Consider the following 110,449-nt stretch of genomic DNA (forward strand, 5'->3'; position numbering starts at 1 on the left):
AATGATGCATTTACTGGTCTCTCTATAACCCCTTACCGCCAGCTCCCCAGAACTCCAATGCAGGGTAGAGACTGAACTGTGCCGTATTTATTTCAGTAGTCCCAGAACCTAGCAGTGCCCAGCAAGGCATGAGTATATAAGGAAGACTGGCTGCCTTCTACTCTGCAGCTGTTTGTAGGAATTTGATCTCCACAGGATACAGGTGGCCAGAGCTTTAATGAAGAAAAGGTAATACCTGGCCGGGCGCGGTGGCTCATGCCTGTAATCCCAACACTTTGAGAGGTCGAGGCAGGCAGATCAACATGAGGCCAGGAGTTTGAGACCAGTCTGGCTAACATGGTAAAACCCCAACTCTACTAAAAATACAAAAAATTAATTGGGTGTGGTGGTGCATGCCTATAATCCCAGCTACTAGGGAGGCTGAGGCATGAGAATTGCTTGAGCCTGGGGGGCAGAGGTTACAGTGAGCCGAGATTGCGCCACTGCACCCCAGCCTGAGTGAAAGAGCAAGACTGTCTCAAAAAAAAAAAAAAAAAAAGGGAAAAAAGAAGGAGATACCATTTGTGGCTTAGCACACTGGGCAGGTATTTCTTTTAATGATGATTAGCTACTGTTAGCAAGGATTCTCAAAGTTCAGGTAAGAATAAAAATTTAAGTCTTTCAGAAGTAAGTACAACAAAATATATCAAACATATGCATATCATTTGACCCAGAATTCCATTTGTAGGAAGTGAAATTGACAATGGGCACAAAGATTTAAATATAATACTGTTTTTCACAGCAGCGTTAATATGCTGGAAAAGAAAAAAAACTAGAAACCTAAAATATCCAGAATAGGCACTGGCCAAAGTTAATCATGGTATAACATATAATAAAACTCAAGCAGCTATTAAAAATGAACACTTTGTGAAAAGCAGAAAAAAATGATATAAAACAACTGTGGTCAGTTTTTTAGTATACATCTGTATGTGTATGTGGGTTCATTTCTGACATGGCCTAACGCAATAAACTTATGTATGTACATACATTCATACACAAACAGATACCCAGCATAATGAAAGGTTGGAAAATGCTTATACTAAAATGAAAATAGGGTTATAAATAATTTAATTTTTGGTTTCTCTGTAGTTTCTGATTTTTCTCCAGTGAACAAGCATCATTTTTTTAATAATAAGGGGGAGAGGGAGGTAATAAAGGTTATATTATTCAAGAGAAGAGGAAGAAGAAAAGAAAGGGGGCTGCTAAGTCCCTAAGGCCATCAAGCAAGGAGACTATAGGAAGCTTACCTGACAAAGCATCTGAATCTTAATAACAGAAGGACCTATGGAGTTTTACAGAAGGTTAAGTCAGTTGGTTATATGTGCCTTAGTGTCAAGTCCTGAAATCAATATGTACTTGAGGTCAATGTCAGTGAATGGAAATTATTTGGAGAGGAGGGAGGTAGGGGGAAGAGGTGATATCTGTCAATATTATGGGTCAGACTATTCACATAACCCTTCTTCCCTTTGCTGCCCCACCCCACCCCACCACTAGGCCTCCATTCTTACTACAGGGACTTGGAGAATACGAAAGACTTCCCTTCTTCATGGAGAATAGAAGGGTATCTGTGGAAGTAGCACAAGAAGAATATCTATGCCATCCACCCGCCCTTCTATCTGGATCTACATCACCAGCCTTGTCCTAACTAAAGGACAGATTAATTCTTTCCAAGTGCTTAGAAATTTGCACTTAGATTTCATCAAGAACTTTCCACTGATTGATTTACAAATTAAATCTTTAACACAAAGAATATCTGTTCTCATTAGAATAAATATAAAATAGTTGTGTGGAGAATGATTTTGTTCAGACCAAAAAAAAAAAAAATAAAAGACCACTAAAACCATAATAAATGAAAGCTGAAGATAAAAAAAATGGAGATACCAAGAGTACACTGAGTTTTCATGAACTTCAGCTATGATGTCGAAAAGGGTTCAGGTAATGGAAAATATTTATTGTTATCATGTTTGTTTTAAGATAAGAAGAGACATTTGCATTTCCTGTCTTATGGGGAACATTATTAAGAGGAAACTAATTGAACAAAGAAGAGAGGACATAAAGGAAATCACTGGTATTGAATGGGATAAAGAGCATTTTTACTTCTGAGGTTGAAGAAAAGTAGATGAGGAGGATCCATAATATTTTTAGTTTTGAGGATGGAATGCGGTGGGACATTTTAACTGATTGTCTATGAAATTAGAGGCAAGATCAAGTGCTAGGGAAAGAGGGGTACAAGGGTCAGACAGTGGTTTTAGAAGTATCACATGGTTTTGGGAAAAACGCAGCAAATAATGTCTTCTTGGGAAATAATGTGTTGTCCCAGGTGGTGTTCTCTGGGAAGCAGAGACCGAAAGAGAGTAGAGAGTACAAAAGTTCATCAGGGAGTAACACCTATGAAAGAGGAATCATGTCTTATGAGGGGCTCAGCGTTCATTTCTGTTGTTGACTGGTCAGAGCTTCAGAGGCAGCAGATGAGGCTTGGTAGAAACTCAAATAAAGCCTAAAAATAGCCTCCATCCCTGCTAACGTGGCCACTTCATGCATGTGCCCATCATGTTAGCCCTGGGGTGGCCACTGATGAAAGTTGGCTAATATGAAATGGCCAAGCCGTTTTGTCTACTTAGTTGTTTAGTGGCTCATCCATGGTGGATTCCATGTTTGGGGCATGTTAGCATATGACAGAAAGATCCTTAAATTTTGTGCCTACTCCCGTATGTCTAACTATATGTCTCTCTCCCAGATCTTGTCACTAATCTTCACATCTTCTTTCCTTCCATCTCTGACCAGCTCCTCATTGCCCATGAGTCCTTGTACAGCATAACCTCCTTCCATACAAACTGGATAGCCTAATAAACCACTCAAAACTCTGTCCACTAGGAATATTTTCCTTCACCACTGTCTTTCAAGTCCATCCTGAGTGGAGCAGTAATTCAGCCGCTATCCACATCCAGCTTACACCCATATAAGGCCACCTGTTTATAAAGCAAGCCCAGGCTTTCTCCTTTACCTTCAGCTGGTCATGTAAGACCGCCCATGTATAAAGTGGGGGAGGGGTGATGATGCCAATATGTTGAACAGCATAGGGGGATGGGTTAACCAACCATTCAACCTGCTTTTATCTTCTGTCCTGTTCATGTCTAGTCCCCAGTTTCCTATTTTAAATTTTTTTTTTTCTTTTTTTATTTTTTATTATACTTTAAGTTCTAGGGTACATGTGCATAACGTTTATATCATGTATAACTCCCCAATGCAATCCCTCCCTCCTCCCCCCTCCCCATGATAGGCCCCAGTGTGTGATGTTCCCCTTCCCGAGTCCAAGTGATCTCATTGTTCAGTTCCCACCTATGAGTGAGAACATGCGGTGTTTGGTTTTCTCTTCTTGTGATAGTTTGCTAAGAATGATGGTTTCCAGCTGCATCCATGTCCCTACAAAGGACGCAAACTCATCCTTTTTGATGGCTGCATAGTATTCCATGGTGTATATGTGCCACATTTTCTTAATCCAGTCTGTCACAGATGGACATTTGGGTTGATTCCAAGTCTTTGCTATTGTGAATAGTGCCGCAATAAACATACGTGTGCATGTGTCTTTGTAGTAGAGTAATTTATAATCCTTTGGGTATATACCCAGTAGTGGGATGGCTGGGTCATATGGTACATCTAGTTCTAGATCCTTGAGGAATCGCCATACTGTTTTCCATAATGGTTGAACTAGTTTACAATCCCACCAACAGTGTAAAAGTGTTCCTATTTCTCCACATCCTCTCCAACATCTATTGTTTCCTGACTTCTTAATGATTGCCATTCTAACTGGTGTGAGATGGTATCTCATTGTGGTTTTGATTTGCATTTCTCTGATGGCGAGTGATGACGAGCATTTTTTCATGTGTCTGTTGGCTGTATGGATGTCTTCTTTTGAGAAATGTCTGTTCATATCCTTTGCCCACTTTTTGATGGGGTTGTTTGTTTTTTTCTTGTATATTTGTTTGAGTTCTTTGTAGATTCTGGATATTAGCCCTTTGTCAGATGAGTAGGTTGCAAAAATTTTCTCCCATTCTGTAGGTTGCCTGTTCACTCTGATGGTAGTTTCTTTTGCTGTGCAAAAGCTCTTTAGTTTAATGAGATCCCATTTGTCAATTTTGGCTTTTGCTGCCGTTGCTTTTGGTGTTTTAGACATGAAGTCCTTGCCCATGCCTATGTCCTGAATGGTACTACCTAGATTTTCTTCTAGGGTTTTTATGGTATTAGGTCTAACATTTAAGTCTCTAATCCATCTTGAATTAATTTTCGTATAAGGGGTAAGGAAAGGATCCAGTTTCAGCTTTCTACTTGTGGCTAGCCAATTTTCCCAGCACCATTTATTAAATAGGGAATCCTTTCCCCATTTCTTGTTTTTGTCAGGTTTGTCAAAGATCAGATGGCTGTAGATGTGTGGTATTATTTCTGAGGACTCTGTTCTGTTCCACTGGTCTATTCTCTGTTGTGGTACCAGTACCATGCTGTTTTGGTTACTGTAGCCTTGTAGTATAGTTTGAAGTCAGGTAGCGTGACGCCTCCAGCTTTGTCCTTTTGACCTAGGATTGTCTTGGCAATGCGGGCTCTTTTTTGGTTCCATATGAACTTTAAAGCAGTTTTTTCCAATTCTGTGAAGAAAGTCATTGGTAGCTTGATGGGGATGGCATTGAATCTATAAATAACCTTGGGCAGTATGGCCATTTTCACGATATTGATTCTTCCTATCCATGAGCATGGTATGTTCTTCCATTTGTTTGTGTCCTCTTTGATTTCACTGAGCAGTGGTTTGTAGTTCTCCTTGAAGAGGTCCTTTACATCCCTTGTAAGCTGGATTCCTAGGTATTTTATTCTCTTTGAAGCAATTGTGAATGGAAGTTCATTCCTGACTTGGCTCTCTGCTTGTCTGTTACTGGTGTATAAGAATGCTTGTGATTTTTGCACATTAATTTTGTATCCTGAGACTTTGCTGAAGTTGCTTATCAGCTTAAGGAGATTTTGGGCTGAGACCATGGGGTTTTCTAAATATACAATCATGTCATCTGCAAACAGGGACAATTTGACTTCTTCTTTTCCTAACTGGATACCCTTGATTTCTTTCTCTTGCCTGATTGCCCTAGCCAGAACTTCCAACACTATGTTGAATAGGAGTGGTGAGAGAGGGCATCCCTGTCTTGTGCCAGTTTTCAAAGGGAATTTTTCCAGTTTTTGCCCATTCAGTATGATATTAGCTGTGGGTTTGTCGTAAATAGCTCTTATTATTTTGAGGTACGTTCCATCAATACCGAATTTATTGAGCGTTTTTAGCATAAAGGGCTGTTGAATTTTGTCAAAAGCCTTTTCTGCATCTATTGAGATAATCATGTGGTTCTTGTCTTTGGTTCTGTTTATATGCTGGATTACGTTTATTGATTTGCGAATGTTGAACCAGCCTTGCATCCCAGGGATGAAGCCCACTTGATCATGGTGGATAAGCTTTTTGATGTGCTGCTGAATCCGGTTTGCCAGTATTTTATTGAGAATTTTTGCATCGATGTTCATCAGGGATATTGGTCTAAAATTCTCTTTTTTTGTTGTGTCTCTGCCAGGCTTTGGTATCAGGATGATGTTGGCCTCATAAAATGAGTTAGGGAGGATTCCCTCTTTTTCTATTGATTGGAATAGTTTCAGAAGGAATGGTACCAGCTCCTCCTTGTACCTCTGGTAGAATTCAGCTGTGAATCCATCTGGTCCTGGACTTTTTTTCGTGGGTAGGCTATTAATTGTTGCCTCAATTTCAGAGCCTGTTATTGGTCTATTCAGGGATTCAACTTCTTCCTGGTTCAGTCTTGGGAGAGTGTAAGTGTCCAGGAAATTATCCATTTCTTCTAGATTTTCTAGTCGATTTGCGTAGAGGCATTATAGTATTCTCTGATGGTGTTTGTATTTCTGTGGGGTCGGTGGTGATATCCCCTTTATCATTTTTTATTGCGTCTATTTGATTCCTCTCTCTTTTCTTCTTTATTAGTCTTGCTAGCGGTCTGTCAATTTTGTTGATCTTTTCAAAAAACCAACTCCTGGATTCATTGATTTTTTGGAGGGTTTTTTGTGACTCTATCTCCTTCAGTTCTGCTCTGATCTTAGTTATTTCTTGCCTTCTGCTAGCTTTTGAATGTGTTTGCTCTTGCCTCTCTAGTTCTTTTAATTGTGATGTTAAAGTGTCAATTTTAGATCTTTCCTGCTTTCTCTTGTGGGCATTTAGTGCTATAAATTTCCCTCTACACACTGCTTTAAATGTGTCCCAGAGATTCTGGTATGTTGTATCTTTGTTCTCATTGGTTTCAAAGAACATCTTTATTTCTGCTTTCATTTCGTTATGTACCCAGTAGTCATTCAGGAGCAGGTTATTCAGTTTCCATGTAGTTGAGCGGTTTTGATTGAGTTTCTTAGTCCTGAGTTCTAGTTTGATTGCACTGTGGTCTGAGAGACAGTTTGTTATAATTTCTGTTCTTGTACATTTGCTGAGGAGTGCTTTACTTCCAATTATGTGGTCAATTTTGGAATAAGTGCGATGTGGTGCTGAGAAGAATGTATATTCTGTTGATTTGGGGTGGAGAGTTCTATAGATGTCTATTAGGTCCGCTTGGTGCAGAGATGAGTTCAATTCCTGGATATCCTTGTTAACTTTCTGTCTCGTTGATCTGTCTAATGTTGACAGTGGAGTGTTGAAATCTCCCATTATTATTGTATGGGAGTCTAAGTCTCTTTGTAGGTCTCTAAGGACTTGCTTTATGAATCTGGGTGCTCCTGTATTGGGTGCATATATATTTAGGAGAGTTAGCTCTTCCTGTTGAATTGATCCCTTTACCATTATGTAATGGCCTTCTTTGTCTCTTTTGATCTTTGATGGTTTAAAGTCTGTTTTATCAGAGACTAGGATTGCAACCCCTGCTTTTTTTTGTTCTCCATTTGCTTGGTAGATCTTTCTCCATCCCTTTATTTTGAGCCTATGTATGTCTCTGCATGTGAGATGGGTCTCCTGAATACAGCAGACTGATGGGTCTTGACTCTTTATCCAGTTTGCCAGTCTGTGTCTTTTAATTGGAGCATTTAGTCCATTGACATTTAAGGTTAATATTGTTATGTGTGAACTTGATCCTGTCATTATGATATTAACTGGTTATTTTGCTCATTAGTTGATGCAGTTTCTTCCTAGCCTCGATGGTCTTTACATTTTGGCATGTTTTTGCAATGGCTGGTACCGGTTGTTCCTTTCCATGTTTAGGGCTTCCTTCAGGGTCTCTTGTAAGGCAGGCCTGGTGGTGACAAAATCTCTAAGCATTTGCTTATCTGTAAAGGATTTTATTTCTCCTTCACTGATGAAACTTAGTTTGGCTGGATATGAAATTCTGGGTTGAAAATTCTTTTCTTTAAGAACGTTGAATATTGGCCCCCACTCTCTTCTGGCTTGTAGAGTTTCTGCCGAGAGGTCTGCTGTTAGTCTGATGGGCTTCCCTTTGTGGGTAACCCGACCTTTCTCTCTGGCTGCCCTTAAGATTTTTTCCTTCATTTCAACTTTGGTGAATCTGGCAATTATGTGTCTTGGAGTTGCTCTTCTGGAGGAGTATCTTTGTGGCGTTCTCTGTATTTCCTGAATTTGAATGTTGGCCTGCCCTACTAGGTTGGGGAAGTTCTCCTGGATGATATCCTGAAGAGTGTTTTCCAACTTGGTTCCATTTTCCCCCTCACTTTCAGGCACCCCAATCAGACGTAGATTTGGTCTTTTTACATAATCCCATACTTCTTGCAGGCTTTGTTCATTTCTTTTTCTTCTTTTTTCTTTTGGTTTCTCTTCTCGCTTCATTTCATTCATTTGATCCTCAATCGCTGATACTCTTTCTTCCAGTTGATCGAGTCGGTTACTGAAGCTTGTGCATTTGTCACGTATTTCTCGTGTCATGGTTTTCATCTCTGTCATTTCGTTTATGATCTTCTCTGCATTAATTAGTCTAGCTGTCAATTCTTCCACTTTTTTTTCAAGATTTTTAGTTTCTTTGCGCTGGGTACGTAATTCCTCCTTTAGCTCTGAGAAGTTTGATGGACTGAAGCCTTCTTCTCTCATCTCGTCAAAGTCATTCTCTGACCAGCTTTGATCCGTTGCTGGCGATGGGCTGCGCTCCTTTGCAGGGGGAGATGCGCTCTTATTTTTTGAATTTCCAGCTTTTCTGCCCTGCTTTTTCCCCATCTTTGTGGTTTTATCTGTCTCTGGTCTTTGATGATGGTGACGTACTGATGGGGTTTTGGTATAGGTGTCCTTCCTGTTTGATAGTTTTCCGTCTGACAGTCAGAAGGACTGTCTGTTGGTCTGTTGGAGATTGCTTGAGGTCCACTCCAGACCCTGTTTGCCTGGGTATCAGCAGCAGAGGTTGCCAAGATAGAATATTGCTGAGCAGCGAGTGTACCTGTCTGATTCTTCCTTTGGAAGTTTCCTCTCAGGGATGACTCCACCCTGTGAGGTGTGGGGTGTCAGACTGCCCCTAGTGGGGGATGTCTCCCAGCTAGGCTACTCAGGGGTCAGGGACCCACCTGAGCAGGCAGTCTGTCCGTTCTCGGATCTCAACCTCCGCGTTGGGAGATCCACGGCTCTCCCCAAAGCTGTCAGACAGAGTCGTTCGCCTCTGCACCGTCCCCGCTGCTTTCCCTATTGGACCTCAGCTGTGGGCTGTCCCCAGAGGTGGAGTCTACAGAGACAGGCAGGTTTCCTTGAGCTGCTGTGAGCTCCACCCAGTTCGAGCTTCCCAGCGGCTTTGTTTACCTACTTAAGCCTCAGCAATGGAGGGCGCCCCTCCCCCAGCCTCGCTGCTGCCTTGCGGATAGATCGCCGCAGACGGCTGTGTTAGCAGTGAGGGAGGCTCCGTGGGCGTGGGACCCTCCCGGCCAGGTGTGGGATATATTCTCCTGGTGTGCCTGTTTCCTTAAAGCGCAGTATTGGGGTGGGAGTTACGCGATTTTCCAGGTGTTATGTGTCTCAGTTCCCCTGGCTAGGAAAACGGATTTCCTTCCCCCTTGCGCTTCCAGGTGAGGCGATGCCTCGCCCTGCTTCAGCTCACGCTGGTCAGGCTGCAGCAGCTGACCAGCACCGATTGTCCGGCACTCCCTAGAGAGATGACCCCAGTACCTCAGTTGAAAATGCAGAAATCACCGGTCTTCTGTGTTACTCGCGCTGGGAGTTGGAGACTGGAGCTGTTCCTATTCGGCCATCTTGCTCCGCCCCCTCCTATTTTAAATTTAAAATGAATTGCCACTGGGCCTGTCTGAGTTTTTAATCTAGTAGGACCAACAGAATCCAGATCATGATGACCAGTTTAAGATGCATAATAATTGGGGGTCCCATAATCAAGTGCTCCATCTCTTGATTATTTGGGGTCTAGTAGCACACCAACAGCTATTTTTCAGAAGGCAATTAATTCTATGCTGCAGATGGCAAGACTACTCCAAAACCTAAGGGGCCTGATTTGACATTTCTCCACCGGGAGAAATTCCATATTACATCTTTTTCCACCATTGACATCTCTAACATCATAGGGTCTACCAAACATATAGTTCAAGTGGCCAGGCTACTTTCACCATAGGCTTGACTTGTTGAAAAGGTCTTATCAGCTCCAAGTCCAACTCAAATCTGACATCTTCCATATCACCAACAACATGGGGTGAAACAGTATTCCTAGGTGTAGAATATGTTGTCTCTGCAATTCAAAGAGATCTCCTAGGTACTATGATTTCTTCTTTGTAGGCAAAGACGCACAATAAAACATTTGTCTTTTACTTTGGAGGGGATGTCCCAGCGTGATGTTTACCACTGAACCCCTAATTGTGTTAAGTCGTAGGTCCCTAAATTTTCTTAAGGATGATCACATATGTGTTTTGCCAAGGCCTCTAGCATGTTAGCTACCTCTTGTTCATCCTGCCTGATCAGCAGGATGTCACTGATGTAATGGATTGGTATGATGATTTCCGGGGTATCCAGATGGTCTAGATCTATTTGGACTATATTATGGCACATCATGATGATGCTAACAAAGCCTTGGCATATGGTTGACTCCCCATGCAGTTTAGTGGGTCAAAAGGGAGAAATGAGAACCGGAACTCACAAGGGTCTTGGTCTAGTCTTGGAGCACACCACCTGGATGGCAGCCTCAATCTCAGCTGGTCACAGTACCAAAAAGAGACTTTTAAAATTACCAAGATGGTACACCAAAGCATGGGGACCATGGCAGGGGGCTCTATTTGCTCACATCTAATGATGGTAATAGTCTCCATAATTCTTAACTGGTCAAGCTCCCTAGGCTGTTACTTCAAGCTTCTTGATTGTGTTGATAATCATGACCCCTCATTTCTGGCAGTTAAGCACAACCATCTGGCCTCTACGCTTCAGAGCACTATTATTTCCAGTACCACCAATGAGAAAAGTTCTGTGATAGCCTCTCCTATCTACAGAACTGGCTTACAGAGAACTGTCACTGAACCTCTTGACTGGTGGCTCTTTCATCAGCTTATTCCTGACGGCCTTGGTGAAACGATGTGTCCTCTTTGCCTCCCTATAAAACATAACCTTCTGATGTGTCTTCTGGCTTATATATACAATATTATATGTCCAGTCTGTCCACTGTTCTCAACCCTTTACAGTAATATATTTTTCTAATGTATGTCATGGCAATTCAGGCATTTCAGCCTCATTCATGTGGGCCATCATTTTTCGCCCTGGTAGCAAGTTTGCATCACCCCCCGGAGCCCTTACTAGAATGTTAAATTGCATATCCTAAGAGAGTACCATCAAGTCAATACATTCATTGTAAGTTACCAAAGAGACTAGCTCTGTTATTTAGTTTTCAATTGTTTGCTAACTGACCTCAGCTTTTCTTTATCTATCTACAGGTTATCAATGCAATTTATAACAACAATTCAATTCAATTATCTTTATATTTATCATTCCCCTTATTCATTTAAAATTCCTGAATAATCACGCTACACCAATGGATTTCAATCCACTAGCACACCATCCTAGTTCATCATTAGTGAAAGTAGGTCACGTGTTGCTTAACCATGAGGATATGTACTAAGAAATGCGTTGTTAGGCAATCTCATCATTGTGTGCACATCATGAAGTGTAACTACAGAAACCTAAATGATACAGCCTACTAAACACCTAGGCTATGTGGTACAGCCTATTGCTCCTAGATTACAAACATGTACAGCATGTTACTATACTGAATACTGTACACAATTGGAACACAGTGGTATCTGTGTATATAAATATATCTAAACATTAAAAACCTACAGTAAAAACATGGTACAAAAGATACAAAGTAATACACCTGTATAAGCTACTTTCCATGAATGGAGTTTTCAGGACTGGAAATCAAGTTCTGGGTGTCAGTGAATGACTGGTGAGTGAATAAGAAGGCCTACGACATTACTGTATACTGCTGTAGACTTTATAAACACTGAAGGCTTAGGCTACACTAAATGTATTTCAAAATATTTTTCTTTATTCAATAATAAATTAACTTTAACCTAGTGTAACTTTTTTACTGAATAAACTTTTTAATTTTTTTACTTTTTGACTCTTTTATAATAATACTTAAAACACAATCATACTGCGCAACTGTACACAAATATTTTTTCTTTATATCCTTATTCTATATGCTTTTTTCTATTTAAAAAATTTTTTAAAAACTTTTTTGTTAAAAAATAAAACACAAACACACACATTAGCCTATGCCTATACAGGGTCAAGATTATCCAGACTAAGCCATAAGAATTTTTCAGCTCCCTTATCATTTTACGGGACCCCCATGATATACGTTGTCCATCATTAACCAAAACATTGTTATGTGGTACATTTCTTATGAAATAATGATAACAGATATATTTAGTAACATTATACAATGATAATAAAAAATTATATCCCAGTAAAATCATAACTTATGTCCATTAGGAGATATATGATGAGGACATACATTATTGTTTGTGGTGTCAAAAAGTTACAGGCAACCTGAGTGTCCATCACCGGGAGAAAGGATAGGTGAAATGTTTTCGATGCACACTAAATGGTTGTGCAGCTAACAGAAACAATACCTTAGAAATACATATTCACAGAGCTACAAAAATCAATCTTGAAAATACAGTGCTTGGTGAAAAAAGTGAGAATAAGAATGCAGTGACTACATTAATGTTATGTGAATTTAAATGGCCATAAAACTATACACATATTGTGAAACTACATTCAAATTTAAAAATATATGCAATAAAATGGCTGCTTATTAGGAGCAGTGGAATAAGAGTGGAAGGCATGGGTAAAAGGGAAATGAATTAATAAATCAGAGCGCAAACTGACTAGAAGTGCTTTGCAAGGACAAACAATGCTAACATGGCTTTAACAGAAGAGTATGATTAACTCAGCTCTCTATTCCTGAAGTCAACTGCTCTTAAAGGTGCAGTCTACAATGGAGACTTTGGAATTGGGGAGCATCAGCTAGCAAAGTTGTCATGGGGCAGGGCCAACCCCAGGGGCAGGATATATCCAAGTCTAAGAATTGGCTGGATATTGGTGAAAGATGGTGGTAGCCAGTAGTTAAAGAGGCTGGCAGGAGGACCTGAGATGACATGCCAGCATCTAGCCTAGATAATAATAGGCCAAAAGGGGGATATCTGGACAGAAATGAATGCGGTCCAAAGTCTGGAGGTTTTACGAGGTAAAAGAAAAGGTGAAGTGAAGGGGAAAAAAATGAAAAAAGCTGGAGGAATAGAAAAGCATAGCCAAAGATTGATACTAGTTTTTACATTTCAGTGGTGATGCATTTTTCAGGTCAGGAGTTAGGCACAGATTATGACTATCCACATGGGAAGTTGATATAAAATGGAAATGAATAATACTAAAATTTGAAGATGCCCAGGCGCTTTCAGCCTGAGTTGGTGGAAGGGTCATTCTCAAGTAAGCTGCCTGTGGTGATAGCAGCAGTGGGAGACTGGGACTCAGAGATACTAAAGCTCTTCATGAGGAAGAAAGAGCGACCAGAATAGGAAATGACCAATAGGAAAGATAAGTCGGGTGTGACATAGGCATGTCTCATGAACTTTGCATAGTGCAAGTGTTTGTTGGCAAGAGATAGCAGTGGGAAGCTAAGAAAATATCCACGAGTCTCTGAGCCCTCCCTGTGGAATAACCATTCTTTATTCCCTTACTTTCTTAATAAACTTGCTTTCACTTTATGGACTCACCTCAAATTCCTTCTTGCATGAAGTCCAAGAACCCTCTCTTGGGCTCTGGATTGGGACCCCTTCTGGTAACATTTTGGTTACCATATCTCAGCATTTTACAAATAGAAAAGACTCTAGAGGTAATCGTATTTAATCTGATCATTCTATAAATGAGAATATGAAGCCCAGAAAACCCATGGTCATTAATGGGACTTCTTGCCACCTGAACAGGGCCTTTCTACTATATAACACTTTACCTCTACTTTCTGTCTCCAGTGAGATACTTAGGGTTGACAAGGATAAACAAGAGAAAAATGAAAAACTCGATTCAACCTTTACAAAGACTCGTGAAACTAGCAACCCCCCTCTCATTCTTCGTTTGTATTGCAAAGGTAAATGAGCTGATATTGTCAATACAATTACCAGGTAATTTAAGACAAAGAATTCTTCTCCTCTAGCCAAGTAAGGAAATTCACTGGCAAATGTGGTCAAATGGTTACATTTTATTTCTAGTTAATGAATTTTCTGTTTTAGAATATTTCAAAGCTGTAACTCAGAAATATTTTTTAGCAAGATTGCTTTAGGTTCTTGTTAGGGATGTCACCAAGACAGACTTTTACAAGGCACCTACACAGCCTTCTGTTTCCATGTGGAAAAGAAAAAAGAAAACCTGCAAGAAGCACAATAACATTTTAAATTCTTTCCAAGTGTTACAAAACTAGAAAAAAAAGAGAACGGTTTTAGTTCGCTTCTTGAAATGTGGTGAGAAGATTAAAACGGCAATCCCTATCAACTAATTACTAAATATATATTTTTATAAGAGTCTAAATAATTTTTCAACTAGTAAGATTCATAATATAGTTGAGAAAACCAGCTAGAGAAATTGCAGTAGAAACCAGAATGTTTGATTCATGATGTGTGTTGAATTAAAATAATACAGTAAAAATACCTGATATGTCAAAGAAGAGATTTAGGCTGATTCTTCTTTTGTGATAATCTCATTGAGAGAAGGGGTCAGAGGAGATAAAGCAATGCAACTGCCAAATCTTAATGATAGCCATTTTTAAAAATAAAGTTTTGGTATCAAAAGTCAGTAATGCTTGGCTTGGGTTTTATTGACTTTTATGCAATAGTCTGAGAAAAACAATTATAGGTTTTGACTGAAACTCATCTAGAGAGATAAAATCGTTTAATGCTTGTTTCAATGTTATGGACACACATTTGTAAGACCATACACTGGTGGGACTTTAAAAGCTGCAGGGATGCTAGATTCTAAGAAGACTGAATTCTAGTCGCCTATAGGAAATCAATGGCAGTTTACAAAGCATTTAAATACTTCCCTCAATTCAGGCTCAACTAAATAAATTAAAACCAAACCATACAGAAATATGTGGTTAAAAAAATGAATTCACAACTTCCAAAGTAATGAAGTACAAGTTCTTCAATGCAGCAGATTTGAGAGCATCGTATCAACTCAGAAAAAAAAATTATTCTGGACAATTATTTCCAGAGTTTTTAATCTCTTTCCAAAATCAAATCCTGTATTTGTGTCTCTGTGGAATGTGTTCCTAGAGCACTGCACTGAGACAGGAGATGGAGGCAAAAAAGACAGCTGACCAAGCAGAAAGATGGCTCTCCGAAAGTCTTACCTCCAAAGCAGTTTTTAAAAGTTTTAACAGAGTAGGAGTTAACCTGGTCAAGAGGATTAGAAGAAAAGTATGAACAACAACAAAAAAATGAATTTAATATATATCATTGTGGAGGTAAGAACCAAACAAGGATAGGGACACTGTTTGACTATATGGAAATGTAATATGTTCTAACATGCAAAGAATGTTAACTAAATAAAATGGGAGAAAAAAGAGAGAGAGAGAAGCAGAGTAACATCACCAACTGTTCAATAAATAAGATGGAGTCAGAGGATAGAATTTAAAACTGACAGGCAAGACAGGAAAACCTAAATAAGAGAAAAAGCCCCTACAAAAATTATATAAAGAAAATCACTAGAACAAAAATACAAACCTTCCTGAATACAGATAGCAAAATAACAAAAAAGACAAACTAGATACAGAAAAAATAACAAATATTAACAATACATAGTAATTTTAACACAGACTAATATGGCCAGAGTTGAGTCCAAACATATCGGTCATACAGAAAATATGAATGGGTACATTAACATGATAAGATTTTCAAATTGACTCATAGGGTAAAATCCAATTATACGTTGTACATAAGAGACATATCTAAACCAGTAACTCAAAAAAGTTAAAGGGATGAACAAACATAAACCAGGCAATTAGAAATAAGAAAAGAGGGATATGATCCTAATGTTAAAGTAGAATTCAGACCAAAAAGTATTAAAGGGGATGAAGAGTGAAACCTTACAATGGTAAAAGCCACAATTTACAATGAACATCTAACAATATATATATTTATGCACCGAATAACACAGCAACAACCTATATGAAGCAGAAACTACAAGAGATACAAGGTGAAATGGACAGAATCACATAACGATCAGGAACTTCAACATATCAAACTTTAACATATCGTAGGGACAAAAAAATGAGAATGACATTTCCCAGATTTCATAAAAGACATAAATTTATAGATTCAAGTGGTTCAAAACCCAAGCAAGATAATAAATACAAAGTAAATTGCACCAAAGCATACCATAATCAAATTACTGAAAACCAAATGAAAAAAGAAAATCTTGAAAGTAGTCACTAAAAAATAACACACTATATACAAAGTGACATTCATTTGAATGATCAACTGCTCATCAGAAACAGTGGGGGTCAGAATAGTGTTTTTAGAAAATACAAGAATTGAGGAATAAAAGAGATTTATGTGTGCAATTTGCTCTCAAATAATTCACCAAAAGAAATATAGATGTAGAGAGAAAATGATAAAACAGAGCAAATATTTATTGGAGGGCATGGGAAAAAATAGGAGTTCACTAAATGATTCTTGTGACGTTTCTGTATGTTTGAAATGAGTTCAAAATAAAACGTTACAAACACAGATGAAAAAGTATAGAGGCATGTGTGTGTATAGTAGTCTACATATATTTATTTTCTAAAATGTCCACTGATGGAATGTAGAAGTAGCAAGAACTCAGGCTGGGCATGGTGGCTCACGCCTGCAATCCCAGCACTTTGGGAGGCTGAGGCGGGTGGATCACCAAGTCAAGAGATAGAGACCAGCCTGGTCAACAGGGTGAAACCCCATCTCTAATAAAATTACAAAAATTAGCTGGGTGTAGTGGCGTGCGCCTGTACTCGCAGCTACTCAGGAGGTTGAAGCAGGAGAATCGCTTGAACCCGGGAGGCAGAGCATGCAGTGAGCTGAGATCGCACCATTGCACTCCAGCCTGGGCGACAGAGCGAGATTCCATCTCAAAAAAAAAAAAAAAGAAGTAGCAAGAACTCAGTAGTAATAAGCATCTGGCACCTGGTCTTGATTTCTAAATACCATTCTCTAATAAATAGAAAAAAAAAAAAGAAAGAAGAACTCCTTGAAGAAATAGTTGAATTGAGGGTTGAGGCAGGGAAGGCACAAGATGAGCCTGAAACACCTCATGTTGTTAGAAAAAGAACTGCTCAAAAAATTACGTAGCTTTACACTGCAAATGCTAGAGGTTAAGAAATAACAATAAATACATACAAATAATTATTGTAGCTGAAGTGGCTACATTGTCTGGGGTAAATACCTGGGGTGTGTCGTCTCCTGCCATAAAAATTTAGGACCCAGACACACACAGGGAGTTTAGGAGCAGAGGTTTAAGAAAGGCGAAAAGAAAGAGAAAGGAAAACAGCTTTCTGTCTAGTGAGAGAGAAGGGACTTTGGAGAGGAAAAGGCCATTCAGTCACCTATGTCCGGATTTTATAGACTGGCTTGAGGAGGCAGTGTCTGATTTACGTAGGGCTCACAGATTGGGCTCACAGATTGGTTCCATCATATTGCCCGGGAATGCTGGATGCCCCACCCTCATCTTATTATGCAAATGAACTTTCCCCTTGGCCAGCACCATCTTATCTGCTCCTTACTGTACATGTGGCTGGCAGAGAAGGGAAGACCAGCTGCCATTCTGAACATGATTGGCACAACTGCTGGCATCTATGTCTGCAGCTCAATTTTACAGGCTGCTCTTTGTTAGAAGGGAAAATGATTTGGGGCTGCTTTCCTTTTCTTTTCCTTTTTTTTTTTTTTTGAGACAGAGTCTTGCTCCGTTGCCCAGGCTGGAGAGCAGTGGCCCGATCTCAGCTCACTGCAACTTCCGCCTCTGGGATTCAAGCAATTCTCCCGCCTCAGCCTCCCGAGTAGCTGGAACTATAGACACACACTGCCACGCCTGGCTAATTTTTTTGTATTTTAGTAGACACAGGGTTTCACCGTGTTGCCCAGGCTGGTCTCAAACTCCTGAGCTCAGGCAATCCGCCCGCCTTGGCCTCCCAAAGTATTAGGATTACAGGTGTGAGGCACCAAGTTAAAAAGAAAACCTTACTGAGGACTTCAGTACCCTCAATATCTGCATCAGTAATTTCTTAATTCCTGTATCGCAGGCATGTTGAAAGGATACAGAAGCCAAGCTGAAAAAGTTCCCAATTGCCAAAATGAAAAACTTGAGCAACGAAATTATATTTTGGTCAACAACTTGGCCAAAAAAGTTATTGTAGTGGATTATAGGCCAGTGAATTAAGTATCTGAATCCTTACTGATATAGTTAAATAAATAAGTGTAAAAAAGGTATCCCTCCTTATTTCAGCAAAATTCCAATTTTCAAATGTAGAAGAGGGAAATGGAAAAATCAGTGTTAGACAAACACAGCAATTGTTGCAAACAAAACCCACCAATGGATGCTAAAATTAATGGCAAAAGATTTGCATAGTTTCAAAGTATCCCTCCCCCACCCCCACACAGGATATTAATTAAAAGAGGAAAACGGGGGGGGGGGGGAAGGAGGGATGGAAGAGAGGGAGAATTGGGAGGAATCCAGCAGATACCACTTTAATCAAATGATCAAAGTTTACAAAAACTAGTAATTTGTATACTAACATCTTATACACTCTCATGATACATTCTAAACAAGCACATCAATTCTGTGGAATTCTTAAAAACACACACAAACATAATCATAGTGGGTAAAGAGAGAAACAAATATGAATGAGAGAGGCAAGGAAAAAATTCTAGTTAGAAGCTGGAGGTATAACTTGGCCTTTTGGCTAAGATCAAGTGTAGAAATTTGAGGTAACAGTATGAACTCACAATCTCTAAAAAAGAGATTTATATATAAATGTGTGTGTGTGTGCTTTCTTGCTCTGCCAGTCCAAAGAACCTAGGATGGATCAGTGATATCTCAGGAGTCAATAAGCACACCAAGTTCTCAGATCTTAGTTTCTAAACACCATTCCTCCTAAATGGAACCTCTAGGTTCTTTGGATAAATGGCTGATTCCAGGGCTGAGGCACAAAGGGTAAAAGATGAGTCTAGAATGTCTTCTTTTGCCAGAAAGTAAGTGCTCAAAATATGTTGGGAGCATAGCAAAAGGAACCAAATTTAAGGGGCTCCCTCAAGACCAATCTCAATTTTAACAATGACATGAATAAATACAGTATTAATAGCAGATTATAATCCACTGAATAAAACAGAAATCTATGAGTCTATACTTAAAATACAAATAGATGATAGATGATTGATAGGTAGGTAGGTAGGTAGGTAGGTGCAAATAAGAGGACAATTCCTTTCAGTAAAATGCTGAGAAAAGGAGAACATAGCAATATTTTTAAAACACCATTTTACAATCATCATAATAAAGACTGGATTGGGTGAGAATTATCAAGTATTGCTAAATCAGGGAAGGAAAAAGGGGATGTTTGTAGGGGAGCAAAATACTCAATCTAAAGCACTTTCCCACAGATTGCCTATTTGTTGCAAGGGGGAAATATACAGTGAAGACACAGAACACTTTAACCAGGTGATCAAAATTAATAAGTGATGTATCCTTGTTAAGGTATCACATGTGAGATGAGAAACCTGTTGATGTTATCCCCAGTTGGGGATACATAACTGCAAGCTAATCATCAGAAATTCTCAAACCCAAACTGGAAAAGATTCTACAAAAAACCCCACACATGAACACAAATTAATGACTATTTTTGTTCATGGACAACTGACCTTCATGGCAAATAAACATCATCTGAAGGCAGAGATCATCTATCACACTATCTGATAATTTTAAGAGTTTGTTGTTTAAATGGATAATCCCTGCCTACACCATAAGATGCTACGTCTCAGTGTCTTTATTCCTCTATGTTTCCTAACTCTGGTTCCAAAGAATAGTGAAGACACAAAGCATAATAGCTAGAAGAATAATGGATTTTTAAACTAGGTAAACAGAATGTTTATAAGTTATGTAATATTCCATAGTCTCATCTCAACCAAATTTTTCCAAAAGTAAACATTTTTTCAAAACTTTTTTGTAGGGAGACCCCTTGAAACAACTGCTATGAAATAAAAGAAGAAATGCTCCTGATTATCGTAAATACAAAATTGCATGCAGGATTGTGTTAAGACAATGCCAGGTTGGACTGCCAGAATGAGCCAACAGCACGTGATGTGCTTCCCCCTGCAGAGAGCCTGTGAACGGACGTACAGTCACAGAGGTTTCACATCACCAAGATTCCTATCCCAGAAAAGCAGATGTTCATAGCTCTGGGAATGGAATGCGACCCTAGTGGAGAGCCTACAAAAGGATGCATGAGGGGCGCCTGTCCATATGGATAAGATGGGGCTATAAACGCCCCCATCTTGCCATGGCTCTTACAGGCCTCTTTAGGGTTAAGGCATACTCCCTTCTGAGAATTTCTGGTCTAACCCGTTGTCTAGCTTCACGTCCTGTTTCTATGGATTGTTTGTAACCAGTTTTTGCTGCAACTGTTACTGCTGATTAATATCTTGCTAATCGTAGCTTATGGAAAGACCGTGTTTCTGTTTTAAGGCTCTGTTAGAAATTACTGATGCACACACTATATTATAAATTCTTATCTCTGTATACTGTACTTCTGCATACAGATATTATGTTAAAGAATTACTTCATCCCCATGTGACCATCTCACCTAATAATCAAATGACCCTAAATCCCTCACTAACCTACCCCTGCTCTCGCTAAACTTAATAATAAATGCTGGTATATCCAGTGCATTGTCAGCACCATGCGACCAGAAGGTGGTGACCTCCTGGACACAGCTTTCACTATGTTGTGTGGGTCTATTATTTCTACACCTGCTGATCTGCCTGGGAGCAAAGAAAGAGCCCTGTTGCATTGTGGGCTGCTGGCCAGATTCCACAATACTTTTTAATGTATATAAAACTAAAAACAAAACAAAACAAAAAACCTAGAATTTAGAATTAGAATTTAAAGAATCACTCCACACATACACTTATATACTAACTTTGGAAAGTCTTGTTTGCAGATATTCACAAGGAAAACCTCAAAAATAAGCTGAAGTAACAAAATTTATGAATACACTGTAGTTAGAACTCAACTTTATTGTTACAACCAATTTTTATTTACAGAATATAAATCTCTTCAAAAAGATACATTCCTTCATTTAATCAATGGTAAAAAGCCTTATTAACAGAAATAAAGCCTAAACATCACTTATATTTGAACTGAAAGACAAACAGCTTCATTAAAAGTTTATGAACACATAGTGAAAATGTATTTTTACTTAACCAGTTACATGAATGAGGCTGTTTTTAATTTTCTTCACTGCCAACCTCATTTTACCCACAGAACGAATTTTACTTAAATTAACAGTAGTAAAAATGTAAAACTTAAATTTTAAACATGAAAATATGAAACAAAACCACAGGAAGTATCTTCATTACCAAACAGATTAACAAATTCTTACACACTCAGATATTTTCTGAGGCATATCAAAACACCTACATCAAAAGTTGCATTCATTTAAGAGGTATCAATACATTTTCAGTGCTGAGACTATTTGTAGCACTTACATTATATACAAAGCAGCATTATACTACTATGCTTCACATTTGATAAACACGAATTTAAGCTTTATGCCACAATTTCCCAATTCAACATACAGCTAACGCAATGACAGTTACTCAATTTCATTCTTTTTCTTCTGAAACTGAATAAGGAAATTATCATTTAAGCACATGGAAAAATGGCCATGTCTTTTTCCTTTTAGTAACAGTATATTTTAAAACTCAAATACTTCATATCGTGGAGATCTGACCTAGCTGTACAAAGGCTCCTAAATACAGTACAGTCAAAAAGTTTCCTCTTTGCAGACTCAATTTATAGTCAATTTAGTACAGATAAATACCGGAAACTACTTCAGATTATTGGACAGTAAGAATTTCAGTGTGTCACCACCTGTAATTAAGTAGCAGCACACCACAACCACAGCAAGTAAACACTAATCTTCTCCACTGCCTTTTTGGGGTCTTTTCCAGTCCCCAGTGGTTTCTTATCTCCAAAGGTTCCTTTATTATGAGTTTTGAAATTTAACTAATTCATCACCTACAATTCTGTCGGCCAGTTTTTTTCTTACCATTCACTAATTAGTTTCAAATACCATATGTAATGTTTTCAAATTTTTATAAACACAGGTGTTGTACTAAAATGATTAATGGCATTTGAAATACCACAAATTGGTAAGATGTGAACCAAAACAATAGGATTAAGAGTATTTTAGAAAGAAATTTTTTGATAACTAGAAAAGCTATAGGATTCACAATGAATACAGATACAATATTTTTAACCCTGCCCTTTTATTACATCAGTAGTTTAGTAAGTGCATAAAGTATAGAAGAGAAAGAAAATTTCAGGAGAGAAACCTACAAAAAACTTGAAGTTTGATGCGTCAAACACAGAAGAGTTTACACTTCTCATAAGCACTATCATAATTTTTTCCTATCCAAATAATTCAGGTCTTCATTCCATTTCAAATTGTAATCCAGAAATGAAGATTTTCAGTGTAAAAAACTGTTCAGAAAAATCTAATTCATTATGTAATACATCTTATTAATTTCAGTCTTCAAGTATTCAAGTAATGCATACCCAAGTATTTTCTGTTACAGCAACACATTTACAGACTAAGCCTCAAACATGGGGAAAAATTCATTTAAAATAATTGATACACTTTTCTGTCCAACGACATCAAACCCAAGACATGACACTGGAATCACACAAGTGGTATATAAAAGTTAAAAATTTTAAAATAAGGTGGTTCAATATAACAATGTCTTCTTTTCAAAACAAACTGATAACAGGTTATCTTAATACGTAACTAAATTCCCAGTAAAAGGACATACTGGAATCTAATGGACTAAAGAAAAAGCAGAGCAAATCAATTTTGAAAAATGAAGCTGCTTTACCACATACTTAAAATTTTTTTCCTCTGTGCATAATAATTACTAGCATTTGTTATCTGCATAAAGCAGCACAAGTTGCTGTCAACAAGTTTCCTAGCATAAAGCATCGTAACTTTGTCTATCAACTGAATGACTGATTGATTAAAAGCTTAAGTCTGTATCACTTTGGAATGTTTATTAAAAGCAATTTAAAGCAGAAAATCGAAATGACAGTATTTTCACTTATATTATGAAGACAGGAATTCGTAAAATGGTACAGAAGGCTTCTGTGTAATGTAAAAAAGAAATAACTATATAATTTTAAAAGTGGAGGGTTCTAACTTTTAATTGAGAGTGTTTGGGGGAAACTTTTTTCTTTAAATCTGGAAGCTGTAGTAACATATATTTATGAAGTTAAATATTTTTAGTTCAGCAAAAATGGAAACAGTTGTCATTACAAGATTACTTATGTCTTTTCTGTCTTTTATGATCCTATCAGGATCAACTTTAAATTTAAAGAAGTCATTTGAGATATGCTTAAGTCAAAGTAAAGACTTATTATGTGGCCGGGTGCGGTGGCTCAAGCCTGTAATCCCAGCACTTTGGGAGGCCGAGACCGGCGGATCACGAGGTCAGGAGATCGAGACCATCCTGACTAACACGGTGAAACCCCGTCTCAACGAAAAAAATACAAAAAACTAGCCGGGCGAGGTGGCGGGCGCCTATAGTCCCAGCTACTCGGGAGGCTGAGGCAGGAGAATGGCGTGAACGCGGGAGGCAGAGCTTGCAGTGAGCGGAGATCCGGCCACTACACTCCAGCCTGGGCGACAGAGCGAGACTCTGTCTCCAAAAAAAAAAAAAAAAAAAAAAAAGACTTATTATGTGTCTTTTTTCTGTATATATATGGAACTTAGATTCACATTGGGATATATAAAATTTCAAGGTTTTTTTGTAGAAAAAAATTAACCCTAAAAATAGGAAATTATTAAATTACATTTTTAATTTCCTTTAGCTTGGAATCATGAGTCAAAGAATGGAGCTCTATTCATATAACAGTGTACAAATTCACTGCTTCCAGGAATCTAACCTCACAAAACCTAACGGCTAACTAAAAAATAAAGAAAAGTCTTATTAAGCACTGAGAGGCTAAATAAATAAGTACTGACATTAACCAAAGCCGACAAACCCTATTTCCAGTTCCTGTGATCTCACTGTGCAGCCACAACTGTTGGCTATTTTTAGTCTAAAACCAACAAGCTGAATGATTTCCTTACAGAAAAATTTCTACAAAAGGGAAGAGAATGCAAAACAATACACAATGCAAGATACAATTCACACTAATTTACAAATTTTTATTTACATTATTTTATATACATTCCAGGCAGACCTACTTGATGAGTTTTGTGCTCATATTGATCTCAGATGATCATGTGTACTGTATGATTTACTACCACATCTCTTTTGATTTCCAGAATATGGTGGTAGCATGGGGTTAGGAGGAAAAAAAAAAATCACTGGTCAGGTGAGATCATACAAGTATGAAGGGGAAAAAATGAAAAAAATTGCGGAATTTTGCTTGTTAAAGCATCCAGGCCACTATGGTCTATTGACTAACATTGAATATACATGAATGCCACTTCTTACAGCCATTTTCATATTTACAAAATGAGCTTACTACTAGTTGAGTTATTAGGTAAGGCATTCAAGTTCCTTAGCTTAACATAAAAAGGCAACAGACATCTCAGCACACCACAGGACAAATTCTAGAGGGATGATTTTAGAGCACTTTGAGATTTACCCTTCTTTAGAATCCCTTAAGTGGTTGATATAAAAGGGAAGCAATTCTGAACCCTATTACTAGCCTGCACCACGATCCCAAAAACCTATACAGGAAGTAGGAGCATCACAACACCCAAAATCTAGCCAGAGTAGGGAAAATAGATTAAGTATCTTATTTTGTTCCCAAGATCCACTGCATATTCCCAGAGCTAAAGTGAGAGCCTTTATTCCTGGTTACATTCACTTCCCTATGAATCTCTCCAAAAAACTTACAATAGTGTGACAGCTAGTAGCTACGCACAGTCTATCAGCAATGGCTCAGTGAATCTCTATTCAAAATAGTTTGAAGTAAGAATATGGAGTAAGGTAGAAAAATTATCTTCTCTCCTCCTACAGTTCTACAAGATATATACTGTTGCACTTTAGAAGGCAGAAAGAAAAACAAAAAATTCAAGGGTATTACACATTCTTTATCTGTTTTATGAAAATGTTCCAACCACAGACAAAAATTCCACCAAAAACAATTTTTCAAGTTCACACTAACATTATAAAAAGCTACTAGTTGTTTAATTGGTTCCATTCACTTAATCAAGTAGGCAAAGTTCTATTGATCTTACAGTAATATGGTTTATAAAAACAAAAGTGAACATTTATAACATTGGGGAGGTAGAAACCAAATCTGGTCTAACACTGTTATAGATACAAACATGTTTTAAGATTCTATTTATGTAACTAGAATTTACCATTTAAAATGGCCTGTGTTTCTACTTACTTTATTAGCTTTAAAAGTCTTGAGATAATCCAAGTATTTTAAAGCATTTGTCTGAGAATATTAAGTCATTTGGAATACATCAGACTCCTCAGAAGATTTCTCAGAGGATAAATTAGTAGTTGCATATTTTGAATATGCAGATCCAGTAAGCCAACTTTGTACATGGGCACTTATGTGACCGAAGTGCAAAGCTTGTCAGACTAATTTTCTAAGTAAAGTTAACCATGACTGCCCAACTACAACAGCAGACTCCAAAACCTGAAGCCTATTTATCTATCTGAAAGATCTAACTTCTTTCCATACAATAATTACCTCCTCTTACCACCAAACTAAATTAAAAATACAGTTAAACAAAAACAAGAGAAATAAACAAAAGCCCTCCTGCCATGACTATTTCTGCTTAATTCACATTTTGTCATCTGTCAGATTTTAAGTGTATAAGATCAATGCCCTAAGTGTTCCTTATTTAATTATATAACTGCCTCAACATATAACGCTGAACTTACATGTATCAAGTAATCATTTGCTATCATTCTAAAAACATAGAACCAAACTAAAACATGAAACTAAAATGTAAGGAATGAAACATGAAACTAAAACATGAAATTGAAATGCAAGGAATGACTCTGGATAGGTAAAAAATAATTAACCTAAACAATATTTTCTTATTTCCACATATGATAAACTTTGTATATTTGTTTTAAAAATTAGCAATACTACTGACTAATAATCAAAAACATAAAGCATCCCTAAAAGTAAAAGAAAATTTTTGGTTAGAAAGAATTTGATACTGTAAAATTTTCAAAACTGAAAATAGTAACTTGATCATATTTAGCATTTGAAAACATTATTTAATACAGATTTTGGTAACATTAACTCATACTTATTCCAAGATTATACGGTAAATATTTATATTTATACTGCCAGACTACATAGAGAAATGGGGATTTAATTCTAAGTTATATTACCCCAAAAAGAAATACTTTCTAATATTGAATTCAACAAGATGTACCACCAACAGAGACAGTGAATGTATTTCACCTTCCTAAACAGATATTTTTATATGAAAATCCTAAACTATCTACATCAGTCAATGACTGGCATTTCAAGAGTAAATGATTCATTTTACTTACAATGCATCAAGATAAAAAGGTTACATTGAACAACTAGAATGTTTACTGAAATTAATATTAAAGTAAAACTGAAAACAATTTATCTGGGACATTTTCATTGCTTACACTCAACAAACATGAAACAGAGAAAAACAGTCACAGAATCCTGTTAAGTTTATAATAAATAATTCACATACAACATAGGTTAAATTATCAAAGAAATGCTTAAACTGACATCTTTATACCTTTTGCAGATTTAACACATTTCTAATCCACCACAGACTGAGAGCAGTAGGTATATTTCTTGACATCATTCAGTCTATTTAAAAAATAGATTGATTGTTTAGAGGCATAATTTATAAAGCAAGATAACCAAATTAAATAACAGAATTTTAACTAATATTGGCTTTTTGGGATTTCTTAAGAAAAGATTCACAAGCATTGCTCAGCTACTGGAGAATAATTAAATCTCTTCTTTACTCAGGCACTTTTAATGCAGTAACCTCAGGCTTCATTTTAAAGTACTGGTTAAAACGAACAATTGCATACCTAGTGAGAAAAGAGAACAACAAAAAAATTAGTCAAAGCTGAAAAACTTGGTCCTTCCCTTATTTCCACTCAGTCCTCTAAGCTGGTTTTTTTAAAGTTTAAGATTTTCAAAGGACATACTTTTAGTTTACTGCACCACCTACTGGACACTCTTCTAATCCTGTGAGCACTTAACAGCTTATAGCAGTTTCTTCACAGACCAATTACTAAATGTATGCAACTTTTATAATTGATTGCAAATAACTACAATATTCTTTGTGAATTCTAAATGTTAATCCAAACAAAAGCAGAGAACAATGTAAACCATATAATAAAATTTAACTCACCCAAGGAAATCAAACTCAATAGTGGAGTATTTGGCTTGAATCAAAGCCCACAATCCCCAAAAGAAATGAGAAGCCTTAAAAGAAGGAAAGAAAAATCAAGAATTATGATAATGAATTTCTCCGTAAAACACATATGAATTGCTAATTCTATCCTCTAAATCAACTCCATGCACCATACTTTCTTGCTGTTCTTTTTATATAGTGTCTAAAACCTAGATCATATTGAAGTCTACACCTGCTAGATGGCTACAGATCACTTTCGTCAACACCAAAGGAGGATATGGTAAATTATAATCACTTGAAAAATAGAGGCCAGTTCCTGTGACCTGCTTTTTTATAAAGCAAAGTTTACTATTAGCACTGATACACGTTAGTGTTTTTAATGGTTATAATTGTTAACAGGCTTACACATTGTATCAAAAGCCTTTGTTTCTTGATATAAAAATATAAACACAAAAGAAAACCCAAATCTCACAAGCAATAAATATATTTAAATGTAAAAAATGTTCTAGGGGTGAAAAACATCTGAAAATTATCTTATTGGCTTAATTCTGCATAACAGACTACAGCATAAAGTAACACAACTTATGTCAGGAAAAATATGGGCTTTGGACTTACAGGGAAATTTAGTATGTAATTAGTAACTGTAAGATAATTATGTGTGCTTTACAATCTATTTTCAGTTGAACATGGAAATATTTTAAAATTTGAACAAGATTTCACTTCCCAAGAAATACTATATTCTAACTAGAAATATTCTAAGTAGAAAAAGTATTAAAGACAAGGTTTTTGTTTCAGCTAAATTCATTATAGCAACAGTAACAAAGGGGCTCTAACAAAAAAGTACTCAACAGCCATGACCTTGATATTTTTAAATACCAAGGTCAAGCAGCACAGTATACCAAAAAGAATTCTTAATTTGAATTACAAGATGTAGAGGTTCCAGTCCAGGCTCTGAGTACCTCTGCAACCTTTAATAAGTCACAAACTTTAGTGTCAGATCTATCATTTACGAGATGGGAATATTAGCCATTCTGTATTCTACACAAGATTGTTTTAAAGACTCAAGGAAATAATATATGTAAAAACACATTTTCAACCTCAAGATCTTTATTTAAAAAGCACACTGCACTTTGGTTTTGGCTTCCCCAAAAAATATCACTAACTATTCAGCTCTTCAGGAGGCTGGTAATCACTAGAGCCCAGGAGTTCAAGGCTGCAGTGAGGAGCACGCCACTGCACTCCAGCCTGGGCAACAGAGTGAGACCCTGTCTCTTAAAAAAAAAAAAAAGAGCAAGAATATAATTTCTTATCTGATACAGGGATAGAAAAGAATAAACAATGTAGCAAAGACTAAACAAGTAAAGTCACTTGCACATGAAGCATAATAGTTTAAAAAAAAAAAAAAGCTGGGCTCTGGTGTGTGGCTTTAAGCAGCAAACATGGTGGTGCCTTTATTTCCTCATGTGTAAAATGTAGGTCATAATAGTGCCTATACCTGGCATATAACAAATATTCAATAGGATGCTAGCTATTCTTACTATATGAAACCAGAATGATTAAAAATGATAAAGATTTTCAAAAATGGTCTTCTATCTAGAAAAGTATATCGGGTATTGAGAAATGAAGTTACGAAATTAGAGGACTTTCTTCTTTTCAAAGTCTACATGAGAGGTTCTTAAAGTGGTCGATGAACCCATGGGAGGTTTCAGAGGCCCAAAATTACTTTCATAATTACACTGATATGTTACCTGCCTTTTTGACTGTGTTAACATTTGCACCCATGGTTCAAAAGCAGTGGAGGGTGAAGCTATTGTTGCCTTAAGTCAAGGCAGTCGTAGCAAATCACACTAGTATAACAGTTTTATTCTTCACCATCACACAATAACAGTAAAAAGCCACTAAAGAATGTCCTTTGTGAAATCATTAAAACTATTAATTTTATTAAATCTCTATCCTGAAATACATGTTCTAGTATTTTGTGGGAGGAAATAGGCAGTACATATAAAGCATGTCTACTGCATATCCAAAGTACAATGGTTGTCTCAGGAAAAACACTTAGGTAACTGACTTTTGAGTTGAATTTGTACATTTTTAATGCAACACCATTTTTACTTGAAAAAAAATGACTAATATACAAACTAGAGTTATCAAACTAGAGTTATCAGACTTGGGTATTTGGCAGACATTTTCCCAACTATAAAAAAGATAACTTGTCATTTCAGTGAAAATAACTGACAGTATTTGTTGCCAATGATAAAACTCAAGTTTTCACCCTAAAATTAGAACATGAGAAAAGTTGTATGTGATTCTGTGAGCTTAACAGCTTCTCAATATAGTACTGTAAGTTTTTCTGATGACACTGGTGGTGATATCAACACATGTGATCTTTAGCTATCTTATAATAAGATGTGTCAACATTTGGAGGATCTATACAACTCAATGAATCAATTATTTTCCAAATAACTAATAAGCTAAAATTACCAAATCACATACAGGTAAAAGAATCATTCAATCTGCAAGATAAACCAGTACATCTTAATGTAATAGAGTAAAAAGTTAATTGATATGTTCAGATTATTCACAGCAACTAACCTTTAAGAAACTATCTCTTGTTGAGTTTTGGTCTAGTATCAAAAAAGAATATCCACAATTATCTGAAAAGGCAAAATACTCCTCTTTTCCAGCATGTATGTGTGAAACTTTTTCTCATATACTTGAAATGAAACAATCTATCACAAAAGATGTAATGCAGAAGCAGATATGTGAATCCCACTGTATTCTATTAAACCATACATTAAAGAAATTTGCAGAAGGGTAAAATAATGCCATTCTTCTCACTAAATTGTTTTTTGTTTTGAAAAACAGTTATACTATTTATGGTATTTACGTTAATGTAATGAGTTTATTTTAAATATATATATATATACACACACACTTAAATGTTTGAATTTTGACTTCTAATATGGTAAATACTGCTAATTAATTCACAAAGACAAAAGCTTGTAGAGGTCTTCAAAAAAATTTTAAGTGTGTAGAGGTCCTAAGACTGAAAACTTTGAGAACCACTAGTCTAAATCATCTTGCATATTTTACGTTGATATAAAATCACCTATAGATGGTATCCTAATCTCTTCTTTCTACTAAATTTATTCTGTAGTGGAAAAGACTGAGAAATTAAGAATCATTCTGCATTTTAAAAACATACCAACTTAGCTCTTCTCACCATTGTCAAGCAGAGATGGTAACTATATTTCTCAATTAGTTTTTATTCATATACTTAAATTAAATGATTCTACACTAGAGAAGCATTATCCATAAAACCTCACTGAAATCTCATTTGTGTAGGCAACCATTTTTATAGGGGGAAAAGTGATAAATTAATATATAACAGTGGATTCTAAATGGATGAGCAGCAAAGGCAGAAAACAGCCCATTCGTCATTTGCATCCCCCCAAAATATAAGTACACCCAAAAAAATAATAAATTCTGTAACTATACTATTTCTTTTACATTTGGAGGTTATGGATATGTAAGTCTCTCTGTTAAAAGGTATTTTAATTTCTAGACTACTCACCCCTGTTGCAAAGAAATATTCAAAGCTTTATATGGTAAATAAATAACTAAAATAAATCCCAAGTGTGCATATAATGGGGAGAAAAAAAAAAAAAAAGAAAAACTCCTCAAAGTCATTATGTATACTCTGTTGGGTTTTATAATGCATATACCTACTTTTGTTTGCCACCATCTCAACATTAAACAATCAATGACAAGTGAAGTCTTATAATCTTTAGAAGTCTGTATCATGGCCTGAGCACTAAACATTTACTAACCATTTGTAATATTTCAAAACACGTATACCCTGATCTTATTATTCAGACCTGCTTTTCTTTTTATCAAGGCAGCTTCATAAACTATCTGAGGAGGAAACAGCACTTAAGACACATCCATAAGGAATAAGACAAATCTGTAAAGGGATGCAAGGAAAAGGGCATTCCAGGTAGAAGGAATAAGCTTCTAAGTGCACAGACATGAAACATCATGGAGTATGCCGGCACAAAATGACTCTGCTAGGGCTGAAGTAGGAGGTGTGAAGTAGTGGGAAATAAGAGTTTGCAGATGCTGTCATCTGGATTTCATTCTGTAGGTCACAGGGAGCCATAAAATAGAAAAGTGATACAATCTAATTGACAAATTAAATTCTAATTACTAGAAAATCACTTTCTTAATAAATAGGATAAATTAAAGACAGGAAAAACAACAACAACAAAAAACTGAAGGCAAAGAGACCAGCAAAGGTTAATGTTAGTAAGAGATTAAGTTCTCAATCAAAAGTCAAAAATAAAGGGAGAAGGGGATGAAATCAAGAACATTTTAGGAACCAAGAACAGAACCTGGAAGGGGAAGACCCAAATCAGAACACTAGGGAATACTACTAACACGTAAGAGGGCTGGGAGAAGAGGAGGAAACAGGAGCCAGATTAAGAGATTGAGCAAGACAGTACAAAAAGAGAATTTGTCACACGGCTTTAAAATGATGTATTCCCCCTCCCTGCAAGAATATGGCCGTATTCCCCCTCCCTGCAAGAATATGGCCAGGTGAGGTGGCTCACACCTGTAATCCCAACACTCAGGAAGGCCAAGGTGGGTGGATCATCTGAGGTCAGGAGTTCAAGACCAGCCTGGTTGACATGGTGAAACTCCGTCTCTACCAAAAACACAAAAATTAGCCGGGTGTGCCGGCAAATGCCTATAATCCCCCCTACTGAGGCCAGGGAACTGCTTAAACCCAGGAGGCAGAGGTTGCAGTGAGCCCAGATTGCGCCACTGCACTCGAGGTTGGGCGAGAGACTCCATACCAGAGGGGGAAAAAAAAAAAAACCCCAAATATGAGAACTATCAGATCCTGTATGTAAGAAAATGCAACTATTCCCACTCCCTAGGAAAATGCGAAGTCTTATCAGGCCCTATGATGGTTAATATTAGGTGTCAACTTGATTGTATTGAGGGATGCCTAGGTGGCTGGTAAAGTACTGTTTCTGGGTGTGTCTGTGAGGGTGTTGCCAGAGGAGACTGACATTTGAGTCTGTGGACTGGGAGAGGAAGACCCACCCTCAATGTGGGCTGGCATCATCCAATCGGCTGCCAGCCTGGCAAAAACAAAGCAGCAGAAGAAAGTCAGATAACTTTGCTTGCTGGGTTTTCTGGCTTCCTTCTTTTACCCCATGTTGGATGCTTCCTCCTGCTCCTCCTGCCCTTGGACATCAGAATCCAAGTTTTTCGGCATTTGGACAACTTGGACTTAGGCCAGTGGTTTGCCAGGGGGCTCTTGGGCCTTTGGCCACAGACTGAAGGCAGCACGGTCAGTTTTTCTGGTTTTGAGGCTTTCAAACTTGTACTGAGCCACTACTGGCTTCTTTCTTCGTCAGCATGCAGACAGCCTATTGTGAGACTTCACCTTGTGATCATGTGAGCCAATTTTCCCTAATAAACTTCCTTTCACATATACATATATCCTATTAGTTCTGTCCCTCTGGAGAACGCTAATACAAATTCCATATGTGAGTGCTTGGGGTGAATTCCTTCTCCTCTTTGGAATGTCACATTACATTTTCTCAGACCCCATGTGAGTAACTGACCTCAACTAGTGGACTTCAAAATGCATATAAACATAACAATTTGACAATCTGAACACTTAGTCTGTGACAGGCTGCACTCTGTCAGCTACTTCTCCAAAAGCAGAGTTCGGGCCTCTATAGGCCTTGGAGCTCTGAAGTCTCATCATGACAACACTAACACTACCTTCGTGCGTCCAGGAACTTCAGGTGTCTTCATGGATCTCTCCTATGTTGGTCAAGCCCAAGAAACTAATCGTAAAAAGGTATAGCTCAATCCTCTCCTGCTTTCATCCTAATTGGACTAGACTTTTAATAATTTGGAACTCACTCGTTATATAGTTAATGTACCTCATCTATTGAGTATATTCCCTGTGAGATTTGTTCAGGTTGTTCTTCCTCTCTTTAAGCATTGTGAACCTAAGGGGAAAAAATTATCTTTGTATGGCAATAAAGTGTGTAATTCATGAAAGCAGACTTTGATAATTTCCTTATTTTCACCATACATAAAACTATTACAAAGTCAACGAGAGAACATTTTTTAAATCAATGGTAAATACTGCCAAATGTTACTGACAGGTCAAGGAAAATAAGGACTGAAAAATGTACATTGGACTTAGCGATTATGTCATGACTGGTAAGCCTTACCTGATCTTCTTTTTATAGCAGCAAGAGAAAAGGCAGATTGCAGTGTCTGAGAAATGCATGAAGGACAAGGGAGTAAGATTGAGGGTTTCCTTTTATTTCACACTGCAATCACAATTATTGATTCCTTTAAATGCTTGAGATGTGACAGGCACATACGTAATAGACAGTGGGAGGAAATTAAGAGTTGGTAAGAGAGGAAGGTAAACGGCTAGCTAAAAAGAAGCTACAGAAAGTCTTGAAAAAGCAAAGAAGATATGTCAAAAGAAGGTAGCAACAGAGGCTCTGATACAAGAAAGTTGTGACATCCCAGAAGGGCAGGAAAATCACACAACAGACGATCAGCAGAATTCTGATAAAATAAGAACAGGAATCGAAACAAAAACTGTCTTGATAAATAAAGGGCTTTTCAAAATCTCCTTAAGCTGAGAAGCAGCTTCAGCAAAGTCTCAGGAGAAAAAAAATCAATTTACAAAAATCACAAGCATTCCTATACACCAATAATAGACAAACAGAGAGCCAAATCCTAAGTGAACTCCCATTCACAATGGCTGCAAAGAGAATTAAATACCCAGGAATACAACATACAAGGGATGTGAAGGACCTCTTCAAGGAGAACTACAAATCACTGCTCAAGGAAATAAAAGAGGACACAAACAAATGGAAAACCATTCCATGCTCATGGATAGGAAGAATCAATATTGTGAAAATGGCAATATTGCCCAAAGTAATTTATAGATTCAATGCTATCTCCATCAAACTTCCATTGCCTTTCTTCACAGAATTAGAGAAAACTACTTTAAATTTCATATGAAGTCAAAAAAGACCCTGAATAGCCAAGACAATCCTAAGCAAAAAGAACAAAGCCGGAGGCATCATGCTACCTGACTTCAAACTATACCACAAGGCTACAGTAACCAAAACAGCATGGTACTGCTACCACAACAGATAAACAGATCGATGGAATGGAACAGAACCGAGGCCTCAGAAATAACACCACACATCTACAACCATCTTTGACAAACCTGAGAAAAACAAGCAATGGGGGAAAAATTCCCTATTTAATAAATGGTGTTGGGAAAACTGGCTAGCCTTATGCAGAAAACTGAAACTGGACCCCTTCCTTACACCTTATACAAAAATTAACTCAAGACGGATTAAAGACTTAAATGTAAGACCTAAAACCATAAAAACTCTAGAAGAAAACCTAGACAATACCATTCAGGACATAGGCATGGGTAAAGATTTCATGACGACAAACACCAAAAGCAATGGCAACAAAAGCCAAAATAGACAAATGGGATCTAATTAAACTAAAGAGCTTCTGCACAGCAAAAGAAACTATCATCAGAGTGAATAGGCAACCTACAGAACAGGAGAAAATTTTTTGCAATCTATCCATCTGACAAAGGGCTAATATCCAGAATTTACGAAAAAAACAACCAAATTTACAAGCAAAAAAACAAACAACCCCATTAAAAAGTGGGCAAAGCATATGAACAGACACTTCTCAAAAGAAGATATTTATGCAGTCAACAAACATGAAAAAAAAGCTCATCATCACTAGTCATTAGAGAAATGCAAATCAAAACCACAATGAGACAGATATCATCTCACCCCAGTTAGAATGGTAATCATTAAAAAGTCAGGAAACAACAGACGCTGGAGAGGATGTGGAGAAAAAGAAATGCTTTTACACTATTGGTGGGAGTGTAAATTAGTTCAACCATTGTGGAACACAGTGTGGCGATTCTTCAAGGATCCAGAACCAGAAATACCAATTGACCTAGCAATCCCATTACTGAGTATATACCCAAAGGATTATAAATCATACTACTATAAAGACATATGCACACATATGTTTACTGAGGCACTATTCACAATAGCAAAGACTTGGAACCAACCCAAATGCCCATCAATGATAGACTGGATAAAGAAAATGTGGCACACATATACCATGGAATACTATGCAGCCATCAAAAAGGATGAGTTCATGTCCTTTGCAGGGACATGGATGAAGCTGGAAATCATCATTCTCAGCAAACTAACACAGGAACAGAAAACCAAATACCACATGTTCTCACTCATAAGTGGGAGTTGAATAATGAGAACACATGGACACAGGGAGGGGAACAACACACACCGGAGCCTGCTGGGGGAGAGGAATAGCATTAGGAGAAATACCTAATGTAGATGACGAGTTGATGGGTGCAGTAAACCACCATGGCACATGTACACCTATGTAACAAACCTGCACATTCTGCACATGTACCCCAGAACTTGAAGTATAATAAAAAAAATTGAAAAAAAAAATGAAATAAATAAATAAAGGGCCTTTAATGTTTCTTAATGAGGAAGAACTGGGAATTGGTATCAGAATCTCAGAGTATAATACTTACTAGATGCTCTTATGGAAAAACTAAGTATATGCAAATTCAAAGGATATGTTCAATTATTCAGAAATGTTTGATACTGAAGTTTTGTCTCTATCAATTGTCCTTTATCTTTTTTCAATCAGACCTTCTACTGAATGCATGACATTTATTAATATATCTGTTGTACATTTCATGAAGATATTCTTTTCATTTTAAATCAGAGTAAGTTTCCTTCTAATTCCAATTTACTAATAATTTTACACCAAAATGGGTGTTATGGCTGGGCATAGGGCTTATGCTTATAGTCCCAATACTTTGGGAGTCTGAGGCTGGAGGACTGCTTGAGGCCAGGAGTTCAAGACCAGCCTAAGCAACAGAGCAACACCTTCTCTCTCCAAAAAGTTTAAAAAATCAGCCAGGCATGGTGGCGTGCACCTATAGTCCCAGCTACTTGGAAGGCTGAGTTGGGAGGACCCCTTGAGCTCAGGAGTTTGAGGCTGCAGTGAGCTATGACCATACCACTGCATTCCAGCCTGGGTGACAAACACCTTGTATCCAATAAAAAATAGGCCTGGCATGGTGGCTCATGCCTGTAATCCCAGCACTTTGGGAGGCTGAGCTGGGGAAAATCACTTAGGCCCAGGAGTTCAAGACCAGCCTGCACAATATAGAGAGATCTCATTTCCACAAAAAAACTAAAAAATTAGCCAGGTATGGTGGCGCTTGCTACTCAGAAGCCTCAAGTGGGAGGATTGCTTAAGCCTGGGAGGTTGAGGCTGCAATGACCTGTGATCACATCACTATACTCCAGGCCTGGATGACAGAGCAAAGACTGTCTCAAAACAAAAATAAAAGTAAGTAAATATTAAAAGAAAATCAATTTTAAAAGAAATGACTGTCAAATTTTACCAGTAAAAGAGTTATTCTGTACATCTTATTTGGCCTTCTAAATTATAAGCATTTTGAAAGAATGCATTTTTTAAAATTCTTCCAATCCACCTTACCTAGAATAAGAATAAGTACTTAGTATCTGATTAATGAATCAGAAGTACAGGTATTTTTCAATGCCATGTACAGATACAGTCACAGTATCCCCCCAAAATGTTAAATGTCATCAAAAGTTTGCAAGGAAATCCAAATCAGCTTTCTAACAGCAAACAGTGGGACTGATGACTAAGAATTGATGAGCTATGTGTACTTTACATGGAAATTAATTCAATGAATAAATGGAATATTGTTTATTCTGAAGCTCATTAAGTAACCTAAAGAGAAAGAAAGGCCTACATTCTCTAAGATCATGCTTAAATACAATAAATAGAAACAGCAGACATCCTAGGACCAGCTGTAGAGCATGTCATTAATGGACCCAGTAGCTGTACCGAAAATAGATATAAGAACAGCAGGTAAAGGAACATTTCAGGACCACTCTCTTACTTGGGATGTATTCTGAGTAACTCTGGTCATATGGTACTTTTAAGACTATAAAAATGGTATACTTGTATACCACTAGGGTCTATCTGTACAGACAACATAAATATTTCCCGTGTCAACTGTACAAAATTATATTAAAACTGAAAAGCAGCAGCTAAAATAGCTTTGGCTTATTATTCCATTTAATTATCTAACACCTTAGTTGAAAGATCATTCTAATGTATATTGTTCTCAAAAGATAATTTAATGAGCTAATTTTTAAAATATAAATGCATGTAAAGAGAAGTAGGTCTTAATAATAAAGCTTTAAGACACCAATAAAGCTGGAAATAACTGCTTATCAAATGAAGGTCAAGAAGATAAAACACTGGATAAGTCATAAAAAACATAATCCTATTGGTTCTTCCAACCTACTTTTATCACATAAGATCTAACTATAAAATGTGTTGTGGAAAAGCTCCTTTCCTGTAAAATCTGACTTTGATGTAAAGAAAGGAATAGACTAAGAAATTGTTTTGTGCATCAATCTTAACCCTAATAAGAATCTACTCATTAAACAAATAATTACTGAGTACCTACCATATGGCCAGGCATTGCTCTAGGGGATAGGGATATAGTAGTAAATGAAACAAAATTGTCTTAAAAGCAATGCAATGGGGTAATGCCTACTGTAAATGGTCATGTATTTTCACTATTTTGAACAAAAATTCACAAAACTTAAAATAGGAAATTGTCTAAGATGACAAAAATGTAGAGGCATTCTAAATTACAGTAAGAACCGTTCATTAATTCTGTACATTTGAACTTACCAATGCAAACTGATTGACTTGAATGAAGAGTATTTCTACCTCCTTTTCAGTAACTTCAGTCCCGAAGCCCTTAAATTCTTTGTAGGCTTCAAGGTAAGCACGCAGCCACTGGCTCTGGAGTTCTCTATCTGGATACAGACTATAGTCTACATCACTTACACCTTTAGAAGAAAAAAAAAATACACTGAAAAATTTTAAAACATAAACTCTTCTGCATACCTTAACAATCCCTAAAACCACCATTTTTTCATAAAAAAATGAAAAGTTCCATTTTGGCTAGAATGGTACACGTTAAGTAAATAGCATTTATTAAAATAATAAACCAATCATTCTGTATTTCAGCTTAAACGCTAAGGCACATTACTGTTGATCACCAAATCAATTCTCATAGCTTCAATTTTTCCTCAAAGTATGTAGCTAGAACCAGCTGCATCACAAACCCAAAAAATGCATTTTAGGAAGCAACCCAGGAAATTCTTAAGCATGCTGACATTTGGAGAACCACCTCAAAGTGTGGCTATAAAACTTTTTAAAACATGACTCATGGTAAGAATACTTTTTTTTTTTTTCTGGAGACGGAATCTTGTTCTGTCGCCCAGGCTGGAGTGCAGTGGCGTGATTTCAGTTCACTGCAACCAAGAATACATTTTTTTTTTAGACTTTATACATATAACCAGTTGATACTAAATTTCACACAACAGTATTTACCCCAACAACATTTTCCAACTCTGATATTGTGTTTCTCTTTTCCATTCCTTGCTTTGAAAAAAAAAAAAAAGTCATTACCCCAAAAATTTACTTTCATGATCTGTAGTTTGGAAAATACTAACCTAGAAGACAAAGTTCATACTATTTTCCTTAGCATCCAAGGTTCTTTATAAGTTGGTCTAAATCTACCTCACTGGTACCATAACTTTCTAGGCTCCTTCATGAATTTTATATCCTATAAAAGTAGTTTTCTCCCCTTTCCTTCTCTTTCGTTTGCACATCCAAATTCTACCTAACTCACAAGGTTTAGCTCACTTTTTTTGCTCATGAAATCATTAGAAGATCACTGGAGTTTTCTATTTCATATCCATGGCAATGACTGTCTATATTAGTAATATGGTAAGATTTCATTATCTGTACAGCTAGTTCCCTTTCCATAGATGAGATACATAAAAATATGTACAGCTTATATGTATATGATAAGCTTGGTAGTCCAAAACAACTGGAAACGTCAAATTAAAATTTTTTCCCAGAGTATTTCCCAGTCTGGTAATCTGAAATATATAAAAATACATAAATACATAAACTTACACAAATATAAATTCAACAATAAAAAATTCCTACTAGGTATAAACCATTCAGGGGTATGTTCTACTCTTTAGCTTTTAGCGCATTTCATATTTCTAAATAAAGAGTGATAAAATGGATTTTAAATTATTTCCACTTACATTTAAAAAACTAGTAATTTTAAGTAATTATAGATTAATGGGGTAAAAATGACCAACTTTTCAATATTCATAGCCAAAGACAAAAAAAGGTTATTGAGTTTTTTAGTGAACCAACATTCCAAAAGCCTCAGTTTACACTGGAAACAGCAAAGGCTTTTTAGATGCTTAAAAATTAGCTTCAAATCTTAGTTCTCTGTATTTTACTGTGACGTTGGTGAGTTTCTTTTTGATATGTAAACTGGGAATATTACCTTGTAGGGCTGTTGTGGAGAAAAAAATGAGGTAAGATTTATGAAGCACCTTATACTATATCTGGTCTCAACAGAAGCCACAATCATTATCTTTCTCCTATTACTTTCTGATGGCAATTAAGGAAGAAATTTTGGTCATTTCTGCTTTCCTCCAGTGATAAACAAAAGCAAAGAAAAACGGTCAACAACACTTGGGAAAATGTTGCTCACGCTCCCAGTTTATTTGCTTTAAAAAAAGAATAAAATATTCTGCAAATACCACTTCAAAGCTAAATAAGTTACTCCATCAGTCATACCTGCAAATTCATTGAAATGATTTCCAATGTCATATGCCAGGTAGTTGTATCCAGAATATTCATAATCAATGAACTGTACATCACCTATGTGAGACACAAAAACAAAGACATTAAGAAATCACAAATAAGATCAGAAAATCCCTATGCTATTTGTAATTAAATAGCTTCCAATATTTTGTCTCATTGTACGTGCTTGATTACATGCACTTCTGAGACAATACAGGGTAAGGCTGTGAATTTTATGGCAATGAGCTTTACAAAATTCAAACTATTTCTCTTGGTCAACAGCTTCTTTGTAAACACTAATGTCCACTTTTTTAAAGAAAAATGAAAAGACAGTCATTCTCCAAGTTTAAACAAAAGCAAAATACATCTTTCGCCACATGGGGGCACCAGTTACTTAAAAATTCAAGTTTAATTAGAAACAAAAGTTTTATCTTTGAAAATTGCTAATAATCTGTGTAATTTTAACAAAAACTTTATCTATGATACTCCAAGAGTAAACTGACAAGCTTATCTACATATGGAAATAAAATATAAACTTTTCAAACCTGAATTCTGTAAATCTTGCAATAATGCTATAATACTTGCTGAGCAAATTAAGTAAGATCACTAACAAGAAGTTAGCTGCTATCATATGCTTACATTTTCCTGTAATACTACCTAAGGTTTCCATATCTGAGCAGCATTAAGGTGGTGGTTTTATCTTATAAAAAAGCAAAAGTATGGTTTCTGTTAACGTTTATAAATGTGAGAAATTTTTACATAAGCTAAATAGATGCCTATTCTAAATTACTGCTACATATATAGGCATGTCATTATAGCTCTCCAAAGACAATCTAGTTCTTTCATACTACTACTCAGGAACTTTTAACTTTTGAGTAATATTATAAAGGATTTGCCTTAACAAAGATATAGGTCCTATATTCAAAAGAAAAAGCAAAAGAGACAGAGAGAAGCCTTAAAAAAAAAAAAAATCAATGTGGGTCACTGTCTTCACCAGGGATCACAAACTCAAAGGCTTACAGGGGTGTGGAGTTAAAATGGATATATGAACAGAGATGGCTGTAAGAATATAGAAAATGTTTAACACCTGCATAGTTACACTGTCTTTTAATCATCAGGCTTACGTAGGAGAACAAATTCCTGGTCTTTACACATTGTTATTTATTTCCCAAATAAAAACAGCTTTTGAATTATAGTATCTTGATATACATTTGTAAGTTTAATTTTGGAAAGTATTTGATCATATTCAAACACAAAGAAAAACAATTATATGACAAAAAATGTCATGGCAAATTGTGTTTTACATAAAAGCAAATATTTTTAATATAATTGTATTTAATATATAATTCTAAACTTGTACAAATAAGTCACATCTAGAATAAAATAAGTGAGAATAATCAAAGTTATAACCCAGTTATAAAAATGTAATGTGTATTATAATAATAAATATAAGATTTAAAAATATTGGTGACAATAAATCACGGCAATTCAACTATCTCAAGTATTGTATATTTTTTTCTTTTTGTTTTTTGTAGAGACGGGGGTCTTGCTATGTTGCCCAGGCTGGTATTGAACTCCTGGCCTGAAGTGATCCTTCTGTCTGTATACCTGAATTCACAGAACATTACTCCACAAGTCTTAGAGTTAACCAAATCACTTTACTAAATTGCAGACTGGGAAGTAGAAACATGTTTTAAAGTTTCTTTTCTAGGAATCATTGGGAGTAGGAGAGTGAAGACAACCATCATGATAAAATACTCACAGGCATGAAAATAAAATGAAATAAAACCATGAAGAAATCTCATTTTCAAAAATAATGACCAGGGAAATTACAAATGTCATATGAAAAGGAGATACTAAGTAGTAAACTGTGATCCAAATTAAAATATGCCTACAGAGAAAAAATATATATGTAAATAATGCATGCGGGGAAGGATGACTGGAAATAAACCAAAATGTTTAAACTATTAACAGGTGATAGACAAGTGACTTTTTTTCTTTTATTTTTGTTATTTTAAAATTTATGTACAATAAGTAATAGAAATAAATTAGAGGAAAAATGTTATTTTAGAAGAGAAAAAGATGAATTCCCTATACAAAACTATCAGTAAAAAGACTAAAACCAATGATTTCAGAGACATCTATCCACCAGACTTCAGAAACTCAGGATACAAGATTTACTAAGTTGTACAACTGAGCTAACCTAACAGTTTTAATATGTAATTTTTAAAATCTGTAGCTGTTGATAGCTTTAGCTCTCTAAAAACAAATTCTTGTAGAGCTCATATTAACTGTTACATGCCAATAAAAATACACAGCCCAGTCCTGAAGCTTACTTTTGCCACATAAACATAAGCTTCAATTTCAATTTTCAAAATTATATTTAGAATTTGGCAAATACAGTTAAAATGGCAGGTAAAACATGCCTGCTTGTAGAGTAAATACAATTTAATTAAAGCATAGCACATTTTAACAAAAGTTAAAATCTGTTTCACTATGAAAATTTTAGCAATGACGTTTTGTAGTAACATTAATTAATTAAAACTAGCCTTTATTTTTAAATGCTATGTTGAGTTTACAAATAATGAAATTTAAAAAATAAGAAAATGAAGCTAACAAGATACAGATGAGGCTGTTACCAGGCTCCGTGCATGTGAACAAGTGATGCGATAAACCTCCAGTCAGTGCGTTTAAGAAGCACGGGGTGCGCCGCCACATGGCAGCAACAATGGCATACCTAATCTGTAGCAGATGAAGAAAATTTGGCAAACTCACATTGTACAAGACACAAAGCTTAAAAGGAAAAAAATTTAAAAAAAAAATCTGCATTAGCTATTCTTTTTCAAACTATTGCAAACAAAGTGGAACTCAACCTTAAATTTAATCTTCTGCAACAAAGTAAAATTTAAAAAGCCAACTTCCCATAGTTAGGGTGCCAGAAAAATCAAATTACTGGAAAATGCTTTCCTAACAACAGAAAATACACTTTTTCCTTCTATAAAGTTAACTTTTGATTTCTAAAATTTCCCTTTATTTAAATGAATATCCACATCAGCAATAAAAATTAACTAGCTCATATAGCATGATCATCTTGTCAGTTCTTTAAGACATGAATTTTTAATTGGGGTTTCAAGGATGAAAAGACAATTAGAATATTCCCTAAAATTTTATGTGTATGTGCACTTTCTTGGGAAGAGATTCTCAATTTTTCAGATTCTCAAGGGACTCTTGACCTTTAAAAAGTAAAGAACTACTACTTTAAGACCTAAGAGTGTTATTTTAGTTATCTTTATGTAATTATAATGACGACAAGCACGTAATGGGTAAAGTATATAATTAATGATAAAACTACAATTTGAATTTTCCAAACCTACATTTTTGTCTTTTATTACTTTATTTCTTGCATATCTTTATCAGGGTAATCAAATCCCCACACTACTGGTTAAACTGTTCAAATCTTAGTAAAAGACTGAAAACAGTCTACCAATTTTTAAGGTACTTTAAAACCAAAAAATAATAATGTATTACCTAAAGCTGTCTAATTATCACATGACATGTTTGTCTGAATTCATTTTGTTGTTAGGAGAAAGGAATAAAAATGAAAAGCAAAACAGTCAATATGAGAACCTGAAAAATCTTTCCAACTCACCCTACTTGCTCTGCAATGTTAGGCAGGTTCAAAGAGAACAATACGAAAAGCAACTATAATCCTACTGTTAGCAAAATGTTTTCTGTCTTATACAGAAAAAGGGAGTATTCTAGTCTGAAACACTTTCCCTTCAATCCTCATGCTGGTGTCCTGTAGTACTCTGTACCCCTTCACCAGGGCACTCATCATTCTAAATGTAGGTATCTGTTCAGTGACTGGACTCCTCCACTACATGACACACAGCCTCCTGGAGGGGCAGCAGGGTCCCTTTCCTCTTTCATCATGCAATCCACAGAGCAATCCCTAGGACACAGGAAATATTTAAATGCTAGTGGAAAAAATGGAAGTTTTGCAGAAAATGCTGACACACAATAACACACTTGCTGGGGGAGGGGGAAAGACAAAAAAGCATGGAAAACTAAAGAAAAAAGTGTGGTGTTTCTGACATTTTTATTCAAGTACAAGACTGAACACAGTGGGCCAGAATGCGTGAATGAAAAAACAAACAAACAAACTAGTACCTATATTAGGTCCCTCTTTCTTAATAGCTGCAGGTTTTTACAGTTCATTTAAGGTTTTTATTATGTGACTTACATTTTATTTTCTGCTAACTAGTGGATGAGAATACAAATTAAAGCAGAGTTAAAGATTAAACTACATTTAGAAACACCACCCTAGGAAACACAGTTTACCAAACACAAAAATCAATTTGTATTTATTTAAATTTTTTAAAAGTATCAATGCAAAAACTCTTCTCAGTCATTGAAATATGAATAACATGACAACTACAAAGCTTTCTCAGGAGTAATAATACAGTGGATAAGATTTAGAGCCAAACAAGTGACTATGGGGACTCACCCATTTTCTATTTATATTGTGTAGAACTCTTAAAAAACAAAACAAAACAAAACCTGATTTACTCTTTAATTCCCAGAAAAAGCTTTCTTTTTCTTCTACTCATTTGTATTTCCTTAAACAGCTGTAAATCAGCTTCTTGTATTTTGCTGACAGAGAAAATAAACAGTGACTGCCATTACTGACATTTAAAGTTACATATTAGGTATTTACATGAGCTTTTAGGAAGAAATGGGAGAGAGGAGGAGAAATGAAAGTCACCAAAAGTCATGAGACCAATAAACATTCTGAGAGAGCATCAAGACATGAGATAGAAATCTCAACAGCTTTAGTAATTTCTTGATGTCAGTAGTTAAATGATTAGTTGAAATTAAAATATTAGATTTAAAGTTAGTCATAGGCAATATTACAATTTGTTCTGCTTAATACAAAGTCTATTAAATTAATGATTGATTTAAAAGATGACTGATAATTCCTATAGTTTTGGAGCAAGAACCGCTGCTTTTGGTTTCCTTATTATATATCAAATTCTACCATCATTATCATTAAGTATTCTTTTCTTACCTTTTTAGGATGTCATTTCACTGAAGGCAAGGAATGGGCCGCTGCTTACCAATCACCTAATTCCTGGCACTAACTTTTCAAAAATCTTGACAGCTACCATCAACTTCAGAAAGGAAGCTCACTCTTCTCCCATGTCCTGAGTCCTGTCAACTGACATGGTGAGAGCAGGTAGAGGCAAAATTTCTTCCTGTGATGCCTATCAGTTCCAATAACATTCGCATGTAAAAATGCCTACAAACTGCAGGGTGCTCATAGCATGTGTGCCTTGTGTATAAATATGACCCATATATACATATACACACATTTGTAATTCTAAATTAATATCTCAAGTTATAGTTAAGATAGAAACTGAAAGTTGCACTTAAAGACAAACTGAATTGTCATGTCATATCTATCTGTTAATTAAGTCCCATAACTACTACTAGTAGTTATAAGACTTAACTACCTACCATCTAGCCTATAGTAACCATTTTTCAATTTTTCAGAATCAGATACACTTTGTAAAACAAACGCTATAAACATAATACACGGTTGGCGAACCATGTACCTTCAGCCCAAATCCAATCCACCACCTATCTTTGGAAAAAGTTTTATTGGAAAACAGCTACACTCATTTAAGTATGTATTGTCTATCGCTGTGTTCATGCCTCAACACACAGCTGAAAAGTTGCAATGGAGACTATCCGGCCCACAACGCCTAAAAGTTGTACTACACAGCTCCTTACAGAAAATGTTTGCTAACCCCTGTGTTAGTATAATAGCTACAACTAAGAGCTGCTAAGTCCTTGGTCCAGTGCTATATATTTTATATGCATAATCTAAAATCTTGTTAGCATCCATCTGAAGTAGATACTGTCTCTAAGTTACAAATAAAGCAAACTAAAGTTCTAGACTATCAATAGCACAAAAACTGCCTCAGAATCTGTTAAACACAAAATTTCTAAGTCTATCTATAAAAATTATTGTTTAATTGGTCATGGGTGGGGCCCAGAAATCCAAACTTTTTCCCAAGTACCATAAGTGATTCTGATGTAAATTGTCAAGAACAGTCTGTGTTTACATAAAGACATAAAGAGATAAAATGATATGTCTAATACTATTTATTTCTGTAAGTAACTGGGTAGGGATCTAAACTCAAATGTGCTTAGTTCCAAAATCTATACTCTTTCTGACTTCTCTTGGTAGTAACCAAGCTTTGTATCTGCTTTTAAGAGTCAGAGATTATCTAGTACAAAATCTAAGTTACTATGGTTTAAACATACATGCAGAGACATCAAGATAATCTAGTATAAATTTAAGAAGTTTGCCTAAAATTTGTACTTCTGAGAAATTAAGGGTCTGAAACATACTGCAGACAAAGACTGAGCTTGATTTCAAGGCCAGTTCCTTGGCTTTCATCTTATTATGTTTTATCTATTGGTATTTCAAAGTTGGATACACAATAATGAAACCCGGAGCTCAAGTCATATGAATGACTTAAGAAGTAATAACAAATCAAACACGTTTGTGAGTATGCAGCTTAATCATTTATTTTATATGGAAATTATCTTAATCTCAAAAGACTCAACATGGCATTTATATGCTATAATAAGACAACTAGTTTAAGAAGATAAATAACTGCAGTCTGTATCTCTAGCTTTAATTAACCTTTTCAAAATTGCTGCCATAAGTGTTAATGCTATGCTACAATCTCAAATATATACAATTTCTTCCTGTGATGCCTATCAGTTCCAACAACATTCGCATGTAAAAATGCCTACAACCTGCAGGGTGCTCATAGTATGTGTGCCTTGTGTATAAATATGTCATGTATACATATACTCATATACATACACATCATAATTCTAAATTAATCTAAATTAATCTCTCAAGTTATAGAGATTAATATAAATTAACCTCAAAATTAATCTCAAGTTATAGTTAAGATAGAAACTAAAAGTTGCACTTTTAGTGAACTGAATCGTCATATCTATCTGTTAATTAAGTCCCATATTTACCAGTTATATGCTTGCATTTAATATGCAAACATATCTACTACTTATACTACATGCATATTACATTATTTGCATATTAAATGCAAACATATAACTAGTTTGCATATTAAATTTACTCAATATTGACTATTTTTGCCTATTAAATTTATTAAATAATATAATTCATACCTTTTAAGTATAAGGCATGGTATCTTCTACTTATAGTAAACACTCAAATATGTCATATAGTTAAATTACCTCAAAACCATCAGTTCCTAATTTGAAATGTAACACTAAAGACTAGGCTAAGTAAGCGTCTTGTCATACTCCAGCTTTAGATTTTTATTTGAACATTCTAACCATATTTCTTAATGCTTATGTTTCAACTAATCACATAGAAATTACTTTTTTAAACAGATACCATGGGATCAAAACTAGACTTCCTAGTGAACATTATAAAACCACTGGTAAGGAGAGAGAAAAAAAAAAACAGAACATTTCTGTAACTAAGACACATACATAACCACAAAGACTAAGAAAAAACAAATGATACAAAAGAGACTTCAATAAAAAAGGCAAATTCTAAAAAATGTATCAAAACAGTTCATCTGTACAGCTGTAAAAATTTTCTGTGAAAGGAAAATTAGACACAAAAGTATGATTCAAGTAACTTGGCACAAAAACAAATGACAACCTTGCATTCTTAAGGCCAAACTGAATAAAGATTTTATCTGAAAACATGGGAACTTTTCACATAACTGACAAATAGTTTAGAGATAAGTGACCATTTAAATAAAAAAGTGAAAATGTATTTTTTAATACCCAAGACAAAGTAATCTGATTTTTTTGGTCCCTTATTTTTTGGTTTTATATAAACAAGTTTGTTCTGTGAAATGAATATGCAAAAGAAACTTATAAAAATAAAAATATGAAAGTTTAAAATTATATTCTAAAGAAAATAACAGATTCTCTTTGATCAACTTGCAGTTAAAAATAAAGCTGAGTGTCCACTTCAAATGTAAGATGAAGTCCCTCACTTGAAATTCCATTATATAAAATGTTTTATTAGGTCCTGCACTGAATTTACAAGCTCATACACTGCTTTAATGCATAACTAATGCTCTAGTCTCACAAATGGCATTGAGATTTGGTTACCAGTATATAATGTAGTACATATAAACTATGATAATTATATATAATAGACAAAAAGACATTGAAGGACACTGTCAAGTACTTAATACTTTAGGGTACGCTCGAAATTTTAAAAATGATTCCACACGAGCATTTCAAGATGATTCAAAACAAAAATGTTAGTTCAGTATGTTTTTGAAAAAATTAGATCTCTAATCGACATTGAAATATCAAACATAAAAAATTCTCGAACATATTTTCGGCAATATGTGCGTAAGCCTACCACTCGACAGTGTACCTTTTGTTTTCTTAAAGTGAAAGTCAGCTACATCTATCAACCTTTGTATTTGAATAGTCCCGCCTTACACTCTAAGAAGGGTCATAAACAGTAATTTAATATAATTAGACCATGCTAATGTGAATTCTTAGGCTTTAGTATATTTACAACAGCACAATTTTGATTCAAAATCGGCTCTTCCAACTGTAATAACTATCTTCAAAAACTGGTTTTCAGGCCAGGCACAGTAGCTCACGCCAGTAATCCCAGCACTTTTGGAGGCCAAGGCAGGAGGATCACTTGAGGCCACAAATTCAAAACCAGCCTGGGCAACATAGCAAGATTCCATCTCTACAAAAAAAAAATTTTGAAATTAGTCAGACATGGTAGCATGCACCTGTAGTCTCAGCTACTCAGGGGGGTGGGGCAAGAGGACTGCTTGAGCCCAGGAGTTGAAGGCTGCAGTGAGCCATGATTACACCATTGCATTCCAGGCCTGGGTAACACAGTGAGATCCCATCACTTAAAAAAAAAAAACAAACAGAGAAGGCCGGGCACGGTAGCTCATGCCTGTAATCCTAGCACTTTGGGAGGCCGAGGTGGGTGGATCACCTGAGGTCAGAAGTTCAAGACCAGCCTAGCCAACATGGGGAAACTCTCTCTTCTTAAAAAAAAAAGAAAAAAAGAAGATACAAAAATTAGCCGAGCGTGGTGATGTGCACCTGTAGTCCCAACTACTCAGGAGGCTGAGGCAGGAGAATCACTTGAACTTGGGAGGCGGAAGTTGCAGTGAGTCAAGATTATGCCATTGCACTCCAGCCTGGGTGACAAGAGCGAAATCCCGTCTCAAAAAAGAAAAAAAAAAAAAAAAAAAAAAGAGTTTCCTATAAAATGAAAACACGGTTTCAAAAACATTTTTTTGTTAGTAAGAATCCTTCAACCAAAATTTCATTTTTAAATTTCAATTTAGCGTTGAAGGGCATCTATCATTTAGCAACCAAACCTCAAACCACTTTAGCCAGTAATATAATACAACCGAGTGGTTCTTAAATATGAAAACAGAAATTGAATACAGTGTACAAATATGAACACAAAAACATTTCACCAAAAAGTATCAGGCTACCTCAAAAAATGTTGAAATTATTTACCAAGATTTCTTGATTACTTTAGTAGACATAAATTTGAGAAACTACAAATAATATCTCCTTCATCTGGAGCTCTCTCTTTAGCATCAAAATAACTACCAAATCAACATAATAAATAGATAATGAGAAACCTGGAGACACATTTGTTTTCAATATTGTTGTCCTTCCCAACACTGTGAGAAAATTTTTCTATTTATAAAGCAGTTCAATGTCACTTTGTTGATTTTCCACATCCCCCATTATAAGCAGGTACATGTTCAACTCATGAACAACCAAATAAGTTTTGCAATTAAATTTATAAACAAATTCATTTCATCATTTTATACTTAAAAATCCCACAGAAATCACAATCTGTTTCTAACCAATTCTAAAAAACATATTTTATACAAATATTAAAAGAATATATATCCTAAATTATCAGTTACCGTAACTTGATAACCTAAAAGAAAATCTTTCAAGGTTTCATGCATGATCTTACTCCTTGCATTTGAATTTATTTTATTGATATAGAGATGAAATGACCATAAGAACATAAAATAAATCAATTTTACTTACTGCTAAGGTCAAATACCTACCTTGTTTCTCATTGTAGATTATATTCTTACACAATAGGTCATTATGGCAAAGCACAACAGGTGAGCCCAGGTTGGAAAGAATCTCCTTCATCCAAGTCATCTCTTCCTGAAGAATCTGAGAGCTTGGGATATCACTTAGGAACCTTTTAGTTTTAAAAGAAGAGTTATATCTTGTGTGACTTTTTTTCAAGTTTGATTATGTCAAAAGTTAGAATAAAGAAAACCTATATAGTAAGTTTAGACATGAATAAAAGAAACTGAGCAGCAATTAAAATGTAGGACAAAAGTTAAAAAAAAATCACTAAAAACTTGTGTTTCTAAGTGATATATATAGGTAATAACTAACAATTACTAACTACTATTCTAAATAATTTACATTTATGTCAGTTTTATAGATGACAAAACAAAGACACAAAGCATTTAATAAACAGAAGTTTAAGAATGTTATTTAAAGTTACAAAGACTATTTTAAAAATTAAAAATACGTATTTCAAGGTTGAAAGGGTAAATGCAATATAAATCTAAATTCTCAGAAAAGTCAAAAGATTACTGTCTATAAAAGTTGATAAAAAATAAAGTTATCCTTATATAATCCAGTTATGTTAAACACAGAACTATTATAGAAATCGCCACAGAGTAGTGAGACTGTGAAGGGCGGGAGGCAGCATGGTGAGCTGGACTAGAAATCGTGGCTTTTTGTCCTGTCCTCATCTATACTGATTATTATCTATACTTGCATTAATTTGATTAAAAAATCAAAGGAAACAAAATTGGCTGCTACCACTCATTCCTCAATAGCACCAATCAGGCTTACAAAACAGCTATACTCCTTCCCTCCTTCCCTTAATACTTGATGACGTCTTGATTTTTTCTCCAAAGTCTCTCGAATTACTCCTTGCTTCTCCATTAACAGTACAAATACAGATTCTTTTTACATTTTAATTTGCCTGTTCAGGTGGTTTCTACCTATATTTTCACCACCACTGTATTCTTCTCTACATACAACTTCCACAAGTAGTCCTCATAGGCGCTTTTCAAAATGGTATGACTGGTCAAAAATGCGGTGCTTTTTTTAAATTTTTTTTTTTAAAGGTAGTGTTGAATGAAAATTGTGGGATTCAAAGGATTATAAAACTTATAATCACGAACAAACAAAATGGAATAAAAGAAATACAAAATGCATTTAATATTTTAATTGTGTTTTATGTTCTAGCTGTATTATTTTCTACTGGGGTAAGGGTTTTCTTCCTATTATTTACTATAGTACACCTCCAGCTTTTCCAAAGAATCATTAACCTTAAGGATTTAAAATAAACCTTGGAGAGCCTAGGAAAGAAATACAACTCAAATAACCTTCTTTGAATAACAATAGTAATTTTTAAAACAGTAGCTACCTCAACACTTACGTGATGACCAGGCACTGTTATAAAGACCTTTACATATACTATCTCGATCTTCACAAAACCTCTCTATGGTTAATACACTACTACTGTAATTTCCATTTTATAGATAAGAAAACAGTTAGGTAAGTTCCCTAGTTGAGTGAGTTACACAACAGAAATGTTAACCAGTAGGGCTGAGATTTAATGTTTGGCTCCAGGCTCTTGTGCTCTTATTCTACATAATACTAGACTTGCCTCTAAATTCTGCAGTATCTTAAAAAGTCAAGAAAAATCTTGCTTCACCATTACCACCTACCTTTTTATTTTTAAATGGTGTTCCCCTACTTCCACCTCTGCCCCTTGCTGTTGTAGGGCATATTTTTTGGAAGGGGACACTGAGGGGGATAGAGAGGCAGTTTTTTCTGTAGTGCCATCTGACAGCCAAAGAATCAATGCTTATTTTACTTCAATGCAAAGAAAGAAAACCATATTTTATACAATGAAACTTTACAATTACCTTTGAAACCCTATCATAGAGCAAAGCAACATAAAACAATTTCAAATGTAAAAATAATTTTACCTTTTATTAATGTCTTCATCTGCAAATCCTGTGGGAATGAGAGAGAAATACTTTCCCATCTTTAGCCAAAGATTAGATTTGGGGATCCAGCCATTGTGTGCATGGATAGCATGGATTTTAGCAAGCTGACGAGCTATTAGCCTGTTTAAAACAAAACCGCATAAAAAGAAAAACTTAAGTATCAAAAAGGTCAAGTCTACTGACAAAGATTCTTGATGAAACTTTAGTCAGTCTCCTGAATCTTCTTGTAGACCTACCTGTGCTCCCTGTTGTAAAAACCAGTTTTAGCAAGAATCCTACTAAGTCCCTTTAGCGAGAGTATCCCCACCCTTGATATATGATCAGGTTCCTTATCCTTCACCATTCCCCAAATTAATTACTCTGGCCATCTTCAGCAAGAACCATTAGGTTGTTTTACCCAGAAACTCCTTACTCTGATGTTACTCTTAATCTTCCATCCACCAACCCCTACCCTGCTCCTTGGATATACATTCCCACTTGCCCATGCTGCATTTGGAGTTGGGCCCAGTTTCTCTTCTTCAATTCCAAAATCCCACTGCTGTGGGTCCCTATACCAGTATCTCAATGATTCTGAAGAAAGTCGGCCTTATCATGCTTTAGCAAGTATCACTGAATAATTTTTTCTTTAACAGTTACGGTGCTGTGATTCAGAATCAGATTCATCACTGGACCCAGGACCCTATGTTTGCACATTTGAATTCACTTCTGACTGACTGATGGGGATCCATTGGTGAGTCAGATTCCTGAACCACTGAATATCCACTGAAGTTGGCAAGATCTTTGATGCTTAAGATTTTGAGTGTACTCTCTGAAACTAGATTAGAGTCCCAGGCTTCCTTTGAAAGGTACCTCCTAGGCTGGAGGTCCTTCTTTCTGTCTCTGAGGCCCCTCTGTTCTCTCCATTGGATCCTGCTTCTCCCATGTGAACTTCTCTGTCCCCTGAAATCCCTCTTTTCGAACCTCGGCTCTACCAGCTCTGTCTACCTAGTTCTTGTTAGCATGATTTTCCTAAGGAACTTCAAAACAAAGTAATTACACAGAAACTAACAAAATTCTGATTTAACTGGCCTGGTGTGCAGCCAGGACACTGAGATATTTAAAACCTTCCCGAGTGATTTTAATATGCAAAAACATTTGAAAACTACTTAAGGCCCACAGAGCACCTAGCACTATATCAAGCCTTAAATAACACATTTATTATCTATATTATTGTGAATATTCTTGTTTTTGTTTCATTCCTAGTAACTAAAGAGTCCTGATTTTCCTTTGGAGAAACTTCTGTCCCTCTTACTTTTAGTTCATGTCATTACTACAGAACTGATTTCAATCCTAACTGCATCCCATGTGCATCACTCACTTCAACAGTGAGTGAACATATGACCCTGACTTGCTCAGAGCATTCTATCATTCAGGCTGGTTCAGCATATATTACCCAAGCTAAGCCAGAAACTTGATCTCACTTTTGTTGAAGCTATTAGAAAATTAGGAAAATTCTCCCCCTGGGGTGGTTAAACCGGTCAGAGAAACCAACTGATATTATTATGGAGAGTCCTAAGGAAAGTTTGTGAGAAAAAAAAAAGGTAAAAGAATAAACAGAGTAAAGTGATATTCCTAATGACATTGTTACAGTCCCTGGATTTACCCCATGTTTGAACTCAGTATTCGCAATTACAAGTACCAATAAATTCCTTCTCCTTTATGTCACTGTAAATTGTCAAATTATCATCCTCAATCAACAGTATTAGTCTCATCTTTAATCTAATACATTATTAAAATACTAAAATCCATAACCTTTTTATATATGTGTACTTTGGTTCATACCTCTCAAACAAATGAGTAAATAAACATTTACTTTTATAAACTAAGTCATTTTGAATGATCCTCCCTAAGACCATATACTCATGTCCACAAGAATACAGAAAACAAATTATTTTTATGTCAGTCGCATACATACACAGAAAGCTAAGCCCAAATGAACTGTGGTACTTAAGCACCAGGCAACTTGATGAAAAGGCCAGGTGGTTATAAAATCAAAACAAAGGAAAGTGCAAATGCATGCATGTACACGCACGCACACACAGACACACACACACTTTAAGCCAGTTAAAACTGGTTTTAAAACTTCAGAGAAGAGGGGGAAACAAAAAGCTTGAAGAAAGATACAATCTGTGTTACATGAAACACAAGGGGTGATCTATGTCAACAGAATATTATGTCTTAGAAATATTTACTAAACAAATGAAACAGATGATTTAGGAGGGGGTCACACGTATTTTTAAAATAAATGAATAATAATATCATTTCTAACAGTTTTATTCCAGGGTTTATATGAGACCCTGATTTGGAGTCTCTTACAAAACGTAATTTTCCTTTTTGCAAAGGGGACACACGTGCTGGAACTGACAGAACTCCATGACTTCCTCGTCTGCTCCATGCTGGATTCAGAGCAGGTGTGAAGAGAGGCAAATGTCTGGGAGAGCAGAAGGCCCATGTCACTGGAGGGCTCAGCACCGTAGTTCTGCTTTCAGTGAATAAGCAAAACTCAGGGAAGTAGTCATCCAAGTGCTGCAGTTATTTGGAAATGTTTTCCAAACAGTCCCTTTAGAACTAAGCCATTTCTGCTTTTCTGATCTGAAACGATCAGTGTAAGCTTACTGAGATCAGGAGACAAGGAGGCCCTATACATCACACGGACAAAGTCAGACAACTATAATACTTCTGCTGCCTCAAGTTGTTTTTTAAATAAAGTATTGTGAAGTTCATGAGAATCATGCTGCAATATGGTCATTCCAGAGCAAATATATATTTCAAGATGAATCTAAAGCAGTTTTTAAATTACTTGAATTTTCTGTGTATTAAAAAAATGTAATGTTAGAAGTTGTCCAGTTACTCCGCTGATAGTAACTGAAATGTCAGGTGGATTAAAATCTATTTTGGATTTTTAATAATCTCTTGTACTAACAATTGTAACAAAAATGTTTTCTTATACAAAAACCAAATGAGCATCCACTTAAAATACTGCCTGTTCTTTGATAATAAAGCCACATCATCTTCTTCTCTCACTCCAGAATTCAAGCCAGTATCTACAGGTCTCAAAATTACTGGTCTTTTTTATCTTTTATATAACACAATTAACATGTAAAGTGTCTTAGTCCTTTCAGGCTGCTTTAACAAAAATGCCATAAACAAGGTAGCTTATAAATGACATAAGTTTCTTTCTCACAGTTCTGTTCCTCACAGATGGCACGTTCTTGCTGCGTTTTCGCATGGTAGAAGGGGCAAGCAAATTTCTTTGGGCCTCTTTTATAAGGGCGTTAATGCCATTCATGAGAGCTCCACCCCCATGACTAATACTGCCAAAGGGACACACCTCTTAATACTATTTCTTTGGAATCAGGTCTGAACAAAAGGTTTTTGAGGGGACACAAATATTCAGATCATAGCAGAAAGGAAGGCAGTTGATTTACAATACAAATCTTCTCATGGAAATAAGTACACTTCGATTGTAACCGTGACAGCCATCTATATACACTTAAAAACCAGGCTTTCTGAGGAGATTTTAAAAATTAACTATGGCCTAATCACAAGTTCCATACTCATCTAAATTTTTTAATAAATAAGGACTGAACAAAGCATGAAAATTTTAAAGAATGATTTTAAGAAAATTAACAGTTTTTACTAAAAATCGAATTCAACAAAGTTGCAGAACAGAAAATCAACACACAAAAATCAGTTGCACTTCTACACTAACAATGAACAATCCAGAAAAGAAATTAAGAAAACAATTCCATTTACGATAGCATCAAAAAGAAATAAACACTCAGGAATAACCGTAATTGAGGAGGTGAAAGACTTGTAAATTGAAAAAAATTAAATACACAAATAAACAGAACGACACCCCATGTTAATGGATTGGAAAACAATATTGTTAATATTTCAATACCACCAAAAGTGATCCACAGATTCAGCGCAATCTCCATCAAAATCCCAAAGGCAATTTTTGCAGAAAAAGAAAAATCTATCCTAAAATTCATGGACTCTCAAGGGACCTGACAGTCCATGACACTGAAAAAGAAGAGTAAAGTTGGAAGTCTTACACTTCCTGACTTCAACTTATTACACAAAGCTACTGTAATCAAAACAGTGTGATGCTGTCACAAAGAAAAACATATAGATAAATGGAATAGAGCAGAGAACCCAGAAACAAATCCACAATTATACAGTCAAACAGTATTCAACAAGGGTGCCAAGAACCTTAAATGAGGAAAGGACAACAATGGGAAGAGAAGAACAATGAGGAAAGGACAACAAATCGTACTGGGAAAACTAGACATCCACATCCAAAAGAATGAAGCTGGACCCTTTCCTTATACCATACACCATATACAAAAACTAACTCAAGATGGACCAAAGATCTAAACATAAGAACTAAAACTATTAAAATGCTCATGAGAAAACAGGGGGAAAGCTTCATGACACTGGATATTTGGCAATGATTTCTTGGCTATGACACCAAAAGCACAGGCAACAAAAGTAAAAATAAATTCTACCACATCAAAATTAAAAACTATGCATCAAAGGACACAATCAACAGACTGAAAAAGCAACCTGCAGAATAAGATAAAATATTTGGAAATCATGTATTTAACAAGGAGTTAACATTCAGAACATATAACAAACTCCCACAACTCAACAACAAAAAATAACAAATAACCCCATGAAAAAATAGGTAAAGGACCTGAATAGGTGTCTCTCCAGAAAAAGTAAACAAATGGTCAATAAGCGTATGTTCAACATTACTACTCATTAGGCAAATGCAAATCAAAAGCACAATATGATACCACCTCATATCCACTAGAATGGCTGCTATAAAAAATAAAATAACTGTTGGTAAGAACGTAAAGAAATTGGTGCCCTTGTGCACTGTTGATGGGAATATAAAACAGTGCAGCTATTACAGAAAACAGTATGGTGGTTCCTCAAATAATTAAAACCAAAATTACCATATGATCTAGCAATTCCACTTCTGGGCATTTATCCAAAAGAACTGAACGCAGGGTATCAAAAACATATTTACATATCCATGTTCACAGCAACATTATTCACAACAGCCAAAAGCGACTAGCCCATGTTTATTCATGCATGGATGAATAAACAAAATATAGTATATAAATACAAAGGAATATGATTAAGCCTTGAAAAAAAAGAAAATTCTGACACATGCTACACAACATAGATGAACCTTGAAGTGTTCATGCTAAGTGAAAGAAGCCAGTCACAAAAAGACAAACATTACATGATTCCACTAACACGATGTACCTAAGTAGTCAAATTCCTAGAGATAGAAGATAGATGATGGTTGCCAGGGGCTGGAGGAAGGAAGGAAGATTTGTCGTTTAAAGAGCATAGAATTGGCCAGGCCTGGTGGCTCACACCTGTAATCCCAGCACTTTGGGAGGCCAAGGTGGGCAGATCACCTGAGGTCTGGAGTTCGAGACCAGCGCCTGGCCAACATGGTGAAACCTTGTCTCTACTAAAAAATAAAATAATTGGCAGGACGAGGTGGTGGGCACTAAAAAATACAATAATTGGCAGGGCGAGGTGGTGGGCACTAAAAAATACAATAATTGGCAGGGCGAGGTGGTGAGCACCTGTAGTCCCAGTTACTTGGGAGGCTGAGGCAGAAGAATTGCTTGAACCTGGAAGGCAGAGGTTGCAATGAGCCGAGATTGCACCACTGTACTCCAGCCTGGCTGACATGGCAAGACTCTGTCTCCAAAAAAAAAAAAAAAGATAGAATTGTAATTTTACAAGATAAAAAAAAAATTTCAGGAAATTAGTTGCACAACCATGTGAATGTAATAACACTACTGAGCTGTACATGTTAAAAAACGGTTAAGATGGTGACACAAGAGCCAGGAAGAAATTATTTAGGCAGATAGTGAAGGTAAAGGAGTTATCGGTAAGGGCTCCCTTTTAATAGAAAGCAGCCCCCAAATCACTTCTAACAAAGAGTGGCCTGAAAATTCAAGCTGCAGACATAGATAAGCAAGCTAGAAGCTTGCATGGGTAAATGCCAGCAGCTGTGCCAATAGAAAAGGGCTACCTGGAAGCCAGGTATGTTCAACATGGAGCCTGCTCCATCTTCTCTTTTCTTTGTCATCATGTGTCCAGTAAAAGAAGCAGGCAATATGGCACTGGCCAGGTAGAGAACCATCTGCATAATAAAAGATTAAAGTGAGGCCACCAGCTTCTACATGCTTTATGCAAAAGGCACACCTGGTCCAACCAATCTTTCATGCCCTATGCAAATCAAACACTGCCTCCTCCAGTTAATCTATAAAACCCTGTGCGTTTCAGCACAGAACTGGCAACCCATTTTCTCTGGGACCCCTCTCTGCACAGAGAGCTCTTCTCTTTCTTTTGCCTATTAAACTTGCGCTCTTAATCTCACTCTGGTTGTCTGCATCCTAATTTTCTGTAGCTGTGGGACAACCAACCTCAGGTATTACCCCAGATAAAAATGCTGCTTCAATGGTAAATTTTATGTTGTATTTACCATAATCAAATTTTTTCAGAACTATAAACAAATTTTTATTAACTAAATAAAATGCTCATTGAAAAAGAAGAGTTCTTAAAAACACTTTAATCAAGTGTACCTCAATTGTTTTCTATTAGCAAATATCATATACAACAGAAAACACTACATTTTTGTATTTCCTATTTAAAACATTATTTTTAAATGTTTCTTTTTTATATAATATATTTGCTGACACAAAACATAAGCAAATCAAATCCAACAATGTATAAAAATAAACTATACACTGTGACCAAGTGGGATTATCTCAGGTATACAAGGCTGGTTCAATATTTGAAAATTAATTAATGTAATTCATTACATTAACAGACTAAAACAGAAAAATCACATGAACCTATCAACATGTGCAGAAAAAGCATTTTGCAAAATCCAGCACCCATTATCATAAAAACTCAGCAAACTAGGAATAAAGAGACAGTATCTTCAATCTGATAAAGAATATCTACAAAAAAACTACAGCTAACATCCTACTTAATGACAAATAATTTGAAGATTTCCCACTGAGATCAGGAATAAAGAAAGAACATAACTTTTTAACCAATCCTTCTTAACACTGTACTGAAAGTCCTAGCTAATGCATTAAGACAAGAAAAAAAAAAAAAAAAGTAGACAACATGATTTTCTATGGAGGAAATCTAAAAGAATGGACCAAAAAAACCTCCTGGAATAAGCAATTATAGCAAGCTTGCAGGATAAAAAAAAATATGAAAGTCAATTGCTTTCCTACATAACAGTAATGAATAGTGAAATTTGAAAATAAAATGCACTCCTTTTACAGTAGCACCCCCAAAAATAAAATACTTAGGTATAAATCTAACAAACTATGTACAAGATCTATATGAGGAAGACTATAAAACTATGATAAAAGAAAGCAAATAACTAAATAAGAGATATTCCATGTTCATGGATAAAAAGACTCAATACTGCCAAGATGTCAGTTCTTCCCAATTTGATCTACAGATTCAGTGCACTTCCTACCAAAATCCCAGCAAGTTATTTTGAGATATCGAAAAACCGATTCTAAAGTTTACATGAATACTGTATCCCAAATATACACAATTATTATTTGTCAATTAAAAATAAATTCTTAAAAAGTCAATTTTAAAATGTAAAAAATAAAGTTTATAGAGAGAGGCAAAAGGCCCAGAATAGCCAACACAATATTGAAAGAGAAGAACAAGCTGGAGGACTAACACTACTTGACTTCAAGACTTACTATAAAGTTATAGTAATTAAGGTAGTGTGATATCTGCAAAAGATTAGACTAACAGATGAAGAAACAGAATACAGAACCCAGAAATAGACCCACATAAATACAGTTAACTGATTTCTGAAAAGGAGCAAAGGAAATAAAATGGAGAAAAGACAGACTTTTCAATAAATTGTGCTGAACAACTGGACCTTCACACGCAAAAACATGAATCTAGACATATACCTTACACTTTCATTGAAATTTTGTCAAAATGGCTTACAGACCTAAATGTAAAATCCAAAACTAAAACTCTGTGAGAAGATAACACAGGAGAAAATGTAGATGACCCTGGATTTGGCAATGACTTTTAAAAAACGACAACAAAGGCATGATCCATGAAAGGAAGAACAGATAAGATGGACTTCATTAAAATTAAAACTTTCTACTCTGCAAAAGACACTGTCAAGAGAATAAAAAGATAAAGCACAGACTGGAAGAAAATATTTGCAAAACTCATATCCAATAATGGATTATTATCCAAAATACACCAAACAGCTCTTAAAATTCAGCAATAAGAACACAAACAACCCAATTTAAAAATGGACCAAATACCTTACATAGATGAGTAAATAAGCACATGAAAAGATATTCTATATTACATAACAGGGAAATGCAAACAAAAACAATAAGATACCTATACATTTATTAGAATGGCCAAAATTCAAAACTCTTACAACACCAAATGCTGGTGAGGATGTGGAGCAACAGCAACTCTCAGTCATCACTAGTGGAAATGTAAAATGGCACAGCCATTCTGGGAAACAGTTTGGTGGTTTATTACAAAACTAAACATACTCTTACCATACAATCCAGCAATCATGCTCGTCAGCATTTACCCAAAGGAGTTAAAAATTTGTATGTCTACATTAAAATCTGCAGAGAGATTCTTATAGCAGTTTAATTCATAGTTGCTAAAACTTGGAAGCAACCAAAATGTCCTTCAGTAGTTGAATGGACAAAATAGATTTGGTGTACATCCAATGAAATATTATTCAGCACCCTGAAAAGAAATCTGCCAATAAGCCATAAAAAGACATGGAAGAAACAAATGCATATTACTGAGTCAAAGAAGCCAATCTAATGAGGCTACTTAACTAAATGACTCCAAATATATGACATTCTGAAAAAGGCAAAACTGGGAAGCAGTAAAAAGATCAGTGGTTGCCACTGGTTAAGGGGAAAAGAGGGATGAATAGGCAGAGCACAGAGGATTTTTTTAGAGCAGTAAAACTCCTCTGTATGACACTACTAACAGTGGATACGTGCATTATATATTTGCCCAAACTCACAGAATGTACATCACCAAGAGTGTACCCTAATGTAAACTGTGGACTTTGGGTGACAATGGTGTATCAATATAGGTTTGTGTATTATAACAAAAGTACCACTCTGATATTCATAATGAGGGAGGATGTCTGTGGAGGATGTATCAATAAAAAGTATATCTTTAAAAAGATCTAAGTAGAGAAAAATAAACAAAGCCTTTGGCATTTTGGAAAGGGATAATATATAAGTAGATCTAACCAAAACGCATAGAAAAGGACACTTTTACTGAAAACATGTTTATAACATTGTATCAAATACCAAAGTCAGCCTTGACAAACCTTCACTGTTCTTGATCAAAAACCATAATAATTTTATTTTTTCTATTTGAGGTTACTGAAAAAGATAAATCATGTTTTACTCTCTGCTTTAGTTACAAGGAAACTCATGTGGCCTTTCTCTAGGAACTTCATGAAATATGTTTTTGTATATATACAAAACCAGCTTTGGGGGGGATCCAATTTATGCATCTATTCATTTTTACTGCTGTTATATAGGTATTTGCCAACCACTGTGAACAAGATTGAGGATTTATAAATACATGCAAGCCTAAAGACTACCAAACAATTGATATACAGTAAACACAAATGTATTAATCAGAATCTCTTAATACATCTAAAGATCAGACTCATGTAAACGAAGAAAATATATGTAATGGCTAAAAACTAGGGTTTGAACAGATTTCTATGCCAAAATATTTTAATATATTATTTGATATAGGTTTACAATAGGTAAGTGATACTGGTACATTCCATTTTACCAGTCTATTAACTTAGCAATTCTTAAATTACGATCAGGGAGCCCCCGGCCATCCAAAAGCCTTTCAGGAGTTTTGTAAAGTTGAAACTATTTTCACAAGATGTTATTTACCTTTCTCACTCTCATTCTCTCACAAGTGTATAGTGTAGTTTTTAAGAGGTTACATGATATGTGGTAATTTCATCACAATGATAGCTAACAGGACATGCACTTGATATTCTTTTATTCTAAAAAATTTGTTTTAGTATCTAATATGGCAAATATTGATAAACGTTAATCAAATATTAAAACAAAGCTCTTTGGGCACTCAGCCTCAAAGAGCTATAAAGAGGTCTTGAGACCAAAATGGTTGCGAACTGCTGCTTTAACCTGTGAAGTAACCTGCTGTTTTCCAATCAAGACCATTTTCTAGAGTTTTCAAGAGCAGAAAGAGAATTTTTAAAGTTGGCAATTTTGGAAAAATGATCAAGCATATACGATATTATTCTTTATCGAAAACAATAATAATGAACAACTTAAAGAACAAAGAATTGTTAACCAAATTCATAAAATTTTACTAAGCAAGAACTCTGAAAACATGAATAATTAAGTAATAAGCAATCGTTAGTAACAAATGTATAACACTTCAACTCAAACACTAACTAGGAAAAACTAAGCAGAAGCCTCGACTCTCTGCAGCTGGTTAATCCAGAAGCTCTTGTAGTTTTTCCTTTGCAAAGAGTCAATGACGAGAACTGCAGATATAAAGAAATTTACTTCTTTCTTTTTAGGGAAAACAAGAACAAAAACAAAAACCCTAGCTAAAGAAAGTTTCTAAGTTAACCAAATAGTTGTTCAAACAAAGAAAAGGTAATTTTAAAAAATATTTCCTTAATGCACTTAAATGCCCATATTTTTCAAAAGGAAAAATTCAGAAAAAATGTACCTGAAAATGGCTGGATTGCAGACATGCTTTGGATCCAATGCTTCTCCTTGTATAAACTCATAGCATAGTCCATTATTGAAGGTACAGTAGAGTTGTGGTGCACACCCATGAGCCTGCAACACTCGAAAACTCTTTACTTCCTCATCTCGATCAACTAATAACTCAGTCTTATTGCCATAAATTCTCACCAGGACTACATCCTCCATGGTATTTCCCACGTAACAGCCAATAAGTTTATTTGTGATTCCGTCTGTGAAGAGCTGCCAAAAATAAAAATTAAAAATGGGGAAAAAAAGGAATTATCTATCTTTACAGAATAGGAGATAAATCGAAAATCATGAGTTAAATACTTATTAAAGAAAACGCCAACTTCTTAACATAAAAGAACCATCTTTGAATACAATTTTATCTAACATCTATAATTTTAATTCTATATTTAAACTAAGAGGACAACTAATGTTAATATGTTGCCCTTAATTCATATAACATGCCTTCCCTGATCCAAAGTGTTAATTATTCACTGTCTTCAATATTTCTATATAACTTCTTTGATACATGCCATTTCTTACAGTCCACCTTGTATCACAACCTTTGCACATCTATGTGTGTGTATGTGTATGTGTACACACACAGGGAATCTCTCCTATGTCCAACAGATTGGAAAGTCTCTGAGAATGGGAACACTGCCCTATTCCTGGTATGGTTCATTACTTATAGAAGTCCTTAACAACATTCATAGACTTGTTAATAAATATACAAATATACTCTACCATAATTTAACTATGGCAAATCTCCAACTTACTAAAAACTCAATTTTAAATATTAATTTTAAAGACTGTCTAACATAACATGCATTAAACATTGTGTTATGCACTCAGGGTATAACAGTTTTGACTATTATAATTTAACCACTATGGCTATAAACAAAAACACAACCTTACAGAAAGATAAAAGAGATAAGTAGAGATTTCTATGGTATTTTTTAAATGAGACTTTGGGGCTTGTCAAGACTTTGAAGTACTTCAAATCCTTTTTTAGATCTGAGCACAGAAGGTATATTTCAAAAGGAAACAGGTGATTAGCAATACTAATTATAAAAGTCTACTAAAAATTATAATTTTCATTTTCCTCTGTATTAATCTGACACTAGAACTAACACTTCACTTCTATTATAATTCAGAACTTTTGGAGGCTCCCAAGTGGAACAAAGGGAGAAAAGAAGAAAGCGAAAGCAAGAATTCAGGACATTTTTTCCATGTCAACAGGGCAAGAATAGGAAAAAAGAACAGAAGTTTTAAAAGTATGTATACACATTTAACTAATGCTTGAGAAAGAGGGTAAATATTTCTATCTCAATTAGATTGATATGATATTAAATGACATATAAAAAAAGATGTGAAACTATTTACTAAAACTATTAATAATATACAACTAACCAGTGTTGAGATAATGGTTTTTATTATATATAGGTCTTAGCTGTTACCTTTATTCACATAATGCAGTAAAACTTTATGAACTAGTGTAAAGGGACTTATTTTGAGTATCCCCATTTTTTAGATATGTGCATACTAGTGTTGCTTTCCACCTAGATTTCAAAAACACTGTATAAAAGACACTGTCAGGAAGTATATATACTTATAATGAGTATTTTTTATCATAATCGTAATTTTATTAAAATCTACATTGAAAAACATGTTATTTCTTATCACAATGCCACTATCAATTCACACATGCTGTTCTATAACTTCTTCAGATGTCACAGATAAAATATTTCAAATACGGTAATAAAGATTGAGAAATCTTTTAACATTCTGAAATGCTTATAATGAATGAAACTCTGGGCTCCTCAAACTCCAGAAATCATCATCTCCATTTTCTGAATCTTCACAGCAAATAGTAGGTGCTTAATACTCAATACTAGGTGCTTAACACTAGAACTCATATAGTTACCAACATTAATGTCTTCATCTAGCTTATAAAAATTGCATTCTCTTGTTCTTGCCTATAATGATCAAACATATCCCTAAATTGACCATGCTATATTATACATTTATTTGTGCAAACATAAAAAGATGTATACATTTAAGGGCTAGAGACAGGTATGATTTACTCAATACAGATTACTGAACACTAATTAAACATATATAAAGATGACACAGTGTCACAACTCCAATGACCCTGGCCCTAACTTTCTGTATTGCACAACAGCTACATAATTGGCAATGAAATGATAGGCAAAGAAACCTCTGGAATAAAAAGATATGTGAATAATATAATTCCACATTTATCAAAATATTTTATGTATAAAGATTTATTTGTCTACAAAGATGCTAGGTAGTTTAAATCTTGTTTCTTTATTTTTTTGTTTCTCTATAAGTAATTTAACCTTTTATCTTTTGGCTTATGAATGTTTACTAACTTGTATTTTTACAGCAATGAACTTAGTTTACTAGTGGAAAAATCAGTAGCAAAACAATGGCCTGGCACTCACTAGGCCTTGAAGTCATGCTGAACATAAATAGTTTTACAAAACATCAATATTCAACATCAGATGAGGTCACTCTGTGATTATAATGGATCCAGAAAACAACAAAACCACTCTGTAATCATGTCTGAAGGTAGAAAAAAATACGAACTTTGTCCAAATGACAAAAATTACCAAGTATCTCCTTATCCTGGCTAATATGAGTGACTGCTGCTCTTTTCCAGTCAAACTTTGGCCCTGCTTCATTTATTCAGCCTTCTAGGTAAGATTAAGATACCCCTAAGTCATAGACGTACCCCACTTCCTTCCTGACAATATCCAATCCAGAGAATACCCTGTTTACCTCGAACCCTCCACCAAATCACCAGACAAATCCCCACCATTCTCAGTGATGTAGTTCTCCCTTACTGCAGTGAGTTAATAAACCCAACTTCTTCAGCTACAGGTGAGTTTCTACCGGTCTCTCGCTAGAGAACAATGACTTCAGTTTAAAGAGGTACAGGTAATACTTCTTACCTTTGCATTGTTCCCACCTCATATATAACCACAAGTAACTCAATGTGCTGAACCATCAAAAATATGCTATTAAAATATACTATACACACTCTAGCTATGTATACTATCTTAAATATATACTAGAAATATAAAATTCCACCTCAGTAGAGGTGAGACAAAATATAAATCTTAGTGAGCTCCTTTTAATGGGGCTTATCCTGCACTATTTGTCAAGTATTTCAGATGGCAGTAGTTGAGAAGATGAGCTACAGAGCCAGAGTTTGAGTTTGAAACCAAGCTCTGTTACATACAAACCGAGTAAACTTAGGCAAGTCACTTACCCTCTGTGTGTCTCTATCTCATATATAAAATCAGTATATTAGAATCTACTTCTTGCATTGCTCTGAAGATTAATATGTTATCTACATAAAAGTACTTAGAACAGTGCTTGGCACACAGTAAGCTCATAAATGTAGCCAATGATACATTTAAATTTCAATACAAAACAGCAAAATAATGTTGAAATTATAAAATAATTAAGACTAAAATATATGCTAAAACAATATTTAAAAACAATACTTTCAACATGTCTCTAAAAGTAGCTTAAATCCAAATAGTTAAATGTTAAATATCATTTCTGGGCAAATTCTCTTTCACATCTAAAAAAAAAGGCTTTCCATTTAGTTAGAAATGCCATTCAATGTTACTCTCTCAAGTTAGTATTACCCTATATGCATTTGGTTTTGCAAGACGAATTATATCCCGTTAAACTTTAATCCCTAAAATGTATACTACTAAGCTAGTAAATTTAGCTACTAATCACTTCTAATCTTTAGTTTAAATATTAACAGCTTTTAAATACTAGGAAAATTAACAATGGATTCTCAATTTGTTCTCTGCTTTACCTCATCACGTAATTTTTAAAAACAACATCTATATTGGTTAAGAATACAATTTAAACTTACCCTTTAACAAATTCCAACAACCCAGGAGTCGATTTTTTAACTGCTTAATATTGATGAAGTTATCAATGTTACTCTGAAAATTGGCAATTAAGTAGAATTAAGCGTTTATCCTACATTTTATGTAAAACACATTTCGTAATATCCAAACCGCTCTAATTAATGAGAGAAAGTTATCTACCAAAGAATTCCAGTTGACAAATGTGGAGGATACAACAGAAAAAGTATTCAGGAAGCAATCTTCAATGAATAAGACCATTAGATGAAAGATTGACAGGTAATTTTATAATGGTAGGAGTCATGTGTCACCTCCTGATTTCATGTAACAACCTGACATGTTATACCTTCTGATGTGATGCAATATGAAATACACTGCACTACCCATGATTTGAAATCTAATCAAGCTTCTAGATCTTCTCTCTCTCTCTTTTTTTTTTTTTGACAGAGTCCTGCTCTTTTGTCTAGGCTGGAGTGAAATGGTGCAATCTCGGCTCACTGCAACCTCCACCCCCTGGGTTCAAGTGACTCTCCTGCCTCAGCCTCCCAAGTAGCTGGGATTAAGGCACCTGCTACTACACCCGGCTAATTTTTGTATTTTTAGTAAAGACAGGGTTTCGTCATGTTGGCCAGGCTGGTCTAGAACTCCTGATCTCAGGTGATCCACCCGCCTCGGCCTCCCAAAGTGCTGGGATTCCATGTGTGAGCCACGATGCCCAGCCAGATCTTCCTATTCCTAAGAAACACCACATGGCTGGCCACAGTGGCTCATGCCTATAATCCCAACACTTTGGAAGCCAGGAGAATCACTTGGGGTCAGGAGTTCAAGACAACCCTGGTTAATGTGGTAAAACCCTGTTTCTCTAAAAAAAAAAACACCACAAAGAAGAACAACAAAAAATATACAAATCCAGAATGTGAGTTTTTCTACACAAACGCCCCACCAATAGTCAATAGCATGGCAGTCTAGTTTACAGAGGCTTATGAAACACACAGATGCATCTAGTTTGTTTCCTAATTCAAACAAATATGTCTAAAAATATTTTTTGAGGTAAAATTGTATTATGAACTGGCTATTAAACAGTACTTAGACATTACTACTAATTTTGCTCAGTGTTATACTGGTGCTGTGATCATGTAAAAAATTTTTTTTTTATGTTTACAAATGCATACTGAAATACACAAAGACAATGACAAGGTCTGACTGAGATTTGCTTTAAAATACTTTAAAGGGGTTAAAAACCAAATGAAGCAAATATGGATTCTGGATAATATATGAATATATTATTCTCTCAATTTTGAGTATGTTAGAAAATTATAGTTTTTAACTTGCATGATACAACTAATCAAAGTGTAAGTGAGGAACTCTAGAGCTTCTATTAGAGAATTACAAAATAAAAAAGCATCAAGGAGAAATTCTAGAGTTTCTATTAGAGAATTACATAATATAACATAGCACAAGTATGTAAGATTCACTTGCTAGCAGATTCCAAAACAAATAAATGATAAAACTTAAAGACAGGCCGGGCATGATGGCTCATGCCTGTGATTCCAGCACTTCAGGAGGCCGAGGCAGGTGGATCACTTCAGGTCAAGAGTTCGAGACTAGCCTGGTCAATATGGTGAAACACTATTTCTACTAAAAATACAAAAATTAGCTGGGTGTGGTGGTGCATGCCTGTAATTCCAGCTACTCACGAGGCTGAGGCAGGAGAATCAGTTAAACTCAGGAGGCAAAGGTTGCAGTGAGCCAAGATCGCTCCACTGCACTCCAGCCTGGGAGACAGAGTGAGACTCCGTCTCAAAAAAACAAAACAAAACAAAACAAAACAAAACAAAACAAAAAACACCTTAAAGACAGGTTAAAAAGGGGGAAAAGGCCGGGCGCGGTGGCTCACGCCTGTAATCCCAGCACTTTGGGAGGCCAAGACGGGTGGATCACAAGGTCAGGAGATCGAGACCATCCTGGCTAAGACGGTGAAACCCCGTCTCTGCTAAAAATGCAAAAAATTAGCCGGGCGCATTGGCAGGTGCCTGTAGTCCCAGCTACTCGGGAGGCTGAGACAGGAGAATGGCGTGAACCCGGGAGGCGGAGCTTGCAGTGAGCGGAGATCACACCACTGCACTCCAGCCTGGGTGATGAGAAAGACTCCATCTCAAAAAAAAAAAAAGGGGGGGGGGGAGTTAAAAGGTCCAAGTGTTATGGGACGGAAAAATATATTATGTGGCCACGTAGCCCACCCACTTCTAGAGGCCAGCTTCTTTCTCCTTTCCTTCCCTGCCAAATTTCTTGCAAGAGAATTTTGTATTCAATTATTTCCACTTCCAAACCTACCATCTGCTTTTTTTGGTAATTTTTATTTGTATCAATCAACAGTAGAACTCCCGCTAAACTACTTTTCAACTCTCATGCTATTCAATTACTTATTTTTAAATACCATTTTTAAACTGCTTTTTTGTAAAGTCTACACATTATCTGAGACTTCTTATGAGATTGAGCTTTCTTATTTTCTTCACACACATATCCTCTCTCTCTCTCTCTGTCACTTCTCCTATCTTCCTTTACCCGATATAAGTATATCAGATTTTTTATTTTATCAATCTTCAATTACACTATTTTGTACACATCCTTCTAAACCCCAACATGAGATATACTGTAAATTTCCTTTCTGGATAGTTTGTTTCCTCTTTAATAACTGGCTTATTTTCTCATTTGCTTACTTTTTTATATACCTATTTGTACTCTCTATATTAGTGACTTTCAAATTGGGCTATAAAGCCCTCAAGGAATGGGAACGGGAATCCAAGTGAGCAAAAAAGCTCTGCTATATCCCCAGCACATACAAACGAACATGTGCGCATATACTACACTACCACCATCTTGCCCTCGTTTATTTCACATATACATGACACTTGGGGACAAGATTTTATTTAAACAAAGAATTCTAACCCTATAGAAAAGGCTGAAAATCACTGATAAAAATCATCTAATGGGCCACTTTCACTCTTGGCCAAGGCAAAGTAATGGGGACAGGATTTACCCTTTTACTTGAAACAATCTCTCTCCCACAAATAAAAACCAGACAAAACATATGAAATAACAATTTTTAAGACAATGGACTTTAGAGAGAACAGTGATTCCTGAGGGATGGGAAACAAACAATATGAACTCTATGACTGCCCCAGCTTAATGTCTTGAGAGAATTCTCAGGTCCCAGCAAAGGGAAAGAGAACCCAGATGGAGCTTGTATGGACTTCATTAATTGAGATAAACTGAGCATCGGAGGATATCAAAACAGCTAGAGTATGCAGGACAGAGTAGTAAAGCGGAAAGACAGGGAGACAGACAGAAAGGAGACGGCACTCTAGAGGATCTGTAAACGGCCCCACTGTATCCCCTTGGTGTCCGAGGGGGATTCATTCCAGGACCCCATCCCCACAACAACGCCAAAATCTACAAATGCTCAAGCCTGTTAAATTTTGTTTTAAATTTTTTTGTTCATATTATTTTACAGGTTCTGAAAGTCTGTTATATAGAATGATGTAGTATTTGCACATAACCTATTTATATTCTGCCACATACTTTAAATCATCACTAGATTACTTACAATACCTAATACAGTGTAGATGCTATGTAAATAGTTGTTATACTGTACTGTTTAAGGAATAATGACAAGAAAAAATATCTACAAGTGTTCAGTACTGAAACAACCACCTTTTTTTTCTCTTAATATTTTCAATACGCAGTTGCTTGAATCCACGGAGGCAGAAGCCATGGATATGAAAGGACAACTCTATATGCTGCTTACAAAAGACATAGAGAAGAAAGCTGATGTAGCTAGCTATCTCATAACAGATAAAATAGACCTTAATGAAATATTACTAAAGGAGGGACATTTTATAATGACAAAGGGATTGATCCACCCAGAAGATATAAAAATTCTAAATGTGTATGCATCCAACAATACAACTTCAAAAGATACAGAGCAAAAACTTACAGAATTAAACAAATCCCGTAATAAATGTAGGAAATTTGAGCATACCATTCAAGACCTCAATTTTAATTTTTTAATGTTTATAGATTACACTATTTTTTTACAAGACCTCATTTTTTTGAGCTGAGAAAAATCATTATGTAATAAGAGCTCTAAACAACAAAATTAAAAATCCAACTTAACTGACATACACAGAACCCTACACTCAACAACAGAATATTCTTTTTCTTATCTTTTTTTTGAGAGGGTCCCACTCTGTTCACCCAGGCGGCAGTGCAGTGACACAATCACAGCTCACTGCAGCCTCAACCTCCCAGGCTGAAACAATCCTCCCATCTCAGCCACCAGAGTAGCTGGGACTAAGGCGTGCATCACCACGCCCGGCTAAGGTTTTGCATTTTTTTGTAGAGACAGGGTTTTGCCATGTTGGCCAGGCTAATCTTGAATTCCTGGAGTCAAACAGTCTGCCCACCTCAGGCTCCCAAAGTGCTGGGCCGTGCCTGGCCAAGAACATACTTTCTTTTCAAGGCTACACAAAACATTACCAAAACTGACTATGGGCTTCATTATAAAGCAAGCCTCAATAAATATCAAAGGATTAAAATCACTTAGAGTATCTTCTCAAACTACAGTGGATATGAGTTAGATATCAATAACATACATGCCAAATAAAACCGGTTAAGATAATAAATTTTTATGTTTTTATAACAATTTTTTAAAAAAATTAAATATGCATCAACTCAATGGAAATGAATCAAATACACATGTAAAATAAGTGAGATAAAGAAAAAACACTACAATGGCAATTAGAAAACATTTTGAACTAAATGATAATAAACACATATTGTCAAGCAAGTGGTTATCTGTCACCTAATATCAACAGTAGAAGTCTTAGAACTTCTTTCTGTTCATTGTTTCTTGGTATCATAGTCACCAAAGAAAACACGATGCGCAGTCAAGCACTGCATGGAACAACGCTTTACTCACAGAGAGAGGAGACAAAGCAAGATCAGCTTCAGTAATGGGTGTCGGTCTCCCATGGTGAGCAAGTTCCTCCCAGCAGCTGATGCCAACAACTGGCCTACACAAACCCCTCCTGGGCTACAGCCGACCAACCCCACCCCTCCATCCCCTCCCCAATGGGGAGACACTGTAGGTGAGCCAAGTGACATATGACACACATGCTGAAGCAGAGCAAAGTAGTACACACTGAGTCTAAAACAGGAAAAAATATTCCCACACAGGAAAAAATAGGTCCAGCACAGGCTGTGAGGACTCTTATCTCTTGGTAAGAAAGTGTTTCAGGCCCAAAGCCCATTTCTATTTGGTGAGAAGGGATGGAAAGGCTGTGTGCATGAGACTGCCTTTCCCAACGCAAGTCAAGACTTCTGGATACTTACAAAGACATGTAATGAATAATATATTAGAAATTTAAAAGGCAAAATATTAGTGCTTCCAGTTCAAGAAGCTAGAAAAATAACAGCTAATTAACCTTCGAAAACAAAAAAAGGATTAGGAAGGAAATAACGAAGAACAAAACTATCAATAAAATAAAAAAACTCAACAGTCAAAAATTGTTATTTTTGAATAACTTCTGAAGTTATTCAAAAATAACAAACTTTTGAAAACTTCAAAAGTTTGAGATGTGATGGCTCATGTCTATAATCCCAACACTTTGGGAGGCCAAGGTGGGCAGATTACTTGAACTCAGGAGTTCAAGACCAGCCTGGGCAACATGATGAAATTCCATCTCTACAAAATAAATAACTAAATACAAAAATTAGCTGGGCATGGGGCGAGCACCTGGTTGAGGCTGTAGTGGGCCATGATAGCACCACTGCATTCAATTCTGGGCAACAGAGTGACATCCTGCCTCAAAACAAAAATTGTTCTTTGAAAAGATTAACACAGTTGATAACTTCTTAGCAAAATGTATGAAGACAATAATGCAACACAAATGATAAAGAAATGAACTTCACTACAGACCTTAAACATGTATTATTAAAAGCAACTCTTCTCTTCCAAAAATAGAAAAAGAAGAAATACCTCCGAACTTGGTACCAAAACTTGTCAAGGACATTATAAGAAAGGAAAATTACAGACCAATCTCTTTCATAAGCAGAGTTGCAAAAATCCTAATCAAAATATTAGCAATTGATACAATAATAAAAAAGAGAATATATACAACCAAATAGGGTTTTCTCCAGGAATGCAAAGGTTACTTAACATTTAAATTTTTTTAAAATCAAAGTAATTCACCTCAATAAGAGAAAAATTAAGAAAAATCTTATAATCATCATGAAATGCAGAAAAAACATTTGGCCAAATTCATCATTCATCATGAAAATATTTAACAAACTAAGAATAAAAAGAAACTTGCTTAATCTGGCAATGTCATTAAAGAAAATCTATAGCATATATCATACCTAACAATAAAATTATTGAAAATGTTCTCCTTAAGACTGGGAAATAAAGGATGCCCACTATCAACTTTCATCTTCTTTTTCAAGTGTATTAGAGAGGTCCTTACTAGTGCAGTAAGACAAAAAGACAGAAGGACAGACAGCAATTATGTATTATTTTCAGATTTTACAGAGAAAATGCAAAAATAATCTACATAAAAACCTTTATAATGTGAAAAATTCAGTATACAACAATTAATTATAATCCTATATACCAACAACAAAGTAATTTTTTAAGTGACACCCTTTACAATAATATCAAAAAGCATCAATACCTAGGGATAAATGAAATGAAACATGTGAGATCTCCACAGTGAAAACTTCAAAAGTTTGAGAGAAATTAAAAACCTAAACAAATGGCATATATGGTGTTTATTAATTTTAAGATTCAATCTTGTTAAAAGAATTCACTTCTCCCCAAATCTATCTATTGATTCTACAAAATACAATCAAAATCCTATCCAGTTTCTTTTGTGGGAAATTCCAGAATTGAGTCTACAACTTATATGGCAACTTAAAAATTCAAGAATAGTCAAGGCAATCTTAAAAACGAACAAAGCTGGAGTCCTATACCAAAGCCTATAATAACTACATCAAATACCAAGTCCTGTAGCAATGATTGAGAGTAATCCACACAGAGTGGTACTGCTGCAGTAACAGACAAAACAGACCAAAAGAAAAGAACAGGCGGGGTGCAGTGGCTCCCGCCTGTAATCCCAGCAATTTGGGAGGCGAAGGCGGGCAGATCGCTTCAGGCCAGGAGTTCAAGACCAGCCTGGCCAACATGGTGAATTCCTATCTCCACTAAAAATACAAAAAAAATTGGCAGGGCATGGTGGCGGGCACCTGTAATCCCAGCTACTGGGGAGGCTGAGGCAGAAGAATTGCTCGACCTCGGGAGGTGAGGCTGCAGTGGGCCGAGATTACGCCACTGCACTCCAGCCTCAGTGACAGAGTGAGACATGTCTCAAAAAAAAAAAAAAAAGAACAGAACAGAATTCATAAACAGATCCACATATAATGCCATCTGATTTATGACAAAGGTGACACTGCAATGGGGAAGTATTTTCAACAAATGATACTGCATCAACTGACAGCCATTTGGGAAAAAAATGAATCATAATCCCTCCATCTCAAACCATACATAACAATCAATTATAAACTAGATGGCTTATACATCAAAGTGTAAAATATGAAATAATAAAGCTTCTAGAAGAAAATAGGAATATCTTCATAACTTTGGCACTAGAAAAGATCTCTTGTTCAAGACACAAAACATGCTATCCATTAAAAAACTGAAAAGTTAGTCTTAAGACTATCAAAAGACAATATTAAGAATAAAAATGTGCAGTCGTAGTGGTTCACGCCTATAATCCCAGCACTTTGGGAGGCCGAGGTGGGTGGATCACCTGAGGTCAGGTGCTTGAGACCAGCCTGACCAATATGGTAAAACCCCGTCTCTAGTAAAATTACAAAAATTAGCCGGGCGTGGCGTCGTGGGCCTGTAGTTCCAGCTACTCAGGAGGCTGAGACGAGAATCGCTTGAACCCGGGAGGCAGAGGTTGCAGTGAGCCTAGATCGCACTACTGCACTCCAGCCTGGGCAACAGAATGAGATTCTGCCTCAAAAAAAAAAAAAAAGAAAGAAAAGAAAAAAAAGGAAATGTAAGCCACAAAGCAGGAGAAAATACATGAAAACATATTTCTAAGAGGACGCAACTAGAATACATAAGGAACATCTATAAACCATTGAAAACATATTTCTAAGAGATGACTCATCTAGAATATATAAACAACATCTACCAATCATTGAGAAAAAATCAGATAATCCAATAGAAAAATCAGCAAAAGGCTTGAACAGGAACCAGAAAATAGAACACATATAAACCCCCCCCACACACAGAAAAAAGATGCACCAATTGTAGAAACAAGAGCAACTTTATTTTAAAATGTTAATCTACCATGTAACTTCTGACTAACCCTTGTCCAAGAATGCCTAAAAAATGTCTTTCTGTAGAAATGTCCATTCATTGTAAGTTTCACCCAAAACAACCCTTGATGCTGGGTTGCAGAAATCATAAGTTGTGTCACCCATAGCCACCTACACATTCCTTCCAGAGCATGCACTTTCCCCAAGACATAAGACCTGGGTCTGAGGGGTTGTGAGGTAGAGATCTACCTGTTTTGCAGCCACCCAAGACCACTTCCCCTAGTAAGTCACCCAAATCCAAGGAATCTAACTTCCCCTAGTAAGTCACCCAAAACCAACGAACTGGATTTGTCTGCCTCCTTTTTTGGTTTCTCAGCTCCTTCCACATTTAGAGGTTGCTTTGCATATATGGCCCTTTCACAAAACAGTAGTTATCAGGAATATGCAAATTATACCTGGAATAAGATACTCCAATACCCACCAAAAAGAAAAAAGTAAAAGCAGACAATAGCAATTATTGGTAAAGATATACCATAACTGAAACTCTCACATATTGCTGTTAGGAATATAAATCCGGACAATCACTTCAGAAAACTGAAAGCATCTAACAAAGCTGAAAATACACAAACTAGATGACTCAGAAAGTCTACTTCTAGGTATCCACTTAACAGAAATGGATATTCGTGTTCAAAAACAGTATATTTGTAAGTAACATAATTTGTGATAGCCAAAACATGAAAACAACCCAAGTGCTCATTGACAGTAGGAGACAAATAAATTGAGGTGTATTCTTAAAACGGAATGCTAGTCAGTCATGGAAAAGAATAACAACTATACATGCTTGAATAAATCTCTCAAAATCTGGGCATATGCCAAAGCAAAATTTTAAAAAAACACATATTTCATATGATGCCATTATATAAAATTCAAAAAGAGGCAAAACACTGACACAAGGCACAGTGGCTCACACCTGTAATCCCAGCACTTTGGGAAGCTAGGGTAAGAGGGTCACTTGAGGCCAGGAGTTCAAGACCAGCCTGGTAACACAGCAAGACCACATCACTACAAAAAATTTAAAAACTAAGCAGGCATGGTGGCATGCACCTTTAATCTCAGGTACTCTGGATGCTGATGTAGAAGGGATCGCGTGAGCTCAGGAGTACAAGGCTGCAGTGAGCTATGATACCATCACTGCACTCCAGCCTGGATGACAGCATGAGACCCCATCCCTTAAAAAAAAAGTAAAAATTTAAAAAATAATAAATACTAAGTCACATTATGTTTAACATGATCATCAAATATTAGGTTTGTGACTATCAAAAATTATACTCCCATTCAAACATGGGAAAATGTTTATAAAGGGCTAGTGAAAAAAAGAATATAAAATTATATATATGATTGCAAATATGTAAAATAGGTTTAGAAGAAGTAGAAGGTAATAAAAATAAAACAGTTGTGAATAGAATACTGATGACAGGAAATTGATTTTTTTTCTCCTATTCAGTTTTAATATAGCATCGTGGTACAACCTTTCAGTAAAACTAAATTATTTCATGTTCATATGGTTTCTTGTACAAAGACCTTCACGCACTTATTATTTTCTCAGAGTACTTACTTTCAAAAAATAACTAATTCAAAACATTCTATTTTGTTAATTAGAAAAAAAAAAAAAAATCTGCTATTATGATTACCACTAGAGGGAGGGAGAGAGCAAGACTAAGAAGGAAAATGAAGACACTCGGTTGCTGGAAATTAATTTTCTTTTCCTGGGTTGGGGTGGGTATACATTTTACAACAATTTATGATTCGTCCATTTTTCTATATGTTTGCTTTTTTTTTTTACAATTTTTAAAAGAATGTTAAAAATGTAGTTATAGCCATTCTGGTATATCAAAGAGTAAAATAACTCCTTAGAAAACAAAATAAAGAGAAACAGAACCTCTGATTTCTTAAACAAAGGTCTTCTACTACTTCCCTATCTTTGTCATCCACTCCTTCCCCCACAAAAAACACCTTAATCTTCTTCCCTAACCTGCAATCAATTAACAAGTCCTGCACATTTATTTTCTGAAATGTGAAATCTGTACCTTATTTCCATCTCATCTGTCCTAATCTGGGCCCTAGCACCTCTTGTCTGGACTAACGCAACAATCTCTCTCAAATTATTTCCTCAAGTTTTTTAAATGCAATACACAGGAAGAAATGTATTTATCATTTGATATAATATGTATATAGATAATTTTTTTTTTTTTTCTGAGATGGAGTCTCGCTCTGTCGCCCAGGCTGGAGTGCAGTGACGCAATCTCGGCTCACTGCAAGCTCTGCCTCCCAGATTCACGCCATTCTTCTGCCTCAGCCTCCTGAGTAGCTGGGACTACAGGCGCCCGCCACCACACCCAGCTAATTTTTTGTATTTTTTAGTAGAGACGGGGTTTCTTTTTTTTTTTTTTTTTTTTTTTTGAGACGGAGTCTTGCTCTGCCACCCAGGCTGGAGTGCAGTGGCCGGATCTCAGCTCACTGCAAGCTCCGCCTCCCGGGTTTACGCCATTCTCTTGCCTCAGCCTCCCGAGCAGCTGGGACTACAGGCGCCCGCCTCGTCGCCCGGCTAGTTTTTTGTATTTTTAAGTAGAGACAGGGTTTCACCGTATTAGCCAGGATGGTCTCGATCTCCTGACCTCGTGATCCGCCCGTCTCGGCCTCCCAAAGTGCTGGGATTACAGGCTTGAGCCACCGCGCCCGGCCTAGAGACGGGGTTTCACCGAGTTAGGCAGGATGGTCTCAATCTCCTGACCTTGTGATAGACCCGCCTCGGCCTCCCAAAGTGCTGGGATTATAGGCGCGAGCCACCGTCCCCGGCAGTACATAGATACTTTTATATAAAACTAAAGCACGCTTCACAAAAGAATACATACCACCGGGTGCAATGGCTCACGTCTGTAATCCCAGCACTTTGGGAGGCCGAGGCAGGTGGCTCAACTGAAGTTGGGAGTTCAAGACCAGCCTGACCAACATGAAGAAATCCCATCTCTACTAAAAATACAAAAATTAGCCGGGCGTGGTGGCAGGTGTCTGTAATCCCAGCTACTCGGGAGGCTGAGGCAGGAGAATCACTTGAACCCGTGAAGCGGAGCTTGTGGTGAGCTGAGATCACATCATTGCACTCCAGCCTGGGCAACAAAAGCAAAATTCCATCTCAAAAAAAAAAAAAAAAAAGAGTACTTACCTTACTACTTGCAAGGCTGTCTGATGTATCCTCTACCATTACTTACTCTAACTTATCTTTTTAAACTGTAATGGTCTCAAGACAGTATTGATTTGGCATCCTATTAATGTATGGTAACCGCCAGTTTCAAAACCAGTGTTCTGAGTGATGACTTATTTCCCAATTTAAAACATTTCCCTCAAACAACCCTTCTCTACATTCTTGCCTGTCACTTCTCTAATACGTGATATAATTTACCTGCTTAAAAATGTCCAGGCCAGGCGTGGTGACTCACGCCTGTAATCCCAGCATTTTGGGAGGCCAAGGTGGGTGGATCACTTGAGGTCAGGCATTCGAGACCAGCCTGGCCAACATGGTGAAACCTAACTCGACTAAAAATACAAAAATTAGCTAAGCATGGTGGCGCAGGTCTCTAATCCAAGCTACTTGGGTGGCTGAGGCAAGAGAATCACTTGAACCCCAGAAGCAGAGGTTGCAGTGAGCTGAGATCACACCACTGCACTCCAGCCTGGGCGACTGCGAGACTCTGTCTCAAAAAAAATAAAATGCAAAAATAAAAACATCCAGTGGCTTCCCATGATGTCCTAAATGATGAGTAAGCTGCTCAAAGTCTAGATTCATTGCCTTTGTGAGACAGTTTTCCTTGCTCAGAAATGTTTCTCCTTTCAGTCTGATCTCATCTACCCTTCAAAGCTTAGCTCAGGTACCCCTACTTCTATGAAGCCTTCTGTCCTACATTCTTCCATGCCTAACTTGGGCTACAGTTAGTTGTCCAAGGACTCTTACTGAAAACTAGCATTATACCTAGTACAAAAAACATGTGTCAGAATTACTGAATTTTAGGAGCTCACAATTCTCTCAGTTGGGATGGGAGAACTGGAAATGAGAGGTGGAGGAACGTAGTACCAAAACATACTATGCGTAATTGTAGGTATGTCGTTGAATTCTCATGACTATTTTCCAAGGTAATCCCATTTTATAGAGACTTTAAAACTTGCCAAAGGTTACAATGGCTGGAAATAATATTGAAAAACCATCCTCTTTCCATATTATGCTCAGTCCCCAAAAAGACGTGATGCAGTTTACATAGTCCAAGTTACACGGCTATTATACATGAAAACAAACTAGCACTTTAGGCTCCTGACTTCATAGTCACATCTTAATAAAACACATGGGAGCCTAACAAACTTTTCATGTTTTTGATGGGCATCTATTAAACATTATATACTTTATTATTCTAAAATGCTGAAAACAGGGAGGGAATAGGAAACAGAAAACTGGATATAACCACTAATATTAAAAGTTACATTGAATATAAACTATGACTCCTTATTCGTATCTACAGGACTCAAGATTTCCTATAATTCTTAGGGAAAGTAAACTAATATATTGTTTACTTTTTTAATGTATTAAAAAATTAGCCGTAACTTAATATATTAGCTTACCTAAGACTTTTCAGAAGCTACTGCTGAAAGGAACAAACTCATTTTTTTAAAAACAGAAAAGAAAATTGATTATTATATTAGAACACTAATGGAGACATAACTTAATACAGCAATTGTATAGATCTGGCTTTTTCTTCTTCCTTTAAGACAAAGAGCAATATAAAATATTAACTATCAATATTAAGAGTGGTTACAGGTTCTTAATAGACTATTTAGGTAACTACCTCCAACACTGTTAGAGGAAGGATATGAAAACTGTTGTGTAGCTACACAACCTAACACAAAGATAAGTTTCCATGATAGTACACATATGTTTAAAAAACATAATGAAAAGATTTTTAAAAACATGCATTCAAAAACATGCAAAAACCTATAGTAAAGCAGAAAGAACAGTACATTTTTGAAACTTCTTGTGTAATCTTTGCATGTGAACTAAATTTGAATGTCCATTCCATAAACATTACGTTGTTATAATTTTCTTATTTGTCTTCCCCATAGGACTAGGAATTTCAAAGAACAAATGTTTGTTTTTTGATTCAAGCATCCAATATATAGTAGGTGCTCAGCAGCAATAACAATTATCATGAAAGATAGCATTTATTTTACCCTCACAATAACCCACTGAGGTAGGGACAACTACTGGATCAATTTTATAGCTCAGGATACTGGGACAGGAAGTTTAATGATTTGACCAGGGTAACAAAGCTAGTAAAGTACAGAATCTGGACTCAAAACTAGCACTGTGTTCAAACCTCATGCTCTCGAGTACTGTAACCTACTGTCATTGAAAAACAAAGTTGCTATAAGGTACCATATAGCAAACAATCTCATTTAGACCCAATAAAGGAATAAATACATTAGTTTTGTAAGGTTAAATAATAATTACGGTATTAATATCCTACCTATGAAGGCTTTGCCATTATCTACTATAAGTTCCAAGTAATAGAAAAATTCACAGTGACAAGTTAGTGAGAAAAACAACATTGCTTAATACTGCAAACAGAAAGATCCTGAGACAACATAACTGGAATATTCCAAACACTAATTCATGAGCTCTTCAGAAAATGAAAAACAATTTTAAGAGTCCATTGAGAATTATTTTGGACCTGAGATGTGACTTGATTCTTTATTCCTTTATACAATGACTATCCAAAGAAAAGTATAAAAATTAAAAATCCAAATCTTCAAGTAAGTTAGAGAGCTGTTACACAACAAAAGTCACTATCCTAAAGGAAAGCTGAAGTGATCCCTTTTTCCTAAAATGGTGTCACATATGAAAAAAGTAATGCAAATTTATGTTCAAGGGAAATTGAAAGTAGAATCTTTTTATGAGCCAAAGCTTTTAAGAAATTAATTTTATACAGAAGCACTTTCCCTGCCTTAATCATAATATACAAACAAAACTCTTGGTCAAAGAACAATAATTCATAAGATGGTTTCTCATCTCAGATCTGCCATTTGTAAACAGCAAACTTAGTTTCATTAACTATATAATATATATTAAGAGTACCGTCTACATCTACCTCACAGGATAGTTGGGAGAATGTATGTGAAAGTGCTTTATAAACAGTAAAGGACTATTAAATATAAAGCACTGTGGCTGTATTGTTGTTTTAGATTTACTCTGCCTATTCTGCTACTATACTCTGAAAACCTCACCACCTCCTTTATACTTTATTATTTTAATCTAGTAAGAACAGGAATTCTAACTAAAATGAGATATATTATTGCATGTGCCCACAAGTTTTGAGCAAAGACTGGGCTTTCTATCATTTTGACTCTAGTCTTTTTTTAGTTTGTTTTTTCTTTTTATTTTCTGATATATTCTGGATAGTTCAGCTTGCAGGAATAATCAATCACCAGGTAAGTACTACTACAGTAAGTTTCTAAGGTATACTTCAAGTATATCTTAAACATACAAAAATGTTTGAAAAATACTGAGGAAAAAAAACAGGCTATATTACTGATACTCGACTGCTCTAAAATTACATTATATTCTGTTAACTATATAATACATACTTCTTCTGAAATGTGAGGTATGATTTGTATCCATTTCAAGGGAAATACAACGAAATCTCAAAAGAAAGTATTTCCATTGAGCTTTACTAAAGAAATTCTGAAGCGTTAAGAAAGTAGAGTTTGTAATGACCTAGAATACAAGGCGCCAGATCTACTGAGTTGAAAGGTGAACTCATCAATTCAGCTTAGCAGATGCTTTTAGGCCAGCTTCTAGACCAAAGCTTTGCTTGCACATGGAGGGAATGTATTTCTAACTAATAATCATCTTAGGGAAAATAAATGGTAGTATTTACCTGCACTTACAAATATTAAAAATTCAGATTATAAACCCAAAGGTCTTTAGGTTAAAAGTTGCTACAAGAAACCAATATTTAATCACACGTAGTTACTTTCCAACAAGCAAAAACAGTTTAATGTCACTACATTTTGCCCTTTTTTACCTACATCCTGGCTTACTTCACTGAGTTTCACCTAAAAAAGAGATAGTGCCTACCTAATATGGTTGTTTGGACGACTAAAATAAAAAAAATATAACTTATCTAACTCCACAGTAGCTATCATTACTATTCTACAGACCAATACATCAAAGGAAATTCCAGTCTTCAAAGCTTCAAACTTTAAAGTCACTGCTTAAAAGTAACTGATCTGCCAACGCTGGAGTTTACCAGGAAGTAGCATTCTTTAATTAATAATGTTTTATGTGTAAATGACTGCCAGAAAATAAATCATCTTAATAAATTTTAGAGCCTTATATAATAAAATACAAATAAATTGATAAACTCAAAAAGTACTGAATTTCAATTTGGAAGATGCATTTCCTTTAAAGGAAATATATTTTTTAAATGACATAAAAATCACTTTGCGTTCACTATTTCCCATATACTCGGCTAACAAATACTCCCTTAAATTTCAAAATGTGTTGTCTAACAAGTTTCTTTTCCAAAACATACGGGTCCTTTTAATCTGCTTAAAAACTCTTCTAGGCAATAAGAACTGAAACTAACACATGAAAACCCAAGTGTCAGGAACTGCTCTGAGCCCTAGGCACTGCTCATGTTTTATTCATCTCTGTATGGGTGGCTGGCTAGTTTAGCAAAGAATTTAGCAAATAAATCAACAAATACTGGTGAATAAATTAGTCATCAAAACGAGGCAGATGGTTTGGCTAATTCAAATGAATGTTCTTACATTATTGCTCAGATTTAGAACAAATCCCAAATATCCCAGCCTTGAAAATTACTGGGTTTTTTTGTTGTTTGCAAGGGAAAAGGAGAAAATGAGATCTATTTTCGTATCTAGTTCCTGAAACTAAAGCTAAAAACAAATTAGTATTCAAAAAAAAATCACGTAGTGGAAATCATAACTTCCAACTTATTAGAAAACTCCTAGCGTCTCAGGGATTTTTCTCCTCCCAATTTTTTCTCTATCTATCAATACGGTGTCCTATGAAAAGGAAATAGTCGCAAGCCACTGCTCCTTCTAGTATCAGGTATTAATTTCACTAAGACGGCTTTAATAATTCAGAAATATCGACTCAAACAAAACAATGTGCGTGGTGCTACCTAAGAACCGACCTAGCGATGCATGGTCGTGGTCATTACTTTGGGAATAGAGTACGCTCGCCAATCGGAGGGTTTGGGAAGACAAAACGCAGTGTGAGGCATCAATGAAAGCACATCGCAGGGGGAGGGGAGAGGAAGGAAAATATCAGAGAGGATTAATGACTGCATTACTGATGGGACGGGAGGAGGTAGTCGAGGACCCCGTGCAAGGGGAGTGGAAAGGTTCATTTTGCAGTGACCGTGGACTGGGGAGTGGGAGGAGGGGCAACTATCAACAGGAATCTCCCCCCTGTGGATGGGTGCGTCACTTACGCAGCCGCTTCTAGAAAGAGAAAATGTGCCCTCAGGTCAATCTCAAAGAGCAACTGCGACGGGAAGGGGGAGTGACCTTCCTAGGTGTGAGGGGAAATACAGGGTCACTTCCCAACGGACTTAGGGAGGAGATGTTGCCCTAGGTCCTCCTCGGTCATCGTGGGACAGAGGCGATTGTGGTGAGGACTCCCACAGCCGCGTGAGGGACATAAGAGACCCAGAGCTGAGGTGTGGGCGTTACCTGCAGGGTCACCTCCTGGGGGTCCCAGTGAGGCCGCAGGTGTTGCAGGAGGCTCAGGGCTCCCTCCCGGCAGCGCTGCTCCTCCTGATCCTGAACGGTGACGTTCAGTTTGGGCACCTCCGGGGAGCCGGGAGGGACGTGGATGTAATTGGCCATGGCCCAGGCGACGGCGGAGACTACCACCACGACGACGGCGACGGCGACCACGAGAACGGCGGGCGCCGACAGACTGGTGGATCCTTCCGTCCCGGGGCGCCCTCGTGGGAGGGCTGGGGGCGCTCGGACGGGCGGGCGAGCGGCAGGAGAACGTCTGGAGGTGGCAGTGTCGCCGATCCGGGTCTGGACAGCAGCTGAACTGAGCCCGGGCCGCTCTCGGGAAAAATTCCTGTTGTCGGCGCTCGACCGCGGGCGGCCGCGGAGCATGCCGGGGCTGGCCTGACGCTGGCGTCACGCGCGGGGCGGGGCCTGCGCTGCGTCAGGGGGTGGAGGCGGGGTTTCTTGCCTTCCGTCACAATGGAACCGCTGTACCGCGGTGGACTTGTCGGCCTGCGATTAGCACACACCCATCCCTGGGAACTGCTGGTCTGGAAAGTGGGGCTGCTTCTCCGGGATGAGCCCCAGCCCTGCCAAGCCCCTCAAGGCATTGAAGCTTTAGCTCACCTGATCCGAAAGATCGTGGGCATCCGGGCTCGAGTTAACGACTGAATTTTTGTGGGAAGCAAAGGACACGTTCTAAAATAACCCTAGGATCACTCTCCGAACTTGTCCTGAGTCTAGGCAAGCAGTGTTACTCAGTCGCCTTGATCTTGGAGCTGCTGTGTACTGGGGACCTCATACTAGCTGGGTTAACTATATTCCCATTAGAGTACACGGGATCGCAGTACTCGGACAAGCTGAGTTCAGGTATTTGGGTAAGACAACTGCAGCACTTTAAGTTATTTGTGGAGTAAGATGTTCGACCATACAGAGAATAATTCGAAGCTGGGGAGAACAGGTTAGAGTCTGGTATATAGAAGAAAGGGAAGGAAAGGAATAGTTTTGAAGCTCAACACTAGAACGACCCGATGTCCGTGCCTGGGTACCCCGAGTGGGCCATGAAATCTTGCGTCTCAGTGCCTTACAGGGAATGGTAGAAACTGGATAAGCTACAAGTAAAGTATTGGGGCCTCTTAATTTTCCTTTTTGATGGAGGAAAACGGTCTGGGATTCCCTGCAGCACTTAGTACTTGGTGAATACGTTTGTTAGTAGTAAATAAAACCCTTAACTGGACTGAGTTTAATTAACATTCAGAATGTTTAATTACTTCACCAGCATTAAGTTTACATCCTGATTGTTAAGAAAGAACCTACTTACCTTTGTAATTCACAAAATAATTACTTCACCTATAACGGTAAACTTCCTAAACTAAAAAGAGGGGTGGAAATGGAGCTTTATAATACAGCAAAGAAGTTGATTTAACATTTTTCAAATTTAATGAGGTTTTTTGCTTGCTTTTTGTTTTTGTTTGTTTTGAGACGGAGCCTCACTCTGCACCCAGGCTGGAGTGCAATGGTGCGATCTCGGCCCACTGCAACCTCCGCCTCCCGGGTGTAAGCGATTCTCCCGCCTCAGCCTCCCGAGTTGCTGGGATTACAGGTGCGTGCCACCACGCCCAGCAAATTTTTGTATTTTTAGTAGAGACGGGTTTCACCATGTTGGCCAGGCTGGTCTCGAACTCCGGACCTCAGGTGATCCACCCACTTCGGCCTATCAAAGCGCTGGGGATTATAGGCAGGGCGCGGTGGCTCCCTGGCGTGGGCCGCTGCGCCCTGCCAGATTTAGGCATAATTTTCTACTAGAAACATTAGAGTGTGTGTTCCTTCCACTTTGGGGAGAAATCGTAAATATACTAATACTTTCACATTTCAGATACTATCCCTTGTATTTTTGTATAAATTGTATTTTTATTAAGCAGTTGACATTTTAAGAATTTTAAAACTTTAAGAATTGTAAAATAATTTAATTTAAAATTATGTTGCAAACTGCATTAGTTTGTAACGGTAAATAAGAGTCCATTAACAAGTAGAAGAAAAAGAAAAACAACTGTTAGGTACCTGAGAAAAGAAGTAACAAAAATGTACAGGATCCATGGATAAAATTAATGGAGGAATGAACCATATTCATAAATGAGAAAAGATTAATATAAAGGCCTCAATTTTCCCTAAACTAATCAGTACATATAATGCAATTCCAGTTAAAATCTCAAAAGGGTTTTTTTACTGAACTTGTTAAAATGACATTGAAATTCATATCAAAAGTTAAGGTCCAAGAAAAGCGCTGTGATTAGGGAGAGAGGGATGGGGACATGTAAGATGAGGGAATATATTGCGAGGACCAATCCTACCACGTTGTATTATATATTGGTTTAGCTATGGGCACATAAGCTACTAGAACATAATGAAGTCCCAGAACAAAACCCACACACATATGAGAACTTTGTATATAACAAAAGTACCATTACAAATTAGTGAGAAAGTCCAGACTGATCAATGAACAGAAGTGGTACAGTTGCTTTTTGTATGAGAAAAAAATTTTGATCCCTCCCTCATTACACACAAAAATTAATTTGGGGAAGCTTAAAAACCTAAATATTAAAAGCAAAACTTTAAAAATGTGCAAGAAATATCAATTCTTATCAACCTAATCTACGGATTTAATTCTAATCACCCCAGGTTATGTCTTGGATATCAGCAAACCAGTTCTAATGTTTATATGCAAAGTCACAAGAGCCAGAGTAGCCAATATAATATTAAAGAAAAACAAAGTCAGAAAACAGACTTGAAGACAGTATAACTGGGTGCAGTGGCTCATGCCTGTAATCCCAGCACTTTGGGAAGCTGAGGCAGGAGGTTCACTTGAGCCCAGGAGTTCAAGGCCAGCCTGGGCAACACAGTGAGACCTTATCTCTCCAAAAAATACTTAATTAGCCAGGTGTGGTGGTGCACACCTGTAGTCACACCTACTCAGAGGCTGAGACAGGTGGATTGCCTGAGCCCAAGAGACTGAGGTTGCAGTGAGCCATGATCAAGTTACTGCACTCAAGCCTGGGCAACAGAACGAGACTTTGTCTAAAAAAAGAAAAAAATAATAGTATACATTCCAGTAATCAAGACAGTGTAGTATTGAGGCCAAGCCGAGTGGGTCACTTGGGGTCAGTAGTTTGAGACCAGCCTGGCCAACATGGTGAAACGCTGTCTCTACTAAAAATATAAAACTTAGCTGGGCGTGGTGGCAGGCACCTGTAATCCCAGCTACTTGGGGGCCTGAGGCCGGAGAATCACTTGAACCCGGGAGGTGGAGGTTGCAATGAACCAAGATCACACCACCGCACTTCAGCCTGGGTAACAGAGTGAGACTCTGTCAGAAAGAAAGAAAGAAAGAGAGAGAGAGAGAAAGGAAGAAAGAAAGAAAGAAAAAAGAAAGAAAGAAAAGAAAGGAAGGAAGGAAGGAAAGAAAAAAAGACATGTAGTACAGTGTAGTATTCTCAAAAGAATAGATAAATAGATCTATGGAACAAAAGAGTCCACAAATAGATCCACACAAATACTGTCAACTAATATTTAACAAAGGAAAAAGGCAATTCAAATTTTGAATAAATGATGCCAGAACAACTGGATATACACTTGCAAAAAAAAAAAAGAATCCAGACACAGACCTTACACCTTTCACAAAAAGTAATTTAAAATGGATCATAGACATAAATATAAAATACAAAACTATACAACTCTTAGAAAACAACATAACAGAACATCTAGGTGACTCTGGGTTTGGCAGTTACTCTTTAGATGCAGCATGAAAAGCACAACCCATGAAAGAAAACTGGTAACTTGTACTTCATTAAAATTAAAAACTTTTGCTCTGCAAAAGATAGTTAAGAGAATGAAAAGACAAGCCAGAGACTGGAAAAAAATGTTTGCAAAACATATTCAATAGAAGATTTCTATTCAAACTATACAAAGTACTCTTTAAACTTAACAATAGAAAAACCCAATTTTAAAATGGGCAAAAGATCAGAACAGATATCTCACCAAGAAGATATACAGATGGCACAAAAGCATGTGAAAACATATTCAATATCTAAACAATGAGATACCATTACGTATCTATTGGAATAGCTGAAATCTAAAACACAACCAACCAAATGCTATGAAGATGTGAAGAGGAACTATCATCGCTGGTAGGATGCAAAATGGTACGGTCACTTTGGACGACAGTCTGGCAGATTCTTATGGAGTTAAACATAGTCTTACCATACAATCTAGCAGTCATGTTCCTTGGTATCTACCCAGATGACTTGAAAACTTACATCCACACAGAAACTTGCACACTAATGTTTCTAGCACCTTTATTCATAACTGTCAAAAATTGGAGCAACCAAGAAAATAGATGAATGTTCAATAAAAACTGCTACATTCATAAAATGGAACATTATTGAATGATGAAAAGAAATGAAGGATCAAGTCACAAGAAGGGAAGAATGGAGCATAGGAGATTTTTAGGGCAATGAAACTATTCTTTATGATATTATAATGGTGGATGCATGACATTATAAATTAGTCAAAAGTCACGGAACTATGCAATACAAAAAGTGAACCTGAATATAAACTGTGGACTTTAGTTCATATTTGTATTTTTGTCAATCAACATACTGCCTTGCTGTAGTAGTTAATAAATGTAAATGAATAAAAAAGTCAGAAAATATAGAATCAGATCTCTATGATTATAAGTTAGAGAAGGATTCCTAAACAGACTCATAAAGCACATACTATGAGGAAAAAGGGTTGATAAATTTGAAAACATTAACATTTGAAACCTCATGACCGAAAATAGCATGAAGATAAATGACAAGCCATAAAAAGATAAGATATTTGCAATGTGTATGATCAAAAAAGTATTTATATTCAGTATACTACTAATAAATAAGGAAGTTAAACCACCCAGTAGAATAACTGGCAAACAAATAGCAGTTTGAAGAAAAGGAAATCCAAATAGCCAATAAGCTTTTGAAACTGTACCTCCCTAATTGTAATGTCTAATAATTAAGATAATGTAAATTAGAATAATAATGAGATACCATTTCACACCCATTAGATTGGAAAAATTTTGAAGTCTAATAATGCCAAGTGTACATTTCTTGTGGAGAAGTACATTTATTTGTAAAAACTTTGGAAAACAATTTTGCAGATTTTTATAAAGTTAATGGTAGACATTCTTTACCATCCAGCAGTTTAAATTCCAGGTAGATGCGAAAATCCATACCATGTACATGATAAAGTGTGTACAAGAATGTTCACTGCTGTCTTGCTCCTTGTATTGCTAAAAACTGGCAGCAGTCTAACTGTCCCACAATATGAAAATGATTAGATGGACGGATAGTTAGATCAACAGATCATTAGATGTTAGACAGATAGGAATATATTATGACAGAATAAAGATGGCAAATGGAACATATGCATCTACTTATGCACATATTCAGGAGGCAACAGCGGTCCTAGAAGTCAAAATTCAAGCAATAGTTCTGGAAACCCAACAGCCCTTCTGGTTAGTTGAGTTCTCTGTCTCTTCTCTCCACCTGTTTTTACCTATCTTCTGTTTCTAATTGTCTGATTTTGCTTCCTCATGATTTCTGGCTTCTTTTCATGTGGCTTCCTATCATTTAGATCTTACTCAAAAGTTGTTCTCTGGAGGGTCATTTCCATCCATCACTTCCCTTATCACAACGACCTGTTTTGTTTTTTATATATCATAAAACAATGGGAGTTACCTTGGAATCAACGTATTCACTTTTTTTTTTCCAGCAAAGCAGCAAAAGTTTATTAAGCATAGTAACACTCCCAGAGAGGGGAGAGTGCGCTGACCTCTGTGAAATGAGATCAGCTAAAATCAGTGTATTTTTTATTTACCTTTTTAGTGTCCCTCTTACGTATTAGAATGTTAGTGCCAGCAAAGCAGAGCCACAGCTTGTCTATTGTCACATTTCCACTGCCTACAATAGTGCCTAGAGCATAAAAGATAATAAATGCTTAAGCCTACCTAATTAGTCCTAAAACTGTGCCAGTCTCACATAAGAATAGCACTCAGCCAGGGGCTGTATCCGCTTAACTCATTATGCCGAAATCACCTGCCTGATCATTTCCTAGGCCACTGACCAGCCCACTAGTTATCTTTGAGTCTGGAAAAAAAATCTTAGCTACAGGGTGTCAGTAAAATATTCCAGCATTTTGCAACACAGGTCGAGAGAATATAACATAGCTATAAAGATGTAACATTATTTTGAAGTATACAACACATTTAATAGTCCCTTTCCCATACTTCACATGGCATTGGGACCCTCCAATACCTGGAATGTTCTGCCTCCTATGTCTGCTTCTTACACCCTCACTCATCCTTCAAAGCTTAACTCTCCAGCAATCTTCTTCATGGAGCTTATCTGGATTTTCCTAGTCCAAATTTACTTCTCCCTCTTATATATTTGTTAAAACACCTACAAAATTCTGCCTTATGACACCCACATTGTAGATTTAAGTCATAATGATTGTACCACATATAAAAGACTAGAAAAGCTGTTTCTAACTTGTTACATAATGAGCATTTGTAAGAGGGAATGAAAGGATCACTGAATATAAACCCAGGGGTGCTCTGGTTGTTACGTGACAAGGGTCTGGATTCAGACCCCAAGAGAGGGTTCTTGGATCTCATGCAAGAAATAATTCAGGGCGAATCCACAGTGCAAAATGAAAGGAAGTTTATTAAGAAAGTAAAGGAATAAAAGAACAGCTACTCCATAGACAGAGCAGCCCCGGGGGCTGCAGATTGCCTATTTTTATGGTTTTTTTTTTATGATACGCTAAACAAGGGGTGGATTATTCATGCCTTCTCTTTTTAGACCATATAGGGTAATTTCCTGACATTGTCATGGAATTTGTAAACTGTCATGGTGCTGGTGGGAATGTAGCAGTGAGGACAACCAGAGGTCACTCTCATCACCATTTTGGTTTTGGTGGGTTTAGGCTGGCTCCTTTACTGCAACCTGTTTAATCAGCCATCCCTCTTGTTTCTTCTGAGCAGCAGTCAGAGATCACTGGTTGGTTTACAGGAATAAGCGGGCTGGCCTAAATGGCAGAAAGAAAAACAACGGATGAGACTAGAATTTAATAGCAAGTATACCATAGTTATTGAAACATAATCTCTCTCCAGTTTCCCATTGCTACTAAAGACAAATTATGGTAAGACCAATTTGCTTTATTATACTTGGCTTGATTATTTGTATAAAGTGCAGCAAGAATCATAATTTGCTATATAGGTTTTTTAATTGGCTTTGATGGAAATTTGTTCCATAAGGAATCTCAGATAACACTTTTTTAGAGCCAAGTCCTGCCATGGGTTTGTATCCTCAAATACCCAAGTTGAGTAAATTCCTTTCCTCTTGGGGTCCCAAGATAACTTGGGGCTTCTGGACCTGAGAAAAAGTGACATTCTTTACTTACCATAGGTAGAAAACCTGTACAAGGGACTGTGTAGGCAAAGTATGAGGCCAGTTCCCCAAAGGGCTTTCATTGGTTTTACAAGTCAAGTTTGACTCCTTAAAGGAAAGCACACCATTCCAGTTAAAGCCTTGGTAAAATAACCAATTTCTCCAATTGCATCCTGTTGCAAAAGAAAACTGATTCTTATTGCACTTATGCAAATAACCACACTTAACTTATTGCCATAAGTTAAGAATACTCACAAATAGTCTCCAAATTCTGGAGAAATCAGATAGAGAGAAACAAATATGCTCCAAATGTTATTCACAGCAGTATAATTTACTCAATTGCTACAAGCTGTAAATAGCTCGAAAGAAAAGTTTTCTTGACTCTGGAAAAAAAAACAAAGGATCAGCAATGTTTTAAGTAAAAAGTCACAAAGATTACTTCTGCTTTTTATTGATTCTGGTTATTTAGTTAACTCCTGTTTTGCTTGATATTCATGAACACTTTAGCTGTCTGTGACAGTTCTGAAAGTTGTTTCCTCTATTCTAATGTCACAATTTTCAAAGTGTCAGAAACCTGCATATAAGAATGTCTGTTAGAGTTCTACAGCTGATTATAAACCAGCTTCTATGGAGAGTTAAAACAAGACAAAAATTGTCTGTGGATGACGAAACATCTTAGGACAGCCACAGTCAAAAACACAATTTTTTTTTTTTTTTTTTTTTTTTTTTTTTTTTTTTTTTTTTTGAGACGGAGTCTCGCTCTGTCGCCCAGGCTGGAGTGCAGTGGCCGGATCTCAGCTCACTGCAAGCTCCGCCTCCCGGGTTTACGCCATTCTCTCGCCTCAGCCTCCCGAGTAGCTGGGACTACAGGCGCTCGCCACCTCGCCCGGCTAATTTTTGTATATTTTAGTAGAGACGGGGTTTCACCGTGTTAGCCAGGATGGTCTCGATCTCCTGACCTCGTGATCCGCCCGTCTCGGCCTCCCAAAGTGCTGGGATTACAGGCTTGAGCCACGGCGCCCGGCCCTCAAAAACACAATTGACAAAGGAATTCTGGTTACCTCTGTGGCTCAAAATGATTTTATGTAACAATATAACTACTCATAACATACACTAAGCCGTATTAGAATTACAGAAGTTTCCCATAATTTTGGAACATATATTAATAACATATTTACAGCCCAAAGAAAACCAAACACCATTTCATATTTGATAATGCTTCCTATGTAATTTTTGTTTTGAGATGGAGTCTCACTCTGTCATCCAGGCTGGAGTGCAGTGGTGCAATCTTGGCTCGCTGCAAGCTCTGCCTCCTGGGTTCACACCATTCTCCCACCTCAGCCTCCTGAGTAGCTGGGACTACAGGCACCCACCACCATGCCTGGCTAACTTTTTTGTAGTTTTTGGTAGAGACAGTGTTTCACTGTGTTAACCAGGATGGTCTCGATCTCCTGACCTTGTGATCCACCCATCTCAGCCTCCCAACGTGCTGGGATTACAGGCGTGAGCCACCGCACCTGGGCCTATATAACTTTTATACCAAATAAGCCAAATGTCACTGTTGCATTAGTGCATTATTGATGTCAAACCCAATTCTTAATGAAACCTTATCAATAAATGTTTTTAATTTTTATCAGTTTGACCAAAGGTAAGATTTTCATAAACCTTTTACAACCCTTTACAGTTTTTGTTAAAGAGCAGATCATAAGCAGGGTTTTGCTTTAAGAAAAACCTGTTGGGCCAGGCACGGTGGCTCACACCTGTAATCCCAGCACTTTGGGAGGCTGAGGTGAGTGGATTGCCTGAGGTCAGGAGTTTGAGACCAGCCTGACCGACACAATGAAACCCCATCTCTACTAAAAATACAAAAATTAGCTGGACATGGTGGTATGCACCTGTAAACCCAGCTACTTGGGAGGCTGTGACAGGAGAATCACTTGAACCCAGGAAGCTGAGGTTGCAATGAGCCTAGATCACACCACTGTACTCCAGCCTGGGCAATAGATCGAGACTCTGCCTCAAAAAAAAAAAAAAAAAAAAAAAAAAGGAAAACCTGTCGTGCTTTTATTCCAGTGGTTAATTTACAGAAAAACTGAATAATACCCCTTTAACTTTAGCCAATGTCCACACAGAATCTGTTTTACGGGTTAATTTTTCATAAACCATTAGACATTTTTCCTTTCTTAAACAATCCTTTAACACTTTAGGCAGAAAAAAATCTACCTTCCCAAGACTTCTTATACTCTTTCACCAAAAACACATTTTACTTTCTTTACACACCTTGCATGTAAAATTGTTTCTTTGTAGTTTTAATTACATGTTATAATGTTAACTTTTAGCAACTTCTATTTTTGGTGAAAACCTTGGTAAATCTGAGATTTTAATTATGTACTAAGCGTGGATCCTACTCTAAGACACACCAGGCAGAAGTACATATAAGAGCTGACTCTCCAGCATAGTTAGGGGGTGTGGCTAATTCTACATGTTCCCAGGCCTTACCTTACTTAAGCAGGCAAGTTGTACAGTAAGAGTCATGGTAGCATTGTATGAGGCATTTAGAAGGCCTAACAACCTTTGAATTGTACATTTCTTGCATAAATTCCCTTCACAAATCCTTTCATGACTTACACAGACTATCTGAGACATTCTTGAACTTTCTGACTTGCCCTAAACATCAATAGTCATTTTACTTTAAGACAAGAATTGATCAGACAAGATCATTTCTCATATAAAATCTCTTTTTTAATAATCTTTGTATAGCTAGGGTGCATGGTGAATTCCACATGTCCCCAGACCTTATCTAGAATCTAATGGCTTTAAGATAGGTAAATTGAACAATTTTCAAGCAGTTTATGACCTTAAAGCATTTAGTAAACTTCTTATCTGACCTGCATAATTTAGACCAAATATCTTTACTTACCAATAATTTTTAAAACTATCTTGGCCGGACACGGTGGCTCATGCCTGTAATCACAGCACTTTGGGAGATTGAGGCGGGTGGATCACGAAGTCTGGAGTTCAAGACCACCCTGGCCAACATGGTGAAACCCCATCTCTACTAAAAATACAAAAAAATGAGCTGGGCATGGTGGCAGGCACCTGTAGTCCCAGCTACTTGGGAGGCTGATGCAGGAGAATCACTTGAACCCAGGAGGCGGAGGTTGCAGTGAGCCCAGATTGCACCACTGCACTCCAGGCTGGTGACAGAATGAGACTCCATCTTAAAAAAAAAAAAAAAAACTATCTTTAGTTCCCAAAGATTACTTAAGTCACATGACTAAAAGTCATTATACTTTTTTACTTTTCTGATAAAATATTAAGCTCTTATTATTTTTCAACTAAAGCTAGTTCATATGTAAATATCACAAACATAATACATATAAATACATAGACAGAAGATAAAAGATCATCCCCTCGGCCAAGAATTGAAACCTGAATCCAGGCCACCATTGTGAAAAGAGAAAGCATGACCACATGGTTACAAGGTCAAGTTCCCAAGGGCATAACTGACCAGAGAGAAACTTCATCCAGTTTACACACACACACACACACACACACACACCACACACACACAGAGAGAGAGAGAGAGAAGAGAGAGAGAGAGAGAGAGAGGAGAGAGAGAGAGAGGCCGGAAATCTGACTGGTAGGAAATTCTTATCCTTTTGCTGGCATTACAGGCTTCTGGATTCCCTTTCCCCGAGCAGCCCTAGTGACCCAGCTGGCTGTACACAGCCCCAAGGGCCAAGGCACAACACAAAGGAAAATTATCTTTTTCTGTTCTGGCCAGAGCAAAATACATGTGACAAAACGTAGACATTAACCATTCTGCTTAGCACCCATTATTAAACTTGAAAGGCTTAAACTTGCCCCTGGTCAGGCCCCATCATGGTTAATCCAACCTCTGATCAGGAATTTCAACATGTGGTCTCTGGGCAAGATGGTCACCCTGAATAACAGAAAAGATAAGAAAGAGAAAGGAGAGAAAGAAAAGCATTGCCTGTGGCAGGGTGGGGAAGGCAAAATGATCAGGGAGGCCAGAGAAAGACCCACCCATTGCATCGATACTGAAAAGGTCAGGCGGCTGCTGCCAGTCAAGCAGGGATCTTTTCCAGCAATCCTATCAGCTTTCAAGTTTTGCCTTTTAGGGAGGAAAATGCTCCCCATGTCACCCAATCCTGTACATGCCTAATCTGGGCACCCACCGGCCTCAGCATAGAGTGCAAGGCAGATTAATCCAAAGAAAATAGCAGTTAACAACCCGTAGTACCGAACCTGTTCTTAGCCAAGAGGGACTTTATCAAGAGGGGCCTCTAATTCCCTAAATCTTAGAAGACCTCTAATTCCCTTCTAAGTTGGGCCTCTAACCCAAGGCCAGTCAAGCATCCTTGCCTTTTATTAAGAGGGGCCTCTAACCCACTCTGTCTTAGGAGAGACTATAACTCCCCTAAGTTGGGCCTCTAACAAGCCCATTCTTTATCTGGGTACCATACCACTTACCCAAAGTCGTCCAATCAGTGCTGCAGTCTTTTTCCTTCAGGTTGGGGGAGGTTTCTTTAGTATTGTTCCTTCAAGATTGGCCAGAAAGATGCTACAGGAACCCAACACTTACCCAAAGGTAGCTATTGGGTCAGGGTTTCTACTCTATAGTCCCTCCTGTGGTCACTAGAAATACGTTACAGGACAGGGGTGTGGATTCAGGCCCCAAAAGAGGGTTCTTGGATCTTGTGCAAGAAAGAATTGAGGGTGAGTCTGCAGTGTAAAGTGAAAGAAGCTTAATTAAGAAAGTAAAGGAATTAAAGAACAACTACTCAATAGAGCAGTCCCAAGGGCTGCTGGTTGGCCATTTTTATGGTTATTTCTTGATGATACGTTAAACAAAGGGTGGATTATTCATGTCTCCCCTTTTTAGACCATATAAGGTAGCTTCCTGATGTTGCCATGGCATTTGTAAATTGCTATGGTGCTGATGGGACGGTGGCAGTGAGGACGACCAGAGGTCACTCTCGTCACCATTTTGGTTTTGGTGGGTTTAGGCCAGCTCCTTTACTGCAACCTATTTTATCAGCAAGGTCTTTATGATCTGTATTTTGTGCCAACCTCCTATTTCATCCTGTGACTTAGAATGCCTTAACCATCTGGGAATGCAGCCCAGCAGGTGTTAGCCTCATTTTACTCAGCTCCTATTCAAGATGGAGTTGTTCTGGTTCACACGCCTCTGACATGGTCATAAATGTTTTAATTACAATAGGATTAGATTTAGTTACAAGAGTGTTGCGGGAAGTCAGGGACCCTGAACAGAGGGGCTGGAGCCACGGCAGAGGAACATAAATTGTGAAGATTTCATTTTAATATGGACTTTTATCAGTTCCCAAATTATACTTTTATAATTTCTTATGCCTGTCTTTAGTTTAATCTCTTAATCCTGTTATCTTCGTAAGCTGAGGATGTATGTCACCTCAGGACCACTGTGATAACTGTGTTAGTTGTAAAAATTGATTATAAAACGTGTGTTGGAACAATATGAAATCAGTACACCTTGAAAAGGAACAGAATAACAGCAATTTTTATGGAACAAGGTAAGACAACCATAAGGTCTGACTGCCTGCAGGGTCAGGCAAAAAGAGCCATATTTTTCTTCTTGCAGAGAGCCTATAAATGGATGTGCAAGTAGGAGAGATATCGCTAAATTATTTTCTTAGCAAGGAATATTAATATTAATACCTTGGGAAAGGAATGCGTTCCTGGGGGGAGGTCTATAAATGGCTGCTCTGGGAATGTCTGTCTTGTGCAGTTGAGATAAGGACTGAGATATGCCCTGGTCTCTTGCAGAACCCTCAGGCTTACTAAGGTGGGGAAAAACTCTGCCTTGGTAAATTTGTGGTTAGACCAGTTCTCTGCTCTCGAACCCTGTTTTCTGTTGTTTAAGATGTTTACCAAGACAATACGTGCACTGCTGAACATAGACCCTTATCAGTAGTTCTGCTTTTGCCCCTTGCCTTGTGATCTTTGTTGGACCCTTATCAGTAGTTCTGCTTTTGCCCTTTGTCCTGTTCCCTCAAAAGCATGTGATCTTTGTTCGACCCTTATTAGTAGTTCTGATTTTTGCCCTTTGAAGCATGTGATCTTTGTACCTACTCCCTGTTCTTACACCCCTTCCCCTTTTTAAACCCTTAATAAAAACTTGCTGGTTTGAGGTTCAGGCAGGCATCACGGTCCTACCGATATGTGATGTCACCCCTGGCAGCCCAGCTGTAAAATTCCTCTCGTTATACTATCTCTCTTTATTTCTCAGCCAGCCGACACTTACAGAAAATAGAAAGAACCTACATTGAAATATTGGGGGTGGGTTCCCCCAATACAGAGTAACAACATAAAGAATTTGCAGAAGAAAATATTCTGTGAAACAAGATCATGTAGGCATGTCTAACAGCTAGATCATCCATCAAATTACAAACATGTTCAAAATGAAATCACTCTCGCACACCTCATAGAAAATCAGTTAATTCATGTCATTGTAGAGGAAACTGAATATTCAGGAATTCAAAACATCTGTGATACCAGACTTCAAAGATATGCCTGCTTTGCCCCACCTTCCATGAAAGCAAGGGAAAAAGAAGGCCACTAAGGGCTGAGATTTTTAGAGATGCTACGTCGAAATGAGGCTGCCACTATTCTTCACTTTTCAACTTTAAGACAGACTAAGGGATCTGGTCATCTATAAAACTGCTGCAGCAACCACATTAATCATCTAAGAAAGGCTTACTACTTACATGTGTGCTCAGTTTAACACCTAATATTTAACTCTATACAACCTGCCTCTTGGTTCTTATGCTATCTTGTCTCTTTTTGTATTTCTAGAATCAGAAATTATAGAGTTATAAATTATAACTCTATTTCATACATAAGATTATCTCGAGAGCTGGAATTCTATCATTTTCCCCTTTATAACCTCAGTAGTCTTAAGACTGTGTTTACATATTGTAAATTATAATTGTGGGTTTAATTGAACAAAGAAACATACCAAACTGCCCCTAATTTTCATAATCTAAAATATATAAGGGAAAAATTGTAAACATCGTTATATGAGTCATGAAAAAGGATGTATCTTACAAATGTTAAATCACAACTTTAAGCCATAAATTGTGTGGTCAGCACAGGAATAAAGAGATCAATACAAAAAGAAGGATTCAAGGATATATGGGTATGTAGAATATAAAAAAGGCAATATTTTAACTCAGTAGGGGAAAGTTATTAAAAAATAATATTGAGGCTGGGCACAGTGGCTCACACCTGTAATCCAAACACTTTGAAAAGCTGAGCAAGGGAGGATCACTTGAGCCCAGGAGTTTGAGACCAGCCTGGGCAACAGAGTAAGACCCTGTCTCTACAAAAAATAAATAAATTAGCCGAATGTGGCCATGGTACAAACCTAGAGTCCCAGCTACACAGGAGGCTGATCTGGGAGGATTGCTTGAACCCAGGAGGTTGAAGCTGCAGTGAGCCAGCCTGGGTGACAGAGCAAGACCCTTTTTTAAAATAATAATGATGATGATAGATTAGTTTTCACAGATTTTGGTAAAGTCGGTTTAGTAATCAAACTTAAGTTGTAGTAATAAAAAATTCACAAGTGCTGATAAATACTTCATCATTATATAAATATATGCATATATATTTGCATAAATAAATGCAAACACATATAATATTCTAAAACTATATTTATACATATTTATATATTATATATAATATATACATACATTCAATAAATACATGTATATATACATGTACATATAATATACATACATAATATACATACAACATATAACATATATGTTATATGTTGTATATTATATATTATTATATTATGTTATGTATAACATATATGTTATGTTATATTATATATGTATAACATATATATGTTATATTATGTATATATAATGTATTCATATGTGCATATATAAATATAGGCATTTATAAATATATATTTATGTATATAACAAATATACATGTATCTCAGTGACAAATACATGACTCTAAAGATGAAAAAACAGATACTTCGCTCGCTTAAATCCTGGAGGTTTCTTAATCCATTTTTCCTCAGGGCTTAGGTAATGATTGGCATTTAGTAGCCACTTAATAATTAATTGTTGAACGATAAAACTGGTGACAGACTAAATATGTTCTGCGTTATAGTTTAAAATTTTTTTCAGACTCTATGCTGAATTGAATAATCAGCCTTTATTGTTTTACTACCATTCCAACTTTCCCCCAAATGAATGCAATCACTTTAACACCAATTCCTAAGTTAAACTTTTAATATCTTTATACCTATATGGTTCTTCATAAGGAATGTTTTCTAAAATGTTTTGATATTTTGAAGAGAGGATTTCAGAGCAATTATGTGTACCCACAAACTACAAAAGGTTAATGCCAACTACTTGTGTGACTGCAGTATATGAAAGACACACAAGAACCATTTTCTCCAGCTTCAGATTCTACTTGGCTTTGCTCTAACACATGCAATGTTTTTAAGACTTTCTTGCTCTTTAGAGATGTAGTGAAGGGGATTAAAAGGATGTGAACTTTGTAGTTACACAGTCCTGCTTTCGAATTTGAGCAATTTATTTCATCTCTTTTAACCTCAGTTTCCTCATCTCTGTTGTTATCACCGCAAAACTATTGCAAAACAGTGATAACAACAGTGATGCAGAGAAGATTTAAATAGATGATTGTCAAGTCTTTAAAATAATTCCTGGTGCTAGGAAGGGCTCAAATATGTTTTGAGCCAATATTATTAAATATTTATCTGAATTAAATAAAATGGCATATAATAGCTATTATTGCATGAGTTATGTTATTATTAACAAGTAGTAGAAGAGATAAAAGATGTTCTTAACTTAATCCAGGGAAATTGTTCCAATGTTTACACTTTAGTTAGTTCAGAACCCAGAACTTCAGAATCTAGAACTGAGTTAAAACTTTGGGGTCTGCTTTTCTTTTCTTTCCTTGGGGTAAGTTTATCAGAGGCTAGCAGGGAATATGCTGGGAAAAAGCAAAGAGAATATCAAGGACCTACTTTCTCTGGTCCTTTGTTATCTACTAAGTCTGCTCATGTTACTCTCCTTTTTTTCCCATTGTATATTTTAAAGCTGCTGTGAGTAACATGACCTGGAAAGAGAGCACTAGCAAGGAATAAGGAGTGATACAGTGACTGGTGGCTAAGAGATAATGTCTGCAAGTCACCTAAAACCATTGCAGACACAGGGAGATTGGCTTTTATGGATTTGGAGGATTCCTGATTTTGAAGACTCTGATGATTGCTAAAGAGTTAAATGAAATACTAGTGTGTTTTTGTGTGTGTGTTTTGTTTTGTTTTTGTTTGTTTGTTTGTTTTTATAAAAACAGGCAGAATGTAGCCCTATTAATTGTAAAGTGGCGAGATAAACCAGGATGCCTTGGTAACCACTAGACAACAGATGGTCAAGAAATCCAGTAATAACCATCCAAAAGAGTTTAAAGTACAATGAGGCGAAATCCTGATGGCTTTAAAAGAATAAAGCCTACTGTACCAATTAATTAACTTTTATGATAGTGTTAGACCATTAGTGACAACGAGGAAATAGTGGATTTAATATATTTGAACTGTGGTAAGATGTGATTCTTTCTTTTTGTCAACACATTAAAACCATATGGTCTAGAATCCAGTATTATAAATTAAAAAATTGACTGGAACTCTTATCCAAATGGTTCACAGTACTATTGTTGCTGAAATTTACTAAATGGGTCTATTTAAGGATCAGTCCAAGGGATTTTTAATATACTTCTAGGAGACAAGGATGAGACATTTTACAAAAAACAGTAGGAGTTTCTACCCACTCATACACCTCTGAGTCACTGCTTAGAAACAGTAATCGCCAAACTGAGGTACACCTTCTTGACCTAAAACTGTATGTCTGAAACAAATATGTAAGAGGTGTCCAAACACAGACCTTCAGATGGAAAAAATAAAAAGGAAGGTGGAGGAGAAACGGGAAAGAGGCAGAGTGGTAGAAAAACCTAAATAATATAAGATGTCCTAATTAACTATAAAAGGAATACAAAACTTATGCATTTAGATAGATACAAATTGACTCCTTTAATGTAGTTATCTCTTGAGCTGATCACAAAATAATAAATGATAAAAGCAGTACACATGACAAATTATAAAAAACCAAAATTATCAACCTGAGGGTGAAAACAAGGACTAAATATTATGAAAAAATGAATATTCTCCTAAGTAAAAACTGAGTCAAAAGGAAATTTAAAATATATTGTATTAGGCCATTCTTGCATTACTATAAAGAAATACTTGAGCTTGGGTAATTTATAAATAAGTGAGATTTAATTGGCTTACAGTTCTGTGGGCTTTACAGGAAGCATGGTGCTGGCATCTGCTCAGCTTCTAGGGAGGCCTCACCAAGCTTAAAATCATGGCGGAAGGTGGAGGGGGACCAGGCACATCACATGGTGAAAGCAGGTGAAAGTGAGAGAGTGGAGTGAGGAGGTGCCACACACTTTTAAATGACCAGATCTTGCGTGAATTTAAAGCGAGAACTGACCTATCACCAACGGGATGGCCTAAGCTGTTCATGAGGGATCCATTCCCATGGTCCAAACACCTGCCACTAGGCCTCACCTCCAGCATTGGAGATTACATTTCAACATGAGATTGAACTGGGGGCAAATATCCAAACTATATATACATTGATATTATTTTCAAATTTATCGATATGAAAACTATATACAAAAATGGGCTACTGCTAAATCAGGGCTTTTTTATTATTAGAATAGGACAAGAGAAAATAAGCACTGTGCGTAACATTTAAAAAAATATCGGGGCTGGGTGCAGTGGCTCACACCTATGATCCCAGCATTTTGGGAGGCCGAGGAGGTGGGCAGATGACCTGAGTTCAGAAGTTCGAGACCAGCCTGGGCAATGTGGCAAAACCCCATCTTCACAAAAAATACAAAAATTAGCCAGACATAGTGGCTTGCACCTGCAGTCCCAGCTACTTGGGAGACTGAGGTGGGAGGATTGTTTGAGCCTGGGAGGCAGAGATTGCAGTTTGCTGAGGTAGCACCACTGTACTGTGTCTCAAAAACAAAAACAAAAACAAAAACCTGCAGGGAGGGGAAATGGGAAGAGTAGTCTCTCAGCTTAGCCAAGGCTACCTCAGCTATAACAGAATGTGCAAATGTAAATGGGATTCTGTTGTGCCACCAATAACCAGTTCAGGGGAAAATATTTTTTCAAAAAAAAAAAAAGATTGCATAGGCACATGCAGCATAAAGAGTAAGTTACTCAGGAATAAAGATGTGCAAGAACTTTTTCTTCTTCGGTATATGCTCATTTTTAAAATTATAAAATATTAAAATGTAGAAAAAAGAGTGTCTTTTTTTCAACTTGGCAATCATTACAAATAATATTAGCTCCACATGGTTTTGTTAAAAATAATTTAATCCAAACAGTGATTAGTCTAAATAACAAAGTGGTCAAAACACATTCTCAGTAACTAACTTTCATACATGATGTTTCATTTACCAATTTCTCGATCATTATACATCTTTAATAATTTTTATCTGGTTTTGAATTTTTCAGATGGTTTTCCTGTTTTTCTTAGGTATTTTCAGCTAATTTTATAGGTCTGAGCTATATGAACACTGAAATTTAAAAAATAACCTAAATACTAAGCGGGAAACAAATTTGTGTTATCCAGGCTCCATAAACTTAGGCAGTCAATATATTAAAATGTAGTCACAAAAAGTATCCAGTGAAATGAAAAACAAAATAAGGTGATCAAACTGTATGTAATGTGCTTTCAAGTTAAAAAACTAAAATTAGGCCGGGCGCGGTGGCTCAAGCCTGTAATCCCAGCACTTTGGGAGGCCGAGACGGGCGGATCACGAGGTCAGGAGATCGAGACCATCCTGGCTAACACGGTGAAACCCCGTCTCTACTAAAAAAAAAAATACAAAATTAGCCGGGCGAGATGGCGGGCGCCTGTAGTCCCAGCTACTCGGGAGGCTGAGGCGAGAGAATGGCGTAAACCCGGGAGGCGGAGCTTGCAGTGAGCTGAGATCTGGCCACTGCACTCCAGCCTGGGCGACAGAGCGAGACTCCGTCTCAAAAAAAAAAAAAAAAAAACTAAAATTAAAAAAACATATATATTCACAAATATATATCTATATTTATGCTCAGAAAGGGATTTAGGAAGGTAGAAGTCATTGTTCATCGTAAACAATATAAACCAATATTTTTATTGTAAATTGACAAATTATTGTATATGTTTATGAGGTACAAAGTGATATTGTGATATTGTCATATGTATATATATATATGTACACAATGTAGAATGATTAAATCAAGCTAATTAACACATCCATCACCTCAAATACCTATCTTTTTTGTGGTGAGAACATTTGCAATTTACTCTCTTAGCAACTTTTTAAAGCTTTTTTTATTTATTTATATTTATTTATTTATTTATTATACTTTAAGTTCTGGGATACATGTGCAGAACGTGCAGGTTTGTTACATAGGTGTAAACGTGCCACAGTGGTTTGCTGCACCCATCAAGCCGTCATCTACATTAGGTATTTCTCCTAATGCTATCCCTTCCCTACCCACCAACCCCCTGACAGGCTGTGGTGTGTGATGTTCCCCTCCCTGTGTCCATATGTTCTCATTGTTCAACTCCCACTTATTATTAACTATGGTCATGATGCTGTGCAATAATCTCAAAAAACATATTTCTCCTAACAGAAACTTACTACCTTTTAACCAACATCCCCACTATCCCCAGCCTTTGATAGCCACCATTCTACTCTCTACTTTTATAAGCGTTCGACTTTTGTTTGTTTGTTTGGGGGTTTTTTTGTTTGTTTTTTGAGAAAAGAAGGAAGGAAGGAAGGAAGGAAGGAGAGAGGGCGGGAGCAAGAAAGGAAGGAAAGGAGGGAGGGAGGGAGGGAGGATGTCTTGCTCTGTCGCTGTCACCCAGGCTGGAGTGCGGTGGCATGATCTCAGCTCACTGCGGCCTCTACCTCTTGGGGTCATGCAGTTCTCCTGCCTCAGCCTCCCGAGTAGCTGTGACAACAGATTCATGCCACCACGCCCGACTATATAAGTATTTGATTGTTTTACATTCCACATTAAGTGAGTTCATGTGTTTTTCTGTGCCTGGCTTAGTACACTTAGCATAATGTCCTCCAGGTTCATCCATGTTGTCTCAAATGACAGAATTTCCTCTTTTTTTAAATGCTGAATACTATTTTACTGTGAATATATACCACATTTTCTTTATCTATTTGTCCATTGATGGACACTTAGGTTGATCCCATAACTTGGCTATTGCGAATAATGCTGTGATGAACATGGTAGCACAGACATCTCTTCAACATACTGATTTCATCTCCTTTGCATATATACCAAAAGTGGCATTGCTAGATCGTATGGTAATTGTATTTTTAGTTTTTTGCAGAATCTCCATACAGTTTTCCATAATGGCTATATTAAGCTACATCCCCATCAACAGTGTAAAAGGGTTTACTTTTCTCCAAATCCTCACCAAAATTTCTCTTTTATCTTTTTTGATAATAGCCATTCTGACAAGTATGAGGTGATAGCTGTTTGTGGTATTAAACTGCATTTCCTTAATGAGTAGTGATGTTGAGCATTTTTTAATATACCTTTTGGTCATTTGTATGTCTTCTTTTGAAAAATGTCTATTCAAGTCTTTTGCCCATTTTTTTCTTTTCTCTCTCTTTTTTGTTTTTTTCCAGACAGAGTCTCACTCTATTGCCCAGGCTGGAGCACAGTGGTGTGATCTTGGCTCACTGCAACCTCCATCTCCTAGGTTCAAGTGATTCTCCTATTTCAGCCTCCTGAGTAGCTGAGATTACAGGCACTTGCCACCATGCCCGGCAATTTATTGTATTTTAATTTAGTGGAGATGGGGTTTTGCCATGTTAGCCAGGCTGGTCTTGAACTCCTACCTCAGGTGATCTGCCTGCCTCGGCCTCCCAGAGTGCTGGGATTACAAGCATAAACCACCACACTTGGCCCACCCATTTTTCAATCAGGTTATTTGTTTTCTTTTTAATGAATTTTCTGAGTCCCTTATACATTTTGGGTGTTAATCCCTTATCAGATGTATGACTTGTTTTTGGACACTTGTACAGCTTCTTTGAGAAGTATTTGTTCATGACTTTTGCCTATTTTTTGATGAGGTCATTTGTTTTTTTGCTTGTTGAATTGTTTAAGTTCCTTACAGATTCTGACTATTAGACCTACGTGGATGCATAGTTTGTGAATATTTTCTCTCATTCTGTAGGTTGTCTGTTTACTCTATTGTTAGTCTCTTTATCTATGTAGAAGCTCTTTGGTTTAATTAGGTCCCACTTATTAATTTTTGTTTTTGTTGCAATTGCTTTTGAGGTCCTAGTCATAAATTTTTTCCAAAGACCAATGTCTAGAATGTTGTTTCCTAGGTTTTCTTCTAGAATTCTTCTAGTTTGAGGTCTTACATTTAAATTTTTAATATAAGCCTGGTGCAGTGGCTCATCCTTGTAATCCCAGCATTTTGGGATTTGGGTGGATCACTTGAGTCCAGGAGTTCAAGACCAGTGTGGGCACTGTGGCGAAATTCTGTCTCTACAAAAAATTAAAATATTAGCTGGGCCTGGTGGCATGTGCCAGCTACATGGGAGGCTGAGGCAGGAGGATCACCCGAGCCCAAGGAGGTCAAGGCTGCAGTGAGCTATAAACCTGGCACTGCACTCCAGTCTGGATGACAGTGACTCTCTGTCTCAAAAAACAAACAAAACAAAACATAAGTCTTTAATCCACATTGAGTTAATTTATATATATATGTTGAAAGATAGGGGTCTAGTTTTGTTTTGCATATGGCTGGCCAGCTATCCCAGCACCATTTATTAAATAGGGTGTCATTTCCCCAGTGCTTATTTTTGTCAACTTTGTCACAGATTAGATGGCTGTAGTGTGCAGCTTTATTTCTGGGTTCTCTATGCTGTTTCATTGGTCTATGTGTCTGGTTTGGTACGATGCTGTTTTGGTGACTGTAGCCTTATCATATAGTTTGAAGTCAGGTAATATGATGCCTCCATCTGTGTTCCTTTTACTTAGGATTGCTTTAGGTATTGGGCTTTTTTTGGTTCTTTGGTTCCGTTTAAATTTCAGAATAGTTTTTATATGTCTGTGAAAAATGATATCAATAGTTTGATAGCAATGGCATTAAATCTATAGATTGCTTTGAGCAGTATGGCCACTTTAACAATATTGATTATTTCAATCCATGAGCATGGAATGCTTTTCCCTTTGTGTCACCTATGATTTTGTTTAGCAGTGTTTCATAGTTCTCCTTGTAGAGATCTTCCACTTATTTGGTTAGATGTATTCCTAGGTATTGTTTTGTGTAGCTATTGTAAATGGGATTGCATTCTCAATTTGGCTCTCAATTTTAACATTAATGGTACATAAAAATGCTACTGATTTTTGTACATTGATTTTGTATTCTGAAACTTTATTGTAGTCCTGGGCTTTTCTTTGATGGGAAACTTTTTATTACTGATTCAATCTCCTCATTATTGTTCAATTCAGATTTTCTATTTCTTCAAGATTCACTCTTGGTAAGTTGTATATGTCTAGGAATCTATCCATTTCTTATAGATTATCCAGTTTGTTGGCATATAGTTGTCAAAGTAATCTCTTATGATTATTTTTATTTCTGTGGTATTAGTTGTCATGTCTCTTCTTTCAGTTCTGATTTTGAGTTTTCTTCTCTTTTTTTCTTAGTATAGCTACATGTTTATCAATTTTAGGTTTTTAATAAGTCAACTCTTAGTATTTTTTATATTTTTCTATTTTTTCCTAGTCTCTATTTTATTTATTTCCCCTTTAATCATTGTTATTTCTTTCCTTCTGCTCACCTTGGATTCAGTTTGTTCTTCTTTTTCTACTTCCTTGTAGTATAACATTAGATTGTTTATTTGAGACCTTTCTCTTTTTTGATATAGGCATTTATTGCTATAAATTTCCCTCTTGGAATTGCTTTTGCTACATCCTATAAGTTTTGGTATATTATGTTTCCATTTTCATTTAACTCAAGATAATTTTAAATTTCCCATTTGATTTCTTCTTTGATCCATTGTTGTTGTTCAGGAGCATGTTATTTAATTTCCACATATTTATGAATTTTCAAAACTTCTCCTGTTATCGATTTTTACTTTCATACCATCGTGGTCAGCGAAGTTACTTGATATGTTTCAATTCTCTTAAATTTGCTCAGACTTGTTTTGTGGTCTAACATATAATTTATCCTAGAGAATGTTACATGTGTTCTTGAGAAGACTGTGTATTCTGCTGCTGTTGGATGAAATGCTCTGTATATGTCTGTTAGGTCTATTTGATCTAAAGTGTAGGGCAAGTCCAGTGTTTCCTTATTAATTTTTTTATGTAGATGATCTGTTCATTATTGATAGTAGGACTTGAAGGTCCCTATTGCAATTATTATATTGCAATCCATCTCTTCCTTCAGATTTTTAAATGTTTGCTTTATATATTTAGGGGCTCCAATGTTGGGTGCATATAGATTTACAATTATTATATTCTCTTGATGAATTGGCCCCTTTATTATATATAATGACCTTCTTTGTCTCTTTTTACAGTTTTTTTTTTTAATTTAAAGTCTGTTTTATCTGATACAAATATAGCTAACCCTGTTGTCTTTTGGTTTCCATTTGCATGGAATATCTTTTTCTATCTCTTTACTGTCAGTCTATTTGTGTCCTGAAAAGTGAAATGAGTCTCTTCCAGGCAGCATATAGTTGGGTCCTATTTTTTTAAATCCATTCAACTACTCTGTCTTTTATTGGAGAATGTAATCCACTAACATTTGTCTTAGTTTATTTTGCACTGCTATAACAGAATACTACAGACTATGTAATTTATAATGAACAGAATTGTATTGGCTCATGGTTCTGCAGGCTGGGAAGTCCAAGATCAAGGGATTGGCATCTGATAAAGGCCTATTTTCAACCTAACACAGTAGAAGGCATCACATAGATGATAGAAAGAGCAAGAGGATGCCAAACTCATCCTTTTATAAGGAACTCACTCCTGTGACAATGGCATTAACGCATTCATTAGGATAGAGCCCTATGACCCAAATACCTCCCTATAGGCCTGCACCTCCCAACACCTCCACATTGGAGGTCAAGTTACCAGCACATGAACTTCAGGTGGCACATTCAGACCATGGCAACATTCAAAGTAATTATTGATAGATAACAGCTTACTAATGCCATTTGATAATTTATTTTCTGGTTGTTTGTAGAGACGGTATTTCTTTCTTCCTCTCTTGCTATCTTACTTTGTGGTTTCATGATTTTTCTGTAGTAGTATGCTTTGAATCCTTTCTATTTACGTTCAGGGATCCCCATGAGGTGAGACTGAAATGGGCTTCCTGTAAAGCTTCTTGGAATGTTAAAGAAACTGGATATTCACTTCCTAACTCCTTTCAAGACCACAAAAATCAGCATAAGGCTAGCATCATTGTTTAAAATGTATTTAGATATAAAGAAGTTGAGAGTAAAAAAGTCAGATAATCAATATGTGAAAACTAATGACCAGGAATATTAAAGTTTGAACAATTTTTTTCAAAATATTTATTTACTTGGCTGTGGTGGCACATGCCTATAATCCCAGATACTTGGGAGGCTGAGGCAGGAGAATCATTTGGATACAGGAGATGGAAGTTGCAGTGTGCTGAGATTGTGCCACTGCACTCCAGACTGGGCAACAGAGCAAGTCTCCTTCTCAAAAAAGAAAAACATATCTATGTATGTATATATGCATATACACATATTTATTTGCTATATGTAACATACAACCATAAAATACATATGAATTTATGGATTTACTTATATATAATTTTACACACATGTGTATCTTACATCATTTTTATCATATTGTATATCAGGTTTTGTATAATGCTTTTTTTTCATTCACATTATATGCATTTTTTCATGTGATTAAAATTCACAGAAAGCATAATTTTGTTGGCTACATATTATTGTCATACAACATTTATTTATTTGTTTATTTATTTATTTATATTGTGGTTAAAAAGCACATAACATGAAATTTACCCTTTTAACCAATTTTTAAGTGTACAGTATTGTTATCTATACAAACAGCATGGATCCAGTTAGCCAACTGGGCCTGCTCCGCTGGCTTTTGAATGGAAGTTCAAGGCTTGCTTAGCAGGCAGGTACAGTTAAGCTGGTGTAATAACCACTCACACTCAGTTTTCACATTGTAAAATATGAATAATTCTACTAACTAGCTCGTCAGATTATTAACTAGATTAAATACAATGTATAAATCACTTAACACAAAAGCAGAGTACCTACTCAGTACACGTTTCCTTTTATTAATAATATTGGTCAGTGTATGTCAATCTGAACTCTTAATACCAGTAGGGACCTTGAGATATTTAGAGGCTTAGATCACTTAAATTAATTTTGCATCATTAAAAATAAAATATTTTGTTTTCACTAACTAGCACCATGTTTTCACTTTTAAAATGTGATGCATGCAAATGAAATCTATTTGTGTGTGTACGTGTGTTATCATTTGACTTACATCACACAGTGTCTGACAAAAAG

At 36.4% G+C, this 110,449-nt stretch overlaps 1 protein-coding gene across 1 annotated transcript; it reads right to left on the reverse strand.

Moving 5' to 3' along the window:
• Positions 1-24,008: 24,008 nt before the first annotated feature.
• On the reverse strand, positions 24,009-85,492 carry ETNK1 (ethanolamine kinase 1). Its single transcript, XM_033222685.1, has 8 exons — positions 84,216-85,492; positions 63,089-63,348; positions 52,211-52,351; positions 50,249-50,391; positions 40,074-40,157; positions 38,091-38,251; positions 27,216-27,289; positions 24,009-26,889 (listed from the first exon to the last, which is right to left on the reverse strand). Exons 1-8 carry the CDS (start codon positions 84,636-84,638, stop codon positions 26,817-26,819), a joined length of 1,359 nt encoding a protein of 452 aa, XP_033078576.1. The 5' UTR covers positions 84,639-85,492; the 3' UTR covers positions 24,009-26,816.
• Between the last annotated feature and the right edge of the window lie 24,957 nt (positions 85,493-110,449).

This window comes from Trachypithecus francoisi, unplaced genomic scaffold, assembly GCF_009764315.1.
Source record: "Trachypithecus francoisi isolate TF-2019V2 unplaced genomic scaffold, Tfra_2.0 Lachesis_group11, whole genome shotgun sequence".
Lineage (NCBI taxonomy): Eukaryota > Metazoa > Chordata > Mammalia > Primates > Cercopithecidae > Trachypithecus > Trachypithecus francoisi.

Coding starts and splice junctions, on each gene's coding strand:
- ETNK1 (XM_033222685.1), bottom strand. CDS start 84,638: ATGCTCCGCGGCCGCCCGCGGTCGAGCGCCGACAACAGGAATTTTTCC. Junction 38,252..40,073: donor TCATTTCAATGAATTTGCAG/GTATGACTGATG, acceptor TTTCTTCTAAAG/GTGTAAGTGATGTAGACTAT. Junction 27,290..38,090: donor AAGTCAATCAGTTTGCATTG/GTAAGTTCAAAT, acceptor CCTTCTTTTAAG/GCTTCTCATTTCTTTTGGGG.